This window comes from Hoplias malabaricus, chromosome 10 (genome assembly GCF_029633855.1).
Source record: "Hoplias malabaricus isolate fHopMal1 chromosome 10, fHopMal1.hap1, whole genome shotgun sequence".
NCBI lineage: Eukaryota > Metazoa > Chordata > Actinopteri > Characiformes > Erythrinidae > Hoplias > Hoplias malabaricus.
The window spans coordinates 18,679,421-18,801,316 of NC_089809.1; the positions used below are offsets into that span (position 1 = coordinate 18,679,421).

The 121,896-nt window shown below is 41.7% G+C and overlaps 1 protein-coding gene across 2 annotated transcripts; it reads left to right on the forward strand.

Annotated features, from left to right (window-relative positions):
* Positions 1-37,119: 37,119 nt before the first annotated feature.
* Positions 37,120-121,658, forward strand: nrp1a (neuropilin 1a). 2 transcript variants are annotated; one of them, XM_066682741.1, is made up of 17 exons: positions 37,120-37,780; positions 40,173-40,347; positions 66,549-66,730; positions 79,414-79,641; positions 85,010-85,165; positions 88,106-88,272; positions 100,786-100,941; positions 103,958-104,102; positions 110,273-110,604; positions 111,736-111,880; positions 114,864-114,974; positions 115,697-115,744; positions 116,974-117,117; positions 117,296-117,573; positions 117,703-117,799; positions 117,978-118,031; positions 118,559-121,658. In XM_066682741.1, the coding sequence occupies exons 1-17, from the start codon at positions 37,711-37,713 to the stop codon at positions 118,843-118,845; spliced, it is 2,775 nt and encodes a 924-aa protein (XP_066538838.1). In that variant the 5' UTR covers positions 37,120-37,710; the 3' UTR covers positions 118,846-121,658. The 2 variants fall into 2 exon arrangements, with proteins under 2 accessions (XP_066538838.1, XP_066538839.1); XM_066682742.1 differs by having other exon boundaries at positions 114,864-114,953.
* Positions 121,659-121,896: the final 238 nt, after the last annotated feature.

The following is a 121,896-nucleotide window of genomic DNA, read 5'->3' on the forward strand; positions in this document are numbered from 1 at the left end:
CAGGTAGTGTCGCAGTCACACAGCTCCAGGGACCTGGAGGTTGTGGGTTCTAGTCCCGCTCCAGGTGACTCTCTGTGAGGATTTTGGTGTGTTCTACCTGTGGGTTTCCTCCGGGTGCTCTGGTTACCTCCCACAGTCCAAAAACACAAATTGGTAGGTGGATTGGTGACTCAAAAGTGTTCGTAGGTGTGAGTGTGTGAGTGAATGTGTGTGTGTTGCCTTGTGAAGGACTGGCACCCCGTCCAGGGTGTATTCCTGCCTTGCGACCAATGATTCCAGGTAGGCTCTGGACCCACCGCAAACCTGAACTGGATAAGCGGTTACAGATAATGAATGAATGAATGAAATTACTGTAATTACAAGGCTACTTCATATGCATATGTAGTATAGGGCACAGATCATGATGCAAGTTACACATTATGTTCTGAACCTTGGCTTGGTACATTTTGTCTAACTGGGCCTTGGTGAATTTTAATTAATTACCCCGGTATCAGATGATACTATTTATTTACTGATGATTTATTTATTTACTTTATTTATTTACCCTCTTATGTATTGCTAAAATATTTGTGTGAGAGGAAGCATGAATATTTGGCAAAGGATTCTTGTGCACTGGATGAGCACATTTTGGGGAGTTGGCCTTTTAGACTAAGCTAAAGTGAATGGTGGTGAGTTCTGTAAATGTTTCTGAACCACAAAGTGAGCACTGAGTAAAATGTGCCAAAGATTGATCCACTGAGATATTTCAGCTCCTTTCTGATGAGTAAAGTGAAATAGACTTGATATTCAGTGTTTAACAATGTCACTGTTGCTGTTTTTTGAACTGTAATATATGTATATAGATTCATTGTAGGGTTTCAGGTACATTTACACTTATGTTTAAAGAAGTTACAATGTATTTTATATGGTAATGTGATGGGTATAGGCACACTGATTTTAATTACTAGTTCTATATTTGTAAATTATAAAAAAGGATTGATTTATTTAAGTAAGTATTTAAAGCATTTGTTTGTTTATTACAAAAAGTTTCCATGAGAGCATGTGAGATGACAAGATTGTCACTTTATTCTGTACAACTATGGTTGTGTTCTGGGAGAAATGCACCAACATACTGATAATTTGGATTAACAAAAAGTGCCTCTAATACATTATTACTAAAAGTGCTACATTTTTAACTGTCGTTCTACAAAATTCAAGTGTGTGTGGGTAGGTTTGTGCAAGCTTTTTTTTTCCCCAAACATGACCATGAAATTAGTCCAAAATTACTGACAGGATTTCCTGTTTTGTGAAATATTTTTTTTTCTGTATTTATTATAGAGTTAATCATAAAAACAAATCTTGTAGAAGATGTTAATAGTCCATCTATTATCTTTATCTAATTGAAAATAAATATAATTCAATTTGTATAGCACTACAACATAATGGTAAATCATTCTGAGCGCTGCAGTGACACTGATGTGGTGGTGATGTGTTACTGCTCATACAAGTGGATCAGACACAACAGTGCTGCTGGAGTAATTTCAGTGTCCACTCGCTGTTTACTGTAGTCCCATCAATCACTGTGTTATGAATGCTATTTGCAAGGTATAACTTCTCAAGGGCGTTAGTTTGTAGAACACATGAACATTCCAGCCTATGAAGGTGAAATTGAACATATTTTTGTGCAACCCCAGGAAGTGCAATTCCAGGGATTGTAAATGGTTACTTGTGTGTGTAAGTGACAATGCAGCAAGTTAAAAAAAACAGCTTTTAGATTTCACCTGAATGTAACCCTAAACCTAGCCTTAAATTTAACCATAAACCTAACACCTAATCTCTGAAGGATTAGAAATGACACTGTTTAGAGCAGACTAAACACTATTGCTAAGACCTAATCCTAATTCTAAACTTCATCAGTGGCCGGGAGCTCATTTAGTGCCTGTAAAATTACTACAAATTGCGATTTAGCAAAATGTACAAATTATATTTTAACAGGTATGGTCTTTCATTTTTAGACATGTTAACATGGTGGTCCATACTGTTTCCTTGCTTTTGAGGAAGAGATTTCTTCTGTGCCGGAAACTGTGACCTATTCTGTTTTAGAATGTTTTCCACTGTTGAAAAATTTCCAGAATGTTCTCCTCACTGACAACCCTGTGTATCAAATGGGTCCATATTCAATATTCCCTACATTATTCAATAAATAGTGCACTATTATAGGGAACTGATTTCAGGCGGTTTAGTGAATGATTTTTTTACTTGCTAGGGTACATTGTTTACACAATTGTGGTGCATTGTGGGATATTTTTAAGTGAACTGAAAATTGTACAATGTAATATTGGACACTACTACAAAATAGCAGAACCCCCAAATAGTGCACTATACATTAATGAGGGGCTTTGTACACTCTTATAAATTGAGGAGTTACAAAGTGTTCTTTGAGCAATGATATAGAAGAACCACCTTTGGTCCCACAAAGAATAACATTTTTGCTTATAAATGTTTAAAAAAAGAAATTCAGATGGAGTGAACATTTTTAAAACTTTTAAAAGGTTCTTCACATCTCATGATCTTTCATGGTTCTTTATAGAAGCAAAAAAGGTTTTATGTGAGGCTGTATCTAAAAGAGTGCAAATGTTCTAAAACATTCTTGAACAATGTATAAACATAGATGTAAGTTATATAGTTCTGAAACAGGTGCCCAGACTCAGGGTCTTTGGGGATTGAGGGGTTATATTCTCACCTCACTGGAGCATGTGCTAAAGTGCTCACAGTTCGAGCATGAATAATACAACCACTGTCTGTTTTGAACACTGTGAAAGAGAATTACATTAGAAACCTCAAAGAAACTAAAAGAAAGAAACTAAATCTCAGGACTGAAACTGTGTAGTGCCAATCGTACAAAGCCAAACACAACCCCATAAACCTTACTGCTCTGAAAATCAGACTTAACACCCTCGCCAATTCCACCAGGAGCAAAGAAGCACGGCTTCAGATCCCCCTGATCCATACAGATGTGTTAGAAGACTGCGTAATATTTCTGAAAGCAAGAGAGGACGAGGCATCAAATGAATAGCATATTAACCAAAGTCACATGCAGGTTTGAATGGGTGGCAGTGGAGAGAGCAGAGATTAAAAATTTTAATAATCTGCAGAAGCGAACCACGGTTCATGACTAATACCACAACACAACAATCAGGGCCCCCAAGGGCCAAGAGCGTCTATCTCCATCAACACACCACATACACATGCACAGACAGAGAGTTAGTAAAAGAGGGAGAGCAAAGGTGGAAAACAAAAGACAAGCCTGGATTTATACCTCGTTTGTCAGAGTCTGTACTTTGAACTTTCACACTGTTTAACACATCTATAGCAGAGAGAGAGAGAGAGAGAGAGAGAGAGAGAGAGAGAGAGAGAGAACAATTTCTATTCACTGGTTTCTACACTACCAGAGGGGCTAATTGTAGTATGTTCCACATTGCTAGGTTGCTTTAACCTTCCTCTCTTTACTTAGTCCTCTACCTCAGACCCCTTCAAGACCACCACTGTGCAGATGAATATGTTGATGAAACAAGTGGATCAGTTGCACTCACAGCCCATTGTATTAAGTACACCTCCTTTTGCTGGTTCACTTTCATTCATTCATTCATTATCTGTAACCACTTATCCAATTCAGGGTCTGGTTCGGTCTGGTTCACTTTGTAGTTGTAAAATTACAAAATATAGCTCATCTTCTGCAGCACTGTTTGTGTTACTCATCCTCTAGTCCTTCATCAGTGGTCAGTCTCTGACCGGAGGACCATGCTGCCTGGATTTTTGTGGCTTGTGATGTGTTCTCATAATCCACAACTAAAATAATAACAGCTCTGTGAGGATCCTACACTGTCAGGAAAAAAAGGGTGTTGTATGGGTACATTACTGTCACTAAGGCTGCAAATAGTGTTAACCTTTAAACATACAACAGAGGTTTTAAAGTCCAGCTGTGGTCCCTAAAGGTATATTACATTTTCCTCTCCAGAGGGTGAGGGGATTATTTGTAATATTTCATTTTAGAACTGTGTAAAAATAAAAGAACATAAGTCCTGGAGATGAAATGTGGCGCGTATGAATCAACACAACATTAAAATCTACAATTAATATACAATATGGTACAATTATGTTCCCTAACCGAAGGTACCCAAATGTACCCTTGAGGATACCACCACAGTGGCAGTTTTTCTGACAGTGTACTGATCTAATGAACAGTGTAGGTGTACCTAATCAAACAGCTAATGAGTGTGTAGAGACATGGAGGATGAGGATGAAGATAAAATGCTGCCAAGAATGATGTCAATGTTTAGAGAGAGAGAGAGAGAAAGACAGCATGTCTGAGATATGCACTGTAATCAAGCATACATTTCTCACCGGGAGACACTTCCTGGAGGATTCAGCAGATGCGTCTCATTCCAAACGCTACATTACATTACACACACAAATGTTATGCTTCCATAAGATTCATGAGAGTCATTTTTCTTTTCTCTCTCACTCCCTCTTTAACACGCCAACATTCTCTTACTCGCTTCCTTGTGCTTCTCTTTCACCTCCCTCACTTCTCTCACTGTATACCTCTCTCTCTCTCTCTCTCTCTCTCTCTCTCTCTCTCTCTCTCAATGTCAATTTTGAATGTCTATTTCTTGCTCTAATACTCTATTTCCCTGTCTCTCTCTCTAACCTCCCTCCCCACTCTCACTCTATATTGCTCTCATCTTCTTTTCCTTCATGACTGTCTCTCTTTCTCCCTCTCATATTCTAGCTCTCATCTGCCACTTCCTTTATTTACCCTTGTTTCTCTTCCATTCTATTTCTTCCATTCCTATTCTCCCCTCTGTTTCTCTCATACTCTTTATCCTATAACTCTCTCCTTTTTACTCTCTCTGTTCAACATTGTGCTGAATTGTGTTTTGCTGCAGATTGACAGCCATTGGGTGTATAGAGGGGAGGAGAAGAAGCAGGAGAGTGGAAGAAAAGTGAGGGATAAAGGGAGGGATGAAGACAGACTTGAGGAGTGCATGAGGAGGTCAGTTCCACCATTCCTCCACCCTCTCAGCATTAAAGCAAGAGCTTTGAGGGTCCATGAGAAAATTACATGAGACACAGTCAGCAGTAATGCAGCCCACACGGCTCTCTGTGCATACAAGACACCAGAGAAATACAATTACTGCATTAATGTCTGCCCTGTCTTCTACTGCCAAAATACAGGCAGAGAGAGAGAGAGAGAGAGAGAGAGAGAGAGAGAGAGAGAGAGAAGGAAAGAGGTGGAAAACAGCAGGATACTGAGTGGAAGACAACAGAGCGAAAGATGAAGAGTAAAAGCCAGATCAATCTGCATGAGAGCCTATAGAGTGTTCCTGTGCCCACAAAAGCCGGTATCTTTATTTTATTTATTTATTTATTTATTTATTTATTTATTTATTTATACCTTATTTGCACTCAACTGCTTCTTTACATAATGTGTCAGTTTGATTAAAATATTATGATCAATTTGATGTTTGATTAAATAATGAAAATATATCATTTTCTGACTTTATTTAATTATTTGGAGAACTGAATTTTTGGTTGGTTTTAATTCCCTGTCCACTTAAAGGACAAATATTTAAGAAACAAACAAAAAAAACATTTTATTAAATTTCAAGAATATTTCATCACCATTTGCAATGCTAGGATTTCTCTCTCTGCTCATGAATGCAGAAAATGGCATTTTGGAGGATATTAGACAATGAAAACCACCAAACATTGAAAAGCATGAACCAAGTGGAGGATATTGCTCTATTTCTGCTCCATATTTAAGGAATATTGATTTGTTTTGCTGCAGATGGACTGAATAAATTCATGAGATTGCTAACTAAAGTACTACAAATCTAAACACCTGGAGTACCAAACCAGATGTGATAATTCAAACAGTGATAAAAACTTACAGACATGTTAAACTTCAGCCACGGTTTCCCACCTTCTAACATACCATTCCACCTTAAAAACGTAAACAAACCAGAGAACAGTGCTTCCCCACAATCAACATCCCCTTTAAACAAGTTTGAAATCCCCTGCAACGCTGGAAGACATCTTCTGGCACAACCCTTTAGAATTGTGGACAAATTACAAAATACACATCAGCAAAGTGATTTTTATATCCATTATATCATTTTTATGACACACACAGATGTTTGCTCTTCTGATACAATGAACTCTGCCCGTTTTGCCGCTGTGTTAAGGTCGGTTGGCAACTAATTAGCTAGCCAGCTAGCGCTACCTAAGCAGCCGGCCATCTTAAAACTATCACAATTATTTCACCCATTTAACCCAAACATGTTCGGGAGTTTACCCAAAGGAACTGTATGTGTGAACGCGAACCCCGCACCATTCGTCCGGGATATTATAGTGGCATTATTTCGCTAGCCCCCGGGTAAAGACTCCGGGAAATCAGCGCATGTGAGAAAGGTGCTGCTAAATCTCTGTAGTTTCTCTTGCTCACAATTCGCCGGCACCGTTCCCCGCCCGCGGAATTTGGGCATCCCACTGCACGCTGCATTTGTGACAGAACCTGGTACTCTGGAGTTTCTACAGGCAAAATGCAAGTAAGGCCTAGAACTCAGAATCTCGCACCAAGAGGTATATGACACTGTCAGTGTGGTGGTACCTTTCAGGATACATATTCAAAACATTTAATTTGGGAACATGGCTGATTCTTTTATAACTGTAGATTTTTTAATTGTTTTGATTTCACATGCTCCATTTAATCTCCAGGATTTATATTATGTTGTTTTATTTTACACAGTTCTATAATGAAACCTTACAAATATTCACCTCCTTCTAGAGAAGAGAATGTAACACTGTTGTACCTTTTAAAGGTAGATTTACACTGTGTATACATTTAGTAACCCATAATATTCCCACTGAACTTTTTTTTTTTCTTTGAGCCTTTTTTATAGATTAGCAGGGGAAATATTTTATGAGCATTTGTGGTAAGACCCAGACTCTAATCTAACCACATCTGTAATTATTTAAAAGTCTGATTTTTGCAGCAATTTGGGTGCATTATTTTTGTCAATATGTGTAATTTTAAGAGAGCATTTTTAAAGTAACTAAACCCTTGCAAAAAAAGTTACTATATAAATACAATTTGCTACTATTATTATATAGCTTATTATTATATATTATTATATAGGTATATTACTTTTCTACTCTCATCAGTAAAATGTCTCAGGGATAAGCAGAGCAGGTTTTACCAAAACAAGCAGTTTTAAAGTTTTCAGACTCTTGTTAAAAACATATAATGAATTTGTTTTGAGCCAAAGGTAATTTGAACAGTGGAGAGCTTTGAGTGCCGAAATTTCTGGAAACCTGTTTATACAATGTTTCTCCTCAAATGAAGGGCATTAATTGGGAACTGGTCCTCTTTATTGCTGCTGTAGCAGCTTCTATTCTTCTGAAAAGGTTTTAGACAAGATGTTGGAACACTTATGAGTATTTGATTGTATATAACAAAAAGAACATCAGTGAGGTCAAGTACTCCTTTTGGAACAGTAGTTGTCCATCACAAATTGCTCAATATTGAATAAAGCTCCATCAAACCAGAGCTGGCAGTCAAACCACTGCTCAAAAGCCCCTCTAGCCCATGCTTCACATTGAGTATTGTGACCTTAAACTCATATGGGACTGCTTTAGAACAACACATTCTATGGGCCATTGGAATAATATGAGACCAAACTGCAGTGAGTATCAGCAATTACTAATTAGTTTACTTAATTGCCAGTTAAGCAGCCATTGTGTACCTGTTATTTATTTATTTATTTTGTCATTGCCCAGGAAAACAGCAGAAATTATATTTTGAAATAAACTCAAACTATCATTATTTAATTTGCCTGTTCTTTACCTTTGTACAGACCATTCCAAGTTAAATCTTCAGTCCTTCCAAAATCAACTAAAGTCAACAGGTTATAGTAGTATCCTTCCAACAAATGGCTGCATGGGCTGAAGGATCTAAACTTGACTCATCTAATCCTTGGAAGGAGCAGATTACAGTTTGTAAGCTGCAAAATCAATCAAACAATATTTTAATCAGTATACAACCTTCATCAAGGATGGAATGGGATCAATTCATGTTTGAGGTCATGTAACAATGCAGTAACTTTTTTTTTTGTACATGATTTCTTTTTCAACCATATGTTCATCCAATTCATTAAATGTTCTCTATTTCCAACACTTTACTTGTTGTAACTGCTAACTGTTGTGTAGTATTAAATATATCAGTAGACATTTTATTAAATCAACCAACTAAATAAATATATAAATAAATAGTTTGAAAATGGCAAGTAATATCGTATCCAAAAGTAGCATCCAAAAAAACTTGTTATATTAATTTTTATTTATTCATATGAGTTTTTCACATTTTGTTGTATTTTGTTTCATTATGTTGTAGAAAATGGTTTGATTTCCTTAAGTCATTTACATTTAAATCAATCAAAATATGGAAATAGGTCATTCTCCGTTTTTCTATTGCAGGATTAGAAATGGAAAACCAATTAACAAACAGTACATGGACGAAGAACAAGAGTATGTTTGAATTTTGAATTACAATACACCATAATGCTTAAAAACGTATTTGTACAACTAATATGTGTTTTCTGCTTTTTGTCTGACACTAGAAAATGAATCACTTGTGCTTAATGGCCATTTCATTAAATAAATGAAAGGGTGGTGTCTGGCTTTTTCGAGGTGTTGTATGCACAGTGAAAGCTTTGCCACTTGTGAAAGTGCTTGTTATTGTGTCGCCACAGATCATTAGAGCATAATGGTGCTGTGGAAGCTGTAGCTTTCCCCAACGCCACTGATAGATGGGTCCTGCCACGTGCCCCGCTTTATGATGCCATTGTTTATGTGGATGTATGTGTGCGTGTATGTGTAGATGTGTGCACAGTGATCTTGGAAAACAAAGGGAAACAAATTGACACAATCATGAAGTTGCCGGCAGCACGTCATTTGTGTTGCAAGAGCTCATGGGAATGCTTGGAGTGATGAGTGCCCACTCCACCATCTCTCACTCCACACACACACACACACACACACACACACACACACACGTACACATTGCTTGGGTGCCTTGATTCATCTCTGCCATACGGGTGTTTTAAAAGGGCCAGCATAGCTGCTCAGAGGGGTCTAGCACTGTGGCACATAGGTCAAGGAAAGGGAGCAGACAAGCTGTGGAGTAAACAAGCTGGGGCAGCAAATACTCTGCATCAGTAAGAAGCAGTGTTAATTTTGGCAGCTGATTTTGATTTAGTTTTAGTCAAAAACTGTGTCCCAACTGCATATTTAATACTAATTCTAACAGGTATTTGAGAATGTAGTATGTGCTATAATCACAAGTGTCAAATTTGAGTATAATAAAATACACTATATTGCCAAAAGTATTCTCTCATCACCCACATCATTGAATTCAGGTGTTCCAATCACTTCCATGGCAACAGGTGTATGAAGCCAAGCGCCTAAGCATGTAGACTGCTTCTGCTAACATTTGTGAAAGAATGGTTCGGTCTCAGGAGCTCAGTGAATTCCAGCATGGTACCTTGATGGGGCTGCCACATGTGCAACAAATCCTGTTGTGAAAATTCCTCGCTACTAAATATTCCAAGGTCAACTGTCAGTACTATAACAAATTGAAAGCGATTGGGTCAGCAGATGTTGAGTCCCATAGTGTGCAGAGGTCATTGTCTTTCTTCAGAATTAATCGTCACAGACCTCCAAACTTCAAGTGGCCTTCAGATTAGCTCAAGAACAATGTGTAGAGAACTTCATGGAATGGGTTTCCAAGGCCGAGCAGCTACATCCAAGCTTTACATCACCAAGCGCAATGCAAAGCATTGGATGCAGTGTTGTAAAGCATGCCATCATTGGACTCTAGAGAACTGGAAACATGGTCTCTGGAGTGATGAATCATGCTTCTCCCTCTGGCAATCTGATGGGCGTGTCTGGGTTTGCCAGTTGTCAAGAAAAAAAACGCATTGTGCCAAGTGCAAAGTTTGGTTGGGGCGTTGTTTTTCAGGGGTTGGGTTCGGCCCCTTATTTCCAGTTATGCTTCAGCATACCAAGAGAGTTTGAACAATTTCATGCTCTCAACTTTGTGGGAACAGTTTGGGGATGGCCCCTTCTTGTTGCAACATGACTGTGCACCAGTGCACAAAGCAAGATCCATAAAGATATGGATGAGCAAGTTTGGTGTGGAAGAACATAACCGTCCTGCCCTCAACCTGATAGAACACCTTTGGGATAAATTAGAGCAGAGACTGCAAGCCAGGCCTTCTCATCCAACAACAGTGTCCGACCTCACAAATGCACTTCTAGAAGGATAGTCAAAAATGTCCATAAATACACCCCTAATTTTTGTGGAAAGCTTTCCCAGAAGAGTTGAAGCTGTTATAGCTGCAAATGGCGGGCCAACATCATATTAAAACCTTAAAGAAATATTAAAAAAAGAATGAGATGTCACTCAAGTTTATATGTGTGCGAAGTAAGACAAGCAATACTTTTACTTTGGCAATAGTGTACCTAGAGTGCATATTTAGAACTAGTCAATTATTGATTATGGTAATGAGGGACATTATTGTCACACAGTCCAACATGAAACTTCTCATGGCTAGAATATTTTGACTCCCAAATACTGGGTTCCCAGATTAAAAACTAATAATTATATGTGCAATGCAAATTATGCAAATGCAAGTTTGCTTTATTGGAGTCCAAGACAAAAAAACAAATATATGTAACTAGAAATAGAAAACCAAAACAAAATCTAGACCGTGAGACTGTGAATGCAACGCAGCCACAGGACAGAGACAAAAGGTTTATATATGTGTGCACACAAACACAATGGAACGCTGAAACCAAAGGGGTATAAGGAGCACAGACAAAGAACACCTGGGAGACATAACGAAAGGGCAGTTCCACAAAGGAGGCACAGGTGAAAACCCTGATGACAAGTGAGGAGACAAGAACAAAGCAAAAACAGAGCCATGTGCGAAGGGAAATATGCAACAGAGCAGAAAGAAAGCATGACAAGTTGTAAGCTTATACTGAATATAAATACTTCTATTATCTGATAGACAATCCTCTATTTTAGAGCAGTAACCATTATTTTATGGCCCACACTCTTTGTTACATAGTGTAGTGACATATTTGAGGCTTAGCCTTTTTGGGGGGGTCATAGTAACAGCCCATTACCTCCTGTTAGTAAAAAACGATGTAGTGTGTTACTATTTTGTGTACTAGCTACTGAATTCATACCATTAACATTAGTGCATAGTTTATGTTTTATAGTAGTAATGTAGAGTACAGAATTTTGGCTGTAGCCTTTGTATTTTGATTAAAATGTGTATTAGTGTTAGTCTCATTTTAGTCATTTAATTGTTATTATAGTCTACTTTTTACTGAAAATATTTAGCTGATTTTTAGTCATGTACTTTTTAAAGGTTTGACCAATTTATAGGTATTATTATTATTATTATTATTATTATTATTATTATTATTAAGCAGTAATATGCGAGAGGGAGTGCTATAAACTGAGATATTGACACCTCGAGTGTATTAGTGTGATGATACCACAGTTCTTTACAGCCGTTTATTTTTAGGTTTTAAGACCTACCGCAGGTAGAGTAGTTCCATTCCCTCACATTGCTTTTTATTCTTTTCAACGAACTCTGGACTTTTGCGATGTTGGACCCGCCAGAGCTGCTGTCTGTCTAAATCAGAAAGAAGCCGATATAAACGCCTCAAGTCATGGTTTAACCATTGTTTACAGCAGATTCACATCAGATTGAAATGATGCCAAGTTCTCTCTGTTTATGTTAAAAGTGGGTATTTTGGAGAATTGCTTCAGAGCCGTGGTGCTGAGCTGGTGAATGAAAGTGAAGAAAAAAGTCGCGCATCGACTCGAGTTAAACACCGTCACAGAAACCACATAGACATTTTTTATTTATATCAAATTTTTTTTTGTTTACAAATCAGATAACAGAAAGCAGATAACGGTCCACTGTGCCATAACAATTTACTCTGTTCAAAATAATGTGCGCAAAATGAAAATTTGAAAAAGTCCAGGCACAGCTCTCTCTTGTAATCGCTGGCGTCGTTGCTAGGTTACATGTATTTTGCGGAGTGATATCTGAAGAGCTTCAGTCAGAGTGCCATTATGGTGTAATATTGACACTCCTGGAATATCTAATAATTACTAACCTCCAAAATATGGAAGAAATTATTTTCTTCAAACACATTTTTCATTTTTTTAACAATAAATTAAAAAATTATAATTTAAATGTACTAATTTTAATCTAATTTTTTTTTTATCTTTCTTTTTGTTGTTTTCGAAAATTGCAAACATTTTGTCATAGATTTGTCTACAAATGATTTTTTTAATGTAGTTGTCGTCTTATTTTAATTGTGAGAAATAAATTGTCAGCAAACTTTATTTTTTTTGAGAGCTGTGTTTTTACCTTTATTGGGCTTGACCCACTGCAACCCTGAACTGGACATGTGGTTACCATCAATGAGTGAATGAATGAATCAATGAATGAACTAGACCCACTGACAATCATCTCTGTTTGGCCTTGACACATTAAATATTAATTTTTTTATAGTAAACCAAGCACTCACATTTCCCAACAGCTTAAAAATGATTCCTCAAGGGTTCTTTAAAAGGGATATATTATGGGAAAAATCTTTTAGTGCACATTATATACACATTAATTTGAAGATCTGGAGTACATATTAACCCACAAACAATGAAATAAGACATGATGATGATAAGACATGATAAGACTGAATATATATGGAAAAGACAAAAATAGATAAGAAAGAACCAAGTGAAAATGACCCAAAACCAGAGGCTGTTTAGACAGTGCATGAAAAGTGCCGTGTTGTTTGATCCTTGGGGTATTTTAAAAAAAGCACGTCTCATTTTAAAAACCTGCTTTGTTCATTAACTTGTCAACTTGAAAAATGGTTATAATATGTCCCTGTTAATGCAGGTTTTTAAATTGTAAAGAAGCACTGTTTTCACTTTTTGGCCGCACCGTTCATGAACCAATTAAAAATACAATTATTTTAAAGGACCCTGAAAAAGGTATGCCTTTAAAAGTTCTACTTGTTTATTCATTAGCAAAAATAAATGTGTAGATATAAAGGCAGCTTGTAAATCTCATTGTCAATGTCATTTTTTATGTAAAACTAACAAATGATCCAAAAAAAAAAGGAGAAAAAAGTGAAATTTGTAAAGTAATAATAATAATTAAGGGCGGCATGGTGGCGCAGTCACACAGCTCCAGGGACCTGGAGGTTGTGGGTTCTTGTCCCGCTCCGGGTGACTGTCTGTGAGGACTGTGGTGTGTCCCAGTGTCCACGTGGGTTTCCTCCAGGTTCCTGTGTGTAAATGTGTGTTTGTGTGTGTGTGTTGCCCCCTGAAGGACTGGTGCCCCCTCCAGGGTGTATTCCCGCCAATGATTCCAGGTAGACTCTGGACTCACCATGACGGGTTACAGCCAATGAATGAATGAATGAATGAATGAAAACAACACTAATCAAGTCTGAATCATGTAAAAGTGAGCTGTAAGACATAAAATGATTTAAAACTGGACAGAGTGGAAGACATTCTAATATTTAATGGTAACTTATTCCAAAGCTTTGGGGCAACCGCAGCAAACAATCGAACCTTGTGTTTCCAAATGTTAAAAACTGATGATAAAATAAAAAGCAGAAAATTGTTACAGTGTGTTCTCATGACACGGATGATATGCTGTGTGTTTTTTTTAGTGCAATTCCGCTAAATGAAGTAAGTGCAGCTCAAAGAGGTGACAGCAATTGTTTCCCATAAACAGTTCATGCTTGGCCTGTATCAGCCAGACACCCTCAGAGGACTGTAAAAGAGTCTGGCTTTCTCACACAGGCCGCCGCTATGAGGCTCTGAATGCAGGGCCACTCTATTAGTGACCTGAGGGGGATTTCCCCAGCACTCACTTAACCATTAACAGGCGAGTGTGTGGTATGGGATATGTCAGGACATGTTTACGAGGCCCTGATAGTGTCTGTGGCCTGCTCACAGAAGCTACGTTTGGCCTTCAACCATTGGTGAAGACAGATAAGAGCAGTGCCACAATGAAAAAACCTGAACAGGAATGATCTGTGTAAACAAACCTCTAATCAGCTAGCGCTGCTAATTCAGTCGACAGGCAGAGAAAAGAACTTTAATTGGAGCTGTATTTGAACACACAGTACTAAAACAATTTTTCGTTTTGCTTATCAGAGTTTAAAAATTGTTTGACTTGGCAATGGAGATGAAACTAAGTGATTTCTGGCCAGAACACATGGTTAACAATAATAAAAGGTTTATAAATGTTTCTCTTCCTTCTTCTTAGATGTACTGCTATATTAAACATGATAATAGTTCCCTTTAAAAGCAACTGTTTAAAAAACAACAACTTTACATCATTTTCCATTTACCTCAGATGTCCACAATTACTCTGTTAGCATTTCTTAATAACCTTAGCTTTGTAGATGCAGCACTGACAAAGAACAAAGAAGCAAACAATTAAAATCCATTTCTTGGTTGTAGCTGACTAACTACTTCTGGGCTACACAGACATTTGTGTAAAATTATTTCTTCATCGAATCCTTCTTTTAATCAATGTATTCTACTGAAAGTGATTCTTAAATGGTGCCATTCAAAAAAACAAAAAACAAACAAAAAAAACCCTCTTTATGAAGTTTACTCGCACACTAACTTGCACTGTAGGGTCAAGATAAAAGAAAGAAATCAAACAAAGAAGCTGTGGTAATCTTATAGAACTGTGTTTCAGCACTGATCTAGAAGAATGTCAATTTTGTGTGTTTCATGTGTGACTTCTCATCGCAAACCATATTCGCCTTTGACTTTCACACACTTCTTGCATCACCTTCCTCTCATAAATAAAGATTGTTTGTATTTTATTTGGCTCTATTTGCTGCTTGAACAGAACAGCGTACAGCAGTGGTTTATTGTGGCACAAGGGGAAAGCTTTATTCAAAATCTGAGTGCCGAGCCAAAGTCATTATTGCTTGGTGGCATTTAACGTGAGTAAGATATCAAGTTATTGTGTATCTTTCACAGCACAGATGAGAATCCAGTACAAATGCAATGGGCTGAAATAGAAGTTTAATAAATAGTGGGGCATATGTGCGCAACAAAGCCATGGATTCATTTATTTGTGTGTGTGTGTTTGTTTTTTGTTTTTCTTTTTTTTTTTTTAATAAAAGATTTTATAAGCATTTTTGGAACAGAACTGTAGCTTTCAGCAGATGGTTCTGATGTAATCCTTTCTTTTATTTATTTAGACATGTTCTTTTCCAAAGCAGATATTGTAGTCCCTCTTTAGTGAGGAGCTGATGATTAAATAAAGTCTACATGGGAATTTATTCCTAGCCTGGACGATATCTTACACTGATTACTCCTCCTCCCTTTTCCCCAGAATTTCACCTCTGTATCAGTGTCTTTCAGCACTGTAGTATTCAGAGAACACCAGATGCCACTTTATCAGACCCCTGACTGTGACTGAGACAAAGATCAGACTGCAACACGCCCCTCTGCTTACACCCACTCACTGCCCTCGCTCTCAGAACAACACACACTCTGACTCACTGAGTAAAGGGGAGTCACCAACTTTTCTCCCACAGGCTCAGGTCCGTTTAATAAATTGTTTCAGGACATAAGGTTATACCTATTACGAATATGCATATCTAAATATACAAACCCCATTTTCGATGCCATTTTATTTTATTATTATTGTTAACATTTGGGAATCGACGATACAAAATGCAATTTTGCTAGTTTAATCTTTGTCCATTCTTGCTGTATACCAGAACACACCACAGTAATCCAGAGCGGGGCTCGAACACTAATGCACCCCTATGCCAACACAAATGCTGTTTTTTGCACTTTCCATTGGTAACAGTCTGGATGGCCTTTTTCATCTTTAGCACACAGAATCCAGCATCAATTTCCACCCAAAAAAAAGCTGAAACATGGATTCCTCTGACCACAGAACACATTTCCACTGCATTATCTCAGATGAACTCACTTTTTTTTTTTTTTTTGCACAAAATTAATATTTGGTTTCCTCCTAATATCGGCGAATAATTGGTACTTTTGTGAGTTAAACAAAGCTTCAAAAAGATGAACAATAACACATTCATGTTCTTAGTGCATTTTACAAAATGTCCTAACACATATTTATTGTCAGTGGTGAAGAGCTGCATATGGTTTTCCAAAGTCAAGAGTCAAGGAATGATTGGAGACATACTTACCCGGAAAAAAAGTAACAATGACTTGTGAAATGACTCTGCTAGTATTTCTTAGCCAACTTTAAATCTCCTGTGCTTAAAAAATAAATCAAAATTGGTTGACCACCTATATCTCGGCTAATTGAACAAATATGTAAAATTGTTTCTTCACAAAACTCCTCCGTTAATGTGTGTATTATTTTAATTAATTGTCGATTTTCTACAATTCATTAAAGCTGGACATCAGATGGTCCCCAGATTAATTTTATTTAACCCTAAGCCTAATTCTAATTCTTCAGTCACTAAAAAGAGGTGGTTTTAAGACTGAAGTATGTCTTCACTCCTTATTTGTTAGGTGTTTTTTTTTTGTTGTGCAGAACCTAACAATCACACCTACGCGCATTCATGAATGAAGTCATGCACACACACACACACACACACACACACACACACACACACACACACACACACACAGACACACATGCAGACAGAAATGAGCACATATGAGCGCACATTCCTCCCTTATCTCAGAAGATATTGCATACAGACAGACCAATAACAACCATTTCAGTGATGAATGTAGGATGTGTCAAAGTTCATCATTCTTTAAAGTGAACTATACCAGCATTGGGAGGTAAAGCATGCGTCTCTCCCACTCTCCACTCCACCCTCTCTCACATACGGGAGCTGCCAGCCTGGTGGAGAAGTGTTTCTAACAGGTCTGCTTGATTCTGTAACATGCTCCAAAAAATGTCAGCACTTGCTAAATTCACTGTAAACTGTTAAAAGTGTGTTGTCCCTTAATTTCTATGAACCGATTGCAAAGTGTAGAAAGTGATTTTCACACTCCGTTAACACTTCTTATATATATCAATAAACAGGCAGGGTGTTAGATCAAAGCATGCTTTTATATGTGATGCATTTCACTGACTTGTAACTAATTTGCTCACTCATTCAGTCATACACTACATATTCACGCATGTTTTGCTTCATATGCTGGTGTTATTCAGTGTATTGCATTAAATATAGTACATACTTGTGAAAGAAAGTATGAAGAGTGAAGGCCAATTTATGCATCTGCTTCAAACCTACGCTGTAAAAAAAGCATAGGTCCCGCATAGACTCGGACACTATGCTATGCCCTATGCCGCAGCCTGATGTGTACCTTCCCAGGGACGCATTGCATTGATGCAAACCGTAATGCCTGCTATTGGTTTGCTGTCGGATGATTGTGAAGCTGAACGTAGGAAGTCTAGAAATATGCACTCATTTTTCTCCACTCTACAGGTTTTCTGCTGGTTTTGTATTTATTGCATTGGCACTAGTCCCTATATTTAGCACTGATTGGCCGGAGAGACTTGTTACTTATGACAAAATTCAGACATCCAGCACAAACTAGCCATTTGTAAAATCTCCAAGCTATAGTATTTTAGTCTTTTGAACAGGTTCAAATGCTCCTTGGCTTTGCCTGCCAAAAGACTCCAGCAGAAATGGTGGATCAATTGCCGGATGATGCAACAAGGAATGAAAACACTCTCCAGATCTGTCTGAACTAATGCAACTAATGCAAGACATATTCAGTCCCAAAAAATAACAACAAAATGTGAATACATGATGAGTAAACAACCTTATTGTTGCTGTTGTTGTGGTTTCCAAAGCTGGTAGTTCCCATTAGAAATGGTGTTTTGTCACCAGACGTCTATATTTAAGAAAATCTGTGGTAGTGGAAATCCAATCAGGTTCAAAAAAAGTGAGCAGAGTAGGCACCATGCTCTGGAAAAGCACCATCAGTGCACTGTATGAACATTACTGCATTAAACATTTTTTGGTTTCCTTTGTGTTTTTTTTCTGAACAGATCTTGCCCAACATTATCTAGGGCATACATTTCAGGCATAAAAACCGCAAATCCACTTGAGGAAAAAAATGAAGCCCACTTTTCTTTATCTAGACATTTTTGCAAAATGGAAGAGCAGTGGGGCATCATGCATTATCATGCAAGAGATATGTTGCATACTCTCAGCTAAGTATCACTCAGCTCTAAATGTCATCTGAAACTCTTGTCTTCAAAGTATATTTTCAGAAACAAATCCTGCCAAAGGCTACAAGAAATGATTCGTCATTGCTCCCCTCTTTAGTCTTTAGTGAAATACAACTCTATTTTTTTGCCTTCGTAAATCGATGCAGATTAGGATATATATTTAGTTAACTGTACGTGTCCAATTTGTCCAGCATGAAGGTTCATTAGCACAGGAACCAAGCAGTTCTTTATTCCACTGCAGAATAATGACAGCTCTACTTGTGCATTTTAGTAGTTTTTCTTTCTGAGCTAAATCCAGCTATTTCTGCCCCGCAGGACATCCACTGCATCCGACTTTATTATTGAAGCCTTACTAATCCTGGTCAGACCCCACACTCAGCTGTTCTGTTGTTTGAAAAGTGTAGTGCTTGAAAAGGACAGTGAAGTAAATGGCCTGACACAGTGCCAAATTCTAAATCAGAAGAAAAAGAAAGTATGTAATTCAGTCTTTATTAGGTCTTCACTGTGCAACACAGTGGTCAGGGTAGTCTAGTGAAAAAAGCTGCTACCCACCCTAAAGCAGACCCGGGTTTCTATTCCATCTTGGACAGGAGCATATCTCTAAATGAAACTACTTGTGTAGCCCAACTCTGTAACATTATTAAAAACTCGAGCAGCACTGCTGTGTCTGATCCACTCCTACAAACACAACCCACATCATCCACATGTCAGTGTCACTGCAGCACTGAGAAAAATCTACTAGTTTTTCCTGCACTGTGGTCCTCTGATGGTCCTGAGCATTGAGGAACAGGGTAAAAGTGGACAACAATGTATGCATACCTTCTGTAATTGTAGAACTACAAAGTGCACTTATGTGGTTAATAGAGCTGATAAAATGGATAATGAGTGTAGAACCAAGAGGTCATATCAGTGAAAACTCTAGGTTTGTTTCTAGTGGCTAGTTTCTGGATTTTCAATCTACATCAGCCTTTCATAATTTTAACCAAGCAACGCTGACTGTAGCTCATTCAGATTCAGAAATTATGACATGCAATGTAAGTGATGTTTACTCTAATTGTCTCTTTATATACTAATAAAATATGAAAAAAAATTATTTCATAATGTATTTTATAATTTTTAGTGAGGGTTGCCATGCCATCAAGGTTTCAGAAATGGACTTAGCACTGCATTGTCAAAGAAATGTTCAGTCCCTCAGACTAGCAGGAAACAATGGGCGTGGGAATAGCACAGGAATAGCGCTTTCACCTCCCTCAGCATGTACAGCTGAAGTGCCAATAAGGTAGGTACCTAAACTAACTGTGTTTCTCTCTGTGTGTGTGTGTGTGTGTGTGTGTGTGTGTGTGGGTATGTGTATTCAATGTTCAATGTCCCAGATGGGTTAAGCGCAGAGTCCAATAACATTGTGCTGCTTTGTAATGATGATAGAAAAGCACATTTCACATTCATGTTTTTTTTATTTGTAAGACTTGTAGAAAGAGATGTAGAAGTAATGAGCAATGAAACGACTTCTCTCCAGCAAGTAATCAGTAAAGTATTCCCAGCACAGCTCTAGGAATCTAATTAGAGAACGATAATGATTGAGTAACTACTCCGAGTGTAGCATGGCAGTCCACTAAGTTTTGCAGAGTCAAATCACAGGGTTCTGCCTTGGCTACTGATCTACCAGCATTTTGAATGTGATTGCAGAGAAGGCACCGTCCGGTAGGATCTACACAGGTCTGCTTTCCTGCCAAGTGACTTTATTTCGGTACTGTCAGGCCACAGATAAGAGCGGTCTAGTCTCTGGAAGTCTGACAGTAACAAAAGCCCTCTGTCACACAGTTCTGGGGCCAGGCAGAGCCAGTGGCAGGCTGAAATGTTACCAAGATAAGGTGTCACCACAAATGAACATGCAGTGGTTGGACGTTGCTACAATCTCCTCGCTTGGCTGCCTGTTTGCAGGCTTGGTTGGTGCCAGGCAGCCCCTGAGTGAATTGTTTTCAGGAATTGTTGTTCATAGGGAACCCATCCAAAGGACATTTTGGCTTCCTACTGTCTCAGAACCCTGCCCACCATAGAAATCAAGCGATGTCAACATTCCAAGTGTCGTTTTCAGGAGGCTGCCAAGCACAACAACCAGTCTTTCTCAAATGCCAAGAGGAGCCAGAAGAATAGAGGCTGTCTTAGTTCATCTGGACTTCATTCTCCTAGTCCCTATAGCGATTGAGTCACCATTCGAACGCTGCCATTTCAGACGTTCACAAAAAAAAGGATACTCCAATAACCAGCTGCCGTAGCAGGTTCTGGTCTAATGGCACCACTGGCAGTTTTCGTCTTATTAATGGCAGGGAAGGCAACACTCCATGCGTGCAATGCAAATAGTCTGTCCTTGATGATCTCTCTCAGGCCTGTAGCAAACAAGCTGTTGGTGGAACAATGTGATGTTCCAGCATTTCCTTTCATGTTCCTTGAAAGTGAGAAATGGATTGCATTTGCCTAATGTGTTGTTTCCCCATTCCTGGCTCTTAAAAAGCCCAGAGCTACAGCAGAGCCAAAAATAAGTAAGATATACACAGTCCTCTATATTTCCTAAATAAAGAAGTGAAAGAAATGAGGGGAAACAGTTCCTCTCACTGAGCTGAGCGTAGAAAAGCAGGCCCTCACAGTTACACCTGCTGCTTCTGAGGGAATGAGGCTGGCGAGATTTCTCTTTTCACCTCACTTCTGTTTACAGTCCATGAAATTGCAGCAGCCACTGGAAATGGATAGGAGTTTTCTCACCCTTTTGAAGCCTGTCCTTCCTGAGCGCAGTCATGAGCCTACAAGCTTAATTTGAAACCCATAGTGAGGTCAAGAAAGTGTTTCTTTTTTTTAAGGCGATAACTCAATGGAGATTAGATATAGGATAATCCACTTACACGTGAAATATGCTAGACCACCAACCCGGACACAGTCATATAAACAGTGCTTAAAGTTGTTTATCTTAAAGGCACTTGAGAAGAACCAAGCCTCACTCTTGGTTGGAATCTGAAGGAAAGAAAATTCCACAGTTGATTCACTCTTTCACTGTTAGGAGAGAGCACAGCACTGCAGTTCTGAAATGGTGTGGTCAAGTAGCTGGGTTTACAGTGGGTACAGCAACACGGTTGCGTCTGATCCACTCATAACAGCATTACACACAAAACCACACCACCACCACGTCATTGTCACTGCAGCGCTGAGAGTGATCCATCACCCTAATCTCACCTGCTTTGTTGTGGTCCTGTGAGGGTCCTGATCATTAAAGAACAGGGTGAAAATATGCAGAGCATAATAATCTTTTTTTTAATTGAAAAGACTAGAGTCTTTAATTGTAGAATTATAAAATGCAGCTATGTGGTTTTAATGTTATTGCTGATCAATGTATGTTTCCAGATTCTACATGACAACCCTTTACCTTAATAATTATTATCTTAATATTTTAGGAATATTTATGTGTGTGGGGGGGTGGTGGTGGTGGTGGTAGTAATATATATTTTTTTTTCTTATGTTTTTTGGTACATCATTGGAGTTACTGGATCTGCCCCATTTTATGAACACTTTATGATGAATGAGCCAAAAGAAAAAAGTCTTTAAATTAGTGGAATCCAATGCTGGAATCAAATGCTCTATGAAACTACATTACATGTTTAGAAAGTTTTTGTCATTTTGAAGATAAATGTTTTCTTAGCACTATGCCAATATGTTAAGACATGAAAAATAATGCTCTAAACTTGCCATAAAGGTGAAATGATTAGAATCAGACTTTTGCAATTCTGGTGCAAACACGATAAGAATTCATCAAATGGAAAACTCTTCCATCTTAAGCAAGCGGATGCAGCGGCATCCATCTTCCTTGTCATGAGCCTGTCAGATGTATGTGAGACATACATTGCAATGCATTGTCTTTTTTCCGCTATACCAGAACAATAGCGCCCGTGCAATGCGTCAATGTCAGAAGTGGTATGATGCGTAATCGATAAAGGCCACATTTACCAGGGTCAGTCTGTGGCCATGGCACTAATGACAAAGAGGGAGACAAATTAAGTGTCTGAGATGGCCGCACTGTCTGAATGGAAGACGGCATGCACGCAGTTGTCCGAATGGAATTTTGAAAAGAACAATCGTGTCTGCTGTCTTTTAGCAAGAGTCTGTTTTGATGTGATGTGACATCGATTGCGAGCGTTGTTCTGTTGACAAGATAAACACGTTGGTCAACGAGGCCGTAGTCTCACACAACGGTGAACTCACAAACACCAGCACACACACACACACAATGACAGAAGACCAGACAGAGAAAGCGGACAGAGACGCATCGCTGTACCGGAGAACCGTGGCCAAGACAAATGGGGTCACCAGAGGTCAACGACATCATTGTGTCAATCAACAGCACAGAGGAGGACATAGTCTACGACGGCTCTTATCCAAAGTGACTGTGTTTCCCTAGAGCTGTGATTCACTCAACGTAACGAGATACAAGCTCTTCAATTGAAGGTGTCCATGATAAACAAAAGACCCTTTATGTCTTCAAGGCCATTCACCTCTGAAATGAACACACACCATCCTTCTACTTAAGTTAGTGTGTTACCTTCTGCCCTGTGAGTAAAAACAAACTCATTTTCTCTTGATGCAATCATTTTCCTGCAATCTGCCAGGAAGCTCTGCAGCTGAGGCACACCCAGGCCTTGTAGCCACTTCCTTCAGCCATATGGAAGTCTAGTCTTGGAAGTGCTAGGAGCACTTCTTCCTAATCCGCTTGGCCTTTGTAAGACGGCCTTTCTCATCAAATGCTTAAAAATTAAGCGTAAAATAAGAGTCGGGGGAAAGTAGGCCGAGATGTCAGTGGTGTTCCAGCACTGCAGCTCAGGAAAGAAATGAATTACAAGAATAAGACTGCAGGAACATGGGCAAAGACAGAGTGGTGTATTTCAGCAATGAGACATTTTGACCTTTATCCAGCTCTAGCTCATCCTAGCTCTTCTTTTTCACTCTTCTCATTGTCCATCTTCTATTTTATAGGCAATATTAATGTTTAGAAAACACTTTGGTTGTAACCACTTTTAAACTAATAAACTGTATTTGGGCCCAGATCTCATTTCCTGGCATAATCTATTTTTGATCATTAGTTATATTTTCATTACCTGGTAATTAGTCTGTAATACATGATAATTACTGATTATTGTCTTAGATTCAATAACTGAACAATAACTGAACAGGGACTGCAATGTTTAGAATTATTATATAGTGCTTTACAGGGATTAAGCAACAAAAATACAGAACTATAGTAATTATCTGCACTTTCTCTTTAAGAATTTGCTATTTATACAGCTGAGCCCCTCACAAGGGAAGTCAAATAAGTCTAAAAAAAATGACAGACAGTGGACAGAAGCACTTTCAAAATTCAACTCCTCTGACATTACGTTGTGCTTGGCCAATCTGCAGCAGACTTAAAACAACAAACACTGACACCACAGGCCGGCAGAGATAATGGCAGCATGTGTGAGGCAAGAACGCTCTCTTAGGACGTACTGCTGTGCTGGCTTCACTGATAACCTGTGTGTGTGTGTTGGGGGTGGGGGGGGGGGTGTCCACACTGAGTCCACACTGACAAGATCAAATAGTCTGTCTTTATGTGTCTCTCTCCGAACAGTCTGATTTCTCTGAGGACGACTCTCGGACACAGTCAAATGGAGCTGTTTGTGTTATTTTCCTCAGGCTTTTTTCCTTGCTGGTATATGGTGGGTGGCAGGAACAGACAGTGACAGAAACTTTGACAGCTGTGAAGTGGTCTTTCCTGTCTGACTGTGGCCCAGTGGTACAGACATGTCTGGAGTAGTGACTATACCACTCTAGCGCAGGGGTTCTCAAACTGGCCCTCAGGGAGACCTATACAGTCCACATTTATGTTCAATCCCAACTCCCACATGGCAAATCAGCAAAATATATGTATGTATACAGTATATGGAAAAAAATATCTGGAGGTTGACTGTTAAAGATATTCATGTTCAGAACTTAAATCCAATGTCCAATATTGGATTGAGTAGTTACTGGTCATAAAGCGGACTGGAACTCTCTAGAATGGTTCTCTGTTTCAACTGTTTTTAGAATGCCCTCAATAACTTTGACTCACCACTCATAAGTGTGTCATGTCTCTGTTACACAAGTGTCCAATATCTGGAAAGTGAGGAGAAGATATCTCAGTTGAATTAGTTAAACTTTCTTGGAGAATCAAAAAGTGCATAAAAACAGGAATTATAATTGTGTGTAGTTGTGTTGTTTTGGTTTTGGTTTGTTGTTGGCTGTGTTGCCCTTAGCTTGTTAAATTATAAGTATACAGTAATGAAAATGTATGAGAAGTCATGTGTTATAGATGGGGTTAGTGGATAGTAAGGTTATGAATGAGTGTTTACCATTTTTTTGCCTCAGGCATCTGGCTTGGCAATAGTAGCACTCTGTTTGTAAGATAGCTGCCATAGTGCCTGTGTGAGAAGCGTTAGTAGAACAACACAACATGTGGTTTTCACTTTAACTTCCCTTCTTTTAACTTTAGCATATCTCAAATATTCAAATCCAGTTGTAGCACAAGCCTAATATTCTGCATGTGTCTCTTAAGACTTTTTGTGTGTTTCTATGTGTGTATACACACTTCCAGTGGTTAAGTAAGAACATGCAAGGGCTAAAGTTGCATGGACACCTATTCTTCCAACATTTCTTCTGAAATGACTAAGGGAGTTGTCAATTAGACTTTAAATTAGACTTCGGAACTCTTCTATGAGGGTTTCGTTGCTTTTTGTAATGAGGCCATATATTGATGTTGGATCTGGATGTAATCCCAGTTCTTGAATTATTGTTTTTGTTTTTCTTTCAATAGTTTAGACATGGTGTACCTGCACATCCTGTAGACTGCATCTCTGCTAAAGACCATCCATATGTTTCCTCTGTACTAATGAATAAGCGCACAAACACTTGAGTCATCAGAGTGACCCAGCATTAGAGTCCTCTAAAGGAGGAATCTTAGCACTAGACCAGTTTCAGCAGACAGTGACTAAGGCATGAGTACAGTCTGTTAGAAAAAAAAACACTGATAGAGACAGAGACTGTAATCTGCAAAGCTCTTTGGTTACAATCATATAGAAGTGGCTATCAGCTCCATCTCATTGTTGAGTTTCTCTCAGGTTTCTTGGAGGTTCTGTAACATAAAGATTTCCCTCATTGTGAGGTTGGTGTATTTGTGGGGTTTGGGGTAGTTGGTGTCCAGATATATAATGAAGGAAGCAAACACTTAGAAACGTATATGGCTGGGATTGACTTTCTGGAACAAAAATTTTATCCCCATATGTTATAATATTTTAACGTGAAGATATATTTTAAGGTTAGGGTTAGGGTTGGGTTAGTACTTAAGTTTAAGGATCGGCTTAGGTTAGGTTTAGGTTTAAGGTTAGATTTAGTCGTACATATTTTTAAAATTACAGTAGGATTCAATGAAATATTTGTAATGTGAGACAAACCATGGAGAAAAAAACTGTTTGTACTTGTCTTCCTTGTATATACCATTACATTTTAAGGTCAAGACATATTAAGTTCAGAGGTAGAGTAAGATTCGGGTTAAAGACAGAGCCTCCACAAAATTAATTGAAATCATGTCCCCACTATGCCTGGAAACAAATTGTGTGTGTGTGTGTGTGTTTGTGTGTGTGTGCGCATGTATAGGCCTGTCTTTGACAGAGCTTTTCTTCTCCACAAAACCTGCCTTTCACTCTCTGCTGACATACAATGTTTGAAGTCAACAAGCTTTTCAAAACCTTTTTATCAATAATTCATTTTTGCAGTGAGTCTGAAATATAAAATTGCAAGATATTTACAGCCTGGCATTTTTCTTCACAAAAACTTTGCAAAGTGAAAACCTACTTTTAGGAATAACACCAAAGCCCACAAAACTGTATCCCCCTGTTGTGAGGCTAGCTCTCATCAGCAGCACTCAGCCTTTCATGTGTTTAAAGGGCCTGTATCACACATTCTCCTTTTTTTATTTATGTACATACTTATTAATTTATTTCTTTCAGAGGTCCACTTATGACTTCCTTCCTTCTTAGAATTAAACAGAATGTTAACCTTACAGTATCTTTAAGGCTGATTATATGTAAATGACTCCTGTTTGAATTGTCTTTCGTGTATTTGAACCATATTTGAAAAGCAATCTAAGCCGAAACCTGAAACCTCATTACGAAACCTGAGAAGTCATTACAGCTTTGTGAATGAATGTTTTATATTAACAAACCGTTCGTAGATACGTTCAGTTCAAAAATAACTTTAGAATTGTATGGAGCAGTGCTGGTGACATTTCTTCATAAAAATTCTATGAAATTAATTAAATATTAATAATCTATTGGAGACATTTAAAGAAAATATCTACAATTGTGGGAACATGCCGTTCTCTCTGGTTATTTACATTCAGAAGCTCAGTGTCTTTTAAGGTGGAACAGTGTGTTTAAGGGGAAAAAACACCTGTTGTTTAGCTGAAGATGAACTTGTCTGTGAGTTTTTATTCACTGTTAGAATTACCACAGAAGCTCATTTGTAACTTGAGTTTTTTTTTTTTTTTACTTTTTATTTTTTGTAGCACGTTCTTTAGTGCAGCTAGCCTTCTGAGTTTGGAGATAATTTCACCTTAAGCAATCTGAAAAAGTAAAGGTAAGTCAGTCTTACCCACTTAGCAATATAGATAGAGCAATAGAGCAATATCCTCATTTCAGTTTGTGCTTTTGAACATGTGGAGATCTCTCCATTGTCTAAAACACTCCAGATGCCTCTGCCATGAGCAGAGAGAAAGAAAGAGGGTGTGAGAGGGAGAAAGCCTAACCTAGCAAACCGAGACAATTTGTTTTTTTTTGTTTTTGACTCATGTAGACAGGCCATTTAATCATACATAGAATCTCTAATATATTTTCATAGCCCTGCACCTTAAAACAGGGAGGCCACAAAGCATTACTGAAAGCCACTGTTGGTTCAGGTTTGAAAAAGGGGTTGTGTGGATGTGAGGAAGCTGCTGTTTTTTTTTTTTTTAGGGTGCTACTGGTACAATAAATGAAAAAAAAAAGATTGTAAAAATGCTTTTGACTGGCAATACTGCATTTATTTATTTAAATGTAGCTTTATGTCTTTAAATACTTTTAGTCTTTGTTGAAAAGTAGGTTGTGAATCCTTACAGGATCCACACAGTTAATGCTGTGTAGCTTTGCGGTGAGGTATTAGTGTTTACTCTTGCTCTCAGTGTGAGGCAGCGCTGATGAGCTTTCACAGAGACACAGTGTGTGTGTGTGCTTTGGACATGGAGAGAGAATATTACTGTAGACGGTAACTTATTATTATTCAGTGTCTACTGCACAGCATCCAGCTTTGTAAACACACACACACACACACACACACAGACAGGAAAGCATGAATTAAATAAAATACCTCTTCTCAGTTTCATGCAAATGACCCCTTACTGCAAACTTTGCCCTGACACAACCCCCTCCCCTGACCACCACCCACCCCTCTGCAGTATCATTGCTGGCTTAAGTCCAACAGGAAAGAGATCTGACACCAATCTGAAACCTCAGCATACACACAAATACCCCCCACCCCCCCAAACACACACACACACACACACACACACACACACACACACCATAGGGGATCAAAGTCTCATCTTGCAGTGGCTGCCCACTGACCATATCTGTTAATCTTTATTATCACCGCAGATGCTTTAACAGCAGCTTTTCCTTTACTTAAAGGCAGAATTTAAAAGATTACTGAGATGCTTGACCTAAAGAAAAGTACTGCTCCTTTAGAGTTGAAGGTTTTTAAAAGTTTATGAGCAAAACAGGTTATGAATTGCTTTTAAAGACAGCATCTACAATGGTGGAGAAATACTGTTCTCTGGCGTACGTTCAGAAGCTCAGCGTCTTTTTTAAGGTGAAATGGTATGTTTAAGGGAAAATAATACAATTGTTGTTTGCATGTGACGGAAGATTGACTTTTCTGTAAATTACAATAAGTTTTGAATTACCACAGAAACTCATTGTTACTTGATTTGTTCAATTTTGAAGCACTTTCAGTCAGTGTTTACTTTCATGCAGTTAGTACTCTCCTGAATTTAAAGTCATACTACCCACCTATGGAGCAGCAATGGGGCAGTATCTTCCATTATCTATTGTCAAAATGCTGGATCAGTGCCGTGAGCAGAGAGAGAAAGCCTAGCATATCGGACAGAGACCTTTTTTTTTAAACAATTTACATAATCTGGAGCCCTGTAAACAAATTAGACTAGGTTCGAGCACACAGAGATGAGTTAGCAAACCGTGAGGAAACATCCTCTGAAGTTAAAAAAAAGTATTTTTGATTAAAATCAAGAACATTGCATGTGACCACTCAGTGAATTAATTCAATTTATTTTACATTAATACACTGTCCAAACATTAGTGGACACTCCTTCTGCCATTTTAAGGTGCACCCACTGCTGCCAAATGGGTTCCATTTCAAAGCCTTCATCAGTCACCCTCCAGACACTCAGGAGCAGCTGTATATGAGCCTCGGGTCATCACACTCAATACCAAACATCAGCTAGAGGAGTACAGAGACTTCTAGCATTAGGATGTGGAGCAGTGGAACTGTGTTCCACCACCCAATACATTCTGGATGAACTGGAGTGATGCTTTTGATCCAGTTCTAAATTTTCACCATCAGTACCAGAGTTTCCTAACACTCTTTGTTCTAAATACTATCAAATCCTCACAGCAATCGTCCAGCATCTATAGGGTAAAAGCCTTCTTAGAACAGTAGATGCTGTTACTGTAGCAGATGGGACACAAAGCTCACACGGTGGCACTGAAACAAAGCACTGAACAGCACGCCTTGAGGTGTGAGTGAGTGAATCATTGAAAAAGTGAGTGAATAAGTGAGTGAGAGAAGGAGGGAAGGAGGAATGAGTGATTGACTGAGAGAAGGAGGGAGGGATAGTGTGAAAGAGTGAGAAAAAGATTGAATGAATGAATAAGTAAGTAAAGGAGTGAGGGAGAGAGCAAGGGAGGGAATGAGAAAGTGAGTGAGAATGTGAGTGCCTTTTATCTATATCTTTGCCCTCTATAGGTTTTAACCTCTTTACACTGGGCTTATTGGTGGAGGAGAGCAGGCATCGCCACTTGTTGCAGTAATTCCTGCCTAAACAAAGCCTGGAGGAAGTGTGTGTGTGTGTGTTGGAGGGGCGGGTCCCACTGGTTTTTGATCTCTCGCTGGATTTCCTGATGCCAGTAAGACTCCTTTATGTTCAGAGAGAGAGTGAGGTGACTGCAGACTGCGTCTGCATCTCGGTTTCTCCCTCTCTGTCTGCGCTCCTCACTCTTTCTTGTTCTTTTCTTGCTTCTGTCAGATCAAAAAGCCAGTCCTCTCGTTTGCTCACTGCCTGCCTGTAGCCACCAGGGATGTTTCTCAAAGGCTGAAAAGCTCAGAAAGTATTCACAATAGTAAAAAAAAATGAATAAATATATAAATAAATAAAAACAGAAAGGCAGCCATCCCGGCAGATTAAGCAGACGCAGCTCTGTCTCAGCAACATTCTTAATCGACCTACATAAGACCACTTCTCTTGTGTTTTCTGAGGGCTCTGAAGTTTGCTCCAGATCTGTGTGAACTGCGTGTGAATGTGAGACCTCGCCACTGTAGCCCACTGCTTTATTATTAGCCTCCGGAGCATGGATCTGAATCACAGATACGCGGCTGAACCCCATACTGAGCCCTGAGCCCTGGCGCAGTCCGGTTACAACACAACACACACCCAATTAAAGCTCCGCAGAGTCCAGCCTCCCTCTGACCTACCAGAGTCACCTGCTCCAGCCCCAGAGTTTCACTGGCCTCTCCCACTCAGCGTCATGGTGATTTATAGGAGTCACACTTCGTAGCTGTGTAACAGTTTTAGATTTGTGATTCTTTGTTCCTCTCTCTCTCTCTCCCTCTCTCTCTCTCTCACTCTCTCTGCTCTTACAAGTCTCTATACATTTCTTTCATTTCTCTCAACAGTCTCTCTCTTTCTCTCTCTCTCTCTCTCTCTCTCACTCTCTTTGTCTCTTGCAGTTCTCTATATCCCGCTCTCTGTTTCTCTTTCTCTACAATTCTTGTTTTTAGTTCTACTTTTCTTGCTTTTTCCTGTTTCTTGTTCTTTTTTATCTCTTTCTTTCTGTTGTTTCTTTTCATTTTCTCTTGTAATTATTTAAATCTTTCTTTTGTTCACTTTTCCTTTTTCTCTCATTCTCTTTGTCTCTTTCTCTCTCTCATTCCTTCTCTGTCTCTATCCTGTTTCCCCTGTTTCTCTTTTTCTTACATTCTCTCTCTGTTTCTAGTTTTCTTGCTTTTATATTTCTGCCCCCCACTCTCTCTCTCTCTGTCTCCCTCTCTCTCTCATTCTCCCTCTCTCTCTCTCTCTCATTCTCCCTCTCTCTCTCTCTCTCTCTCTCTCTCTCTCTCTCTCTCTCTCTCTCTCTCTCTCTCTCTTCTCATTCTCCCTCTCTCTCTCTCTCTCTGAGCCCATACTGACTGGTTCATCATTAATTCACGACTCCTGGGCTGTGCCTCCCTCTCTCCTTCTCTCTCTCACTCTCTCTCGCTCTCTCTCTCTCTCTCTCTCTGGAGAAGCCCTCTATATCTGCTGCTGGGTTCTGGTTCTGCATATTTATACACACACCCGCTCTACTCCAGCACATGTCACTGCACAGCCTGTTTCTCTTTCTAATGAAGGCGTTCTCCACTTTCTGCCTCTTTCTGCTCCCCTCTGTCCCTCGCTCTCCCCCCCACACCATGCTGCTGTCTTATCTGTTTGAATTAGGGAAGCCCCTGAAAAACACTGCTGTTTGCTCTGGTGTCAGAAATGTGGCGGCGATATTCCAGCAGCTAACAGCGCTGAGCTAATTCTGCTCACACTTCTTCTCCTCACCTTCGCCACTGGCCTCTGATTTTCCTTTTTTTTTAGTCACTTCTCCACGTTGATCTGTCACCGGCCCAGAGGAGGGGAATATTCCTCTTAGATACTGGGGCTTTCTGTAGATTTATCAATGCACTAGAAGCAAAAGTAAGTCTTGATATGAAGCAGTAAGCCAGCAAGCGTGCTGGGGGTTTCACAGAGGCAATGAAATCAGGGGATTTACAGAATTACTGCAGAGAAGTCAGTGCAATAGATAAAAAAATCCCTCGTGTCAAATGAATAAATGTATTTTATTTATGTATTCATAAGATAGAAAGTGCAGCAGTGACCTGTTGTTTGTCAAATAGTGAACCCACCTCCATCGACAATTTTACACCTCGTATCTCCAGATACTGACCTTACTTTGTATTCTCAATCAGTTTAACCATTTCACAACCACGTTTAATCAACTAACCACTTTAATGCTGATGTAGTGTGGTTTAACATGTGTCTTAGATTGTTCTTTACCTTCAATGTTACACAAAAAAAAGGTTTTCTTTTTTTCATTGTTACACATGAATATTAATCATTTTAAGGTGTCTGCAAACTAATTAATACGCATGTAATTAAATGATATTTAAACCATTTAGATGCCTTTTATAAGTGTAGTTTTATTCTAAAGTGGTACCTAATTGCCATTTAATTTGAGTGGGGATACTGCATTGTTTCGGGGGAGGGGTGTCTGATCTGTAAAGGACTACTCGGATATGCATTCTACATATTATATTACAAATGTTATTACATTTAGGATTACTTGTGATTGTGTGTGTGTGTGTGTGTGTGTGTGAATCTAAAAGTAACAACATCACACATACTATTATTATTTGTAATTAACTAATGTAATTTTCCATAGCAAAGATGTTCTTGTGTCCTTGTTTCTTATAGGTCCCAGCTTAAAAATGCACCGAAACAAACCTCTCCAACCAGACAGTGAGTGTCTGACAGTGTTTTTAGGGCCCATAGATAGACAGGAGACAGAAGTGTTGCAGAGAATTATTCTGTTTTCCACAGATGCAGAAATAGCTTCTACACACTGTCTCAGTGTGAGCATGAAAGCGTAAAGGCTGCTTCTTAAAATGAAGCTGCGCTCCAGCCTCTTCCATTTCCTTCCTCTTTGCTTTCAAAATAGAGAAGCGAGGTTCCCAATCCCATTCCGGTTCCAGCTAATTAACCACCAAGCCGCAAAACATCAAAAATGATACATGTACAAATCTTTCCCTGTCTTTTATTATTAGTTGTCTCTTTGAAGCAAATTTGTATTTATTGGGTATATGACTCCATCTCGTCCAGGTTCGGAAACACACAGGCTGTCAGTGGGACTGTGACTGGGGAAGCAGCTCTTAAACCTGACTGGTGGTTTTAAAGCAGATTGAGAATTGAAGGTCCAGCAAAAGAGGATGGTTTTCTGTGACAGAAAAAGAACGCTTAAACCAGTGGCTGCCTCATTGCTTTATACTGTAAATCACTCTAAGATTTACCACATGATTAGAGAGGAGTCTATACCTTTATGGAAGCACAAAAGCCAAGCTTTGATGCATTGCCATTCTCCATGATGCTCCATAATGCCTGTCAGTCATGTATATTAGTGTTGTATGATGTCATTTAGACCAAAATGTGCGTGGACATTAAAGGCTCTCCACGGCAAATACTACTTTATTAGCAATAATGGTCCGAAATCTCAAAAATAAACATACCGTCTCCGTTCCGCCTCTGCAAATTAAACATGAGCTCAAGGCTGGCGTCCACCACCCTCTCATTTTGGAGGAGCTGGGAATATGACTTTTATTGAGCTGCTCTGGGTTTGTGGAGCATTGACAAAAAGGGATATACCAGCATGTGGTTGGTAAATAGGTAAATGGGATGTCTGTGGCAGCTCTGTGTTGAATGAGCGAACATCTGCCTTGCTTTTTGGGTGGTAACTTTGCGGAATGAAAGAAAAGGCGAATTAACAAAATCAACAGGGCGGCTCTCAGTGGCACGAAGCGCCTTTGTTCGCAGCTAATTATTCCACAGGAATGTATTAAAGATTACTCAGGATACGCAGGAACAAATCCTTTAAATGGGCCGCACATTGTTCCTGCACAATCACTGTCATTTCAGATATGGCTGCGGCAGACCTTGTGAAATTAACCAGTCCTATTGTTCCAGCTGCATACTACCCTCCAGAGACATCGCTCTACTTCCAGGCCCTGATGGAAAAGCCTATACCAACTCTCGCTCTCTCCTTCTTTAACATCCTATCTGCACAACGAGTGTAATTACCAATACAGATTGGTCATAAACGGATGGGTTCCTTTGTTCAGGAAACATTTCATTACTGGGTTGTGATGGAGATGGTTAAATTGAAGTGCTCTTCCCAATCACATCAAACTAAACGTGTGGGTTGGGGTGGGCTCTTCGTTTGCGAAAATTCTGAGTTTTATCTCCATTCTAATTTGAGCCCTTCTGATTCATTGGGTCACGTTTTTGAAATCACCACCAACCCTACCCCCTTCACCTCTACTGAAGTGTAGTTTTCACTCTCAGAGAAACATCTGCCCAGCTGCTTGTCAATTGAAAACAGGCCATTACAAAAGCATGACAACAGAGGCAGATCTGATCATCATCTCTTTTGAGTTCTACAGACAAGTCCCTGATGAGCGCAAGCTGACTGCTGACTGCAGCTTTTGTATTTTCTCTGCGCAGAAACACAAAGGTCAGCGATGTGGACTGGCCACATGTGGAGACAGTAACAGATAAGCCAAGAGCTCAGATACCCCAGTGAAACATCGACCGCAAACCAGAAACAAGCCCCCGATAAGAACTTTCTCTTAGAAATGAACACCACAAGCCATTCCCTCATTCACTTTCACATTTAAGACATATTTGTTTCATCAGATGAATGAATGAATGAATGAATGAATGAATGAATGAATGAATGAATGAATGAATGAATGAATGAATGAATGGATGGATGGATGGATGAAATGTATTGGGGGGGATGTGATGAGTTGTAGGGCGGCACGGTGGCGCAGCTCCAGGGACCTGGAGGTTGTGTGTTCAAGTCCCACTCCGGGTGACTGTCTGTGAGGAGTTTGGTGTGTTCTCCCTGTGTCTGCGTGGGTTTTCTCCGGGTGCTCCAGTTTCCTCCCACAGTCCAAAAACACACATTGCTAGGTGGATTGGCGACTCAAAAAGTATCCTTATGTGTGTGTGTGTCACCCTGTGAAGGACTGGCACCCCCTCCAGGGTGTGTGCCTTGTGACCAGCTCCGGACCCACCGCGACCCTGAACTGGATAAGTGGTTACAGACAATGAATGAATGATGAGCTGTGAGTGTAAAACTGTGGTTGTTACTTTTGTCTCTGACTTGTGAAATCTTGAGGTAAACATATTTTATATACAGGCTGCGTATTTCATATATGTCTTTATTGGAAATCGAATCGATTGCTGCATAAAACTCAGCCCTGTGTGCCCTGACTGACCCTGCCTGTCCACTCAAGTAGAACTCCACCTGCGGGAGGGACCCTTTTTCTCTCTCCCACACACACACACACACACACATTCACTCACGGCCTATCTCTGTCACTCTCTCTCAAATACAAAAAAAAAAACAGATTCCTCTCTTTTTTTCTCCACTTTTCCTTTCTATCCTTTCTTTCATTCTCTCTCTGTCTCTCTGTTTAAGGAAACTAAAACATAAACCTACAAGACAGAAAAGCATACATCTAACCTGACAAGAGAGGTAATAAATGCAGGTGATGTCAGCCCCTCACTCTGCTGTCTGGACTGATACACCGTCCACATGGATTCGTCAGCCTCAGTTCATTGCTCTGCAGACAGCTAGCAAATGCAGGTCTGAATACTGACCAGTGCCACATTATCCCCACTTCTCTCCAGTCTACTGAGCAGCTGCAACACTCATACACTTAATACAGCATCATTACCACAAGCGTATGCCTTTTGTTATTAGTGACATTATTTTTTATTGTTGTTATTATAACTCGCTCAGCTCGTTTGAGCGTACAATAACACTTCTGTATGACTGCAGAGCTGTAGAGTCATTTCAGAAGCGCAACAGACGGGCGCCCGTTTTTTTCCCATCCCTGGTCACTCAAGCCACGCCCCCGTCCGCTCCCATTGGCTGGTCTTATCTCTCTTCGCCAGTTACTATTTGCTAGTCAAAATTCCACCCAGTGGGCGGAGTGATTGTGAATATAGGCTACAAACCAATCCTAACACAGGAGGTGGAGTTATGACTAGCCTATCGCAGCAGTGGTGGGCGTGGCTTTTTGACATACAGGTGGGGCGAGACAGCCTAGCTACAGACAACAGATGTGAAGCTTATTCTCACAAGTCACTTGTAGCGAGAACTTGAGTGTAATAATAAAAATAATAATATAAATAATAATAATAATAATAATAATAATAATAATAATAATAATAATAATAAATTATCAGTGGGTTGACACCAATTAGCAGTGAACTGAGCTCTCTCTCTCTCTCTCTCTCTCTCTCTCTCTCACTGGGCTGGGACCCTCCACTGATGGATGTGTATGAAGTTAATAAAGACTGAGCGCTCGTGGGAAGACACACACCTGGCAGTGGTCAGTCTGGCGCTGGAGGAGCGCGCTACTCAGCTGCACGCGGAGCGGATTCGGATTATACAGATTTCATCACAACCTCCTCCTCCTCCTCCTCTCTGGATTTATACTGGCTCCAGAAGGCAAGTGTGGACTGTGTATTGGCACCTTGTGCGAGATCTGACAGGGGCGGTGAGTGCTGGTGGAGGCTGGTGCTTATGTTCTCGGTCAGTTTAAGTGAGGGAGTGAAAGCAGAGGGAGAGCCTATAGAGAGAGGGCACAGAAGCGCGCGCGAGGGTCTGGGATCAACACGAATAGGTGAATTCCAGTTTGAGCGCTTTCCTTCCGTGAGACAGAACGCGGAGGGAAGTTCGGGGGAAAAATAAATAGTGACCAGACATTGTAGTTAGTCTATACAACGGTCTGACACATGACTCTGACTCGAGGAAGAGCGCGCGCCTGTCAAAACGACTCAACGCAAAAGCAAAGAGCACGCGTTTGAGAATACGAAGGACCTGCTGCACAGTGAACGCAGGAATAGCCTCGTCTTGTTATATTCAACACCGGCGTCTAACTGCACACAGAGAGTAGGCTTCTGTCGGTCATTAAAGCCGCGTGTACTGCAGACTTCCGAACGATACAGTTTTCGCGGGTCCTCGGCAGCGCGCGCTCGGCTCGGCTCGGCTCCGGAGAAGCGGTTCAGATGTGTCACTGGGTCAGTGTGTCCAGGGGGGAAATGATAGAGGGATAGGATGAGAAAGAGAGAAGATGACAGTAGGGAAATACTGTAACAATGAGAGAGAGAGAGAGAGAGAGAGAGAGAGAGAAGGAAAAAGAAGCGAAGAAAGGGACAGCGAGAGACGAGGGAACCATATCGAGAAAAAAAAATACAAAACGAAGAGGGAGAGAGAGACGTAGACTAGACAGGAAAGAGTAAGTGTAAGAGTAAGGTGCGCGAGAGAGAATCAGAGGGAATGGAGTGAAACTGGAAGGAGAGAGAGAGAGAGAGAGAGAGAGAGAGAGAGAGAGAGAGAGAGAGAGAGAGAGAGAGAAGAGAGGAGGGTCTAGGTTAGTGGAGGCTGTGTCAGGGAGTGTTGTAGTGTTGTTTGGGGGGAGTGTCAGTCTCTCTCTCTCTCTCTCTCTCTCTCTCTCTCTCTGTTTAAGTCTGTGGTGCTCTGTGCTGGGTTTTCACTCCATGTCTCTGTGTGTGTCAGCAGCAGAAGCAGCAGCTCGCTCCTCTGTCACACTGCGAGTATTAAACAGCGCTCACACACATACACTCCAGCCGGAGCGCGCTGGAGCTACATCTCTCTCTCACACACCAACATAATAACACACTGGGTTTTCTGTGGAGGATTAAACGAGGAAGGACGGACACTTACTCTCTATTTGTGTGTGTGTGTACATGTGTGTGTTCTCTCCTTATCAGGCTGTGTGTAAGTGTGGATGGTGCGGGTGTAAGGGACATGGCAGCCCCGCAGCTGGAGAGAGGAGCTCGGCTGGACGCAGCGAGGGCAGAGAGGAGCTGAACGGCAGCATGAGACAGAAATGAGAGAAACCTGAAGCACACACTCTCGCTGCCCTCATACACACACCGCCCCTGTGGAAAGGGTGGATTTTATTTTTATATCTCAATTTTTTTACGCTTTTTCTTTTGTTTCATCCAAAGACGCGGCTCCAGTGAAGAGGAATAATAATAATCCCCTGAGGATTTTATTGGGTTTTTGGGTGTGTTTTTTTTGGTTTTTCGGTTTTGGGACGGCGTTGTTGGGGACAGTTTGGAGTGACCATATCCAAACCAAGGATGCGTTGTTGTGGATTAGCGCTGGTGCTCTTACCGGGAGTCTTGGTGATTGTGAGGGCTTTCAAAACAGGTAAGTTTTTTTTTTGTTTTTGTTTTTTTATGTGTCTGTAAACAATTCAGTTATAAGCACAGTTAATGAGTATGGTGTGGTATTTTAGCCCCCACACATTTGACTACTCCGAGATCAACTAATGATCAAAGAAAAGTGTATTTTCTGTGGTGGCCTATCATGGCTGTTGAAGCTGAAGTTTTCCTCACAGTCTCTTATTCGGATTTCCCGATCCACCTTAAATGGCATTGGCTGGAATCAAACTGCTGCGTTTTTAAGGCGGGACGGCACATTCGAAAAAGAATAAGCCTCATAACTCCAGCCTCATGATTCTGAAGGCTGATGTCCGGGTTAAAGCTCGCGCCCCGGGACACCTGCTCGACCGGACAGGCCTACTGACCGCGGGCAGGTTTCAGATGAGATACACTGTGTGACATTGTAGTGTAGAGGCGTACGAATTTAGGCTAACATATTCATTAGCCCAGTTCTTACCACGTGCTTCAAACTGTTTGAAAAGGGGAACTCCCTCTCATTCACATAAAGCCATGGCGTGTTTAGTCAATATCCCACAAAGCAAAAAGTTCTACGTCAGTGCTTTAATTTTGTAGATTAAACGTCGCTTGATATCCACTTTTCCCTTATTTACATTAGAGTATCTGACCGTGTGAAGTAGGCACACGTTTCTGCCAACTGTAGCCTGGTCTTCGGATGAGCTAAAATCGTTGCCATTAAGTCCCTTGACTTTTATATTTTACGTTCTGTAGAAGTGAATCAGGACAAAAGTGACTTTTTACCAAAGAAGTGTTTTACCAAACCTCTTAAATGTCTGCATTCTATAAAACGCATTTCTAAGGTTCTTTAGATAAGGCAGTGGTTTAATTAGAACCATCTATTCTATATTCATTTGCGTAATGAAATAGTTCCTCACATCGGCTGCGAATTGTTGTATAGTTGAAGTTAAGTATATGGCTGTCTGTAGGCTAACACCTTTTCGAAAATCGTCCTAGCACCAAAAAGTCTAATATTGTTATTATATTGGAACAATTTGGTACTATAAAACCCATTTCTAAAAAGGGTCAATTGGCAAACAGAGAGTCCAGTATCGCGGCACCAACCCTAACTCTAACCTTAACAGTAGGAATCCCGCGAACCCCAAAACATACCCCAGTCCCAACCCTACATTATACGGTTAGTTTTAGTAGCAGCGTGTGCATTTCACGCTTTAATGGAATTAAAAACAACACTGACACGTTGGTCTAAGTTGGCAAACGTGTGCATTACACGCTTTAGTTGGAATAATGGGTAGCCTATAAAGCCATATACAACTCATTCTCCATCAGTCAGAAGAGTCTTTACGCTTACAGTTCTGTATCGGACCCACGGTTATAAAGGGCCACTGCCTTTATTAAAAAAAAAACTCTTGGAGAACTATTTGCAAAGAGTGTAGCTTACATGATAGCCAAGATCGTTTTTACCATGATGTGGAAAACATGAATAACGATACGAAGTCCACTTAGGATGTCATGTGCACTGTTGAATATTTGGTGTTATTAATATTAATACAGTACATTTTATTAAGTATTTAATTCTGAGATTATAATGCTGGGCTACGTGCTTTTAGAAAGGGCTGAGAGGAGCCAACAGACTTTCTATGTACTTAATGAAGATTGAATAAAAGTTATTTTTTGTTTGTTTCTTTGTTTTTCCATTTCATTTATCGCTTCCACATGAATACAATAAATTTAAATATGTCTAAATGAACGTTAATAACGTAAAGGAAACTCCAGGTGTTGGTGTGTTCTGTACAGTTCACGTGGAAACATTGTGCCCATTAAGAAATTTCACAACAAAGTTATGGGTTTTGTGGCTTTGTTGAGTCTTGGTGGTGTCGGAAATTCGTTTATTTATACTATTTATTATTATTGTTGTTGTTGTTGTTGTTTTACTCCTAATAGTTAACAAATGAAATGGGTTTCTAAATATATATATATATATTTTTTTTTTTTTTCATCAACTGTTCATGAATAAATAGATATAAAATAATAAATATTTGGTGGTTAAATATGCTGTCGCTGTCAGGAGAAAAGCCTCATATCTCCAGATTTTTTTTTTCATATCTTATCACTGGAAAATACCAGTTGCCATGTGTAATATGTCTAGATTTCGTGATAAATGGACCGAAACAAAGGTCCAGAATGACTTGGAATAAGATAACAGCGGCATTGAATTCAGTTCGTACTCTGCTTTTAGAAAGAAAAAAAAAGTTTTCCATTCCTTGTAAAGTCACACTTCTGGAGATACGAGCTTTTTTCTCCTGTTTTTCCGACAGTGAATTGTATTTTTCCCCATAATCCCTTCTCATCATCTCCACGTGCTCCCTGTGTGTTTGTGTTTGTGACTCTCGCGTGTCCAGATAAATGTGGCGAAAGCATCCGGATCGCGAGCGCGAACTACCTGACCTCCCCCGGCTATCCCACCTCGTACTCGCCGTCTCAGAGATGTGTGTGGGTGATCACGGCGCCCGGAACCCACCAGCGGATCCTCATCAACTTCAACCCGCACTTCGACCTGGAGGACCGCGAGTGCAAGTGAGTTTCCCGCGTACACCAGCGCCACCTAGCGGCCCTGGGAGGAACACCCGCTTTCACTGCCGTGTTGCATGCTGTTTGGCTCCAAATATAAATGTGGGTACTTCTCCGGTTGTGCTGGATAATGCTGTGCAGAAATGGTCAAATGAGAGACTGGAGAAAAAAAATGTATATAGAGAGGGAGAAATATTTAACCACAATTAGCAGTAACTGTGCATTGCTGGAGAGGACACAAGGTTATTTCCATGTAGTCAATGAACAGACGTCAGTGTAGGCCATGAGACCAGTAGTGGAAATAGTGCTTGAATAGAGGGGTTTGAAGCTACAATATGTCCTATTGAAAGCTGATTTATGGGATGGCATGGCAGCGATTGAAGGGTTGACCTGTTGGGATTATCTCAACACTGTATGTAATGTGAGTTGGTGCATCTCTCTCTCTCTCTCTCTCTCTCTCTCTCTCTCCCTCTCCTCTGCCGGAGGGTCTGGAGAGTGTTGTTGGTGGACTGTCGCCGTGTGCTTGTCTCTGTTACACTATCCTCTCCACCCAGATACTCTTCTGCCCCTGGCCCTTTTGTGTTCACAGAAAGTCTCGTATTAGTGACTCCGTTTATCAGGATCTTTACCTCTTTACAGCCCTGTAAACCTACAGAGATTTACAGCTTCAGATGACCCAGTGCTGTCTGCACAAAAGGGGTCCGTTTCTACTGGAGGCTCAGGTTTCGCTTCCACAGAGACTAACCCGACCCCCCCCCCTCCCAACAACACCCCTCCACACCACCAACACACACACATACACACACCCAGACACACACAGTCTGTAAATGGGAGCTACTCATATATAGATTGGGCTGTGGATGGACACATGGTGAGGACACAGTGCTTGGCCCCTAATGAAATTAAAGGAATGAGTTTTCTCTGTTTAAAAATGCTGCATAAAAGAATCAGTGCCCGAGGCAGTATGCTGAAAAATACATTCCCTCACCTCATTTTTGGGGAAGTGAGGCATCATTCTGCAGTTTAACGCGATGCCTGGAGCCATTTCAAGCAGTTTATAGGAAAGCATCCCAACTATGGGTGTCTTGCACTTTTCCTGATTTCACCCAATTCCATACTTTCCTAGGTCCCAGTCTGAAATGGCAGTGCACTATTTTGTTTATTGCTCCTTTATTTGTCAGCGGATATTGTAGATATTGCTTTACATGCCCCGTTGCCAAGGGCCCTTATTATGCTTGGAGGGAGGCCAGTGTGCAATTTACCCGTTTGAGCGGTCACGCTTTGTAAACCGCAGAATTAAAGGATATTCTAACAGCTAACCTGAAAAGACGTCTGTGAAATCTAATCAGTTCACCGCAGCCCCTAAAACTGGCCCGGACTTTGGGTTTGAGCGAAGAAGAGGAGAACCTGAACCCCTCGGGCACCTTCCAGCGTCCTCAAACAATCAGCGGCCTACGTTCCTTTATCAAGGCGAGACTCAAATCGAATTGGTTTTCGGTTTCCGCTAAAGCCGTAGTTGGTTGTAGCTGCGGAGGACTGACAGGGGTTTTGAATTGCTCTGTTTCTCTCTCTCTGTCTCTCTCTCTTTGTGATCATTGCAAACTTCAGAGAGGCCCAGACGGAGATACATGTTTTCGGTTAATTCGATTTGGAGTGGAGATGGACATCTGTTTGGAGGGTCTGGTGTCTGCAAGATTAGAGAGTGTTTTCTTGACTCTTGCAGGACTTCCATTAAGAGCCTTTGCATGATGGAAACTGTTGATGTCCGAAATGGCCTCCTTATCAGATGGTGGCTACAGAGGCCGCTTCGGTGAGTCGCTGGCAATCTAATTAGCGGCAAATGGAACACACATGTTCTCTGTGTTCCTGACATGTCCGTTATCAACAAAGCAAACAAGAAGCAGCTAGTGAAGAGAAAAAAAATAGCAGCCCCAGCTTTTTGACCGCAATGTGCATGGTGATGTGTTCAGTAGGAAATGTGACACTGAGAGAGACGGAAGAGGTGAAAGCAGAAGGAGCATGAACTCCACGACTAGATAAGGCCCTAAGTGGCTCTCAAGGATGGGCCCTTCTTGCTCATGTTTGCATTTCTCGTCTTTTCTAAGGACTTTCCGGTTGCACGCCCATGAATTCAGAGGAGAAACCCGACCCTTTCAAGACAAATATTTGAACTAGAGTCCTTCTACCAGAGCGTGCAGGTTTCTTCTTGGAGCTCTACATGTTCAACTCTCTCTCATCTGAGTCTTGTCAAGCTCTCTGTGCTACACTCTTCTGCTATAGGTTGCTAAAACCCAAACTTTGTTTTCCCCCAGAAGGGCCTAGTTGAAATGCAAACGGCAGAGCAGCGCTTGCCTGAGCGTTCAGAGGATCTGGGAGACAGCTTTGCTGCTTCTGTCAGACCGAGGCGTTCGGTGTTGGACTCAGAAATACCTCTTGGCACACGCAGCGCGTCTCTTAAAGCTGGCGGAGTTTCTCCGAAGGCTCGGTGCTTGGCGCGCGACACGTTTGTAGTTCCTTTTTTTTTGTTGTTGTTCTTTCTTGCATATGCTGTGTCAAAAGCAGCATTCTGCAAGATAGGAGATCCCCCTGACAGCGTCATGAATCATTGATACCTTCAGATTTGCTGACCAAACACGAACAACCAAAACAACACATTCTTTGCAGAATCGCTTAGATTTTTGCCTTTTACAGGAACATGATACTGGGCTTTAAGCTAATCTCTGAGTAGCTGGAACTATAGCATATAGTCAGTTACTATGGAAAAGAAAGAAGATAAATCGATGTTCCTATGGTTTAACCCCTTCAAATCCCAAGATTATTACATACTAAAACTGCTGTCAGGGCTTTTTTTACAGTGTATTTTCCCATGTGATTTCAATGAGATTCACAGCAACAGGGCAAAGGCATTTCACCACTGCTGTGATACCTCTGATGCACTCTGTTCTGTCTCTGCTATGTCTGAGTCAACATGGAGACAGCGCTGATAGTTGCAGATTAAACAACTTTTTGGTACGAATTACAAAATACAACACAAGCAATAGTTGCTAGAAAAACTCATCTCTCAGAACTCCTTATTTACACCGCTGCTATGACAATCAAGTATGACTCTGTATGACTCTATATGAACTGCTGAACCAAAATGGAGGACGGTGTACAGTACTGATTTCTGACCCCAGTTGCAGCCACGCCCATTTCTGGGGCTTAAGTCTTATTTTTCAGTAACTACAGAGAATGTAAGTGGAATATTTTGTATTTATTTATTTAAAGTTACACTCATATAGCGCCTATCTAGAAGCACAAGGATGCTTTACTCAAAATCAACACTCAACATTCAATTCACACACACACTGGTGAGAAGCAGTAGCCAAACGCGCACAGCGTATTCTCAACCAGGAACGACCGTCCACCTGGAGGACTGTATCGGGCACTAGGGTTTCACCCAGGACAGAGCGCCTTCCCGCCAGATCTTCCCACTCACACATCTCTTTAACAAACATGTTTTTTTTATGGAACAGAAGTCTTTCTTCATTGGCCTCACTCAAATAACCCCTTGTAGCACCTTCATTTTTGAGAGTTTAGGAGAAGAAACGTCTGAACTTTCAGTGGAAATCAATATAAAACGATGTTGGAGCATTTCTATTGGACCATTCAATATGAACTTTTCACACAAGGTGAAGGAAAGCTGCTGATAATAGAACAGCCTTGTGTTGATGTCTCATCAATATTTCTTAAGCACTGGAAAGCTATTCTCTGTGCTAATCATCTAAATGATCAAGCTGCAGCAAACAGGAAGTAGGCTGAAACAAGGCCAAACTAGCCTGGGGTTGAAGTAACTTAGGGGACACATTGGAGAAAGGAGGAATGAGGTGAAAGTTCTACTCCTCGGAGCTTGATCCACATGCTTGCTTACTTTCTGGCTTGAACACAGGGTTGTTTGACTGCCAACAGAGCCTTGAGTTGTGTCTGTGTGTGGGAGAGAGTGTCGTTTCAGGGGCAGTGATATTCAGGGAATGCGTGGTTAAGAAAAGCCCATTGTGGGCCTGGGAGAAGTCATTAAACGCCGCTGGGTCTCTCAGTGTTTCACAAGTGTTTGAGCCCCCTGTGGTTCAGCAGAAACCCAGATCCTCCGAGTGCAGGCGCTCCCCTGTCCCGGAGTCTCGGCCTGTTCGCCGTCCCGCCGAGCAGCACACACCCCGCTGGCAAAGCAAACACACTGCTTTAGCCTAGTGTACAATGCACATCCTGTTGCTGTGGAGTGTGGTGGAGGAGCGGAGGCTCGAGGTGCAGCTGGTTAGCGGAGGAACCGATCTCACTGCATCCCGGCTTTGATTTACACAAGGCCTGTTCAATGCAGAATGAGGTTTGGGCCACAGGTTGCTGTTTCATTCAGCAGTGGAGTAAAGACGTCCTGCTGTGGATTTGAATCAGCAGTAAAGGGAGTATTTGAGGGTATTGTTTTTATGCATGAGTGTGTATGTGTGTGTCTGTGTGTGTTCCCCAACATTCTCAGGAGAAAAACAAAAGTGATTCATTCTAAACTATTATACAAAGCTTTGAAAAAAACTAAAAAAGGAGAGTCACCCATGTAGGATGCATGTGCACTGTTTGTGCAAGCTCCTGCAGGGCAGTGGGGGCTTTAGGGAGCCTCAGACCCCCACTGAGTGGCACCATGTCTGGGCTGTGAAGTGTCATAAACCCCCTGGACCTACTGGACCACCCTTTGAACAAGTACAACAAAATAGAAATGCAATACCATACTGAGATCATGTTACATATCACAATTGTTGCATGCTTTGCAGTATATTATCATGTGTGTGCATCTCGGAGTACAACAAAAAGGACACTGATTGGCCTAATGGTGGCGCTATAGCGAATCAAAACACGTTTAGGTCCATATCTCCTACACCGTGATTCCTTGGGTCCTGACAAATCAGAAATTGATTAGTCAAATTTTAACTCCGCCTAGTTTAATATCGCACTAATTTGCATAATTTGCAAAACCTACTTTTGCAAACTACTCCGGGGATTTTTGGTCAATTCTCTTGTTTTGTTTTGTTTTTGTACCCCTTTAAGTAGCATCTAACACCATGGTAGCAATATATTCCTACAATAAAATGAAGCTCAGCACTATCCATAGACTTGGTAGAGGACTGTGTATTAAAGGTTATATCAGTTTTGTCAAAAGCCAACCTCGTGATAATGATTAACAAACACTATATCATGCAGCCTCTAGTTTCCCCTCCAATGCCCTTCAGCAACCTCAACAAGCACGGAGAAAAGCCAGAGAGCACGCTCGTACATCAGCCGTTGTCATGGAGGGTGGAAATAAAGCAGAGAGGAATGCAGCGCACCTCTTTCATCTGGCGCTGACAGGGGCCTTTTAAAAACGGGGAATGCTCTGACCTCGGGGCCCGCGGAGGAGGACTGAGCTGACACAGATTGTTCCCGATACTTATAGCCCCCTGTTAACGAACATAAGCTCCATGTCTGCTTGTGCGAAAGTGTCAGAGAAGAGCTTGGCAGGCGGGGAGATCAAACACGGCGACTGTGACAGAGCCAGGCTATTCCGGAGCGGCCGGCCTGGCAGGGCCGGGGGAGCTGCTTCTGTCCAGTTCAGCTCGGCTCAAACAGGTGCAGCGGCTCAACGCAGCCTCTTCCAGAAGTGCCAGAGCTGTTTGTCCCGATAACAGGCAGCGTGCGGCGTGAAGCTGAAGTGTTGGGCAGCTTAAATTCGATTGTGCGGGACCGAAGCAGCCCATTACGTCGTGGCCGTTTGGCAGAGCTCTGGGCAATTTGGAGTGTTTGGAGGCTGTTTATTTCTCTCCATTGCTCCCAAATCAGATTTATGCTGTGTGTCTCAGTGAATTCTGGCCGCAGTGTTTCGCAACACATATGCATGCACACACACACACACACACACACACACACACACACACACACACACAGAAAGAGAAAGGGAGAGAGAGAGCTGAGCAGGGAAAGTCCCCAAACTAGACCTGCACACAGTGTAGTTTTGTGGGGAAGTCATGTGCTCTGTTAAAGTGAAAAGGGCAAATACAGTCTCTCTCTCTCTCTCTCTCTCTCTCTCTCTCTCTCTCTCTCTCTCTCTCTCTCTCTCTCTCTCTCTCTCTCTGATTCCTGCAATTAATAGTAGTAGAGGTGGCACAGATTCAGTATCAGATACTGGTATCAAACTGGTCTCAGCAGAAAATGCTAGCCCGGATAACTGAGAGAAGAAAACAATCCAGTCTAATCCTATAACAAATCTGTCCTGAAATAGCACACACACACTGCGTGATGACATATTGTTGGCAGTGTATTTCTGCCTGTGGCGTAGCAGTGTGTTAGTAGTTCAGTGTGAAAGCCTAGTCCTGGATACTCAAGACTCATGAAGCTATCCAGTGTATATTAGGTGTATATTTAAGATTATTCATAATCATGATCAAATAATCCACCTGGGCCCTGATGAAATGTAAGATGTGGTGTGTTAAATCAAATCACCTCTGCTTCTCTCTCTTTCTCTCTCTCTCTCTCTCTCTCTCTCTAGCTCTCTCTCTCTAGCTCTCTCTCCCATCTCACCTTCAAGTGTGACACTGAGTCAGAGGTTCTAAAGTCATTTGGTTAATGAGAGGGATTAAAGTGCACTGTACGTGTGTGTGTGGGGTGTGGGTGTGTGTGTGTGTGTATTCGGGGATGTAGCTACTGGTGAAGTGCTTCACCTTGGCCATGTGTTGGAAGGACAGGCTGATTGAAAAGCTAGCTCTGTCTGCGACATCTGCCGTCCACCCTGCTGCTCTGTCACTGGATTGATTCATGCCTTCTCTCTCTCTCTCTCTCTCTCTCTCTCTCTCTCTCTCTCTCGCTCTCGCTCTCGCTCTGCCACTTCACTGCTCAGCATGTGCGGATCTACGAGCCGGAGAAGAGGAAGGAAGAATAGAGGGGATGAGTGGGTGGGGTGTGGATAAGGAAGAGTGGAAAGTGTTAGACACAGAATATTTGAGGAATATGTGGAGGGGCCCCAAAACCGACAAATAATTCAGGAAATAAAAAAAACCTCTACAGGAGCGAGTGATGGAGGAGGCGGATTAGAGCAAAGGCAGAAAGAACAGGAAAAGGAGTGGAGAATCAGAGAGGTGGGGATTTGAAGGGGATGAAGGAGTTGAACAGGGGGATGCTGATGAATTTAGGAGGCTGGAACTCCTCGCGGACAGAACAAGCTGCTCAATGTAGCCCTGTCCCGTCCTGGGTTTAAAGCCCAGCTGAGAGATTCCTGTTGCTCATTTGAGTTCCGATCCTTCTCAGTGTCCTTAGAATGAGCTTTACGGAATGACATGATGAAAGAACAACAAGCTAATCTCCTGACTTCAGTCTGGATCTGTAGGTTCAGGATTAGCTCTTCACCGGACCCTCCTTCCCTCTCTTTCCTGCGTTCATTGATGTTAAAGCTGTAATTTAATTCCACATTCTGTTCCAGAAGCCGTGCCCAAAAGCCAAGCCCAAAAGCTCATCTGGAAATGAAATGGAGCCTTATTAGCAACAGGTTTTAATATTCCAGTCAGCTTCCAGCACACGCTTTCAGACAGCGAGCTGGGTATATGTATATATACTTTATTTTACGTTCTGCAGTTAGCTCTCTCCTGAATTTGGAGTGTGTTCCACCTTAAGTAGTCTGTCACAGCACAAATAAGACAATGTTACCCACCTTCACTCTTAAAAATAAAGGTGCAAAAAGGTTCTTTGAGCGATGCCATAGTAGAACCACTTCTGGTTCCGTCAAGAACCATTTTTACGAATGTGTTTAAATGATTAAAGGACCTTAAGATCGAAAGAGTGGTTTTTAAACCTTTCCAAAGTTCTTCACCCTCACGCATCTCTTAAACAAACCTGGTTCTTTATGGAACTAAAGGTGGTTCTTCTACAGCATTTGCTCAAACATTCCTCACATCTGTTTTAAAGACACATTTTTAAGAGTTGGAGCAGATATAGAGCAACATCCTCATCAGTTTTCATGCTTTTCAACATTCCAAGGTATTTCCACTGTCCGAACGTCTCCAGACGCAATTTCTCGTGGCTCAGCCAGCAACTCACAGAGAAAAAGCCTGAGCCATTTTGGGCCAGGACCCTTAGTTTTTCCCCATTTACAGAGTAAAGGATGCGTATAAACAACAGAGCTTTTTACATCGCACAAAGAGTCTGGAGAGCTACATGGTACGTCAACATTTTTAAATTTTATAAATGGCGTCTACAAAGGAGGAATATATATGAAGTGTAATTACCATTCCTGAGCAGCTGAGACATTGTCTGCGAGATTGGCTTAAAAAAGGCCCAGAAAACCCCGTTGCTTAATGCCCTTCACCCCTGATCTGGCTCCGAGGGGCCCTTATGGGTGGGACTTTAACTGATGCGGCCTTTTCGGAGCTCTAATGCCTCATGTCAGTGCGTGCTGGCCTTGTTTAGTTTGCTGTCAGGTTTGCAAATGGCTCTTTGCCATTTGATCGATGAGGTCCCAGCCCAGGCCCGAGGAAAAGCCCAAACAGCTCTTGAGCTCAGGGTCTCTGGCTCTGGCTGGCATTTGTCACAACTCCACTCTTAACTTAGGCCTCACAGTGGGATGCAGAGGGGCTTTTCTTGTCGACAAATTCAAGCAGTGAGTTTGTTTGTGGTGGGTCCACAAGAATCCCTTCACCTCCACTTCTCTCTCTCTCCCGTTCCTCCTTCCCAGTTCTCACCCACTCTTTGCGGCTCTGGGTCGTCCATCTTTGTTTCCCCCACCCTCGTTTGGCCGCTAAGTCTGACGGCTGCGAACCGACATTGATGGATGAGCTCTGGGCTTTCTCTCTGATGGAGTCCAAGGATCTCCGCTCCAGCCGTTCACAGACCCTTCATTCGCTCTCTCTCTCTTGATCTTTCCTTTCAGCAGCGCAGGGCATGTTTTCTTTCTTTCTTTTTTTTAAGCACAAGTGTGTTAAGCGGTGGCTTTTTTTCTCACGGTATAATTTTTGCTCTTTAACAACGACTGTCTCAAAAGCTGTAAATTCCGCCGCATTAAAGTCAGCCCCATGCCGGGACGCTAGTATTTTCTGATAGCGTCACGTTGTTGGCAACCAGTCAAGACTGTGGCCTTCAGCTCTGATTTCTACTCTCCATTTTTCTTCCCTCAACTTATTGCCCCTTTCTCTTTTCTCCCCCTCTTGATTTCTTCTTTTCTTCTCTTATATCCTCTCATCACTCTGCCTTTTCCCCATTCTTTCCTCTCCTCTCTTCTCTTCTCCTGCTGAGAGGCCTGGGCTCATTATCAGTAAAGAAGACTCCAAGTTGGCAGAGTGTTTGGAGTTTGTGAACAGAGAGGTCAGTTTGCCCTCCAAACTTTGGCACAGACGTTGGCACTAGTAGTTTGATCAAACTGTGGCACACAGAGATAGAGCACACGCGCGCACACACACTCAAACACACCCACTGAGCAGGCCACACCAGTTGCAGCGGAAGAGAGGCAGCGCTTGGCACCTGGTTCCCTCAGCATGAGCGCTCTTCATTGCAATTCCAAAAGCTGGACGCTTTCCCCATTACAGAGAAAAAAGATGAACTGAGCCAGAGAGGGAGTGGAAGAAAGGGATGGAGGGATGGGGGAGAGAGCGTGAGCGCGCGTGCGAGAGAGGGACATTAATGGCGTGACGTACAAAGGAAAAGGCCATCCATCACATTGTGAGACACCAAAACCGACATGGGAGAGTTTGGAGCTCCTCTTTGTTCTCTCTTCCTCTTGATCTCAATCAGAAATAAGCAAAGCTCTGAAGGCTATACGCTGAATTTACGTCATCATTGTTTGTGAATGCGAATGTTTTCCAGTTTCTAGATCCACTATCAGCCTTATCCCACGCCTAAGTTATGTTGCTGACCTGGTCAGAAAGAGAGTGGCCTTTCCTGTCCACCCTCCCCCCCCCTTACACACACACACACACACACACACACACACCCTCCAGTGAATGAATGATCCCGGAGGGAACAGGGTGGATAGAAGGATGAGGGCGGGAGTAAGACAGATGTACAAGCGTGTCTGTTAATTGAATTGATCCAAGGATTGTTGTATAAATAAATAAATAAATACATTTACAGCTTCAGCAACATTAGCAGCAAACAAAGTCATGTGTAAACTCTGCTAAAGTTTTAGAAAGGACAGTTCACTTCTTACTCCATGCAGTTATTATATACGGCCCGTTTCATATTCATCAGATTTGTGAAGTCACAAAATCAAACAGATTTACATTTTTTCAGGCTATAGAATTTTTTATTATTATTAAGGATTATAGTGTACATTCTAAAGCCTAAACATTAGTTGGAAATAGTCTTTTACCTATTTTATTTATATATTTATTTTATTTAGGGACCTCACTCCAGTCACTTTCAGGCTCTCCAGTGTTAAAAACAGCTCATCAAAATCAAAGCCCTGTATGAATGAACCTAAATCAACCTATTTACAAAGAAGCATGGCAACATCACAGTTACTTTTATCAGCTTCATGCCTCAAATCAGATGAACCTCTGGTGTTCCCGGGTTAGTGAGTAAAGCCATGGTGTTAGCCGTAGTGCTCTGTCAGGAAAGCAGCGTAGAGAACATAGCCACAACCCTAATGCTAACCCTAAAGTTCCCAAAGGTTAAAAAATGTTCCTGTGTAGTGTTCACCCACAGATGTTTACAGCACTGTTTCTATAACTCTTCTTCAAGTATCTATTACTCAGCTATTTAAGCTATTTGGATTTATTAAAACAGCGCCACCAGTGGACGGGAGCTCAGTGTTGTACATCTGTGACTCAATAAGTAAATGTTATGAAGCTGAAATTTAGAATTGATTCTACTTTTCTTCAGATATGTACACATTTAATTAGAATTTTAGAACACATTAGAATTTTCACATAAAACCACACAAATGGACCTTGAGAAAGTAATAAGCTACTGAAAAAAGTGCAATGTCATTGTCATAAGGAGAATGAAAATTCGGTCTGAGATCTGAGCTTTGTAGGAACTGAGAGAAGAGCAAATTGAAAGGGTTTGTGGGAGTTTCCGTTAGTTTAGGAACCGTAACACTAAAAGATCGGAAGTAGTCGCTGCCAGCCGCCCCCCCCACCTTCCTCGGTCATACATTCAAAGGGTGTGGAACTAGAAGAAAGCTAGGAGCGGACAAGGAAAGGGGAAATGAAAGAGCGAGTGAATTAATGAGGGAGAAACAAGTGGAGAATAAAGGAGGTGGACGCAATAACCCACCCAGTGCCCAGAGCCTGAGGGCAGTTCCCACTCTCATTCATTAACCAGTAACCTCTCTCTCTCTCTGTCTGTCTCTCTCTGTCTCCACCCTGGCTCTTACCTCTGGTTGACCCTCCCCCCCTCCCATCTCTGTCTTTATTCGGTCCATTACTTGTAGCTGAGTGTGCATGGCAGTACAGTAAATAAATGGGCCTGATGCTTTTTGTAATTGACTGTGCCCATGGCACAGTTACAGTCATGAGGGTCTGTGGTTTTGGTCTAAATTTAGTCTGGTTTTGAGTTCAGTGGGGCGTGGGCTTTCTCTGAACCCAGCTTCAGATAAACTGGATGTGTACAAAATATTTTTGTTGTCTAATTTAACTTTCCTACTATTGTGTATACTTTTATTTAATAGTCTTTTAGTTTGTTAATGTTTGCTTTTTTAAGCTAGGGTTGCTATACTGGATTAGGGACACCGACCTTGTTTCTACACATATTGTCCATTTTATCCCTCCACTGACCATACAGGAGCACTTTGTAATTCTACAGTTAGCCTGTGACAACCACAGAGCAGGTATGATTTAGGGAGGGTGGATCATTCTCAGCGCTGCAGTGACACTGAGGTGGTGGGGATTTGGTAGTGTGTGTAATGCTGGTTTGATGGGTGGATCAGACATAGCAGTGCCGCATGAGTTTTTTTTTTTTTTTAAAAACAGCTGCACAGTTTGTGTTGGTCATCTTCTAGACCTTCGTCAGTGGACACAAGGTGGTGTCAACGTCAACCCAATATTAGAATTTTATATATCATTGCAAACCAGTAGAATACTACAAATAAATGTAAAAAAAAAAAAATAGATAAACATCAATAACTATGCATTAGTGTCCTTTTAGCTTGTAGTATCTGTGTGTAAGGGCCTGGGGTGGGTGGGTGGGGGGGTGGTCTGCCAGCATGCTATGGAATCAAGTTCTGCCCTCATTAGAGCACACACACACAGGCCAGAGGAGAAAATCACGTGCGTTTTCCCTCCTCTCCCCGCCAACCAGCATTAGTGCTGGGCCTGAAACATCACGCTCGGCCTGGGGCTAGGGTTGCCAGGGCACCAATGTGTGTTTAATGGAAGATGGTGTGTGTCTGCCCCTGCCACTGTAACCTCCCACCCCACTATCCCCACTGTGTTTTACCCTTGACTTATCATCGCTGTAACAGCAACACCGGGCCTGGCCCAGCCAAGAAGAAGCGCTGGGGATGGTGATAATACCCTCCTATCAGATGTCAAGGTGGGCCGAATGGAGAATTCTTTCAGTAATGGCCAAAGAAATGGGCTCCTGATAAAAAACTATATGACGACCTGCTGCCCCCTGTCTGCACACATTCTCTTTTCTGCTGGACTTCAGCTGTGCTTCCTTTTTCTGTTCTATCTTTTGTGTCCTCTGCTGTAGTGTAGCAATGAAAGAGAAGTGCCAGGCTTTGTGTTGGTTTATTATGGGTTGACTTTATGGTCCTTTTGGTAGAGGGTACAGGGTTCACGGTGGTAAGAAGTATTCAAGGTTTATCTCATGCAGAGGTTCTTTAGATTCAAGACGCCTTTTCTCAAATCTAGCATCTTACTTCAAGCCCACCTAAGGGTTTTGGTCATAAAATGGATGTCAGTATTTTAAATGAATATAATCAAATAAAATAAAAAAGGTTAACTAGCACTTTATTACCAGCACTCAAAATGTGTGCAGCAGTTCTATGTAGTGGGTCTATTTTTTACATGATATGTTTATTTATTTGTTTATTTATGTTTACTTTCCATTCTTTCCATTTATCAACTCATTGCTCACTAGCAGTTCAACAAAAAAGACCAAATACAAAAACACCAAAAATTTCATACACACACACACTCTCTTTTAAAAAAGGGGGTTTTTCTGGGCAGTCATTCTATCTAGAACCACAAGGTCTGCAGAGAATAATTTGCATGATAAAATGGATCTAAATAGCAACTTCTTGTTGCACCAAACAGGGTTTTGCTATTGCAAAGGGGAACCTTTTTTTGGTAACTGTTATGTTGCTATATAGAACCATACACTAGCGGTTTAAAAAAATATCTCAATTTTTGTGGATTTCCAGTTTACTACGTCATTTGAACACAGCAGCTGAAAAAAAAAAAACATCACGATGAATGGACCAAAAGATGTGCTCCAAAATTCCTCTGAATAGAATATTTTTACATTGACTTCCACTGAAAATTAAGAAGTGTTTGTCCTTCTCCTGTAATGTTCTTTCAAAAATGTCTTTGGACAGTGACGGTTTACTTCACATTCTTCATCAGTCAAACATTTTATCATGCAAAGAACAATTTTACAAGACAAATGGTTATATATAGAACTCATAGATTTAAATAGAACCACTATCTTCACTGAAGAACCCCCAGTGTCTGTGAGAAATGCATTGTTTTTTTTTTGTTTGTTTTTTTTTTTTTTTTTTTTTTTTTTGAGCTGCTAGTGAGCAATGTGTAGCTAAATGAAAAGGATAAGAAGCTCCTGCTGTAAAAACTATGGCATTTAACGATGTACCCTTCTCTGCAAAGTACAAAGTGCATCTGATAAGTGCAGATATTAAAAAAAAATACTTTAATTAACTTATCTATCCATCTATCTATCTACTAGAAATGAGGGACCTTCATTAGAGGCTGCTGGAAAGGCTTTAATGAACCATTCATTTAAAGTTTTAAGGAACCAGATGTGACTTTTGGATTTGCTCCACCTTTACTTAGTGAAATAATAGTGTAGGCCTGCTCACTAGAGTAGGATTTATCCTAGTACACTGTGACTATGTGTGTTCCTCACAGCAGAGCCTATTATTCCACACAAGATCAGCACTGCATGTTTTTTTTTTTTGTGGTGGGGGGCATGTATATTTGTAAGACCATGTGATTCCACAACATCTGCGACTGCTTGGCCTGCTCCAAAGCTCCGCACTCCAGGGAAATTTGTGTGATTTCTCCGAGCCGTCTTTTGCTGAGGAGGGCTGTTAGAGCTTGGAACGCTCAATCTCAATGCACTAGGGTTATCATTAAATGAAATGCAGTTTGTGTGCAGTTACCAAATCTGGAAACGTGACTGTGTTAGTCTTTGGGAAATTGTAATAGAAATAATGTATTATTGTTAGGAATAATAGCGCGTGATTTATGCCTGATTTGTTCCATCAAGGTCTGTTGAGGCGAGCAAGCTCAGGTGAAGGCTGTGGCTAATTCAGTCCAGTTTCACATCATATCCTGCCTGTGTGTGAAAGATTGATCTTCATCCTGTTCTGGTGGACGTGTACTTAAAGAGGCAGGTGACAGGACTTCCTTGAGCCCTCGCAGCTGCATGTGTGTGTGTGTGTGGAGCTTACAGCTCAGCGGAGACAAACTACCACATCGTAGAGTGTTTCACTCAAACTATGAATGCATATTAGCCATTCTGCCTTTGGGCAGTGCCTCTAATTAATCGCTCATGCTCTTTTAAGTATAAGAGTTGGGATGTCGCATGGAAAAGGAAGGCATTTTATGGCCTAATATTCCATCTGTGGTTCTTAGAAGGCATTGCAACAAAGCACTTTGTGCTGGAAGTGGAAAGGGGATGGCATAGGATGCTGTGGTTGAGCATTCTAGAAGAACATCCAATACAGCACAGCTTTAAATATACGAGTAGGCGTTTAATAAAACATATGCCCCGTGGCATAGAGAGAAATAGACAGTCGGATGTGAAATTAAAGCTGACTTCATCATCACACACAGCACTGTCCTGTTTCAGATCTGATCCCTTAGGTCTTTCCCTGTCAGGACATAAGCACATCATCATCGTCTCAGGAGCAGCCGTAGAAAGAAATACTGAAGGGTGTGGGCTGCACTGCCCCAGAGAGCATGGCTTCGCAGGGCTCAAACAGAGAGAGTTCTGTGGCTTGTTTTGCTGTGTTCTCTCACATGAGGCAGGATTGAAAGCCCTCAAGGCGATCTCTCTCTCTCTCTCTCTCTCTCTATCCGTCCATCTCTTCTCCTCTGTCCTCAGAGTAGATCACTGTGTCTGTGCATTAGTGAGTCGCCATTATTAACCCCTAACACTTTAAATTCATTAACATATTAGTTGGAAATCTGCTGAATCTCTTTGCAGCCTAATGAAAGCAGGCATGTTGAATCCATCAATGTTAATCATAATTGCCGTTTATGAAGGCATGGGGCACCGCCTCCTCTGCTGAGCTCCAGAAAAAAATCCACTCTGCTCTAAAAATACATATCAAAGAGGAAGAGCCATGAGGCCCCTGTGCAGCTGAGCCTTTTTGACCTGCTTTGATTTTGGAGCAGTCATATGGCCATGATATGCTCTGAAACAAGGGGTGTTTCCCTTCTTTAGCTCTGTAGCACTCTGCCCACTACACACTCAAACAAACACACACACATATGCACACACTCTGTTCACTATCCACTTCTAAAAGTGTCAGCTTTAATCTGTTTAGTATTGGGAAAGCAGCTCAACCACTGGGTGGTACCCCCTGCTCTTGATGTGACACATCTAACAGCATCAAATGGTGAGGGTAGAGATGGACAGAGCACCATATTTGTTATAGAAGGGTAGTCAGAGCCATTATTCCCAAGTCATTCTTCATGTAGTTTAAACAGTAATAAGGAATGGATGATTATGTGCATTGCATGTAACAGGGCACTGCCATATTATATCGTTTATAATAACATTGAGATAATATTTAGAATAATAAAACGATGCAAGCACTCATTTTCTGCATTTTAGCTTTGTGAATTTCATTCATTTCATTCATAACCGCTTATCCAATTCAGGGTCGCGGTGCGTCCAAAGCCTACCTGGAATAATTGGGCACAAGGCGGGAATACACACTGGAGGGGGCGCCAGTCCTTCACAGGGCAACACAGACACACTCACACATTCACTCACACACTCACACCTACGGACACTTTTGAGTCACCAATCCACCTGCAACGTGTGTTTTTGGACTGTGGGAGGAAACCGGAGCACCCGGAGGAAACCCACGCAGACACGGAGAGAACACAGGTCCCTGGAGCTGTGTGACTGTGACACTACCTGCTGCACCACCGTGCCGCCCGGCTTTGTGAATTTATTAGTTCTAAATATAAATAAAAATAAGAAACTTAGTCATTTAAAGTTGACAAAATAACCAAAGGTTGGCTACATTTTTCCTACTGAATATTTGAAGCATTCATTCATTCCTTCATTCATTGTCTGTAACCACTTATCCAGTTCAGGGTCGTAGTGGGTCCGGAGCCTACCCGGAATCACTGGGCACAAGGCAGAAACACACCCTGGAGGGGGCACCAGTCCTTCACAGGGTGACACATACGGACACTTTGGAATCGCCAGTCCGACTACCAACGTGTGTTTTTGGACAGGGGATCCAAACCCTAGCATGCAATATGTGCAAATCTTTCTCTTTAGAAACATAAGATATACTTTATAATGGATCAGTCTAACACTTACCTACAAGGTAAAGTAAAGAAGTACTATTCAAGTACATGAGCAATGAACAGTGAAAAAAATTAGAATGACTGGTCCAGTCAAATCAACGTCGCCTTAGTATTCACAAAAACGATCAGTGGAAACACAGTGCAAATGTAATATTGAATTTATTCCATACCAACCTCTATCTGCAAAAAGTTCGACCAAAACATTCGGAACTGTGTCCAACTTTTCAGTTGGGGGTCAAGTGCTAGGTTTGTGTGCCCTCTGTGCGAGATGGCTGAAGTTAATAACTCCATTTGGGAGTGTTTCCATCACTCCCCGAGCTGCACTGAGGTTGGGCCCCTGTCACCTCTCCCCCTGTCTGTCACAGAGGCTCAGCGGCGCAGTGACGGACAGCGGAGAGGTCATTACCGAGCTAAGCACGGCTCGCGGCCCTGAAAGCCCATTACGGTAGCTGGGTTAATGAATGTCACATGCAGTAGCCGGACAGTGCAGAGCTGGAGCAGCTTGTCCCCTCCAGGCCCAGACTGTTACTGTTAAAGTAAAGAGTGAAAAAATGTTAAGACACAGTTTAGCTCTCTACAGTTTACTGCGCTGGGCTTGGGTCTAGCTAAATGACAGTTTGCTAGTCGTTTTATGTTAACCCCTGACCTGTTTCGTGTCGTGTAGCGGCTCAGCTGATGGAGCTTTATTTTACGTTCTTTAAGGCCAGGTCACCCAGTCCCTGGTTGTCTGTTGAATTCAGCTCGACTCTGATACAGGCAGAAATGATTACAGTTGCTTCGGGCATGAGGATTAGCGCAATAGTTTTATCATCTGATATTTGACAGCAAAGCGCAAGAGAGTTGCCCTTACTTCTGCAGCTCCACCTCAGCAGAAAGGTCATATTAAGCCTGACCCTCCACCCACAGTGGCAGGTTAAGTGGTTTGGCTAGTCGTGTAAGGCTGGAAATTGTGGTTGCATTTGATTTCTCAGCTTGTATAGGTATTTGTTCAAACTGGTCAATTTCTTTTTTTTTTTTTAAATGCTGAAATAAGTGACAATTTTTGAAGGTGGCAGGATGTGTTATAAATGTGGCCTGTACATAATGGACTGGCTACTTTTTATTTAGCAAATTTGTAAATCTACGTAGGCGGCACGGTGGCACAGCAGGTAGTGTCGCAGTCACACAGCTCCAGGGACCTGGAGGTTGTGGCTTCGATTCCCGCTAAGGGGTGACTGTCTGTGAGGAGTTGGCGTGTTCTCCCTGTGTCTGCGTGGGTTTCCTCCGGGTGCTCCGGTTTCCTCCCACGGTCCAATAACACACGTTGGTAGGTGGATTGGCGACTCCAAAGTGTCCGTAGGTGTGAGTGAATGTGTGTGTCTGTGTTGCCCTGTGAAGGACTGGCGCCCCCTCCAGGGTGTATTCCTGCCTTCCGCCAAATGATTCCAGGTAGGCTCTGGACCCACTGCGACCCTGAACTGGATAAGCAGTTACAGATAATGAATGAATGAATAAATCTACGTACACTTAATAGGGATGGGTGGTATCCATATTTTTCATACCGTAATACCGTCTCAGAATATTATCTCAGTATAAGGCATTACCGTGGGGAGGGGGTGCTCTCTCAGGCCTGAACCTTATATCTCTGTCCACTTTTGGTTTAGCACATCACAGCAGATTTTTCAGTGAACTGAGGCTCAAAACATACACATGTTTAGAGGATAAAGTCATATACCTGTGAGCACAAAGTTGAGTGAAGGATTTTCTGAGAATTATGTCTGTTTACAGCTTAATTCCTTTCTCTTTTAACCCAAACTCAGCGCTAAACTTACAACTGCGGTGGGCTACTGGGCTTGTGCTTTTCTCCACCTGTTTTCAGACCGTGACATCAGCAGTCATTGAGCTCCCACTGTGCCCCCTCCCTGTGGCTCTTATAAATGCACGTGAACTTTTTAGCCAACTTTTAAAGGCATAGAACAGAAATTTGACACACCACACACACGCCATAAATACTGCCCTCATTTTGAGATACCGTCCACATTTTAAAATACTGTGGTATACATTATAATCGTTTGGTACCACTATCTGTGAAGCCTGTATTCATGTATTATACATGTGTTAATTACCCAATACAACTAGGTAGTTATGCTTTATTAAGTATACTTATGAATTCCAATAATGCCTCATAAGGCTGCAATAATGCAGTATAATAACATTTTGAGGACACATAAATATACTATGAAACAAGTGTGGTTGTTTAGTATAAAGAGACAATACCTGTGCATATATACGTATTTGATTCTTTTTCTCATAACTCATAACTCTTGGTATTATTGGTGAGGCGGTGTTTTCCATTCCTTAGTCCGCAGTTTGCCAATAAGACTTTGAATTACAGTACTGTCAGGCTTCATAGAAAGTGTTACCAACAAAACATAACACAGCATGTCTCACATATGTCTGTGTTTCTAGCTTTGAATGGCAGTAGCAGCCTCAGTTCCGCCCCCAGCTCAGTTTTATTGTTAGTCCGTGGTTTATTGTCTCCTCCCAAGGCGCGTGTGAAGTGGAGCTAATGTTCTTACTTGACACTTCTGGATTGCCGGCTCTGAGCTCTCTCTCCCCTCACAGAGGCCGGACGGAGCTAATACATCGCGGGGCGTCGAAGCGAAGGTCATGGAGAATTAGATTCAACCCTTTTTTGTTTTAATTTCCCCTCTGGATTGGCAGTCCATTTTCACCATTATCATGGTTGGAGGGTATGTGTGTGTTGGGGTGAGGGTGAGTGTGCACGTGTGTGTGTGTGTGCGCTCGTTTGAGTAGAAAAAGGGGTCTGACAGGACTGATGGTGGTCTGCACTCGCTGACAACACTCAGACAAATGTCTGTCAGGTTAAGGCCAAAGATATTGTCTGGGAGGGCAGAGAGAAAAGAGAGAGAAAACACATTAAAAACGTTGTGTCTGCCGTGTCCTCTGGGGGGAGGATGCTGAGGCGGGTGGAGGCAGGGTGTTTGGTGGTGGGGGGGGAGCGGGACTCGAGGCCAGGGGCAGGTGGATTGGAGTGCTGTCTGAGCTGAAGAATCGGGTGGCTCTGTTTTGATGAGATTGCTTGGCTCTCTTGCTCACGGCTCCAGGGAGCGATTCCCTTTTATAAAACCGGGCCTTGTTGCTTGTTCTGGCTCTGTAAACGATCTACACTCGTCATGCCCAGCTCCTGTACAAAACTAAACCCTTGCAGGTGTCTACAGAAACAGATTAGCTGCTTTCATTTCACAGTTCTCCATTTGGCAGGAGAAAGTCACTTGTAGGCAGTAAACTAGGCCCCATGATGTGATCCCATAATGCCCTCCAGATGATCAGTGCTCAAGTCTGGTTTAGGACTTAGAACTCTGTGTGCTTCTACAGTCAGAGGGTCCAGGACTAGAGCTGTTCTATATGGGCTTTATATAATTTAATTTGATCTTATTACCAAGGATTGTAACACAGCTTACAGTGCAATGCAATATAGTGTATATAATATCAGTGAATGATTGTGTAGCATGGCGGAGAACTAGCCTGTATTACATTGATTCCATTGTTTGGAAATGCCATAATATCTCACAGTAGATATTAAAGGAACCAGATGTTTGCAGCTTTTATTACATTCAAAAGCTACGCACATCAGAAAAAATTAGCACCTGAAAATGTTCTGAATACAATGTGTGATGCATGTTTTTTTTCTTCAGATTTTTGAATTTACTATTTATATTTGTTACAAATAAGTACACAGAAGGAAAAAATATATATAATTTTGATAAACTATTAACTGTCAGATTTGTTTGTTATGCTTTGTTGTGATCACTAAGGTTACAGAAAGAGGATTGTGCACTCTTTTAGGAAAATGTTACAAAATCCTGACATTTCTACCCTTTTGGAGCTTATAGTTAGGGTTAGGTTTAGGATTAGGGGCAGGTTTAAGGCTATTCTTTCCAAACTGGGAAGCCTCACCAAGGGTGAACTATTGGTGCTTTTCCATCACGTGTCTGGCTCTACACGACTCAACTCGGCACGGCTCGGCTCGCTTAAAGCAGTGACGCCAAAAAAAACATCTCTAACAAGAATCGCAGGCTTTGAAAACCACAGCAAGGGCGGTACATTTAGGTGCTGTTTACTCATCGTGTATTAGTTTTTTTGGACTAAACATAGCTCTGCGCCCCAGTTCTGCAGCATGTTCCCCAGCATGTTCGGCTTTCATTGGAAAGGTTCGCCACCAATCGGCCCAAGGAGCATATAAACATCTTCAAAACACCTTGAGGTAAAGTTACGAGTTGCCGTTGTGAGTCTGATAAAAATAACTGTGAAAGCTGCTGTAACTGAGAATTTACAAGCGAAGAGTTGAAGAGTGCTGAATTTGAATGAGCTCTGCATTTCATGGTGATAGACATGTCTCTCTGGCCAATCAGTGCTCTGCAGGGTTGGCACGTAACCATTTAGTACCTACTGGCATGGTTGGAACCCGGAGTGAGCTGGGACTAAAAACTTGAAAAAAGATTTGGCCAGTGGAAAAGCAAAAGAGTCGAGTAGGTAACATGCAGTGGAAAAGCACCATTGATCATACACATTGTACGAATCCTAGGAATGTTTGTTTAGTCAAATATATACACTTTCGAATGTGGAACCCACTTAAAAGTTGTGTATTGTATTAATAATAACAGAGGAATCACATCTGGAAGATTTGAAATTGGTCAAGACCAACTGTGTGCAATAAAAAAATGTGGTAATGCTTAACAAGTGATATATTATGTAGCTCTCCTCTGCGCACACATGAACTGACTAACCCACACACACACACACACACTCACTCGTACTTGGAATGTTGCTAAAACTCACTGTTTTCATCCTTGTAAGCACTGTAAGCCCACAGGCGATGTCTCCATCTGCATCTCATTCCACCCCACTCTCAGCTCTGCTTTATAAGGTTCATATGTGAGCAGCGCTGGTGATGTGCCTGACTTAAAAAGCGCCATAAACAACTTTCTCTGGATCTGGAGGTGCTAGTTTGTGTGGACGCAGGCTGGAGGGTAGAGCCTGCTCTGTTTCTGCTCTGGAACTCGAGTGAAGTCGAAGCTGTAAAGGAGGCTTGTCTCGTAGCTTCGCGCTTCCTCGGCCGTGACTGCTGTAGTTATGCCACTCTGGCTGCTGCTCGGATCTGATAGCGTGTGTCAGTGCTCCTGTCACGGTGGCAGTGAGGAGAAAATAGGTTTCTTTAGACCCAGAAAATTGTCAGACTCTATAGCAGCCCTAGTGCCTCATGTGCTGTGGAGAGCAGTGCTGCATCAATTTTTAAATGTTCAGCAGTGCGAGGTTTGAGTGGCTGGGTTTAGAAGCTAAGTGTATCAGTATGAGTGTCATGGCGGGGTTCACGTGGGGTGTATGTTGGGGGTGGGGAATGTGCAGGGGGGGTGGTAGTGTAAAAATACCTCTGAAGGTGGCAATTGATTCTCGATTGTGAGCAGGAGTTAGACAGTATAATAACAGTCGATCAAATAAGGTTCAACTTCTAAGACACTCTGACTAATTCAAGAAATGTAAGAGAGAGAGGTGTGTGTGTGTGTGTGTGTGTGTGTGTGGTGGCAGTCAAACAGATGTCTGATTAGTGCTGTCTCAGAGAGGAAAAGGCTTTTGGACTGCAAAGCTCAACACACACACATACCCCCCAAGAAAACACACACAGGAACACACCCTAAACCAAACAGAGTGAGGTCACTGAGATGTGTCACATGATCACGGGATACTCACATGAAGCCACTTCACAGAAGGTGTGTGTGTGTGTGTGAGAGAGAGAGAGAGAGAGAGATAGAGAGGGCATTTTCACATGTGTATGAATGAATAATGTATAAGCTTCTGTCTGTGTGTGTGAGTGCTAGTGTGTGCACACTGTATGTGTGTGTGCCCATTTATTAGTGGTGATTACTATGGTATATATTGTCATTGCAATAGAGTAGGGAGGGGCAATATGACCGTATTCAGCAGTGTGTTTATTTTCTGAGCAGACAAAATGTGATAGTGTTTTAGACTTTGTGATGTTAAGTGCTTGAGGTTACTTTGCAGCACACAACAGAGTCCTTAGTTATGACCAGAATAAATTGTTCTTGTAGAATCATGTAAATAATATTCATAATTTAATGAAAATATCTTTGACTCACTCATCTCACAATTCACTGTATAGCCCTGGTCTGAATGTCCAGAGAGAGAGAGAGAGCAGCACATTGGTAATATACACTGTATCTGGTCTCTGTATGATGCAGTGTTAGATTGGACCTGTAGCAGTACACATCAGCTCAGAGTGATGTGATGCTATAGCTGTGCTATCAGAGTAGCCATGCACACACACACACACACACACACACACATATGGGTGAAGTCATCGCTACATTACCCGCCCCATCCCTCTCCTCAGGGGAACCAATTTCAGAGAGCTCCACGTTTCTCATATTCTCAATTTACACACACACACACACACACACACACATACACAGACACACACACACACACAGGCTCATACCACCCCCTGCCGTGTGAAAAAAGGCCATCCTAACAGCAGCATATAGTATAGAAATACACCTCCTGCCACTTTTCTAGTCTGTGGAACCACCCTCAACCCTTTAGTGCATCAGTGTTTTGATAGTGTTTTACTTCCCAGACTTGGAAATAGGAACACAGCTCTTGCCTGTATACATCCATTATACAGTATGCTGAAGTATACTGTATTTTTATACACAACACCATTAGATTCAGATGAAATGCACCTACATTACTGGCACCTCAGCACTTCTCTCTAACACGGAGTGAGTGGCAGACAGCAGTGATGGTGTAAACATGTACAGTACTGTGCAGAAGTCTTGGGCACCTAAGATAATTATATATATTTAAACTAATGCCTTCTCAGTAAGCGTGGTGCTTGTATAAAGTTAGGTATAATCACAGTAAATACAAAAAAATAATAATATAAAATACATTTAATAATATAAAATAATCATTTTTCTTTGAGGAGTTTGGTGTGTTCTCCCCGTGTCCGCGTGGGTTTCCTCCGGGTGCTCCGGTTTCCTCCCACAGTCCAAAAACACACGTTGGTAAGTGGATTGGTGACTCAAAAGAGACCGTAGGTGTGAGTGTGTGAGTGAATGTGTGAGTGTGTGTGTGTTGCACTGTGAAGGACTGGCGTCCCCTCCAGGGTGTATTCCTGCCTTGCGCCCAATGATTCCAGGTAGGCTCTGGACCCACCGTGACCCTGAATTGGATCAGCGCTTACAGACAATGAATGAATGAATGAATAATTATTTTTTATATAAAGTAGTAGGCGTGACTGGTTTTGAAGAACAATGTTTTGTTAAATCAACAGCACACATTTTTTTAAAATCATTATTTATTAACCAGTAAAACTAGGTATTGGATGATAACCTCAAATAATACGGACTGCCACGAGGAGAGATTTGGGAAAAGTTAAACCAACACATTCACACACAGAGTATCACACTCACTGGAATAATGTTATTTGATTTTATTCTAATGTTGGCCGTTATTTGTTAGTTTTTTAGCAAATAAACACTTACTGTTCAGATAAATAGCTTTTTAAATCTCAACATCTGTGGTGCCTAAAACTTCTACATAGTACTGTGTGTTAATACTGTGTGTTGAAGTCTGTCTGAACGTAGCAAAAACGTGTGGCCAGGCGGAAAAATAAATGGATTCCATAATGGAAGTGAAAGCAAACCTGTAACAAATCTAACACGGCATTCAAGGTGTGATGTCTTGTCGATTTATATTAAAGAGGAATAAAGCCTACTTTTAGATGCTCCTGTTAAGGTTTTAAAATGAAACCAGCTCCTTTTACAACCTTTTTGTTCCTAATAGAAATCAGACAGGAATCTACTCTCAAAACTCAATGCCATCTCTGATGTAATTTTGACAGGTGCAAATAAATAAATAAATAAATAAATGGAGGGGGAAGATAGGGGATAGAAGAAAGGAAATGAGATCTTGGACTTGCTGGTGACACGGCTTGTGCACTTAAGGGTTAAAACTGAATGTTTTGACCATTTTTATGTATGCGCCTTTTTAAATCAAGACATCTATTTTTCCAGGAGACTGTTCTTTGCTTCTGCAAGTGCGGGCACGCTTCAACTGACAGCTTTATGTATTAGTGCAGAGAGAGAGAGGGGACTGTGAGGTTGTGTGTGTGTCTGTAATGAGCCCAGAGACATCACGGTCTAAAAGTAGGAATGCATCACACCACTGCCTCTGTGGAATCTTTCCTCTTCTCCTCCTGCTGCTGCACTTATGGGCGTCGGAGGTGATTAAACGGCTCCAGAAGCAGATCTTTCTGGCAGTCGTGTCAAACCTGGTCACCCCTGCTTTCAAAATACAGCGTATTAGTGAGGATCCTAATGGACCAGTTTCTAGCCTAGGACTGGAGTGTAATTACATTGTTATTACATTTCCAGTGTTTTGTAAAGCACTGAGAAACTAACTGCTGTATAAATGATTATTATTATTATTATTATTATTATTATTATCATCATCATTGGTCAATGGAGACAGCACCATCTCACTTCCAGTTTCTCCACACTCCCTTTGATAGGACCACCCTCTATTGCTGGGCTTGTGTTACTGACACATGATCCCTTTGTGTGTGTGTGTATGTGTGTGTGTGTGTGTCGGTGTGTGTGTGTGTCGGTCTCCCTTTTGTGCAGACACACGCGTCTGTGTGTGTAACAGACTTCCGAACTGCTGCTGACTCGATTAGGTGGTTGCCCATGCCAATAGCCTTAGGCCAGAAATTCCATTTAAGAGGGAGGTGGGAGTATAAGTGTGTGTGTGTGTGTGTGTGTGTGTGTGTGAATATATACAACACAAAGGAAAGAACCAGCTCAATAGAAGTTGCACTTTTGTCTTTATCTGACCCATACACCCAAAGGCCTTCAGATCTCTCCAGTATTGCAGCGTTAGACTCCATCATTCGTAGTGGCCTGTGCCCATGATGTCGCGTAGCAGTTAGACGTCTGTGCTGGGCATGAGTACTTCAACAAAGAGCACTTTCTGTTGCTCCTGAGGCTGCTACAGTGGATTTCAGTGTTATAATTTGAAGTAGTGGCAAACTCCTCATCGTGTGATCAAACTTCTGCAGTTCAAAGACTTCACACAGCACAGAGACACACAGCACACAACAAACAGAGAGTGTGTTCACTGCTGTTCAAAATTTTGGAACTAGTTCAATACAAAAAAAAAAAAAAAATATGGGAGAAATGATGGGTATCATCATCAGCTGGGAATCAGGGCATTCCAAAGTCTGGAAGTACCAGGCAAATTTGCAATTATTTGTCAAACATTTGGTATCAGTATTTGAACTGGACTCACACTTCCTAGTTTGTTATTACAGCTCAAACATAAGGAATCAGTGTTGTGTTGTAATAACATTGTAGTTGCTGAGTAATTATCCTCATGATTAATACTTTTCTCCTCTCTCTCTCTCTCTAGGTATGATTATGTGGAGGTGAGGGATGGTGTGGATGAGACAGGGCAGCTGGTGGGCAAGTACTGTGGAAAGATTGCGCCCTCACCTGTGGTCTCCTCGGGGAATCAGCTCTTCATCAAGTTTGTGTCAGACTATGAGACACACGGAGCTGGCTTCTCCATCCGCTATGAAATCTTCAAAACAGGTGTGTAAGCTAGCAGACTTTTTTTTTATCTAGAGAGGCATGTGTTGCATTTAACTTGCTCTTTAAAACTCAGTGCATTATAACATAAGTCCCTCCACACTGCGTAGTGCATAGTGTAGGTCATAAAACAAGGGTCTCTGCTCTAAAATAGTGTGATAATAAAACTATTTCTATTCCATATTCCACTGTCTGAGCGTAGAAGTAATAGTTTTATCATTTTTGTAGTGCACTATGTAGGGAGCAGGGCTGTCTTTGAATTGTGGGGCAATAGTGTCATTACCATTCACAAAAAGTGATTGGTTTGAAGTATGCACAGTGAATTTCTTAGTGTACTCATCTCTGACACTTATACATACTACATGCTCAAAACTAGTTAGAATTAGTATTAAGGGTGCTTTTGGGATGCAGCCATATGGTTATTGTGATACCCACTCTGTCACCTTGCTCTGTGCTGTGGTGACTCACTCATGGTTTACTGTAATACAGGACACGGGCAGGAATGGACTGAAGTAAGCATAGAAAGAACAAAGCCTTATAAGGACAAGAGTTTGTGAAGGAGAGTCTTTCTCCTCTTCCTGACTCTTGTTCCGATTCGGTGATAACTCTGATAACGATGATAACTCTGCAAACATGTGCAGTTCCTTCCTTAAACACAGTATAATCTCTCCCAGTGTCATAGTCACTTCTTTAGAACTGGTTGTACATGGCATTGTAACAAAATATAATAATAATAATAATAATAATAAAACAGTTGTTTAGGCCTGTTTCCAGTGTAGCAACTTTGTGTGGGTGTGTTGGTGTGTGTATTTGTGAGAATATTTGGCTGACCCATGGACAGGTGCAGCAGATGCCACTTTGGTTAATTAACCCCACTTTCTACTCTAAGCCCTCTCTGTTTGACCTGAGGATAAGATGGATGCTTCAGCAGGGTTTGTTTTAATCTGTATAGTGAGTGTTTGTTTTTCTGTGTGTGTAGCAGCTGGTGCAGACTGAAGTCTTTTATGTAAGAGCATAAACCCCCTACACTGTAAAAAATGTGACCCATTAGTTACTTAAAAAAATTATGGCAACAAAGTGACACGTAATATTAATGAGTAGATTCTAATTTTCCAACTTTTAAGTAACATTCATTGAATAAATTAACTAAATTTAAGCAAGAAGATTATGTAAATGTTAATAAAATGCACAGTTAAAATGTGTTGGATTTAGTAATAACATGCCTAAATATGAATTAATATAGCTCAAAAATATTGAGTAAATACAACTTAATTTCACAAGGAAAGGACTATTTATCTGAGAAAACTTAATTAATATTTACTAAATATCTTGCAAGTATTGATTTACATTTACTGAATATCTGGCAAAAATTGAGTAGCATGTACTAGGTTTCTGGAGAAAGCTTGTTTCTATTCACTAATTATAGTAACTTTACATCTATTCAATAATATCACGTGTCACTTTGTTGCCATAATTTTTTTATGTTAAATCTACTTAATTTGTCCTTTTTGTGCCATGTTCGAGTCATCAGGTCAATGTGCATAAAAATAATACCAGGTAAACATTTATTCAACTCTTGAAACATTTATTCATACAAAAATTGAAAATTGATACAACTACATCAAGGATCACAGGCAGAATATATTTTGGGGATGTGATGCAAGGTCAAAACTTGCTGGTGCACTTAAATCTCAATAATGTTTTGAGACTGCACTCATCTTATACCAGATCAGTTTAATTAGGATTCAGCATGCACCTGCAAATAGATGAATATTAGCTTTAACTTCATAAGCAAGTGTAATGTTTTAGTGTTGGTCTTTTCTATTCATCTATGTTCAGGTGCATCCTGAGTCCTAATTAGATTGACTGGGTATAATTGTTAATAAGATATCAAAATATGATATCTTGTATTTGAAATTCATTATGTACATAAAAGTATAAACAGACATAACCTTGCTTTAGTCAAATCATTTAAACCAGACTGTAGACAGTGAGCAAACACAGGTCATAAAAATGTATAGAAACGATTTGAATTGGAATTTTTCTTGATTTTAATAAGTACTAATTATATTGTTTATAGTAGTGCCCTCACGCTCGAATTTAGTTTTACGATTCAGATTCACAGTAAAAAAGTAAACTACGAGCCATATCGGCTACAGCCTGTTTTCGAACGCTACAAAATGTCCGAAACACAAATTAGTGCAAATAAACAGTGAATATAACACATTTCTGACACAGAAATAACACAGCAGTAAAAATTCAGAGTGATCTGAATGGTCTACTTTAACAGAAACCATCGGGTATATGGTGCGAAAAGAGTAAATGCGATTGGGAAATAGATTAAAAAAAAACTTAGCAGAAAAACTTAGCAGAAAAATCTCTTTCTAAAAAAGAGATTAGAAATAAAAACAAATAGGTGTTCCTACACAATATTATGAAAACATGCATTCTGATATATTGAGAATGGAATGCTAACATAATACGTAAACTGTTAAATGTTTAGTAAACAGACGAATCTTGCCGCTGATTTCGTGGTGTGCTGTAATTTGCTGAACTCTGTTCGAACGCAGCTCTGTGTGTGAAGTGAGAGTGCGCTAGAGCTGCAATGACCGTTTGAAAGTGTACTCTCACAGAGACTGAGCGTCCTGTCGTGGCTTCATTATACCGTCAACAGACACATGAAACGACATGCAAATTACAGAAAGCACAACATCAGCTTCTTAAAACCGTAATTCAGGATTGTAATCACAAAAACACTTTGTTTTTTAATCAAACGTTGTTCCTAACCATCAGCTAACTCTCCAGTCTGTGCTCGAAACCGGTCTTTACGAAGCACTGGTGTTTGTAAATAAACCGCCTCAGTTACCCGCTCGGTCTCTCTCTCCCTGCTCATAGCAAAGGCATCTGGTGTTGTTTTAGACAGAGAAAAGAACTCCAAACGTTGAAATCAACGAACAGAAATGAGGATTACTCTATTCCTGCTCCATGGTTTTGCGGTTTCGGATCTCTTAAGGTGGAAATGCCTCCAAACTCCGGAGACGGCTAACTGCATTAGCGACAGTGCTACAAACTAAACACCTCGAGTTACAAATGAGTGTCTCTGGTAATTCAATCAGTGAATTAAAAACTTACAGACGAGTTAAACTTCATCCACATACAAACAACTGTCGCTTTCCCCCCCTCAACTCAAACACACCGATCCACCTTAAAAATGCGGAGCTTAGAACTGCGTGTCCCCACATTTAAAAAGCGCCTCAAACAAAATACACAAATTTAGATAAAATTGTTCTTTTGCTGTTAATAATTTAAAAGCTGTTCACTTTGGGAAGTCCGAGGACGTTCAGAACCCAGTAGTGCTGGTGTCCACGAGTTTCAAATTGCATTGGGCGGAAGTGTATGATGATTAAAATTAAAGACCTCCCAATGAGTAAAATCTATTGCATTTTCTGGATCTTTGGTGTTACTATTAAAATATGAATAAATTCTATTCAACACATCCCAGCTAATTTTATTTAGCCAAAACTGTGTAAATTGCAATTAATACTTTGTTCAAATTTGTTGAATTTAGCTCAATTTTATTTCAAACTACATGAAGTCTTTTTATTAAGTGCAAGTTACTGTTAGTTTTTAACTAAATATTAATTTACCCAGTCCCACTTTTTACAGTGTACAAACCCAAACCTTAACACAAACACAGACACACACATACACACCACTATCTACCATCCTCCGGAACATCAACAGTGCTTAATGTGGGCACTTAATGGCACTAGTAGTGATACTCAACTTCAGTGCTACAGTGCTTAAATTACTACAGTATCAACACCAGTGCTCAAATTAAAGTGAAACTGGCCATTAGACACTTATAGAGTGGTATTCAACACACGATATAACAGACAAAGCTCTGTTTTTTGAGGGGGTTAATACATGAGGACATGGAAGACACAGATACAGAAAACCAATCGGGACAGACTTTAATAAAGCTTTTCTTTATAAGTGAAGCACCAACTTACATCTCACCTTGTAAGATCACAAACAAGAGAACAGGATGTGAGAATCTTGCGTGGGCACGAAGTGTAGAAGATGGAAACATTATTTATAGCAAACATCCAACAGCTGCACCATCCTTCTGCGGCAAACAAAAAAATGACCCGAACCAAAGCACCCAATATTATTCAACAGAAGATTTCATACTACAATCTGTCTTCGTGTATTATCTTTCACATGTAGCGTTCTGAGGTAATTATTGTCCAATTTAATTCTGAACCTAATGTCGGTCTGTAATCTGTAGCATAAACTAAATTACCACACACAATCCTGTCCCTGAAATTAATTCGAAAACCGAAAGCCTGTTGACTCCAAGACACTTATAATCGAAGCCAACTGACAGGTTCTTTATTGTCTCTGCACTTTTATTAAGCTTTATTATGTGCTGAAATTACTGTCTGTGACAAGTGACTTTATGCTACAGATTTGGTGGAGAGACTGAAAAACCTCTGGATGTTCTATTAATTCACAATGCCCGGCAGATTCAGCTCCAGCTTCATCAGCTGTGATGAGTTTGCAAACAGCAGAAGCTGGCAGGCCTCAGGGACATGGCCTTGGCTGGCTGCAGTAGATTCTGATTAGTATTTATTATACAGCTCGCCGAATCCACTGCATTACTCTCACCCCACCAAACACATCAGGAATCAGCTTTAACTGATGTATAGTCAGGTTTAGCACTGGGTAAAAACAAAAAGAGATGTTGCAGTGGAATGGATTGCACTTTAAGAAAAATGCAATAAAATAGAAATTAGAAATGAAGACCAGACCAGAAGAGATCTACTGAGAAATGCTGAGAAAACTATGATGCAGCCCTGTTACACTCCGCTTTTAACTGTGCCCTGCTCCCTTTAACTTCCGCACTTACTTCATTGTAATGATAGCTTGCTATATAGAATGGTTATAGCAATCGATCATGATGTAATAACAACAATCAGAACTAATAGTAATGACACTGTGCAGTAATAAAAGCAGTGACTCTCTCCGGCAGCCTCACGGTTGCCTCACAGCTTTCCCACACTCCCCTGTTTGACGTGTGTGATGTATCTGATCAAAAACAGACGGGATGAAAAAGAATGATGTGAAACATGGGAGTGTATGCTCTCCATTTTCATGATCTGTTGCTTGGTTAGCTGTTAGCGTATAGTCCTGGATGTGTGCTGTGGCTCCACTGTGGATGAATGATGGTGTTACGCTCAGAGACAGAGTAGTGTTGTTTTGTTGTTGCTGTCCAAATCGTGATAGGATCCAGCCTACAGCTAAATAATCAATTTTTATACATTGAGAGAGAGAGACAGAGAGAGAATATACAGGGAAAAGAGAAACTGCTGAGAAGTAACGAAATAAGAAATGCAAGGATGAGGTGCTGTTTGGAGATAAACAGATTAGCTGGTATTAGACTTGTATTAACAGGCTAGCATCAGTTGCCACACAGTGTGTGGGTGTGTGCTAGTGTGCATGTGTGTGTGGGTGTGTGTGTTAGGTTACACTTGTCAATCTAATGATCACACACAGATGTCAGGGCGGTGCTGCACATTGGCAGGTGTGTCTGCATTGAAATGAGGTGCTAAAGAAAAAGCTCCGGTTACAGTCATTATGGCAAACTGAGATTAGCTTAACTTCCAGCCGCTTTCACAGTTTTACCGTGTCGAGCTGACCGCAGCCCAAGGTCAGAGACTTCATCATCTTTGTCTCTCTGTCATCTTCGGCTATAGTCTAGAGAAGATAAGACAAAGGAATAGAGGGCTGAGACATTGGAAAGAAAAGGTGGGGTGGACAGGCAGTGTGAACATGAAAAGTGAAGGAAAATAATACAAAAAAAGGGAGTAGAACAGGAACAAAGTCAAGCACAATAGTTATAATAATTGTAATAGTAATAATTGTATAATAGTCATAATATTTAATAAACTCATTTTATAAATATTGTATTATGTTTGTATTCTAAGATAAAATCAGTCTAAGTATAAAATATGTATGCGAAGAAATATCACTGTAACTGTGAAATATGGGAAGAAATACAAGGAAATGGGCATCAATCATATAGAAAAAAGAAAAAGCTGAAAAGAAAGATAACACAGTGAGAGAGAGAGAGAGAGAGAGAGAGAGAGAGAGAGAGAGAGAGAGAGAGAGATGAGGAGGATCTCCCAGCATCTGTCTTTGAGCGATATCTAGCCAGTGCTGCTGGTGTGTAATAAGGAACACTCTCCACACTGCCCCTCAAACTCCTCCCAGTGTTAGATCTCTCTCCTAATAGGCCTTTTATGGGATCTATGCAGGAGTTTCTAGATGACATGCTTGTGTGTCCTTTCCCAAGAAACAGACTCTGTACTTATCTTGTCATGCCGTCTTCCATGAGCATCTTCTAAAAGGGCCCTGAAGGAGTGAAAAAGAAGGGGAAAAGGAGGAAGGAACATGTGCTTCCAGTTAACAGCACTGCAATTTTTAGAGCCACATCAAGCCATGGCCAAGCAAGCAGAGATGGGCCAGCTCCAGGCTTCTGATGACAGGGAGGAGAGCAGAGGAGAGGAGAAGAGGCAGGGTGGATGGATGGAAGGATGGAAAGATAGGTGCATGCGTGACTGGATGGATGGTGTAGGTGTAATGATGCCAATTCCACAGTTCAATGCACTTTCGACACCGAAATAAACAAGAAATGCCACCAATGCTTTTGCCTTCATTTTATTCAGTTCAGGAGGCCAGCACCTGGTAAAAGCAAAACAAGCTATGGAATGCTGTGTATGTGTTTACTGTGAGGTTTAAGGAACATGAGGAAAGAAGATATCATTTTGATCTGTTTTAATAATACGATTCAATAATAAACCCATAGTTCTATTAATACCATGAATGAATCACTATAATCACTTTAATACTGAATTCAATTTTACAGGTGCTTGTTTTAAGTAGTGATATGTCCAGATTCAATGTACTATGAGCAGTGGACCATACACACTGAGACATCTCTGGAGGCAGATTGTATGTAGGGGTGGGCAATATGTCCCTAAAATAATATAATGATATTTCAGGGCGATATTGTTGGACTGATATGTCTTCACATGTCCGATTTTTGGAACAAACTTTGCCACTATCGGCCGTACTTGCTGCTGTGCCTAAAAGACTCATAATGAATGACATAATTCTATAAACCAATCAGAATAAGGCTATTATCACAATATGGATTTTTGTTTATTTATTTATCTATTTTTAATATTTATAAAAGTTACAGCATTATTGTGGTGAACCATATCACATGGCATAGACGTAATTGTGTCAGCGCTAAAGCACTTTATTGCCAACTACACAGAGTTTATATGCTTATTGTGACCTGAATGGACAGATGGAGAGGAAAGAGAGAGTGAGACAATGCTGAAAGGCAGCGTCATCAGCCGTCGTCTGTAGATTAACCATTTATCACGCTGATGCTATCTCAACACTTTTACGATGGCACCTGTGTCAACAGCACTGACTAAGGTTGAGGAGCTTATTCATCGTGACCAGTCTGCTTGGGGTTTTATGTGCTGCATGGGCCAGTGGTATAGGTCACATCTGGCAAAGCACCCTGTCACTCTACAGCACCCCCATACACACACACACACACACACACACACACACACACACACAAACTCCACACCGAAACCCAAAAAGCAAACTGTCTCTGTATGTGGTCCCCCCCAACCCCCCACCCTCCTTTCTCACAGGGCACAAACAGTAACGCTGACTAAATATTGTGTCAGCAACTCTGTCCATGGGCTCGTGTTAGCCCCGCCCCTGTGACTCCAGGTTAATGTTTGCCGGGGAGAGTGTCCAAATTCCGCTTTGCTAATTCTCTCATGCCCATTAACCTCTGCCAGTTTAGCCACAGGGGATGTGCGCGTATGTTCACGGGAGGTTAATTATTCACCCACAGACATATGGAACATAAACATTGGCCATTACCTCACCACACTCGGAAAGCCTTGAGCTGTTTTATCCCTGCATCACCGTTTCACTAACTCCTGCACAGCTAGCATCAGAGTAAAGCCGTCTACCTCAGCCCTGAGTCAGCCTTTCATTGCGATCTTTAAGCCAAAGGCAGACGGAAATGTGTCTGCTTTAATGCCATGGCTGTGAAAGCTAAAGTCAGTATGCTGCAATGATTACAACTCACCTGAATTAACCAACAGGAATCTGTTTGGGGATAAAAAATAAAGGCTAGTGCTCATAAGGGTATATCACACCCATATTAGCATTTCATGACAGCTGTCTTAAACCTACATAAAGGCAAGTGTTAGTTGCCTTTGGTAATTTGCTTTAGGGCTCCCCCTACAGTGTGATATTTTTACAGCACTTTCCTGAAATACTGTAAAAGTTAAATAGATACATAGAGTTTATACAGTGCTGAGTACAGAATAGCAACAGTAGAGGCTCTGTTCTTCCTATTACAGGTCAAATATCAGTCGGAATAAGCCTTTATAAAGAGTTATATATATATTTATACATATTGTCAGAAAGGCATAGACCTCATACAAATACTGCCCTTCCATAAAGTAGTACTTACATTTTAAACTTGGCACATAAGAAAAGTTAGGAATGTAGTCCCCTGAACCTGTGACTGCTGATAGTAGGCCACCGTGGCGGGAAGCACTGAGTGGCGGACTTTGCCTATGTACATAGTCCTTCTACACTAACTCAAGGTCCCATGCCCATAACGGCCTGCATTAAAGCCCCCACAAACTGAACCTTCTCGGAGGAACCCTCAGTGTTAACCAACAGCCAGCCACTCTGTGGAATCCTTATTTATTTAAGGTTTAAAATGTGGAAAACCTGTCGGAGACACTTGAGGGGTTTAGTTTCACTACACGGCCTGCAAACGATCGTTTTAACGAGCCCTGCTTCTGGCCTGTAAAATAAACTGAGCAAATTCCTTGGAGGTCGAGGGGCTTCAGCCGCCGCACCACCCGGCAAAGATAAACCCGGTATGTTCGAGTGAGGACAAAGAAGAAAAATAAACCTTGCAAGTGTACGCTATTAATGTCAGAATTAGCACTTAGCTGCTGTGAATCAGAGCAGGGCTTTGTTTTTTTCACGACTACCTTCAGGTTTTACATCCTCCCATAAATTGAAGTGTTTGTGTAAATCCAGTCTGTGGCTGTTTTTTTTTTTCCTGTCTCCTTTAAAGAAGGTGAAAGGATGAGAGCAAGAGAGAGAGAGAGAGAGGGATGGGATATGCATGGCTGGGTTAGTCTCACAGAGCTTTTTTTGTTCTGCTGATGTTCACAGACTCAGTGTCCTCATTTTTCTCGTCTTTCTCCTCGTCCAGACACACCACCATCACTAGTCGTCTTGTAAAGTCCCATCTACACACAAACAATTGCAACAGGAAACCAGTAGTAACATGAGCATGACTCATACAGACACAACACAGGTTTGGTTTTTGATCATGACAGAACCAATAGAATGCTTTCATATTTACACTATCAAAAAAATGAATTGTATAGGTTCATCTTTTATTGACCATTCAGACAGTGCAAATATCCCTTCAAAGGGTACAAGCTGTGTATATTGAACTTACAATACATTGTCTTTCCCAGAAGGAAAGCTGAATGTGTGTAGATTTTCAAAATAGAAATCCTATAGAAAAGCAAAATTCAAAATGAGATTTTTGAAATCAGTCCACCTTAAATCGAATGTGCTAAAACATACCACTAGACGCAAACACTACAGTGGCCGTGTTTATGAGTATATAAGAGCTTTCATTAAATAATGATAATACATGTTTATGTTTATGTATTAGATTGGTTAATAAATGTTAAGTTGAGTAAATGGTAAATGGTTTATTACTCAACTTATTTGAAAATGTATTTGACCCTAAACACAATGCTAACTTAAAAATGTAAAGATAGTTGTAGGCAAAACATTTTTGCTCTGGTATTCCTACAAAGTGTGAACAGAAAAAAAAGAAACAGTGCAGAAACACTATCCTCAGCCACAGTGTGTAAACAGGAGTGGAGCATTATAATTCCAGGCCTAGTCCTGGGATTAAGTAATGGTCAGTGAAGCTCCAGCTCCAGAACTGATCTGCCCAAAGATGCACTGGGCAGTGGAGCAAAAGGCCAAATTCACCGTCAGATTTCGTATCTTAATTTCTTGTGTGTGTGTGTGTGTGTGTGTGTGTGTGTGTGTGGTAGCCATCCTTTTTACAACACAGACACAGAAACAGAAAGGGTAGAAGTGTGAGCAGCCCTGACCCCGGCGTGTCCTCATCCAGTGTCTGGACAAAAATGGAGTGGGGAAAGGAGGGGGCACGTGATAACATGCAATTACCGCCTAGAGAGCAGAGAAAGAGAGGCAAAAACGCTCAGAGAGAGAGAAGGACAAGGCAGAGATTGACTTAGTGCTGAGGAAAGACATATTAGGGAGGTGCTCTTATCTTAACAGCTTTCTCTGTGACACTGCTGGAGCCTGATTGCCTATAGAGAGGTCGGGCTGGGACCTCTAACTATTTACGTTAAGGTCATGGGTATAAATCCAGTCCACAAATGGGAGATGGTTTGAAGCACTATAGTTTAGGGCTTTACTTATTTGACACTAATTTATACAAATACAAGGCTTGCACGGCAACATACAATCAATCTGTCACACTTAGGCAACAGTCAGTACACACATTTTTTTTTCTCCGAGGGTTCTTTAGACTATTGAGTCTTTTATACACCTTCTGTAGCTGCTATGTCCTGATGTGGGCTGTGCTGTAACACATACTGTAGCACAGGGCATCACAAACATTTAAATAAATAGCACTTTGACCAAAAGAAGTAAGAAACTAGAGTAAAAGCTAAAAAAAAAAAAAAAGAAAGTGCGGAAGCAATCTTACGAAGCCATGTGTGAAATCTCCCCTTATTCCTGAAGTGTGCTGAAGAGGAGAGCAATCCACCTCTGTTTCAAACTCAACTTTTAGCAAGGGACGAAATGTCAGCTCACTTTAGAGTCAAGCTCCTGTGCCAGCAATTACTTTTAGAGAAGGTTAAAACACACACACACACACAGCTAGGAGAGGGGAAGAAAGGTGGTCGGCTGGCGTTACGCCGAGGGTGGGACAAGCTGAAGTGCTGCTGATGGTCCAGAACTAAAGGCCCAGTGAGAGCTAAATGACACAGAGCGAGAGAGAGAGGGAGAAAACACTTTGCCATATCCACTTTAACAGTTCCCTCACACAACACACTGCACACTGCTCTCTCTCTCCCTCCCAGTCTCTCACTGAAAGAATGGACTGAGTTTTAATGTTATGGCTGATCTGTGTATATGCCGTAGTAGTTTTATAGTACGTGAGTATGCAGTAATTCATGGTAATTGCTGAGTAATAAGCCTGATGTTGAATAAGTGAGTTACTAACATAAAGGTTCAAACAGGGATACAGATAAAGCCCCATGGTCTGTCTGTTAGTTTACAGAGTTTAGTTTAGTTTAGTTTAGGGGTTGGCTGGCGCATCCTACTTTATCCCACTTTTCCTTTCCCATGCCCAGCTCCCATAGTGCTACCGTGTCCTGAACCTCCTCCACCGTTGATAAGAAACAGAGTTCTGTTGCTATTACCCCTGGCAGTAATGCTGTGTTCCAGTGTTAAGTGGCAATGCTGTCAACTCTTACCTTACAGAGTGCTGAGAGCATATTTCTGCGAGTCCTGTGCCTTGTTACTGTATACGGTGTTAATCTGCTGGTTATGATGTAAACCCGACGTGCCGATGTGTTGTACGCGTGAACTAAAGTGACACCCTGCTCCGGCAGAACATGAGCTCTCTAGGGGTGTCTGAGTAAATGTTATGACTTACTGTTGTAAAAGTGTGCACAAGTGTGTGCGTGTGTGTGTGTATAGAAGCCTTTAATTTTCTTCTCTCCTGTGTCAAACAGGTTTGTAATGATGTAGAGTGGGGGCATTGCTTTGGAACACAATCTGACTGCCATGTTTACTTTAGAGCTCCCTCAGTCCTGTGCTGCTGATTGAAGCCTTTCACTATACGCTCTATGTACACACACGCAACCTGAGCCCGTTTGTTACTTTGGAGTCATTGCCTCAATGAGTTTCTCTGCCTCTCAAAGTAATCCCTACGCTCTGATAGTTTCTTCATTATTCTGTCCTCTCAGGACTTAGAAACACAATCCCAAGTATAGAAACTATGATTTCCATTTATGCTCCGCCCCCTTTAGCCCACACACCCTCACTCAGCCCAGCCAACGGTCTTCAGGGTGGGCTTCCTCCTCCTCCTCCTCCACGCACCATAAACACTGCAGTCATGGAGATAAACAATATGGACCACCACATCTTTCCCTCTGCTCTTTGCCCAACCCTGCTCTCTTTATGTTCAAAAAGAACAAAGTGATGCTAAAATGTTTTACTTGCTCTTAAAGTTGGAAGTCTTAAACCCAAAACCCTGGACTGTTACTGCGATTAAACCTTGTTGTTATTGTTATTGCGGTAAACCATGTTCCGAACTCATGCTCTTCACACTGTGATTGGTTCATGGTGTGTTTTTTCCTTCTCTTGTAGGGTTGCCATGTTGGGAGCTTTGCTTTAGTTTGTTACATTGAGCATCACCCTTAAGGAGTTGCTAAGTTCATTTGTACACTGACAATAAAGTGCATTGTTCATTCATGCTCTCCACACTTTTTCAGGCCCAGAATGCTCAAGAAACTTCACCTCGAAGAATGGAGTCATCAAGTCTCCGGGCTTTCCTGAGAAATACCCCAACAACCTGGACTGCACCTTCATGATCTTCGCCCCCAAGATGTCAGAGATCATCCTGGAGTTTGAGAGCTTTGAGCTGGAGCCTGACACGCAGCCCCCCACTGGGGTCTTCTGCCGCTATGACCGCTTGGAGATCTGGGACGGCTTCCCTGGAGGTATGCTATCGTCATGACTGCATTGTTGGAAACATAGTTAGGGAATAGAAAAGCTCAAACCATCCAGTTTAAAATACCTGGCAACATATCCAGGGCCCAGACTTTGGTTCCTTACTCTTGTTATTACTTATAAAGGACCAACCATAATATTTTGACCACCTCCTTGATTCTACACTCACTGTCCATTCTCTTTGTAGTTCTACAACATAATGTAGTCCATCTGTCGCTCTGCATACTTCATTTTAGTCCTTTCATACTGTTCTTTAATGGTAAGGACCCCCACCCCCCGCACCAGAGGACCACCACAGAGCAGGTATGTTTTAGGTGGTGGATCTTTTTCAGCTCTGCTGTGACACTGACATGGTAGTTGTGTGTTCGTGTGTGAAGTGCTGGTATGAGCGGATCAGACACAGCAGTGCTGCTGGAGTTTTAAACTCCTCTGTGTCACTGCTGGACTGAGAATTTTCCACCAACCAAAAACATCCAGCTAATAGTGTCCTGAGTGCCCTCAGTAGTGACCAGAGGACAACCAACACAAAGTGTGTAGCGACAGATGAGGTACAGTCTCTGACCTGACAGGTGGACCAAGGAGGTAAGTGTGTCTAACAAAGTGGACTGTGAGTGGAGACAGGGTTTAAAAACTCCAACGGCACTGCTGTAACCACCCAAATAATACCTAAACTATGGTGGTCATGTTGAGGTCCTGACCATTGAAGAACAGGGCAAATAAAGTATGCGAAACACCAGACAGGCTATACCCTGTAATTGTAGAACCACATGCTGCTGTGTGCTCAGTGGAGCTGAGAGAATGGACAGAGAGTTAATGTTATGGCTGATCTGTGTATATTCCATAGTAGTTTTATAGCAAGTAAGTACTGAATAAATCATGGTAATTACTGAATAATAAGCAAGAAGTTTAATAAGTGAATTATTAACCTAAGGGTTCTACTTGAAGCAAGAATATGGAAAATGGGTATTCGGATAATCTCACTGACACTTTCCTTCAAAGGCCCCTGGCCTGTCCTTTAGTTTAATGTCCTTAGGGTTGGCCTGTGCAAACACAATAGAGATATTGTATATATAAACCCCCCCACCCACACTCTTTATAACACTAGAGGTCAGCAGGGTGACCTTGTCCTTGTAAGTATGCACATTTATCAGAGTGAGTAGATGCTATCACTCTCTAACAATGCGGTGTGATTGATCTCTAGGGAGAATAGAAGGAAACCCAGGCCCTAAAACAGCACTGTGAAAACCGAAGCAACAAACAAAATGCCCTTTAAGTCACAGTACTGATAGCGAGTCCTTATCTAGACCCTTTCTGATGCATAAACTATACTTGAGCAGACAGAATGCTTGTACACTGGCCTATATTTAACTTCTCTGAGCAAGAACAGTGTTGTAGGACCAGAGTTTTCCCCCAGTGTATACTTTTAATTGGATATATTGGATGAGTTCTCCTCCAAGACTGATAAATACTAAATACAGGTCATTTTCACCTATTGTAATAGAACCATTAAAGGGGCTAGTGTCTGGCTGAGCAAACTAAGGCATCATGTAATGATTTGCCAAGGAGTTGACTTTATCCCTGCGTTATAGGTTTTGGGACTCTGCCTTCAAGAAAATGTTTGCAATTTTATCTAAAACTAAAACAATTCAGAAACAAACACTTTTGATCAAACTTCCTCACCATTTGCTAGCTGTCATGCTGGAAAAAGCTCCATAGCCCTAGCTCAGTAAATAGGGAAAAAACTGTGTCTTGGTGTGAAATGGCTCAGGCTTTTTCTCTGTGTGTCGCTGACTGAACCCCAAGCTACAGTTGGCTTCTTACTCAAACAAACCTTTCACAGTTTCTCCCTGAGACAGTATTCACAGATCTAGAGGCAGTATTCACCTCTTTTTCCTATTATCTGTGAAAACTCCCACAAGGCTGAAACAAGCAGACTAGCATTCAGATCAGGAAGGAAGACTGCAAACACCTGAAGGCTTCCTCCAGACTTCACTTTATTATCACTCTCATTATTTTTAGAGGTGGGGAAGCACCAGAAGACATGTGGCACCTGTGATGGAAAGCTGTGATGGAGTTAGTTCTAGTGTTTCATCGTTCCGGCATTTCAGCATTCATTCAAATGCTAGTTCTGCTACATAGTTGTATACCATACTGAACTACACAGCAATCTGTATTTGGCAGTAAAGCAGGACTACAGTATGCAGCACTGAATTTAGAACTGTGTTTAGCACTGAAGTTGTAGTTTCAGACGATGGTTGTCAGAAGGACACTTCAGGTTTTTATCTGTGATTTGAGAGCCATCTATTAAAGAACCCGAACCAGACAAATTACTCTAGGAGGTCGTGAGGGAGTCCCATGTGTGTTCCACAACACAGAACTGGGGGAATGAAGGTTTTAAAGTCAAGGCTGAAGGCTCAGGGGTTTGGCTGCTACTTGTTTCGCCGACACAGACGCGAGCTGCATTACCTGTGGAGCCACACAGATCAATAGTGCATTAGTGTGGAAAGGCTGGGAGGCATAAGACATGGCTCCCTTGGATCAGGCAGAGAAGGAGGAATCATCCTCCACGCCACTGCCCGCTCCTGAAGCAGATTTACAGACCACCTGGGCCTGCACTTTCAGGGCGTGCCATGGTCTTATGTTTGTAGCCTCTACTGGTTTCTATTAGAGGGAGGGTTAGAGTTAGTTTGGACTCCAGAGAGCCAGCAGCAGTTCTACAGCTGCAGTTTCAGGGCAAGAAGGTTTGGGCCTTACAGTGGGTAGGGTTAGGGTAAAAAAAAGTGGCATATGCCATTGTGAGCATTTATACTTGTGTCTGCGTCATTAATTGAAACAGTGTGTAGGTAACATGCAGTTTTCCCCACGTTACTGCTCCTTGGGGCAAGTGTTGTTGTTTGTTTTGTCTATATTTTTCCCTTGTTCCACCATTTTATTCAGTCTGTGGCATCCAAACCAATGTCTGAGGAAATCTCTTGCCATGAATTTACTGCTGGCTGCAGTCTCTGTAGAGTGTAGAAGAGGAGTTAATTTTTCAATTTGAACAACGTTTGTAACTCTTGGTTACTTTTTTGAGGAGTTGCGAATCAGGCTACAGAGTTTGCGCATATGTGGGACTTACGGGGACTCAAATTGTGGGTGAAGCCTCTGTGGCTGAGAAAACCCTAATTCTAAAGCTCAATTATACATTTGTGTAACTATGCATCGCGTCGACGCCGACTGCAACGTGATTGGTCAGAATTCAGACATTGTTTTTGCAGAACCGAAGGAGCAATAGACTATGAACGCCTCTCCACACATAGAGACGCAGACAGCAGCGAATTCGTAGCGAGAGATTTCCTCAGACATGGTGTAAGCTTCAGGGGTGAATAAAAATGCTGAACAAAGGAAAACTACGGAGGTCTCCGGGAAAAAAATAACGGAAAAACGTACCGACTTTGTATTAGTTACTGTCCTGGCACCTCATGTAAATCCTACTACCTAGTCCCTAAATAATGCACTTTAAAGATTTATAAAAGCAATTCTACTGTAACACTACATTGTGTGCTACATAGTGTAGAGGAAGATTTTTTACATTCAGCCCTGGTGCTGTGGCGGTGTAATTGCAGAGCGACGCAGACACTAACGCAGAAGTATAAACCCTCGCAGCGGTGTAGGGTTCTTGCGTAGACTCAGCGTAGAGTCTACACAGAAGTATAAACCGGCCTTAACACATCTTCACCATAAAATGTAATGGTTTACGCAAAGCAGACATGATTTTTGCCCCTATAAGTGTGAGTGTGTAAAAAGAAGTACCACATTATGATTAATACATGTACACATGCTCAATATCTTATATCTGTGATTTGTAGGGACTTTACCTAGACTTCCATTAATTTTCTGGAAACATACCTTTAACTTTTCTGTATGTACTAATACCTTCACCCGTCCCCAAAACTCTAACCTTAACCACCATTAAAACAGGTCTTTACCTTAAAATGTCCCCAGTCCCCAGAATTTTAGTGTGTATAAGGGGTTTGGTTCCCACTATGTGATATATACCTTGTACAGATACACACACACACACACACACACATTCACATAACCTACACACACAGAATTGACAGTTCTCTTTCATCTTTAGAGGTGTGAGTGGATCATGTGCTCAGTCAGGCAAGAACCTGTCACTTTCCTCAGATCATAGAGCTGCTAATCAGATAAGAACCAGAGCGAGAATGAGCAGAAAAAGCACAAAAGAGAGCTATAGTAGTTAGTGACTTGTGGACACACAAGGCTGGTCAGCTCTCTTTGTCTTAATTACGCTGTTCTTTGAGTCAGTCTTTTTATCTTCCTCTTTGTACCTCCTTTTAAATTTATTTTAACTACCTCTGCTCCACCACCCACCGCTCTGTCCAGGAGTAAGAACCATTGACTCTGCTCAATGGAGCATGTGCCTGACCATGCGTTTGCTGCCATCCTTTCATGCCATTCCCTCCTCTCTCAATCTGTCCCTTCTGTTTGTCTCATGGCTTTTTCTCTCTCTTCCTTTGGTGAGAAGTTGGAGAAGTTATTGGGCTGTGACCGGCAATTGCCTCAGGACCAAAGCAGACGAGCCTTTAACAAAGAGCCCAGGAATTTATGACAGTTTAGAGCCAGCGACTGACCAAGGCCTCTGCTCAGCAGCACTTTTCTGCCTTTACTTTTATATTATGATGACAATGGGGTGTGGAAACTTCGCAGTGGATTTCCTGTGTCTCTGCAAGAGGTCAATCAGTATCAGTTCCCACTGTGTTAATGTGTCCTTCAGCTGTGTAAAAAGTCTGGTTTAATAGCTCATATCCAAACAGGGTATTAAAAAAACTGTTGTGTATTTCAAGCGTCATAATGAAACCTGTATGAGATCATTTGAAACCCATTCTCACATATTCCCATATCGGTATCAGGTGAGGGTTACATGCCTTGCTGGGTGCCTTGAACATTTATAATTATTATAAACTTATTTTAAACCTAATGTGTTTGAAACTACCATTCTCCCTGAAACTCTGATTCAGCAAATTAAGAGATTCAAATTCAAAATTCATCAAAACTTCACTGAGGTAGTTTAATGAAGTAAAATAATAATTGTAAAAAACGAACTGTTTCCTCTAGCCATTTGGTCATGCATATCACTACACATTTATCTCCCACCTGAAAATACAAGCACGTAGTATGCTGTGATTTAATTTTTTTAATTGATAGACATATGATAAACCCTGTTTGCTGATATTACTATGATTCTATTGTGTTGATCTTACTATGACTGATTATTTTATATTTAAATATCCATTAACATGAATATTCTGACAGCACCACCTCGTCATCTGTCTCTCCTTCTCTCTGCAGTGGGTCCCTACATTGGCCGGTACTGTGGGCAGAACACTCCGGGCAGAATCATATCCTATACTGGCATCTTGGCCTTGACAATCAACACAGACAGCGCTATCGCTAAAGAGGGGTTCTCTGCTAACTTCACTGTGGTGGAGAGAACGGTTCCTGAAGGTGAGTAACCACATAGTATCCTTCTGCAAGAATAAAACCTCACATACCAAGAGTTCATCTTTAACCACATGATGCTTTCACATCTCTCAGTGGTTTATAGACAGAAGCACCACACACAAACAAGCAGAATGTAAATGTATCTATTTGTATGGTTTCAATGCTGCAAAGGTTTCAGCCCAATGCAGTCCTATAAGTAAGAGCCTGAGAAATTTTAATGAGAATTCCGAATGTGTATTACCCACAAACACACACACACACACACCACACCACACACAGATAACATGAGGCATCGTGGGAAGTTATTAAATCACCACGTCCTGCTCAGCTCTGGCGCTCTTTCATTAAGTGAATGTGTTAGGAGTCATGGCCCATCTCCTCCGCTTTATGAAGGCAGGCTTATTCACTCACACACACACACACACACACACACACACATATATATATATATATATATATATATATATATATATATATGAATTCATACATATTATCAGACAGCTCCATGCCACTTTTTAACATGGTTACCCAGGGCCTTCACCTCTTCACCCCAATTTGAGAAATGCTCGGAATAAAAATTTCATTTAATTTGTGAATATACCACCGAAACACATGTACCACTAACACAGCACACTCATAAATCAGTTATCCCCCACCTCTCTCTCTCTCTCTCTCTCTCTCTCTCTCTCTCTCTCTCTCTCGCTCTCTCTTGCACTCTCTGCTTGAGTAAACATGGTCTCAGGGGAATCTTGTTTTGACCCTAGAAGCCTGAGGTTATTAGTTAAACACATCGTCCTCTAGCTACTACCACTGCAATTACACATTCACTTAGCATGTCACTGCATGACTGTCATATGAAAAGCGTTTATCTCTGTCAGTAAAAAATGTTATTTAAACCTGTCACAGTTTTTGGAACATATTTATGGTTCCGTTCACACAATCACATTTAAACTGTCATGAAGCTACATAAACATATGTAAAGACTACTTTCAACCACCATCAGTTATCAACTGTAAGTGAACTCTTATCTGCAGGCTGTTATAGACGCTGATGTAGCTTTATGTCAGCTGTCACAATAGGGGCGATGTAGGTGTCCTGAAAGCTTTACGAAGCATTATCTTGAGTAAAGTTTTCTCGTTACTTCTTTATGGAACCAAGTATGCAATGCTTGTCTCCACTCGATTCTGCTGGAGCACTTGCTGGAGAAGAGTTTCTGTTTCTTCTCGGCTGGAGCCATGAGGGGCAGACATGGGTTATCAATTATTTATCACCTCCATAAATTTACATTCCACGAGTCTCCTCCTCTCCTCTGTGCCTGGGCAGGGTGCTGTGGAGGAGGCGCTGATACACAACCGAAGAGATGGCCGGATGTTAAATATTCATCCTCCCTTTCGAGAGAGGCACAGAAATGTAACTGCCTTATCTGCTGACTTCATTCAAAGTGATTTACTGATTAGTCCAATAGAGAAGCTGGAGAGAGTGAAACAGATTGGGGAGAGTTATAGAGGATGTGTGTCTGTGTGTGTGTGTGTGTGTGTGTGTGTGTGTGTGTGTGTGTGTAAGAGAGAGAGAGAGATGAAGAAATGGTTCAAAGTGAATGTAAAGCTAGTAATGCTGTTTGTTGAGACCAAGATATTTTCAATATGATCAGTAATATAAGAGAGAGTTGATGTGTGTGTGTGTGTGTGTGTGTGTGTGTGTGTGTGTGTGTGTGTGTGTGTGTGTGAAGCTGCAGAGCTGCAGTTTGTGAACCGTCAGTGTGAGCTACTCAAATTGCTGTCTATCAGATAACACAGATGCTCTCTCCATCTGTTACAAGTGCCCAGACCAGCGTCTCTGGGCCACAAAGTGTGTGTGTGTGTGTGTGTGTGTGTGTGTGTGCACGTATGTGGTAATGTGTGTGAATTCTGCTTCAGGCATACAGCTGCTGTGATGGAGCATGCACACAATCACACACTTTGTTACTTTATGTGTTCACATTATTGTTAGGTTTGGGCTTGGAGGATTAAATATATGTTATGTATTTTTCACCTATAGCACTTTATATACAGCAAAACATAGTTACTAAATTATTAGGTATTATCTTACATTAAAATATACCACAAGGTACGTTTATAGGACCACCTGTTCTGACACTGTACAAAAACAAACGTGTGTGTGGCCTTGTTGCACATGCCTGGGCTTTGGGTTTAAGCAATCAGTGTCAGTCTTAATGAGTGTGATCTCACTCATGTAGTGTGTCAGTCTGTGCGTGTGCTTGTGTTTATGTTGGCTGACCTCAGGTCAGTGAATCAGCTCATCTTTCAGGTTATCTTCTCCCCTCAGAGCCCATACGCATGCCCCGTCTGTGGGCGCCTGGACAGTTGCCTCGGGGCAGTGAGGATTTGAACTTATGCTGACCCCTCTGTCCCCAGCTACCAGACTAGTATGCCTCCGGTCAATCTCCCCAGGGTGACGCAAACAGGCCGAGATGCCCCCTGCCTGGGTGGTGGGATGTTTAGACTGATATATGGCTTTTCCATTCTTCCAGCATTAGCCCTAAAGGAACGTTTGCCAGACACTTAAAGTGCCTACTACAGAGGAACTTTTCTAACAGGGTTCGGACTCCCGGCATGTTCTCCATAACTCTTCTCACTGCTGTGGTTAAGAGCTTAAGCTGAATGTTTCATGAATAAAGCTTTATGTCTTAATGTAGTACACTCCCAAAGTGCCTCCATTAAATACAGCTTTTCCTGTAGCGAGAGAACGAGAGAGAAAGAAGAGAGAGCTTATGTGTTATTCTGGTCACCAGAGATGGAGAGTGCCGCATGCTTGAGCGACCCACTCCCAAGAGAATGTCTGTAGCTTAAGGTGGGATGTGATGCATGCGTTCTCTGGACCCTGTCTCTAACTTACCTCACTCAACCCCGCTCTATCTTTTTTTATTATTTTGTTCTCCCTCAGACTTTGCCTGCATGGAGCCCCTGGGTTTAGAGTCCGGGGAGATCCCCTCAGACCAGATAGAAGCCTCATCGCACTACAATCCCAGCTGGTCTCCGGAGCGTTCTAGACTCAACAACTTTGAAAATGGCTGGACCCCATTGGAGGATTCCAACAAGGAGTGGATTCAGGTACTGCAGCATACACACACTCACACTTTTCACACTCTTCACTATCACTGAATAGGTTTACATTCGTGAGTGCATGAGTAAAGGATTATTTGAGTTATTTCCTTGGTAAATTTTATCATGCAGAGTATGGGAAGTACTGTGTCTACATCTGTAGGCATGTCAAGCTAAAGAAAGAGCATGGAAAGAACTCCAGAAAGTGCACAGAGCCTCAAATAAAGTATTATCACACAGTGGAGCCTCATTTACAAATAAATTACATGAAATAAAACAGAAAAATGCTCCGTTTGTGTTTTCTGGAGCTGTGTCCATCTCAACACACGCTTGCTCCGCTGTTTTCACTGTGTACAAGCTCAATGGGATGGCTCGGAACTTAGCAAAATTTGCACATGTTTATGAACCCACTCTAAACAGTGGATAAACCATGACTCTGTCCTGACTTTAGCCGTTTATCTACAGCTCTGCCTCTGGTGATGACTTTTTTTGGATTTTTTTGGAACCAATGTTCTTCTGGTGGAAACAGGCTATGTGTGATTCCTTTCTAAAGTGATAAACAATGTATGCATCTGACAGTTTGTTTGGCAAACCCCAAATTACAAGGCTATGCAGTGATCTGACCACAACACATAGCTGTATGGAGATTAAAGATCTCTAGCGTGCTTGGTTCTGGACATGTACCCTTCAATAGTTCCGAACTAACACTTTCTGCCCCATGAATATTGTCCTACACAAATCTAACATCTTGGTCAAAATTTCCTGGCAGCGGTAATTGTGGCCACATGACAATGCTTGCGACAGGCTACACAGCACCTCAGAAGGCTTATTCATGCATGTTTGGGTCCTTTCTTTAACCCAGAGCCCACGGGCATCATCAAAACTCAGACCTCCACTTATTTATTTTACAATCTTCTCTTCTCTGGAAAGTTTTGGGCCAAACTGACTCCTCAGGGGGCTAATAACAGAGCCAACCCACAGCCAAAATATTTGCTCGGGGAGGTCCATAAAGGAACTTTTCTTTATTGCTATCAAAATATTGTCCTGGAGGCCCCGTGTTCTAGCTCGCAGACTAATTGAATCAATGGACAGGCCCTTGACCCAGCAGGAAGGAGGAACCATGGTGTTTTAAACCCAGTTTGGCTGGAGAAGAGGCACACACATGCTCTCTGCCTCTCCCTGTAAGACAGAAAACCTCTCCTGGTGAAGAAATCTCAAGATGCAGAGGTTTCCACACAGAGAGGGGAATTCATTCATGCCACAGAAGGAAAGAGACAGAGGGAGAGAAAAGCCTCTAGGAGACAATGTGGAGCCCAGACAAGAGGAGGCCTGTCTGCTGCCACCCCCAGCCCCACCCTCTCTCTATCTGCCCATCTTCCAAGTTCCCTCCCTATTAAGACTGTCTTTGTCTTGAAAGACTCGGCAGGCCTGTGGTTTATTGGATCCTCTCAGTATGGCATTGATTGGGTCTTCAGTCTGATAGAATGGACTGCTCTACTGTCCTTCTGAGATGTGCTCTGAAAGGCAATCGATGATGAACGCTGCTCGATTTACAGACCGCAAGATTCCAGCTGAAGGGTCTTCATATCGGTATAGCTACAATAGGTATTTGTGGCCGCTCTGGAGTGCGTCTTTAAGACCAGACCCCCGAAGCTGTAGCCACAGTGCTGTGGAATGAATCCAACTCTGTTGAAACCTTAAAACAGCAAACGTTTTTCTCTGTGCACTGGCTGTAAACGAGTTTCTTTAATGGATGGCAGTGGGAATAAAATGGAGAAAAATGCCTGCCTCTTTCTTTCAGCCTAGCGGTTCCGCGCCGTTTCACACTTGCCACTTCATATTTTATGTAGGGTAATTAAGCAGCCCTCTCCGCTTACCCAACTTGTTTAGTCATTTCAGATTTTAATGAAACTCTAAATGGACTGTCTCCCACCGAGCAGGAGAGGCTGCATTTCGCAGTCATTTGGAATCCTCTGAAGAGTATTGATTAGAGAAGGAGGCTTTATTTTGGGCAGGAAAATATCAAGCAAATCAAACATATTCTGTTTCAGCTCTCATCCGCAATACCCATGCTATTCCCTCTCGTCCAATCAGATGTCAAAGTGTAGCCCCGCACATCTGTTGCCAAGGGAACAAAGCTGGAGTCCTGCCGAGAATGAGCGAGGATGAGTGATTTATAATTTAAAGAAGTCCTCTCCCTCTCAGCCTCTCTCTTTCTCTCTCTCTCTCTCTCTCTCTCTCTCTCTCTCTCTCTCTCTCTCTCTCATACAAGCACGCTCGCCCTGCTCTCGCACAACCCTCACTTGTAGAGTGGTTTAATTATAAGACGATTTATTAGGAGAGAGAAATTCTTCATTATGCTTTCATTAAACTTGCCGGTGCCACAACAACAATCTCTCGCCCTCTAATGGCACGATCCACTCGGCATGCGCAATTCACCCTCTCATCTGTCCTCTACCTCCTCCTACTCCTCCTCCTCTCACTCATCTCAGGAGTTTATTATTTATTTCATTAATTCTCCCAAACCCAATCGGCAGCACCTGTGTTATTTCATTCAAATTTAATTCTCACGTTTCACTTGCATGTAATTTATTTATGTGTTTGGAGTGTCTCAGCAAGCATTTGTCATGTAGAACCCTAATACCAAAGGTTGGGAATGTAAAAATATTAAAAATCTCATATACAAATCCCATAGACCTTTTTTTTTTTCAAAATATAACACAAAAAACATACAACACATACCGGATGTCGAAAGTGAGACATTTTACAATTTCATGAAAAATATTTATTCATTTTGAACCAAAGCTTTTGGGATATTGGGACCAAAAATCTGGAAAAGTAAGTGGTGCTAATAAAAAACAGCTGCAGGGACAATATGACTGGGTCACATGACTGGGTATAAAAAAGAGCGTTTTAGAGAGGAAGAGTCGGGTTGTATTTTAAAACAGCTAAATTCAGACCCAGTGCCCAGAATGCTTGGGAAATTCAGTCCAGGTTGAGAGGATCCGCTATTGAGCCGCCGCTTGAGCTCATGTGGAGAGCAATCCATCTAGCAACCCAGTGAACAGAGAGTTTTTATCACGTTGAGATGAACAGACAGCTGTCCGTTGAGGCCTTTACCTTAGGAGTGATGGACGAAGCAAGGGGAATGGTCTTGGGGAGCTTTGCCAAGTCACGCACTAGCAGCAGAGTAGCCTGGAAGATCAGAGAGGGCTTAGGAGGGTGCGCCTTTCCTAAGCTGCCTTTGAAGGCTCATCCCCGTGAGGCACTTATCATTGATCGGTTGCGGATTTTCTGACATGCCGCGCTCCCGAACCCTTCCGGACGGTTCTGGGCAGTTCCAGCCTGGTTTCCATCGGAAGGCTTTGCTAAAGCATGACGGAGGCCAAGGAGACACCTGCGTCTGTGCAACACATTGAGATCGGTGGAGGAAGAGACCTGTCTTCCTGAAAGACGCACTACAACCACAAAAAAAAAAAACAGTGGGCCCCTTAGGGATTCTCAGGGAAAGATAATTTCCTATGCCTGGAGAACGGAGTGTGATGAGGAATGGGTTCTGTCAGGCAGCAGAGCGCTAGGCTGCAGTAAAGGCCTGAGTGTGAGCGCAAAGACAGTCCGAGATCTTAAGTCGAACTTACTCGCTCCGACAGACGCCATTGATCAAAGCACAAACATGAATAATGGAAAAAGTTAACTGTCTATACTTGAAAGTGCCTCTCTCCTAATGGTGGGATGCAAGGCTCTCATGTTGAATGTCATGTTTTGTTTTATTAATCGCAACCCCATAACCATTCCTGTCTATAGTTTCTTATTAGCATATTACAGACCCAGCCTCTGGAATACGCAACGCTTCATTTGTGTAGGCACTGTCTCTCTGTGTCCTGCTGTTCTCATAAATGGTTTGATCAGGAGCGGAATCAAAGAGACACGAGGGTCCTTCTCAAGCACCATGGGAGGATGTTTGCCTTCCTCTGCTTCTCAGAAGTGGAGCAGACAGGAGGGCAGAACAATGAGAGTCCATGTTTTCATGCTGTAGATCTCTAACCAGTGCTGGTGCCATAGCATTCAGCAGGAAGCCATGTCACAGTCGTGATTGATAGAGCCAAGGAGGGAAAGTGCCAGGCCCAGAGATGAAAATGATGACTGAGTGACCCCCTCCACCCAGCCATTATGCCATCGTCTTCAGCCCCAGACTCATTTTGCTAGAAAAAACAGGCTGGAATTCCAGCAAAGGCCATTGAAACAGGCCCTAATTACAGACTTCCCTTGAAGAAAACATTCCTTGCCGGCCGTTAAGCGAACGTTTATCTTGAAATGGTCAGAGAGCGAGGAAGGGGCTGAGTGTCAGCTGCTGTAACACCACGCTTGAGCGCATCCTGTTTTCTTTGCCTGTCGACAAAATGTGCTTTCAATTAGCTGTGGTCAATGGGACGCACGCATGTCCGTTTTCCATTGTTTTGCTTGATTTTTCTGGGGGTTTTTTTTGTTTTTTTTTTACTCTCCAATTAAAGTATTAGCTGCTTCTATTTTCAGACAGGAGCTGTCCCCCTGCCAGCTGAAGAGTAATTAGACAGTGTGCCTGTAATTAACATGAGAGTCTCTGATGATGAAGCCTGTGGAGCTGGTGTCAGACAGGGCCGTCCTGCTAGTGTCACACCTGTGCTAGTCACATTCTATCATAGAAAGGTGTTATTTTTACTGGAATTATCTCGTCTTTACTCTTATTCTCTTATATCAATGACTATATTCTAGGGTTGTCATTTGATTAAAATAAATAATAATAATAAATATATTCACATAATTTGCTGTGATTAATCGAGGTCAATCACATTGTCCCCTCTTAATACTGAAGCTTTTAGTAATGAGTATTTAAATGTAAAATGAAAGAATCAAAGTGCAATCGACACAATGGGATTATATTGTTATTAGTAGTGTCTGCAGTGGGAAGGAGATAAATGTGTAGTATGATATGTATGACATGCTGGCGAGAGAAACACATTCTTTTTTACTTTGTTGTAATACCTCAGTGTAGTTTTGATTATTTTTGAATTTGAATCTCTTAAATTGCTGTCTAAAAATGTTAAAGAGAGCTTTAGCATCTCACAGAAGCATTAATGGAGAAAATTAAGCCATGTTCCAGCTTCAAAACCTATTAAGAAAATAAAAACAGATTCATCAAAACAGGAGAAGAAACAGGAGCTCTGTCTGTGTTACTGATACGTCACTATTCTCTGTGAAAAGAGTGAATTACAGGAGGAAGTTGCGGCCAAATTTGTTTAAATTATTATTTAGCATTTCAAAATAAAAATAACGTGCTGCATTCCTGTGTGTGTTAACATTCGTTGACACATTCTTTTTGACAGCACTGTTATATTCGCCATTGCCAATGCTTGAACATGTGCGATACATACAGGGGTTCCAATATGTGTTTTCACAAGTACTGTGAGCTAACATCAGCTAAATTATATATATATGAGTGTGGCCCAAAGAAATCTGCTTTATTGGATATAACAGACTTCTCATTCCGACAGCTGGCCAAAATCCTCAATCAGTCATCAATCAGCTCATTGTTGTCTTATTCTGCTTGGCCACTGAGGCAAGAAAGATATGAGCGCTAACCACATAATAGCATTCTGTGAGCCAAGGCTGATACAGAGACAAAAGACATGCCCAAACAACTCAATACAGACTGCTGACTCCATACATCAGCCAATCAAGCGGAGGATAAATTGACAAAGCCTTGGTAAAGTGGTTTGTTGAAGCTAAAAGCTAAACTCCAAGCACGTTTTTTTTTTTTGGTTATTTTTCACCTTCACGCCACATTATGTGCACCTCATCCTGACTTTTAGCCAAGCTCTGCTCATTCCCCACCATCTCAGGAGTAGACCACCACCTCTCAGGAGCACGTGCATAATTTAAAGCCATGAGAAAGAGGCGGGAGGCTGCTAAAAATAACGCGGTCTAATTCCAGCAGGTAGATCCAGTGATGAATGGGAGGTCTTTGAGGAGCCCATAGGTCTCGCAGTGTGCTCTAATACAATTTTCATGAAAAACGCGAATTAATTATACCTGTAGTTAATGGAATTTTAGAGAAGCCTTCCGTGGCGCCCAGGTGCTGATGGGTGAAGGCTGGAGAAGCAGAGGCCCGGTTTGATGGATGAAGAGATCTTTGCCCTGTTGTAACTGCCAGCCCTGGTTTGTGTTTGCTTTTGCAGAGGCTGGAATGACTCCATGCCCCTTCCTTTCAGTTCCTCTCCAGTACCTGCACCTGGCTGACCCCTGCCAGATGGTATTGGAATCTGAGACACAGAGGACAACCTGTGAGTTTAATGATCAGCTATGTTGAGTTTTCCGCGCTCCGCTCTGCAGAAATGCAAAGAAGCAGAAAGCAAATTTAAATGCAGTATAATTTCCTGCGTCGCCGAATTACGAATTCAGCCCCCACATTCACGCGAGGGGGAATGCTGCTGTTTTCTCTCCACACACAGGCAAAGAGAGGGGGGAAAATAGAATATTTTTTTCCAAGCATCTTTTTTTGAAAAGTCTCCCATTGAGTTGAACACCCTCCCACATGCTCTATTACCAGAGAAACAAACAGTTGGGATCAGCGTTTGAAGCTCCACAGCTCTTTGAATTCTCCCAAATAAACCTCCCTGGCAGACTGTGGTAGTCCTGAGGAACAGCCTGGCCAATGCTACGCTCACCATGGAGAGAAAGTAATGAGCGTGTGGTGGGGTTATGGAGAAAGTTTAATAAGTGTGCGATGGGGTTAAAGGAGGATTAGGGCAAATTCGTGTTATCCACTGCCACCAGAGTAGTCTCATCAAACACATGCACACACACACATCCCCAGTGCGGTGAAACACACACACACACACACACACACTGTTAATCTAATTGCACACCAGGCTTAACTGGCAGGCTACAAAGCAAAATGAGGCTAATTCTGGTCCTGCTTTTCTGCTCTTATTTAGCTCAGTGCCTGCAGTCTCTGTTCTTTGGCTGCAGGGGAAACACTGATCCTGTGCCAGATCTAGTCCTTGCACCTCTGTGGACATTTTTTTTATGATCGCTGATCCAAGATCAGAGCTGTATCAAAGCGCCCATTTTCTACACATGGATTAAGCCAGTGCAACATTATCATTGGGAATTCTCCACTGTAAGACTGTGTTAGTTTGCAAGAAGGCTTTTGCAGTGGTATGATGGATATGAAACATAGGGAAATATTGGTCTATATATACTATATATAATGTGTGTGTGTGGGTGTGGGTGTGGGTGTGTGTGTGTGTGTGTGTGAGTGTTATGTAGATAAGTCCATCCCTTAGGATATTGGTTACCGTAAGTTTCAATAATTAATAATGTTAATAACCTCAGTAGTATGGGCTGGAGCACTCCTTATTAGTATTAATGGCCTGAACTGGAATATATATTGTTTTAGAAGTTTAGTTTTGAATGTACACAAATAAGCAACAAACCTCATTTTCTAATTCCATCATTTTTGAATGGAGAACTGCTCAATAATCCTAATAATCCTTGGGAGAACGGCTCCCAAATCCTAGTTATGCCCAAACACACTAACATTTTAATCGGCATTAAATAGCAAGGGGTTACCTAAGGATATTCCCCTCAGCCTTAGCTTTGTAGCAGGCAAATAAAAGGCTTCTCTGTAGCAGACATTTTCTCATGTAAGAGTTATGGAAACTCTATAAACCATACACAAGGTCAAAGATACTTCTGGGGCTCCTCCCATAAAGGAAACATGAGCTGGTTTGTTTTTTATCTTTAATCAAGTTAGACTGAATCGACTGGGATTAAATGAGTGGCGTGGCGTGGGAAAGGGTGTGTGGCCCAGAGAGGTGTAAATTACACTCCAGGCCTAGTTTGTGTTAGCACATTTGTCTGATGATTGGCTTTTCTCCAGCCCTTGCCACTTACATAAACCCTTCGTTTCTGAAAGAGAGAGAGAGAGAGAGCAAAGAAGAATGGAGAGTAGAAAATTGGCACTTGTTTTTGCTGGGTCAGCGTGGCCTGAAAATACAGAACACACAGGGGACATCAAGGTTCCAGCTTATACACTTTCTCACAATGGTTCATGCTCTCCAACAAGTTTGGCTCACACTTCTGAACCTATGCATACACACTCACACACACACACACGTCTAATATTATTACTTGTCAGATGTCTAGAATCTTTGACCTGGCGTTTCCCAAGCTGTGGGCTGAGGGTTGGTGTCACATAGAGGACTGTTGGGCAGGATAGTGTTTAGTGTGGATAAAAAAAAAAGTCAGGGAAATTCATGAGATGGGCTCATTTCCTTTTACGGTTGCATGACAGTCTTTGGGAAAGTTTTGCCGAGTCACATGGTTGGATCCATCATCTGTGGGAATCCCATTTTCTGATGCAGTCTGTTAAGGCTGTAAGGCTGGATTTCACTCCTGAAAACCCTAACAATTAGCAGTATCCTTGTGAATTAGCCTATGAACTTAGCTGTCAGCCATTTCCTTTTCTCTGTAATGGTTTTCCTACAGCTCCACACTTTCTGAGCTATAGCCGCATAGAGTTAGATTCTCAGATTTAGCACTTTTCCTACTCTACTGGACTGTACACGCTCTGCTCGATTTTGGGTTCCTGGTAAAAAATCCCAGAAAAAATGGTAGGGTACACAGGTATATTAATGGTCACTAAATGTACAAACAGTGTAAATGTACCTTTAAAGGTAAAACAAGTCCAGTTTTACTCCCTTAAACATTACATTATCTTCTCCAGAAGGAGATGGTATTATTTGTAAATTTTCATTGTAGAATTATGCAAATTATAACAACATAATACAAGTCCTGGACATCAGTTCACACGGATCAGTGTGCACTCTTAAATAGAACTACATTTGGTTCCATAAAGAACTATGTTTGTTTCAGAGATGTGTGAGTGTGAAGAACCTTTTAAACAGGGGTGGTTCGTTCATTAGGATGATCAGGCGACACACCGCCAATAGGGAAAGGGAGTATTTTTTTTTTTTTCATTCTACTACAGTAAAAAACCCATGGCTCTGTATTAACCAAGCTCTGCCAGACGGTTTGTCCCGCCTAAGTATCACAGTCCAATCAGCATTAGGTTTTGTTCTGTACAATCCCGCCTCTTTTTTGAGCAATTTCAAGATGGTGGAAAATCGAAGCTTTAAGAAGCTAGTGGTGGTATTTCTACATGAGGTGACCACAGAAATAAAACTCTTCAATGTTAGATGACACTGTCAATTTAGAGTTCTGATTCATTTGTACAGTGCAATGTGCCAGTTGTCTAGATGGCTAGCTCTTAATTTAGCCAATAAACAAGTCGTCATCGCAACCATTGCCCCACTGAGAGATTTGGCAGGAGCCGCCACTGCTTTACAGGTTTAAAAATCTCTATCTTCTATGGAATCGCTCAAAGAACCATTTGTAACACCTTTACTTTAGGAGTGTAGTTTTCTATTTTTGTTGCAACATTCACCTCTTGCTGAAGTCTTTTGTCAGCCACCAATCCAAGGAGCATTTGAACCTCTTCAACAGACCATGGCGTAATTTACAAGCTGTCGTAGTGAGTTGGATGAAAACAGACTTTATTCCTACTGTAGCTTAGAGATTTTACAAATGGCTATTGCGTTCTGGACGTCTGAATTTAATTGTGACTGACATACAGTACATCACAGTTTAGTCCCTGCTCAGCTCGTGTGGAACCATGAGTGAGCAGGTACTATTAAATGTTTATTAGTGTAAAATGTGTGTAAAGAATAAGCAGAAATACAGAATAGTGCCAGTGGAAAAGGGCCAAAAGTAAGGATTGTCGAAAAAAAAGGACTTGCTGCACTCTACAGCAGGTGTATTTATTTATTTATTTATTTATTTAACTTTAATAAAGCATAAAATGTGGGAGAATACTGTCAGCCAGCTCAGTGACCAGCTTGATTCTCTATCTGCTCCATCTCTATTTTATATTCATTTATTCCATTCTCCATGTCCCTCAGACACTCCTTGTTCTCTTTTTTGTTTTTGTTTTTTTGTGTTATTTTTTTTTCTTTTCTTTCTCTCTCGCTCTCTGCGGCATTAATGTTGACTTGAAATCAGTTGGGTCAGTGAAATTGATCCAGGCTGTTTCTCCTTCAGAATATCTCTGTGATCTCGAATCTGCTTCTGCTCGCCACATCTCTAATCAGTTCTCCTCTCTCCTCCAGTCCGTCTGCCCTACAGGCCACAAGCCTGCACTCCAGGCCATGTATATTTCAATAGCAAGACTTATATTGACAGCTGCTGACAGAAAAAAAGAGAAATGTTAAAGGGTTCTGGTGCTAGTGACTATTCCAGACTATTCCGGTAGATGAATCTGAGATTGCATTTGGCTTAATGGGACAATAAGGCTAAGGGTCCGTCCTGGAAATCCTCAGCATTGACTGTGTCCAGACATACACTCACAAATACACACACAAACACATATAGCAGACTTTAAAGTCTGTATGTGGGTGTAGACTCAATTTGACTAAATAAATAAGATGGATTTCATGCAGTCTGTGCAACTGGGGACATCTGGCCTTATATGGTAGGCTGTTCCTTCTAAGAAACAGTAGTCTATATTTCATTTTAATAGCACATCAAGATCCTCCAGCGAGGGGTCAGGAAAGAAGAAGCTGACGGATTGGTGCACATAATTCCATCTGGTTTTGTCTTCAGCTTGAAGGTCTTGGAAGTTACAGTAGTGACTAATATAAAATGAAATTCATTGCATAAAAAACAATCTGCAGTGTTCTGCTTAATCCTGCTGCCAAAGTCCTCCAGGATTTTCATGTGCGGTTACCATTGGGCACTGACTGGAGACTGATGTCCTGTCGCTGTGCCGTGTCCCTGATACACAATGCAGGTTTTGAGCCAGTGCTATGTCTAGAGAGAGTGGCGTGACCTCAATTTCTAGATGATGTAAGTGATGGTCCTTGGTGGCATCTTTTTCTCTTTGGTTTGATGACTTTTCGGAGCTTGCTCCACCCTCTGTAATGGAGTGACCATGATAACCTAGTGTCACAGGATTAGTCCCCATGGAGGCAGTAAGTATCCATCAGATGCCTGTCTCTTTTTTTTGGTGGAGGGGTCGATCAAAGCCCTTTCCACACTCTATTTCAGGTGCAGCTCACTTTACTCTGTATTACTGTCACATAATATAGCAGACCACACCGTGGAGAACCAGTGTGAATCTATACATTCTACGCAAAGTTCTTTGTACTTGAATTCGACCACTGCAACTACGCAGCATATCAATTCTATTCTATGCTCTCTCTCTGTTTCTATATTTATTTTTAATGCATACCTACACAGGTATATGTGCGTATATATATGCATATATAGGTATAAATATATGTGTACATATAACTGTACAAAAAGATGGATTATTTGACAAAAGCAAATTACTGTAGAAGCCGTAAAATGCCATAAACGCCTGCTAAAACACTATGTCTGGGGAGCTAGGTAATAAATAAGTAATAATAAAGTAAGGTCTCTGTGTCCTTAACTGTACCAGGCCTCATAAGGAGCCAAGTGCAGAGACTGCAGCATTAATCCAGAGTGCAGATCATGCTTGTGTAAGCTCTGGTTAGGTCTGGCGTATGTAGCCTCATCTGAGGGCGCCTACAGGGAGAGAATATGACTGCAGAAAGGCCATGTGTTTGCCATGGATCTAATAGAACGTACAGTCCTGTCGTAAAACGGCACACTCACAGTAAGAACCACAGAGTGTGTCAAGCACATTTATACAGTGTAGCAGGCCTGCTGTAGCCTGGGATATCTCAAATTTGGAAAAGGCGAAGTGCGCCGTCTGCAAATCTAGAAATCTGCTACAGCTGCGAGCTATAACAGCTATACAGTCACATACACACACACACACACATTTGCTCTCTCTCTCTCTGTCTGTACATTGAGCTTCTGCCAATAACCACTAGTCTCTCTCTCTCTCTCTCTTTCTCTCTCTCTTTCTCCCTCACTCTCCCCCTGCTTTCTCTTGACTGCAAGCCCTCCATAATGCCAGCAGAGCTCATGATTCCTTTATGAAGCATTCATTTTTTAATACGGCACACATCTGAAAAATCTGTCCTCTTTTCTACATTATTTTACTGCTTTAGTCATGTAGCCAGTGAAGCACCATATCTTCCATTTATCCAATAAGCTCCTGTGTCCTATCACAGGAAATTAAATTGTCACCAGCACTGCCGTCCTTTATTAAATTCAGATTCATGAAATCAATCATACCTTCTAAATCTCCAAAGAGGTTATGAAAGTAGATGTACAGTAGAGATGTTTTACAGTCGAACTCGACTATTCACATTAGGTTTGGTCATTTTGGGTTTATTTCTGTTCTTTTGTGTTGAGTATAGCACCATCTCCCACCTTTTAAAAAGCCCAAAATATCACAAACATCCATATCCACATCCTTTCCTTGTTTATTTTATTTCTTTTTTATTTGTATATATATATATTTAATCCAGTGCTGTCCTCCTCTGTCCTCAGGTTGATCTGGGTTTCCTACGCTTCGTCTCAGCTATCGGAACACAGGGTGCTATCTCTCAGGAGACCAAGAAGAAATACTTTGTGAAGTCCTACAAAGTAGACGTGAGCTCCAACGGTGAAGACTGGATCACCCTTAAAGAGGGCTCCAAACAGAAGGTATCAAACCCATTCACCCTGCTTATTTTAAATAGTTGACTTTTTTTTAAACACTATCTGTTGCCAGATGCTGAATGTGTCAGGGAATGATATATGGGAAGATATGATGCTGGCAGGCACGCCATTTTGGCAGCAGGCTTCATGTTCTTTATTTAGCCAGGAGAGGTCACTGAGGTCTGAAGGCTACTTAGCTGGCAGCCCTGCAGTACGTCAGAACAATGGATATGTGAAACTGTCTAAGAATCTGGACCCGGGCAGAAGATTCTCAGCACTGTGGCTTTAAGTGTAGTGCAGCATGAGTGTAAACCCGGAGAAGACTGCAGTGCAGAACATTATGCCCACTTGAGTTTCTCAGAGTTTGGATTATCCACTGCCCCCCCCCCTCCCCCCAAACCTGGAACCCTACAACACTCAGAGAGAGAATGAATTTACAAGCTCAGTAAAAAAAAAATAAAACAGATGAAAAACAACTCCAAAGCAACCACAGTAGCCAGAGAGGCTCAGGGAATTAATTTTTCTCTTTTTTGCAAGGAGTGATGTCAACACTTGCGGTAGGGATTTCTTCACTGAAGAATGAAAAAAGAACAAAGGAATTAATAAACCAAGGGGTGAAGAACATGGCTGTATGATTGTAAATCTCTGTGTGAGTGTGTGTTCATGATGAATGGACCAATAGAAAGGCTTCTATAAAATATTTTTACATTGACTTCTATATAAAGGTAAGAAGGTGTTTATGACTCCTGTAAATGAGTTTTATTAGGAGATACATGACTTTCATCTTTCTTTTGGAGGAATGTTTAGGATCAGGGACCTGCTGCAAGACACATTTGTGACTTGGTTTTAGCTTTCTGCATGAAGCCTTGAGCTGTTAGTTTAGCACTTTTTAACAATCCTTCTTCTTTTTCTTCTTTATTACACTGTCAGCTTTCTTGGTGCTCTAGTCACCGTCTGACAAAACCAGCCATACAACATGACAATGCCACCTCCACCATGCTTCACAGATAAGATGTGTTCTTGGGTTTAATATTATTTTCTCCATATACAGTGCTGATCATTATGGCCACTTCAGATCAATAAGCTTACAGTTATGTTCCCTACCTAACGATGTAGAATAAGGAACAGAATCTGTAATCAATAGTTTTGAAAGTCAATGCCCACAATAAACATATGGTGACTTGAAACTTAAGGAATTGTTAAAAATAAATAAAGCTGTAATCATTTAATTAATTAATTTTAAAAAATGTAAATAAATAAATAAAAAAACTAAAACACTGTATGAAACAAAATTGTGTCTTTAAGGGAGAGAGAGAGAGAGAGAGAGAGAGAGAGAGAGAGAGAAATTCCTTCTGTGTGTAAACCCCAAGGCACAATTTCTTTCTCCACTGCCCACCAAAATACACAATTCTCCTTTTAAAGCCAGTGCTCTAAGGTTAGATTCTCTCTCTCTCTCTCTCTCTCTCTCTCTCTCTCTCTCTCTCTCTCTCTCTCTCTCTCTCTCTCTCTCTCTCTCTATGGGTGCTCTAAAGTGCTTTTGTGAGGAGGGGGCCCATTTGCAGACCGCTGAGGTTGCAGCTTGCTTCTGTGGTTGCTGCTCTGAAAAAAGCCTTTTAATAGTTAGTGCAGTGGAATGGAGCATCGGCGTGACATTTAAAGAGAGTGGATGGCTCCTTGTGTTCCTCTCCGTCTCGCGCACACATCTGACAAGCCGTGCCCAGGGACCAGATAGCAACAAGGAGCGCAGAACGGGCTAATGGTGCTGTGCCCTGACTGCCTCTCTCTGCTGACTGTGCAGCAGCTATTCTCTGGAAACTGGATCTGGATGTGACACACGCATCCACTGTTACACTAGCTTTAAATACATCTACACACCGTGTAGCATATACAACTATACAGTACAAAACCTTTCACTGAGTATAGGGATCATACATATCAGCATGTCAGTGGTTGGATAGCACCGGTGGTTTTTGTGTATGTGGATGATTGTGCTTAACATTTAGGTAGTATTTTAACCTTAAAATGAAAGTTTCAGGCAGGGATACCAGGCAGGAAGGTGTTGTGGATATATGCTTACATAAACATGCAGTCACCATCTTGCATCTGAAGCAACAACATGCGCAGTGACTATGCAAAAAATGGACGGCCACCTTAAAGCAAAGCTAGGTAGTACTTTTTATTTAAAATCAATCAAATCAGTTTCAAAATCATTGTGATGCTTCACTGACATGTAATAGGTCGTACAGCGTCTCTGTTGTTCCTACTCAAGGCTCAGCACTTCAGAAAGTGCACTGTGTAACTTTTAGAGGAAGGTAGGAAACAACCCATTCCTACATTTCCCTCCTTCCACTTGAATTCAGGACAGTGCTGTAAATTGAATTACACTTTGCTGCACTAAATTGTAGGTGGAGCCCCAAAGCAAAAAAAAAATGCTAAATCTTACTTAATGTTGCTTTAAAAGAGAAGAAAAATAAAAGAGAGTTCAAACAGGCTTCTCTGCCCTTTGATTCTTTTCAGTGGCTTGTAAGGCTGAGAAGTGTCTTCAGATGTGACTTCATTTGTCCTCTCTTTCTAAACCCTTCTCTTTTTTTCTCCGGCTGTTGCTGGGTTTCCCTCTCCGACTGAACCCACTTTAGCTGTCAGTGCAAACTAGAGCTGGGAGACACAACAATTTATGACAAAGCCACTAAATGAGCTGCTGCTGGTGCAGCGACCCTCTGGACAGCCTCATAATTGGAGAGGGTTTGGAACCTCGCTGCCGCTTTTGATCCACTGACACACAGCACAAAGCGGCTTCTGTAGCCCATGCAGCTGCCTCTGCAGATAGCTCAGACTCCATAAACATAACCAGAATTACATTATCATTTCTAAGGGAGCTGCCCAGAATACATTCCTCTCTGACTCCTGTGCTTCTAGGGTAGAAAACTAGGTGAGATCCAGGCTTCAAAGGCCTGCCTTTTGGAGAATCCCTCTACAGAAAGCTCTTTATAAATGAATGTGTGTTTTGTTGTTTGCCTGTCAGGTTTTCCAGGGCAACACCAACCCCACTGACGTGGCCAAGACCATGCTGCCCAAGCCCACCCTGACCCGATACGTCAGGATCCGCCCCTTCTCCTGGGAGACCGGCATCGCTCTGCGCTTCGAGGTTTACGGCTGCAAGATTTCAGGTTGGTTTACATTTTTGCACCCTGTTGGACGCAATCATATCATAATTACATGCTACTCGTTCTGGGAACTCATTTTTTGATTTGGATGACATTTTTATACAGTGGGGCCTTAGACATAAGGATTGAAGCCTTAGCATCAGCAGGAAAAGTCGCTAATTAACCTAGTTTATAATCTGCAGAACGTGTAAATCCACTGTAAATCCAGAAAGCTTGGGTGGCTGCTTTGTGGGAAGTTGTGTTGGTGGTGCCAACAGAGGGCGCTCTGTCTATGGTTTCTGTGGATCCCGGTGCCCAAGCGCATAGACGGGGATGGTATATTGAATGATGTCCTGTTAAATCTGCCACAATGACCACTCAACCATTCCCTCTCGTCTTCTAGCTATAACAAACCTAATGGCAGCTTGCCACTGGGTCTATTTGGTGTTTTTGCTTTTCCATTAGGAAACATCGGTACCTGGTATCACAGTGAATGTTTCTTAGACCAGTGGTCAATGAAAGAATCCAGCGAGAACTAGATGTTGCAACAAGGAATGAAAAAACTACACTGATAAGTCTGAACTGGTTTTCAGTCCCAAAAAACAACAATAATGCGCAAACGCACAGCTACCATTGTAGTATTTTCAAAAGCTTTCAATTCCTTATATATATAGTAGTGAGGAGAGGGGTGTGTCATTGTAGTTCAAAATGCACCAGTGATGAGGTCACAAAAAGCGAGTAGATCCGAGTAAAATAGGTACCATGCAGTGGAAGAGCACCATAATAAAAGATATGGGGTGAGTATAGGGATGAGTTATTGCCTGCCATTGCACATTGTTTCCTGCATAATTTTTGTCAGTACGATGTAAATAGTGTAAACAAAAGCTACGTGCAGATCCACTGAGGCTAAGCCGGTTTGGGTCCAGCCAGTACTTGGATAGTGCAGTAGGGAGACCTCTTAGAAAATAAGTTTGGGATGCCTTCCCTGTGGTCAGTGCGGATTCAAAATGCCAGAGTGATGTTTATTAGTTATAAAACTAATAGATATAGATAGATATGGTCTGTTTTAAACAATATCAATAATAAAAGCTCTTTGCCTGTCAGTCCAGTATGAGCTTGAGGTTTTGCTTGTTAGACTTAACTTAAAAGGCTCCTGCTACAGAGACTGTTATTTGTCAAGCATATTGTTTATATGTGAGGAGTTTAATCATCTGTGTTTGTACTGAGTGTTGAACACAGTGGCAATGTTCGTGACCACGCTCTTCTACAAGGTTATAAATCTCTCCTTTGCTTAGTTTACATTTCACTCACACACCTGGCCTGTGTTTATTCGTCTCACTGAGTGGTGTATGTAAGTGTGGGGGATTTTTCTTAGTGACTGAATAGTGTACGGGGTGAGGGCATTATAGGCAAGCGGTCATGTGAGAAAGAGGATTACGTATTTATGTTACTCTGTGTTTTGGATGTTCTTCATTTAAAATGAATGACGTCCCCAGCAGGCACGGCTGCCTTTCCTCTGAAGGAGTGTAACCTTGCCACTTTCACTCTACCCCCCTTGAACCCAGTAAACCTCCCGAGACCTTCAGCCTCTCCACTTCACACACACACACACACACACACACACACACACACTAATTTACTCTGGTATTATAAATGCACAGCACTTCACCAACCAGTTTCACCATCCCAGCTGGCCTGGGCCTCATTTGCATGCTCATCTGCATGTTTTGGCATGACTCCACCCTCTACAGGGCTTTGATTATGGAGGCTTTCATATCATCACCGCCTCCCTGCTGAGACGCTTTCCTTGCGCTCATGGAGGCAGAAGGAACGTGTTTGTATTGTCAACCAGATCTGCGCAATAAATAACATTTTTATTGTTATTGCCTTTTGAGTTTTCACGCTAAACACAATTTTTAAGGGCTGCGATGACAGAACAGATCAAATTGCCTCACACACAATGACATAAACAGATTTATTGGGGACATTGCAACAGAAAGCCCAACAAGTGCTTCCATGCTGGGCTTGAACTGTAGGCTCTAATATGGAGCTTGTGTAATTTAGGAATTCAGATAAATAACCACTACAGGAACACACTATAAGAATGCTCACAACATGATCATAATTCTCCTATCTATTGTGCACAATGTGTAAAACAGTCACAACAAACCATGGGCATCAACATAAGGGGTTTATTATTGAATTAAGGTGCACCCAATGCAGGTACAGGTGTCCAAATTTGCACATTCAGCGCTGTTACACCATACTTAATGCCAAACTTCGGCTACGGGGTAATATTACGTTATTCAGTGCATCATCTTCCTTCAGAGGCATTTGACGGTTCAGTACTACCACCCACTAACTACTAACTGTTCTGTGATATGAACCTAAATTCACAGATTGTTTGTAATTGCTTCACCGTTTAATGTGGAACTGGCGATTCACTAGCTAACTACTAACTACTAGCTAACTGCAATATACGTCTAATTTCAAGACGTATATAGCCCCAACCCTTCCCCCTAACCCTTGTGCTTAGCCAGAATTGAGACACCTTACCCCTAGGCAAAACAGAGGGGTAGGGTTGAGTTGTAGGGGCAAAGGGTGAAATGGGATTCACATTTTGAATTATGCAAGGTGCATTTTTGCTCATAATTTATAACTTCTTATATCGTCATTTTGACATCCTTGGGCTTTATAGAGCATCCACTGTTGTGAGTGTATCACGCAGCCCTGCTGGCTGTGTACTCCATGCACTACATTCATAAGTGCTTCTATTTTTACACTCTTGATACATACAGACATATTTAGAGCTGTGTGTGTTTGAGTGTGAGTGTGAGTGTGCGTGCATGTGCCCAGTTTGCTGCAGTGCTGGAGCACAGCTGTGTCTGTTGTGTTGAGGGCGGGCGAGTGCACCGCATTCTAAACACATCACAAGAGCTGGGGCCTCCTCTTGACATCATCGGCGTGCTGCGGGTTCCCTCTGATGATGCAGCCATGCTGGGCGGCTGGTGAGAGGAGAGTTTTGAAGGCGCAGCTATAGCTCGCTTAGCATGGCTTGCTAAGTATTGATTGAGAAACCTCAAAAGAACATTTGGAAATGCCAGTCTGGAGTTAGAGCACATGAGGGTGTGCTGTGGTCTCCACAAGACCGTCCCTAAAGAGAGCAAACTGAGTTTAATAACAGACATAATAATGGAGTCAGTGGAATAGTGGAGGACAGTCTTCTGTGTTTAAGCCACAGTACTGTAGCCTTTCCAATGCTGCCCTGGATGTAGTAGCTTGGGCAGGAAAACCATTTTACACCAATGAGTCCTTGAAAAAGAACCCTTGCACTACGTCGGCACAAGCATTGTAACATAAGCATTGTAAGACACTCCTTGTAAGATATGTCAAATGTAAATGTAATATGTAATATAAACACAGAGAGCCACTCGTCTATGCAGTTACAACGTGTTAAAGATTCATTTAAGCTGTGAGCATCTGTGACAGAATATAGCAGAGGAGTTATGACCGTGACAGTCATCACTAGGCTCTGGCTTTGATTCTGTTCACTAAATTTCATTGGCTGCGAGTCTCCTGCATTTTATTAAAGGGGACATTTGACAAGCAATCACTAATTTAATCCATTAATATGTGTATCTGGATGCCTACCAATACACAAACTATGAAATAAGACCACCCAGTCAGTTTTGGGAGGCGGCCTAAGTCAGAAAACATGGGCTGTAATGAGCCGTTCTCAGAAATCAAGTGCTTACTTTAGAATTGTCCCATCTCCTTGACCGATTCTCTCCAATCACATCAAAGATGGGGTTAAATAAAGCAAAACTGACACAGGGAGACTGGGGAAATACAGGTACCAGTGAAGGCCCTGTCCAGACATATCCAGACTGGATTTATGGCCAAAACTGCGCTTTTTCGAAAAAGCTGATCTCACACAGCATGACTGTTTCTGGCTGAAGTTCAAATAGCTCCATATTCTCTATATAGTGAATTAAGATAGTACACTACAACATGATCATGCAAGTAACACTAGATTTCAGATTCCCACATGCGAATAAATATGGAAGGAGGTTTTATTTGAAATAAATAATGGACTTTTAACATGTGTAGTGCATCTAAACACCACAAAATATGAGGGAAACACTGCTTCTTTCTCTCTGCTTTGTGGTGCTTAGATGTCTCTATTTAAGCAGTAGTATGACCCTCTACTGGACTGGCATCATAATGCAGAGGGAGAAAAAAATGGTGTGTGGGCCTAAATATGGAGAAGACAGTGGAGAAGAAAGAGGACAGAGAAAAAAAGACTGTGGCTCATTCCCTTTTAAAGTTCTGAACAGGAGAGGAAGGTGCTGTGGTGTTTGGTCCTTGTGGTACTTTGACCAAAGCATGTCATAGAGGACTCAGTAAGACCTCAGAACTGTGTTGTGGGAAAGGGGGGTATCTTGTCATCTTTAAGATGTGCTTCATAAGATGAAGATTATAAGGTTATGTTAAACTATCTGGCATTCTATAAATGCCGTGACATTACCACGAACCCGTTCATTGCATGTTATAATGCTTTTATGCTTTAAATCCTTAAAGTGTTGGAAAAACATGTGTGCCTCCAACCCCAAGTCTGATAGGGACACCACATCCACACAGCCCTTAATAAACTTCCTCTGGCTGTTTGTAAATAAGGCCATGTGTGCGTGCGGCCATCGGGCCTCCACCCGCACCACACACCCAGCAACAACACACAACCGGACCGGCAACTCACGCAATGGCACACGCATACACACTTGTGTGTGTGTGTGTGTGTTTTCCCACAGCCTCGAGGCGTGTCCCACCACCATTGCCACCTCAGAAGCTTCCAGATAAACTTCCCCCAAAATCACAGCTGAGTTCCATAAACAAAGTCAAGGGTTCTGATCCAGCTCCAACCTGGGGTTTATCAGTAATAATACATTCATTGGCAGATCAAGAAAGGGCCCAGACAGACTCCTTCACACACGTATACCTGATTGTCTTGTGCTAAATGTGTGTAGTCTGTGTCCCCTGGGAGTCAGGGGCCAGCGCACTCAGGCCATTCCAAACCTGAACAGGAACTTCCCTCCACAGCCATAAAGGCACGGGCTGTGAATGAAGACTCTGTTCTGTTGGTATTTCACACCGCATTAGGTCCATCTGTGACACATTCAAAAGCGAATCTCCAACGCTTTTCCTGCTCCGCAGGATCCGATTGAAGATTAGGATATCGCTGGCAGGTCATGAATTCTGCAGCCATTCGGAAGAGTCGGACACGCTGCCACCAGTTGAGTGAAGCGGAGCTTTCTCCGTAATTTGGAGACCCCTTTTTGTAAAAAAGTAGCAAAGCGTAAAACGAAAGCAGCTCATTACGGAAGGCTGAGACAAATGCGGCGGGTTCGGAAACACGGAGATAGATTACAGAGCACGCGCAGGAACATGGGGGGGAAAAGAGAACAGGCCAAATGAGAGTGGGGGGAATATCAAAGACAAAAGAAAAGGAGGTTAGCAGAGGAGGAGGAGAATGGAGAGAGAGAGAGAGCAAGAAAGAGCGAGAGAGAGAGGCTCAGAGGATGAAAGCTAAGAAGCTTGCTCAGATATGAAAAGTAGAGGCACCCAAGGAGAGGAGAGTTTTAATTAGATGCCTGGAGACAAACACCACAGGCGAGTGAGTTAATATGTAAGGGGTCAGGAGAGAGAGAGAGAGAGAGAGAGAGAGAGGGTGGGGGGGTGGCAGGGGCATGGCTGCTTATCTTTACATGCTGTTTCCTCACTCTTGCTGCAGTATATGCTCTCACTGTTCTTCTTTTTTCTCCACTTTAGTGTCACTCTCTCTCCTCTCTTTCACACCTCTTCTTTCTCTTCTCTCATTCCTTTATCTTTCTGTTTTCCACTTTTTACCATTCTCTCTCTCTCTCTCTCTCTCTCTCTCTCTCTCTCTCTCTCTTTCTCTCTGTCTCTCGCCTTGCAGTGTGCATTGGTATGGCTTTGTTGTTTATGATTGTACATGCTTTGGCTCTGATATTATTACATTTTAAAAACAGATGTGAGGGGGAGAATGAACTGGCAACATGCATTTCTTTTTAATTTCTCACTGTGTCTCTACCACCAGATGAATATGCTCTGTTCTACTCTGCTGCTGTTCCTCAAGCCACCTGAGTCTGAGTCTTTCTCTCCCCTTCCTCATACAGAGTATCCATGCTCTGGCATGATGGGCATGGTGTCCGGCCTCATCACCGATGACCAGATCACAGTCTCCTCCCACACTGACCGGAGCTGGGTGCCAGAGAACGCCCGCCTGCTGACCAGTCGCTCGGGTTGGACGCTGATACCCCAGCCGCAGCCCTACTCCGATGAGTGGCTCCAGGTGGACCTTGGTCAGGAGAAGCTGGTTCGTGGCCTCATCATCCAAGGAGGCAAACATCGTGAGAACAAAGTCTTCATGAAGAAGTTCCGACTGGGCTACAGCAACAACGGCTCGGACTGGAAGATGGTGCTGGAGGCCAGCGGCAACAAACCCAAGGTGAGGAAAGGGCACACAAAGAGCAGGAGGAAGATGGTTGGGTGATTGGAGGTCCTCAAACTGACCAGGGAGTTTCACAATTTGAATAATATTAATAAAACTAATAGTGAGGCTTAACTTATTTGCAGTGGACTGACTTGCATATCACTTTCAAAATGTTCCCAAGTTTCCACACAAATAATGGCAACAGCTTGGTGCCAATTATTTTAATAACTAAGAATCACTAGTCATTATAATTAGAAAATAGTGTAAAACATAATTTAAATACATTTATAACTAAAAGATTTTTTTAAATGTTTTAAAATGTGATATTTAACCTGTTGATACAGGATGTATATTAAATGTGAATGTAATTTATTACATAAAAATATAAGAAACATATTACATGGTAATAACAAAGTAATAATATGTAATTATTTATTTATTATCATAATGTAATTACATTTACAGTACGGTTAAAATCAATTCAATGATTATTATGATGTGCATTCAATTTCTTGGTGAAAAATGAGATGTTTGTAGCTAATAGTAAATGCGTTTAGCTTTAGCATATGGTACCTACAGATTATTAGCTGTAGGATTCAGAAGCTCAAGCTGTAGATCCCCCACACGGCATAGAGAAGCACAGGCCCAACATCTTCCTGTCCTTCTTAAATCTCCCTTCTACTCTCTGTCATCCACCATGTAAGGTTAGAGCTGAAGCCCATTAATTCCCTTCAGCCTCCTGCTCTGGACCTTTGTTATAACTGAAACATGTGTCTCCACTTTCTTCCTCTATCCTCATTTTCTTTCCCTCCCTCTCCCTACACACTCGTTTTCTGATTCTCCCGTGGTAGCCCAAGCCTGGTAGGAAGTCTTTGTGAAGCTGAAGGGAAAGCCGGGTGGGAGATTTCAGTGAAGAAGGCGTCCTGCTGCTCTGGAGCGTGGCAGTAGCCAGCGGGCTTTTTTGCTGGCACGTTCACTTCAAATGTCAATCAGCGGATTGAGGCCTTTTGTTCTGTTTCATCCCCTGCACTATCTCATCACTTTCTCCTGTGCAGCGAAGAAGACAGGGATAAATGTGGCTGAATTCGGAGTTATGCTCCATATCCGTTTGATAATGACTGTCTCTGTTTTTTTTCTGTGGTGCAGCTTTTCGAGGGGAATATGAACTACGATACTCCAGTCTTGAGGACAGTGGAGCCCATCTTGACGCGCTTTGTTCGGATTTATCCCGACAGAGCTACGCCAACAGGCATGGGGCTGAGGCTAGAGCTCCTGGGCTGTGAGATTGAAGGTAGGTCTAAAGTTTACACCTGTTCTTTCGAAAAGGAAGAGTGGCAATAGATGAGCCATGAATAAACATTTCTCTGAAAGAACGACAGTGAACACCAACCTTGTACCTGCACTCAATGACCATTGAAGAACAGGGTGGAATGGGGGTAAGAAAAATTGCAGGGATGCAAGTAGACTACAGAGTGCTCCTGATTGGTCTGTGGAGCTGATTTTCCAATTTTTTGGGGGGATTATTATTGGAACATTACTATGAGGATTTGATTGCCTGAGGTCATTAGTGAGGTCAAGTAGTGATTAATAATCAATCCAGTATAATCAAGTCCAACACTGAGATATGTTGTAGCTAAGAAATAAACCCGTGTCAGACATTCGCCCTTTTATAGCGGCCTCTCTTCAGAATGTACACGTTGCAAAGATGCTCAAAACAAGCAAACAAATCAGCAGCAAACCGAAGGGCATCTGATTCCCGAAATGAAGCAGCTGGAAATATTCTTCTGTGTGGTCCAATAAGCCTCATCATTAAGGGATAAATACAAGTTGATTGAACTTGCATGGATCCACCCATGAGGGTAGAAAGTTTGGCCTGGAGGCTTAGCTTTCACCAGGATCAACACAGTTGTCCCGCAGATGTGTCATCAAAGGAATCCTCCTGCCTAAGTAAGCATCAGTGTGTGCCCACCATAATGACAGGGACCCCTCTCATCACCGCAGTGGATTTAGAGTCCACCTGCCTGAAGGGATTAGCTTTGACCTACTGCCTCTCCCTGTCTTCCAGGGTGACCCTCCGTGCCTGTCTAGTGTGAGTTTTAGAATTCAGTATGAAGCTTTGGAAGAGGCTGATTCAACAGTGTCTCTTTTGGAACGAATCGAGTCACTTTTGACAAGAAAGAAAACCTGGGGGCTGTAAACATGATAAAAAGCTTGGATTATTGTTTTCCTGGACTGGTTAAATATGCCTTCCATTCACGATTTGCATGAATCATACAAAAATTAATCAAACTACATTCAACTGTGTTCAATTTTGAAATTTCATGAAGCATTAAATCATCTCCCGAGGAATCATAATCACCTCAAATCATTGTAAAGTCAGACATCCCTCTGCTTTCTACAGATCTATCTGTTTATCTCCTTTTCTTATCTTTCTCCCTCTTATCCTCTCCCTCTCTGCCCCCCCCCCCCCCCCCCCCCAGTGTTCTCCCTCTCTCTCTGAGCTCATTTGGTTTGTTATGAGAGCGCTCTCTGTTGAGGCAGAGTTAAGTGGATTTACATATTGGCTTTCCTAGACTCAGTGAAGCCGGCTTATATAAGCTACAGCATCCCACTGTGGGCTTTAGCTGGATGATGGTGCTTGTTTTCACTGGCAGTGCCAACACGTACACACATATGGACAATTCAAAACAGTTTACGCACCCTCAAACAGTGTGTCTGCCTCTCAGACAAACACAAACACAAACATGTAGGTTGCCACTCTTGGGAATGGAAATGGGAATACAGGATAACTTCATATGCACGCACCCAAGCACATTCCATTCCATCACTTGCTAAACTTGGAAAGGGACTTCTTTGCCTTAGAACACACTGCATGTAACCCTCCACCAAGAAGGTATTTTAGAAAGTACATATATATCAATATCAAAAAGAAGGTAATATATATATACTAGCAAACTAGCATAAATACAATAGCATCAGACATACACATGCACAGACTTGTGCTGTCAGTACTGTGAGTAATAAACGCAGGGTGCTAAGCTGTAGCAGGAGGTTTTAATCCACATGGCTTAACTGAACATGACTAATACTGGTAACTTTCTGACCCTTCAACCCTTTCAGTAACTTGGCCTCAAGTGCCCTTCCCCCCTTCAAATAGGGACCACTCACTTTCCCTTTCCCTCTCTCTCTCTCTCTCGCTCTCACTCTCCCCCATCCACCACACCCCCCCACCCCCCGCCCATAACCTCGGGAAACCCCAGCAGGCTTAAGGGCCGCTCATTACAAGCTGTGAGTAAACAGAGTGTATCGGGCAGTGAGCCCACAGGCAGCGGGGCACATGCAGGACTAATGAGAGGCTCCCTCTGCCTCCCAGAACACCACCAGGCCCAGGGTGGAGCTCCCCTGCCTGCCAGACCAGCACCCACACACATATGCATTGGTCCATATGACACACACATACACACACACACACACACACACACACACACACACACACACACACACACACACAAACAAACAAATTTACCAAGCCCAGGAGAAAGCTCCTGGTTGGTTAAATTGGTTGGTGGCAGTTTTTGTGTTTTGATTAACCACAAAGGTCAAAAATATGAACCTGTTTGACGATGAACCAAAACATATTATAACAATGTTGGCTGAAACTGTATATTAGAACATACTCTATTGTCTGTGTAAACTTGTATAGCCTCTGTTAGTAGGCCCTCTAGTGGCCAATTTGAACATCTTTAATATCAAAACACTTGTCTGTGCAATTAGTACTAAATCGTTCAATGATTTTGAGAAGTTGAAAATGAAATGACTTATGTGCTACTGTGTACAGTCGTCACCATACGACCCGAAAATCTTAAAAAAGCAACATGAGCCTAAGATTGCCATGTTCAATGCCAAGTGTGGGCTAAGGGGGTATAAAACCTGCCAGCATTGGTCTGTGGATTAATGGAGCAACACTGAATACCCTTGGGATGAGTTGGAATATTGTTTGTGATCCTAATCACCCAAACGCTGTACTTGACTTGTGGTAGACTGCAGTTAAACCCTTAGAGCAATGTTCCAAGATCTACTGCTATACTAAGCAATGGCGGCTAAATGGACGAGGAGGAAAACAGAGCACAACTACAACTACAGCTTTGTTACATCAAAAAACATTGTGTGATTACAATGGTGGAAACTAATGTAGTTTGTCTACTGTATAAACCTGAAGTCTACAAATTATGGACTGACAATATCTTTGTATCTCTCTCTCCTTCTCACTGTAGCACCCACTATGCCGCCCACGACCCCTGCTCCCCCCACCACCCCTTCAGACGAGTGTGATGATGAGCAGGCCACCTGTCACAGTGGAACAGGTGATGACTACGACCAGACAGGTGCTAACACCAGCCTGCAGAGAATGCGCCTTCCTCACCACACCTGCACACTGCAGAACTGCAGAGCTCTGGCTAAGCATGCTAACCGCTAACCCATTATTAGACTGCTAAAGTCTGATCTCTCTCTGCTAATACACATTTACTCTCCTCTGTCAGCTGCCCTAGAGTTGCTCATCTAATTACACAATGCACATAGCCCTTTCTCCTCCTCCTGGGTCCGCCCACTTTGGCCTGTTCACCACTGACCACACTTCTCCTCCTGCTCTTTCATCGCTAATGCTAACTGGTTTAGTTCCCGCTAACTGAGTGTACATATGCTCTTGCTAAATCACATTTCAGTCTGATTACTTATTTACTTGTATAGCTGCTTTCTCTTGTTCAATGCTGTCGCAATTGAAGCCCAAAAAGAACATGTTGAAGGTTATGAGTGTGTAAACTAGTATTAGCCTTGGGCTCCCTGGAAAAGTACAATCGTCACTATATGTCTAAAAAAAAATCCAGACACCTCTTCTAATATGCTCCTTCAGCTACTTCAAGGTGCACATAGTACGGAAACCAGGTGCACACTCAGCTTTTATAATCATATTAGGAAAGCACAGCCAGTAGATTGGGACACTTGAACAGATGAGCCTAAGGCTACCATGTCCAATGCCATACAGTGCCTTATAAAATATGTCTTTAGTTTTAGCTTTGTGCCTGATTTCATGTCATTTCTGGGCCAGGTGGAACAACCATGCCTGAGACCACTACAGAGATGGGTATCATACCAGGTAGGACCACTACTATCCTTCATGGTCTAATATACTGTGTGTGTGTGTGTGTATGTGTGTGTGTTGTCCTATTGATTACTACTGTCCTTTATTCATTGATTATCTGTGTATTTACCTAAGGACAGTCTTCTACTTATGAGTATAGATCTCAGGCTAATCCTTAAGAAGCATGAGAAAGTAAGCTCTGGACTGAACTGTTGGTGCGAAACTACTGTGTGTTGTGTAGCCGTTAATGAGTGTCGTTTTAGTTTAGCTTGTTCAGCATAATCGTTGATTAGCCAGGCGAGACTGCATGCTAATAGCCATAGCCTGACTGAGAGAGCAGTGCCCCTTATCTGACTGTCGCTAATTAGGCTGGATATGTGTGTGTGTGTGTGTGTGTGTGTGTGTGTCAGAGAAAAGTGGAATGTGTACGTTTGTGTTACTATATGTGTGTGGTCCTGAAGTGTTAAACCCCCAAAAAGATCTGCATGTTCCATTTTGAATGTGGTTGATTTGTGACGGGAGCCATTCAGACCGTTTTTGGGCCTGTGGTGAAGCTCCTCCATGCCCAGTACCTTCCACTGCTACAGTCCAAAGCCTCATGAAAATGGAAAAAGAGAAATAACTTTTAATTGGAAACTGGTATTTTCTGAGCAACAGTGGCTGTAAGCCTGAGCCGTGGTTTTTAATGGGAAATTCTTTCCTCTTCACTGGGCAAATACCCTGCGAAAGCCAGTCTGATTCCTTCGTTATTGTATTTTACACTGTGTGGAGAGAAGCCGAGACACAGTACAGACAGTGGAAACCCCAGACATGTCTTCTCTGAGACGTTAGGGTTTTTTTGAATTTCACAATCATTTGTTCTCTCATTTCGTCCTCTCCTGCTCTCTGTCACACAAAAGAGAGACAAGGCTGCATTAAAACAGGCTCAATTTCACACCTTCTGCCTGTTTCATCAATATTATGCACTTCTAAATATCACTCAGCATCTTCTGTCTGCACAGTCAGTAATAGCTTCTTTACTTTTGCAAGAATGTGTTTATTGGTCTCGTTTTCAAACATAGCACTACCCCCTAGTGGCCATATTAATTAACGTCACCCAGTTTACTAGCTCAGTACCATTCAAGGGCTAATGCAACAGACAGCTACTAAATCCTGTTTAATTAGAGATTAACATAACTTAACATAAGCATCTTAGTAATTCTAATCATATATGCTTTTGTTTTTTGTGTGTGTTTTTTTTCTAGCTTTCCTCTGGTTTGCTTGTGACTTCGGCTGGGCCAACGACCCCTCATTCTGTGGCTGGACGTCCGAGGATACCGGCTACAGGTGGCAGATACAGTCCAGCGGTACTCCAACACTCAACACTGGCCCCAACATGGACCACACAGGTAAGAGAGAGAGAGGGGAGACATGGAGATAATGTATAGTATATGTTTTAGGAAGTTTGGGTGCATACGTTGAAATTATATCTCAGCTGAAGGTAAAGAGATCTGCAAAAGCACAATGGAAATTCTCATTTCCTCTGAGTCCTGCAGCTTGTGTAAAGCTTGTGCTGTCTCTCTCCAGGTGGCTCTGGGAACTTTATCTACACGCTTGCAACTGGAGCCCAGGAGACTGAGGTGGCCAGGCTGGTGAGTCCAGCTGTGACCAGCCAGGGATCCGACCTGTGCATGTCCTTTTGGTATCACATGTTCGGCTCGCACATCGGCACACTGCACGTCAAACAGAGGAGAGAGAGCAGCCAGGCCACAGCGGACATGCTGCTCTGGACAGTCAGCGGGCACCAGGGCAACCGCTGGAGGGAGGGCAGAGTGCTCATACCACACTCAAGCAAACCCTACCATGTGAGTACCATGTGCTTCAATGAAAAAAAATAATAAACCAGTAGTAACCAGTAGTTTAACACAAAATAACAGATACACATCCTCAGAAAAGGAAGCTCTAACACAATGTGATGTATGTGTGGTTTTCAGGTGGTGATAGAGGGTGTGGTGGAAAGGAAAAGCTGGGGTGACATTGCTGTGGATGATATTAAAATCCTTGACAATCTCAACATGGCTGACTGTAAAGGTGAGTGAACAAGCTGAAAAGTCCTGAAGCTATGACCCTTAAACCTCTCTAGACCAACAGACAAGGATGATTTTCTACTGTTTAATTTCAGCTTAGTTTACGTTGGGGGGGCTTTCTCCTTATTCTTTCACTTAATGGAACTGTTTCATTGTGTGTGTGTGTGTGTGTGTGTGTGTAGACCCAGATGTACCTACAGAGCCTATGCAGCCTGAGGACAACTTCAATGAGATCAGTGAGTGCACTTTTTTATTTTATTTTATTTTTTAACTGTGTAATTTAGGTTTTATTGATTTTGCTGCTATAATTTTGTTTTATATTCTCTAACATTTTAACCATTTACCATGTGTCAAACTTTGATTTGAACTGACTGGTAAAACAGGCCATAATGACTTTTAATATAAACATATATAAAATATATTGTCACTCTCCAATGAAAAACATGTATCTCCATTTTTGTGGACTTTTAGCTTGCTACATAATTTGAACACAGCGGCTGTCCTTCACATTGTGTGGAAATGTCATGATGAATGAACCAATAGAAATGCTCCAAATAACTCAGAATATAATATTTTTATTCCCATTAAACTTTATGAAGGTTTTTTTACTTCTCCTGTTAAGTTGCTATTTTGGAGGCACGTGTTTCTCATTGGACAGCGCTGATATGTTGAAATATAGCTAAAAACATAATCCATAAAACTTTACAGCATCCGTATGTCTTCATCTCTGTCTAATGTTCTACTGTTCTACGCTTCTCTCTAGTTGTGGACATCACTGATTTCCCAGACACTGTGGAGAACAATGAGATCAGTGGACCGGGAAATATGCTGAAAACACTGGACCCCATCCTGATCACCATCATCGCAATGAGCGCACTGGGGGTCTTCTTGGGGGCCATCTGCGGCGTGGTGCTCTACTGCGCCTGCTCGCACGGCGGCATGGCCGACAGAAACTTATCCGCTCTGGAGAACTATAACTTTGAGCTGGTGGATGGTGTGAAGCTAAAGAAGGACAAGCTGAACTCACAGAACGCATACTCAGAGGCATGAGGCTCCGACAAATGAGAGAACACCTCTCCTCGGAGACGGAGGGGGGCAGGGCTACAACGGACAGCTGCTGCCCTCCCACTGGAGGAGGACAAGGCTCTGAGGTTCTGGGAACCAATTGGGAGGAGAATTGGGACTGAGCCATGCTTTTCTCAGGAGCTGCAGTGACAGAAACCTACCATTAGGGGACACTGTGTACAAAACATTGAATATGAGGATTAAGAAAAATGAGACATACAGAAATATGTACAGATGATTATTTTAATTTTTTATTTTATTATTTTTTATTATTTTTAGTTGCTCATTTCTACAATCGGATGCTGGTGTTGAGACCAATATATGAAAATGTTATACGTATTTATCTTTTTCTTTTCTGTTAATGGGAGGGAAGACGAAAAAAAAAACATTTTTAAAAAACAAACCTTGTTTTTTGTGTTTTAAAGAGATGTGTAAAAAAATCCCAAATGAACCATGGTTGATAAATGGTGGGGGTATTTGGCTCCTAGCGGGGCACATACCTGAGGGGGCGGAGCTACTATCCAGCCCCCAATGGGTTTCAGCTGTGGTTCAGTTAGTGCCTTTGGTACATCTTTTTTGGCCTCCTCTGTTGAGTTTTTGATGTGTTTTACATCCCTTTAGTTCTGAAACAAAACACAAATGAACATGCAGCTGATATGTAATGAAAGAAAGGAAGGAAGAAAGAAAGAAAACAAATGTTGGTCACATCTGCTAAACATGACCCGGTTTAATTCATTTCGCTTTAATGTTTAGAGCTCACATATTGTACATAAGTTTTAATATATTTTATTGCCCTTTTCAACGAAATCAAGTAAAAGGACAAAAAAGAAGCTGCAGTATCCCTTTTTCTTTGGTTGTGTGTTGTAGATACAATCGTCTGACTGTATTGTGGAAGTGAAACGTGTGCTGTTTCCGTCCTGTTGGGTTATTTTTGCCACCCCTTTCCCTGGAGATGTAGCTCGTGTGTAAAAGCTGGTGGTTTGATGAATTCAGTGTGTCATACGATACACACAGACAGACACAGTGCCACTCATCCTCAGATTCTCAGACGAGACTCTTTTGGGAACCCTCTGCTCTTGCTCTGTGCATATTTTATTTTATGTTATTTTATTTATATATATATATATTTTTTTTTTCATGGAACATTTCTTATGTGGCTCCATAAATGCTAAAACATTGTCCACCACAGGGTCTGTTATTATAAAAGTTGGTGAAATGTTGAGGGTGAAGGCAAGCAAAGCTCTTATCTGTTTCTGTCTCTCTTTATATCTCTCTGCTCATGATCCAGATGTGCATCAGCATACCAAAAAAAAAACCCACACAAAAAAAAAGAAAAAAATGAACAACAGCTCATCATCACCTTGCATTTATCTGGAATAAGCTGCCACTTGCTCCATATACCCCCCTTAACAAAGTGCTTCTTACGCCGTCCACTCACCTCAAACTCACTTTGTGGTCAACTTCTACGGGCTGCACATTTTGAACGAGACTCATGAATGTGGGGGTGCCTAAAGAATGGTGCTAATTTCTTCACTGTAGCGCATCTCCCATCGTAGCCTCACGTTCAGAACTGCTAATCTCATGCTATTGTGTCTTTGCTGATGTCACACTTGACCAGTCAGTCGGAGGCTGTGGTCATAAGTTTGGCCTTGTGCTTGATGTCCCTGAATCATAACATTGGCCTTGTGTCTGTACCAAAGGACCTTTGCCAAACTAAAAAGGGGGATCGGGGGGGGGGCACACTGTCTAACACATCTACAGGAACAGCACTGAAGCCACCTCATCCTTCACACCTCTGATAATGCACTGGATTTTGGGAAGAAATCACACAAAAGACTCACTGCTGATACGGGATATACGGAATAAGCGTGGAATATCTAACGATCTTATGCTGGTCTGTCACATACTGTCAATGTGTTGCATCACTTGTATTGGGAACAGAGCACTGGTCATCCTTTACAAGCAAATCTCTACAACCTAAGAACATTCATATACATCACATGGAATAACCAAGTTGGCTCCTACCATAACCCTTACCACTGACTACTGTTTTAAAGGTTTCTAGGTATGTTTATGTGCTGTGTTGTGTTCTGTGGCAAACTAAAAAAAAATCAACAACAACAACATACAAACAATCACATCCTCTCTTCATTCCCCTCTGCTAGTTTCCTAACTCCAGTTCATGAACCCACTTCTCAAAGCTACGTGTGAGTCAGCTGAAGCTAAAGAAGGACGAGCTTCAGTGAGATTTCATGAAGAAAGCATACTGTAGCGTCAAGAAAACAAAACAAAAAAAAAACACAAAAAATAAGAACAGAAGAAACGATGTTGCACTGATAGATATATTTAAAAAGTTTATGTGTTTATAGCATTCATTTGTAAAAAACAAAATCCGAATAAAAAAAAAAGACTGTGTTCTTTTTTTAATAGTTTCAGGACATGTGACATGTTTCTGAAATATATGGTTATCAAGATGTTTTCATTATTGAAAAGTATACAAATTTCCTATAGTTCAAAATCTAAAATTCCCACTTACCTGATTATCTCTTCATTTTTGTACTGTCCTTCAAATTTTGTGCTGATTTTTTTTATAAGAAGAAGAGGAAAAGAATCTTTTATTTTCAATACTGCTTCTGTATAATTGCTGTTGTAGGAAGACAAAACAAACCTGAATAAAACAGCAAGGCCTTAAAAACTGAAATCACTGTTTTGTATTTCCACATTTGCGTCACGAGAGAGCAAAGCGCCGATGTCTACTGTCTCTGATCAGCTCAGATCAACGAACTTTCCAAAGATTCAGATCCAATAAATGTTTTCCTAAGAGAAGCTGTGTTTGGTTTATTATTTTTTCATGTTATTTTCTGATACAAGGGCTCCATTGCAAAACATGTCATCTCATGGTGTGGATATGATACGGGAATCATAAAAAGCAATTTAAAGGGAAACTATAGAGTTTTGCCTTTTAAATATTTGCTTAAGTCATTTTGCCACACAGCTCCAGGGTCCTGGGTTCAGTATTAGCCCCCAGGTGATTAT

What these genes read in the sequence shown, in the direction of transcription:
- nrp1a (XM_066682741.1), top strand. Translation starts at nt 37,711, where the DNA reads ATGCGTTGTTGTGGATTAGCGCTGGTGCTCTTACCGGGAGTCTTGGTG. An exon ending in GGAGAGAACGGTTCCTGAAG is followed by an intron (nt 85,166 to 88,105) that starts GTGAGTAACCAC and finishes GTTCTCCCTCAG; the next exon opens with ACTTTGCCTGCATGGAGCCC. An exon ending in CCAGCGGCAACAAACCCAAG is followed by an intron (nt 110,605 to 111,735) that starts GTGAGGAAAGGG and finishes TCTGTGGTGCAG; the next exon opens with CTTTTCGAGGGGAATATGAA.